At 43.0% G+C, this 144,179-nt stretch overlaps 1 protein-coding gene across 3 annotated transcripts; it reads left to right on the forward strand.

The window, feature by feature from the left end:
• The first annotated feature begins 693 nt into the window (after positions 1-693).
• On the forward strand, positions 694-68,244 carry galt (galactose-1-phosphate uridylyltransferase). 3 transcript variants are annotated; one of them, XM_080217032.1, is made up of 11 exons: positions 694-972; positions 4,823-4,992; positions 7,102-7,177; positions 8,667-8,715; positions 18,628-18,757; positions 21,732-21,788; positions 35,688-35,810; positions 52,146-52,278; positions 56,825-56,908; positions 64,997-65,151; positions 67,999-68,243. In XM_080217032.1, the coding sequence occupies exons 1-11, from the start codon at positions 930-932 to the stop codon at positions 68,065-68,067; spliced, it is 1,089 nt and encodes a 362-aa protein (XP_080073158.1). In that variant the 5' UTR covers positions 694-929; the 3' UTR covers positions 68,068-68,243. The 3 variants fall into 3 exon arrangements, with proteins under 3 accessions (XP_080073158.1, XP_080073336.1, XP_080073242.1); XM_080217116.1 differs by lacking the exon at positions 694-972 and adding an exon at positions 1,802-1,848; XM_080217210.1 differs by lacking the exon at positions 35,688-35,810 and having other exon boundaries at positions 67,999-68,244.
• The last annotated feature ends 75,935 nt before the right edge of the window (positions 68,245-144,179 follow it).

Consider the following 144,179-nt stretch of genomic DNA (forward strand, 5'->3'; position numbering starts at 1 on the left):
TCTCCCTAAGGCTGGATGACAAGAACTGTACAAAGTACTCCAGATGGTGAGCACTGTTGCCTCACAGCGCTAACGACCTGAGTTTGATTCCAGCCTTGGGCAACTGTCTATGTGGAGCTTGCACATTCTCCCCATGTCTGCGTGGGTTTCCTCCAGGTGCTCCAGTTTCCACTCACAGTCCAAAGATGTGCAGGTTAAGTTGAATAGCCATGTTAAATTATCCCTTAGTGTCCAAAGATGTGTAGGGTACAGATATTAGTGAGGTAAATATATGGGGTCATGGGGATGGGCCTGGATAAGATGGTCTGTCAGAGAGCTGGTATAGACTCGATGGGCTGAATGGTCTCTTTCTACGCTGTAGGGATTCAATAATTCTATGACTCAGATGTTGTTTAACCAGGGATATATCACATCAGTATGGCATTGGACAATTTCGCAGTAACTTCATTGCTATGTCAATGCAAGCCTTACTTGTGACGAATAAATAAACTTTGTTACAACTAATAAATACATTTTACTTTTTAAGAAAACTCCCTCTCTATATTCTCACCCTCTAATTCTAAAGGCTAATAAATTATTAGTTTTATTGTTATGTTTAAAGACTTGTCTTTTAGATTTTAGTGATTTGCATACATGGGGAGGAGTAGGAAAGGGGAGGGATGAGATCAGGTACAGCCATGTTTTAGGGTTTAGTTATGGTTGGCCTGATCAGTGTGGGGGTGTTTAAAAAAAATCCAGGAAAGTGGGTTTAAAAGTGATTTTGTCAAAGGTTGGAGACAAGTGCCCTTTGCTTTGTTTTATATACAATCGCTGCCGTTGTTTGCAATCAAACACATTCCTTAACTATCACACGACACAGAGCTCTGCGGTAACTGATCTCCAGAGAATCTGCAGGGGAGAGGTCGGTGATTGACAGTCTTGGATTCGCGATGGACCCCCAGGTCACCAGCAAGCAGATCTTCGAGCCCAGTGGTAACTTAACATTAATACAGAAACTTGTTTTACTGAAAAAGCGGAATTGTCAATTCTGCAGATAAGTTATTTTTTGCTGTGATCCATTTATTTGTGCGAAATCTTGCTTAATCTATTTACTTGGAACGTTTGTTTGCTGAGCTGCATATTAATTTTCTGTGGCAAAGGGAATCACTTCTTTTGCTCTTAGACACACTTAGGTTTTCAAACATTTTTGTGCCCCAGGTTTCTGGAAGCTCCCACAGGCACCTGGGTCCTGATGAGGAGAGTATCTCCTTAATCCATCAGGTTGAAGGAGTGTTAAATAATAAAGCACCAGGATTGAGAAAGTGGCGTTAGTTTTAAAGTGGGTGAATTCAGTGTTAAATCAGGAACAGAAAGAGTAGCAAGTAAAGGAGGGGAGTAAAATTAGATTAAGGGAGAGAAAAAAGAAACAGGAAAAGTTTTTAAAAATTGGGTCTGATTTTAAAACTTGAATGAAGAAGACCTCATGTTTCTGACAATTAATTTTCAGCACCAGAGACTTTTAAAGTACAGTTTATTACTCATAAGTAAGGCTTACATTAACACTGCAATGAAGTTATTGTGAAATTCTCCTAGATGTCACCATCCGGCACCTGTTCGGGTCAATGCACCTAACCAGCACATCTTTCAGAATGTGGGAGGAAACTGGAGCACCCGGAGGAAACCTACCCAGACATGGGGAGAACATACAAACTCTACACAGACAGTGACCCAAGCTGGGAATCGAACCTAGGTCTCTGGCGCTGTGAAGCAGCAGTGCGAATGCTACTGTGCGACTTTGGCTGTAATTAGCATTTATCACATCAATACAATAGTATCTAAATGGTATCAGACAGGATTTAACTTTCTCTGGTGAGTTTTGTCTTCTGTGAAGTTACAAGAAATATCTATTCCATTTTAATTTCTGATGGTAATACTTAAAACTTTTGTATTTTAAGCATCATTAAGTTTGCTAAGGTTGATGCATATGGATTACTGTTGCTCAATTGCAGAACTATTGATCTAATGTAGTTACCTATTATGGATACTGTTAATAACTACCTAACCTTGGTTTCTAATTTATACTAATAGTCTTCAGAATTGAACACCACTACGCAAATGTAAAATACAGTTAAATGTATGAAGCTATTCAGTTAACCAACTTGGCCATCCCCTTGCATGGGTTAAATATATGCATATACAACCCAAGTGTAAGTATTTAATCAAACTCTGAATTAATTTTGTTAGTCCTTTAGACTGGTTGATTTTTCATTTGCTTGGAGCACTTGTGAAGAAGTTAGCAATGAACAAAGAACAAAGAAAATTACAGCACAGGAACAGGCCCTTCAGCTCTCCAAGCCTGCACCGACCATGCTGCCTGAACTAAAACCCCCTACCCTTCCAGGGACCATATCCCTCTGTTCTCATTCTATTCATGTATTTGTCAAGATGCCCTTTAAAAGTCATGACTGTAAATGCATGAAAACTTTCACCCCTACCTCCCACCGCCCCCCCCCCCCCCTTCCAACTTGAATAGCTTAGTTTAAAGAACAAAGAACAAAATCAGCCCGGGAAACAGGCCCTTCGGCCCAACGAGCCTGCGCCGCCATCTCAACACCACCAGTCCAGCTCTCTAGTCATGACCCCTATCTAAAGTTTTGTGGCCATCCAGGTTGAGGGAAACTGATTTAGGGACAATTTATTCCTGCCAATCAGCCTAACAGCACATCTTTGGGGCGTGGGAGGAAACCGGAGCACCCGGAGAAAACCCACGCAAGCACGGGGAGAATGCGCAAACTCCCACAGACAACGGCCCAAATCCATGTGTCTGCACAGCAATCAGCGATAGTCACTGAGCTGTCGTCTTGCCCAGTATCTTGTCCAGTTTAGGCACACACTAACGACATGAAGCACTAGGCCAAGGGAGTCAGCACTGGAAAAAAAACAAAATTCTGAAGTTTGTAACCTGGAGTATCAAGGAAAAAGTCACGAATATTTAAGTTGATCATCCCCTTTGCCTATTTCAATTAATTAGTATCATTTGGGCTGAAATAAACCTTTTGTAAGTGCCTGATTTGTGATTGTGTTACACAACGTGGTTCAGGAATATTAAGAATCTGGCCATGTCCATCTCCATGTTCTGCCATCTGTCCTTCCTCAGCATACCCCAGTTAATTTACATCAGTCTGTTATACCTTTGAAATGTGACATCCTTGTTGCGCTACTTTTCAAATTTCTTCATCATGAAAGTTCAATATGACTAGGAGGAGGGAGTAATGCTTGTTTTAAGGTAACTTTGTAGAGTTTCCAACCCATCTCCTACCGCAAAGGTTTCCAAGTGCAGAGGGGTGCTGGGTGGAAAGAATGCCATGTGCACTGGCACTTTGTGGAAGACTTAAACATAAAACAGTCCTCACACTCCCCATATCACATCCATGTCTTGCCACTCTTTGCCCTTGCACTTACCATATCCACTCAACCAGTACCCACCATGGGCAAATCTCAGGACCCATGCTGAGAAACAAGATAAAGTCCAAGTGACTTTTGAAGACTAAAAGAAAACACGTTATTTCATTTATGTTCCTTCACCTACATTATTACTGATAACAAGCATTTCATTCAAATGCGTAATCCTCTGTTTAAACAAGCATTGGAATTCCATAACCGCTTGCAGCTGTCAAACAGTGAAATGGCAGGCATCTTACTGTGGAGATGGATAATTGTGCAATCAGTGATGCAGCACTAATCCAGTAATGGTAAGCCTAAGGCCTATGTCAACGGACAGAGTGAAATAGGAAGTAGTGTTCTTTTTTAAGCAGTCAAAACACTTTTTTCAAAGAATTAAAAGGCAGGAGCTTCCCATGTTTTGGCAGTATTTATTAGTGTCATAGGTAGGTTTACATCAACACTGCAATGAAGTTATTGTAAAAATTCTCTAGTCGCCACATTCCAGTGCCTGTTCAGGTACAGTGAAGGTGAATTTAGCATGACCAATGCACTTAACCAGCACATCTTTCAGACTGTTTGACAGCTGTCTTTGACAGTTCATCTTGACAGTTTTTAATAGCTTTGACAGTTAATCTTAGCAAGTTTAACACTTGTTTTGCATAGCTCCAATAAATTTCACAGGTCCAATGAATTTATACACTTTTTAGTGATTGCAAAAGGCACCTGACTGCCACCAAAAAGTATCTGATTGCCCCCAAAGATGTACTGAGACCATATCCAAAAGTACCTTTCCTATCAGGTCTAATGTGTACATGTCAGATTTCAAACACATGTAACACAAAATCACACATGAGTGGGTTCAGCTGCTGATTTCTATGTAAAACATGTGGAAATCCTGACCTAAGTCCATTCTTGCTCCAGTGAAAATAGTATGTATTGTGCTGGGTGGGAGGGGGGGGGGAGGGGGGGCAGGACTTTAGGATTCAGTCACTTCCATCGTGGTGAATGTCCAGACCTTGGACTTCCTCTAATTGCCTCCTCTTGCTTCTCCATTTATTACCAGCACGGTGGTTAGCACTGCCACTTCACAGTGCCAAGGACCCAAGTTCAATTCCTAACTTGGGATGGTGTCTGTGCAAGTTTGCAAGTTCTCCTCATGTTTGCGTGGGTTTCTGCTAGGTGCTCCAGTTTCCTCCCACAGTTGAAAAGATATGTGGGTTAAATAGTGTTGGCTATGCTAAATTCTCCCTCAGTGTACCAAAACAGGTGCTGAGTATGGCGACTAGGAGATTTTCACAATAACTTCATTGCACTGATCATGCAGCAGTGAGTAGTAGGGAAGGAAAAATAAAGAAATAAGATAGTTCTCACCATGTTTTCAATTTGTTTCTAAAACTAGAACACCAGCATATCCGCTACAACCCTCTTCGTGATGAGTGGGTCCTGGTCTCTGCTCACCGGATGAAACGTCCCTGGAAGGGACAAGTTGAGAAACAAGCAGAAGTGAACATTGCACGACATGATCCAGCTAACCCTCTCTGTCCAGGAGCTACAAGAGCAAATGGAGAGGTAACGTATATATGATATGCATACAGTGTTGAAATTAGTGTTAGTAGTTAATAAACCTCGTTGATGCATGACACGTTTTTCATGTTTGTCATATTGAAGCGTCAATAGTAGAGCAAGATTAGTTTTTAGATTAGGTCCTTGGCCACTCTACAGCCCTGGCTTCTTGAAGTTAGTTGCATAGGGTTGTTATTTCAATAGATAATCTGGAAGCTATTACAATTGTTTCCTCTGCTGCGATTGAGTCGACTGTTAGGTCAGATGTTAAAACCTGCAATTGTGTTGATGGCAGACTGGTCAACGACCAAGTGGTGAATAGGTGAGCAATCAACTCCAGAAAATGTCTGTGCCTTTAGGTAGATGGGTCCCTGCAGAAAGGCAATGGAGCTTTTTATGGTCGAAATGCCATTAAAAGTTGGTTGAGCTAATCCCTCAATTAGCCAATGGTATCCACAACCTGCAAGCCATGTTGTAGCTACAATGTATAGAAAGTCAATAAAAGAGCAAACATGGACAGCTGAAAAGGCAGGACAACAGATGCTCTGTGATTGCTGATTTATGGCACTGTAGTCCAGTGGGCAATGCTGCTCTACATCAACTATTCAGCATTTTGAATTATGAAGTCAGCAGTCATGCTGATTGGCATTTCTCTTCTCTGTCTCAAGTATAGCTCTAGTTCTCAGCACCTTCTGGAAATACTGCTTCACAGAATCCTTTGTACAAATATATTGAGTTTAATTTGTCTAGGTAAATGGATTTTGAATGAGTTAAAATTGGGCCCCATTGAGATACAAATTGGATGCAGGGTATACTACCATTGGCCTTTACTGAAACAATTTGTATTTTGTTTTACTGATATGACAGGAATAGGAGAATTACAAACAATTTTAAAAATTGGCAGATCGAGGATTGGTAATATTACATTTCCCGACAGCATTCAAACTAATCTAGATACACTAAATGGATGTATATATTAAGGGCCAAGGGAATTTAAATATGTACAACAGCCGATATGTAATTTTAGTTCTTCAAGTTGTCCATAGTGCAGTTAAGGTCGAAAGTTATCAACTCTTATCGAATGTGAGATTTTATTAGTCAGGTTAGACTGATACAAGGATTCATCTCAAGATTCTTTAATAAAACAAAATGCTTTGCTTGAAACCTATAATAGTTCATTTGTCAGATCTCATCTTCAAATTTAGCCATGTTGCCTTAAAAAAGATCTTGATGCCTTGAAAATGATTCAGAAAATTTGAGAGGCTGATTTGTGAATCTCAGTTGTCAAGTTAGGGAGATCAGTGCCCTTTAAAATTAAAATTGTTTCACGAGAAATCCCTTTTCTATTCTCTCCTAATTGGGGAGAGGAGGGAGGAATAAGATTTTATTTTTCATTGCTAGCACTAAGAGTCAATTACCACTCTGGTATTGGAATTGTGTGCAGGACAGACTGACTAGGGAATTACAGATTCCGTTATCAAAAGGATACCTTGTGTATACCTGTGTTTTTACAACAGACTGGTTTTGTACTCTTCAATTACTGAATTTAGTAATTCTGGTATATGATAAAATGTGTGCCTGGATAGTTGTCGCTTGACTAATAATGGGTGAAATTAATGCAGGCCTTGGTGGTGAGTTTGGTAGTGAGGGGCATTTAATCAATTTGGAACCCTGCCTGAATAAGTATATGGCAGGAAGGCTGTTGTGGATACACCTTCATCTCCATCACTAATTGAGGCCCTTCAATGAGAAATTAATGCCCAGGCGGTGCCGAGCATTGAAGAGCTGTTGGCCTAGATTGGATGGTAGCTCTTGGTGGGTGGGGATTACACAGTTGTAAATTTGTGTGATTAGCTTTGCAAGATTACTTTTCAAAGATACAAACGTATTTAAAAGTAAAAATCATTGTAATTCCTGTACCTGATACCATTTTTGAGCCCATAGACTAACACTCAATGTTGCATGGTGACATGGCTTCTTTAAATCATATCATCTGTTGGAACGTTTGCATTTGATCTTCCAAAGGAACCATTTACTGTAAAGTTGACTATTCGAATGATGCTTGTTGCAGATGTGTCAGAAAATAATTCATATTTTCATTTCACCATTGTAAAGGTGAACCCGGAGTATGAAAGTACTTACGTGTTTGATAATGATTTTCCAAGTCTACAACCAGATGCTCCAGACCCAGGTACTTTAAACCCCATTCTCATCTATTATAATATTTTCTAAAATCTTGCAACAGTTTCAATTGTCCTGTATGGATTGGGAATTCTATTGTTAATCATCCGCAAGTGTTTTCTCACATTACCGTATATCCTTTTGTGTTGTTAAGTAGATCACAGCTTTCTCCGCAATAAACATGAGCCCTGATTTCTCAGTCCCAGTCTGAAGAATAGTTCTCACCTGTATCCTTTGCGAGCTGAGGAATACAATGCTAGCCATGTGTGCAGTGACAGAATTCAAAATTTGCTCCTCATTCACCCTAACGTCAGTCACTCTCTGTCTGAGCCCAGTGCCAAGTGTTAGGCTTGTTAACTTGGTTTTCCGATTTACCATTAATGGTGGATAGTACAGCTCAATGTTCATTTTCAAAGTGGCAGGAAAAACAGTCAGCATTGGGTCAGAGTATTGCTCTGTCCTTACTGTAGTATCCATTGGATTTTAGATCTAAGGCCTCCCCAAGATCCTTATATCAAAATCTCCCCTGTAGGCTGAGATGATCTTGGCTCACCATCCTTCATAAACAAGGGGCAGCATGGTGACACAGTGGTCAGCACCGTTGCCTCACCGTGCCTGGGACCTGGGTGCTCTGGTTTCCTCCCACAGTCCAAATTACATGCTGTTTAGGTGCATTGGCCAAGTTAAATTCTCCCTCAGAAACAAGCACCGACAGGGGGATTTTCACTGTAAAGTCATTGCAGTGTAAATGTAAGCCTGCTTGAAACACTGTATGTAAACTTAAAATTGAAACAACAGTCAATGAAATAATTTCTTCAGAGCTCTAATTCTGGTTTCAGGTCTTCCTAGAAGGTAAGAGGAAAAAGGAAGCCGTCAATGGTCAAGAAAGAAAGGAAGAACTTGCATTTTTATCATCTTATTTATGACCTTGGGATGTCCTAAAGTGCTTTATAACCAATTAATTACCTTTGCCACTATATTATAGCAGCCAAGTTGTGGATAGCAAGGTTCCTGAAGCAAACAGAAGTGACTAGATAATCTTTTTTTTAATTCATTCATGGCATGTGGATGTTGGTGGCTAGGCCACCATTTATTGCCCATTCCTGAGGGCATTTAAGAGTCAACCACATTGTTGTGGATGTGGAGTCACATGTGAGCCAGCCCAGTTAAAGACGGCAGATTTTCTTCCCTAAAGGACAATAGTGAACCAGATGGGTTTTTACGACAATCAACAATGGTATCATGGTTGCCATTAGACATTTAATTCCAGATTTCTTTTTTAATTAAAAATTCACACCGCTATAGTCAATACCACTTTACCACTGGGTTTTGAAGGTTTTGTAAGTACTTGTTTTGAACTAAAGGGCAAAAATTATATCATGTACAAGGACCAATCTTGTCACACTTGTATTATAAAATCAATTTAAATACTCAGTAGAAGTGATTTCCTTGGATTCCACTTCTTTTAAGTAATACCCTATTTTATTTTGAACCCCTAGGTCTCGGTGAGCACCCGTTGTTCCAGACAAAAGCTGCTAGAGGAGCTTGGTAAATACCTGTTCTGTGAGAATTTATAAAGTGAAGATGTTATAAATATATATGGTATCAATGGAAAATCTATATCTTTTATAGTGGCTTTATTTTTTTAAGCAAAGAGAGGAAACAAACACGACAAAGAATTGTCTGAAAGATTCCCTCTGTATATCATGGAACTTGTTTTTCAAGTTTGCTGATGACACCACCGTTGTTGGTCAGATCTCAAACGATGATGAGACAGAGTACAGCAAAGAGATAGAGAATCTGGTGAACTAGTGCGATGACATAATCTCTAACTCAATATCAAGGAAACAAAGGAGATAATCATTGACTTCAGAAAGCATAGTGGAGGACATGCCCTTATCTACATCAATGGGGACAAAGTAGAAATGGTCGAGAGCTTCAAGTTTTTAGATGTCCAAATTAATAACAACCTGTCCTAGTCCCTCCATGCATATACTATAGTTAAGAAAGCCCACCAATGCTTCTACTTCCTCAGGAGACGAAGGAAATTTGGCATGTCTGCTACAACTCTCACCAACTTCTACAGATGCACCATAGAAAGTATTCTTTCCAGTTGTATCACAGCTTGGTATGGCTCCTGCTCTGTCCAAGACTGCAAGAAACCACAAATGGTCATGAACTAAGTCCCAGCCCATCACTCAAATCCATCTTCCATCCTTTGGCATTGTCTGCACTTCCTGTTGCCTCAGAAAAGCAGCCAGCATAATCAAGGACCCATGTACCCTGGACATACACCCTTCCATCTTCTTCTGTCAGGAAAAAGATACAAAAGTCTGAGATCACGTACCAACCAGCAGGGACAGGTTGGGCCAAAGGGCCTGTTTCCATGCTATAAACCCCTGTTATGGCTCTAACTGGCTCAAGAACATTAGAATTTTTGAATGAACCTACCTCGCGTTAAGTTGATCTTTCTCTACATCTTAGCTATGATTGTGACACTACATTCTGCACTCTCTCCTTTCCTTCCTAATGTATGGTAAGTTTTGTCTGTTTAGCGTGCAAGGTACAATACTTTTCATTTTAATACATGTGACAATAATTACTCAGATCAGTCCAATTGTCATATACCAATTATTAAAGCCTATTTAATAAATTTATAAAAAAAAACATGTAATATTACAATAAGAAAATTAAGCATATGAATCACTGAATACATGTGTAAAAACTACCCTTTTGTTCAAAAATATATCTTTATGTCAAATCTAGTTGGCGTCCAATGTAAGGCTGAGGATCAAGTCTCGGAAACATCTTTTCCTAGTCTAGTGGAGATATTTAAACTGCCTTTACAAAGGTTTCTCTGCTGCCTTAGGTCTAGGACTTGTATGCGGGCCATCTGGCTGTGAGTTGTGGACCGGCCTCTCAGGCTGTTGGATTTGAACTGCTTCTGAGGATATTGACAATTATGCCATTTTCCTCTTTGATTTGTCATTCTGTGTATTTGGTTGTCTGTATCTCAAATTCCTGGCCTCTGGAAATTAGCATATCATCTCAGCGCTGCCTGTGAGGTGTCAGTCAGCAAGCTTGATTTCTAAGTCTTCAGCCAGTGCTGAAGCTGTGCTGGGGTTTTTTAGCTTGGCCGCATTGATTCTTTTCATAACCTTCCTTGTGGTCGCCTCTTGGTCTGATGCAGAGCCTCATTTTGGAGAGACAGTGAGCCTGTGATGTGTCCAGCAGTCAGCACCACACGTGGCCTTGGTCACTCTGACATCCTGCCTGTCTTTTCTCCTGACAATGATATAGTCGATAAGATGCCAATGCTTAGAGTGGGAGTGCATCCAGGAGGTCTTGTTATGGGTAGGCAGACGGAAGGTTGTGTTGGTGACGAGGTTGTGTGCTGCACAGGTCTTCATTAAGAGTAGGCTGTAATTGTTACACTTGCTCACTCCATGCCTCCCAATGACTCCTTGCCAGATTGCAGAGTCACACCCTACTCTTGCACTGAAATTGTCAAGCAAGATCAGTTTGTCGGTATTGCTGATAGTACAAATTCTTCGTAGAACTTGTCTTTCATCTTGTCCGGGTCGTTCATAGCGGGGGCATAGGTGCTGATCAGAGTGGCTTGACTTCTGTTCTGTAGCGGAAGCTGTAATGTCACATGGGGTAGACTAGTAAGTTTCCGAACAAGGTGACTCCTGATGGCGAATCCAACTCCAGCATCATGACACTCATCGCTGACGCAACCGCTCCAAAAAAAAGTGTATCCACCTCCAGTTTCAGTCAACTGACCTACGTTGGCAAGACAAGTTTCATTCAGGACTGCAATGTCAATGTTGTACCTTGCAAGCTCTCTGGCAACTAAGGCTGTTCTTCTCTCTGATCTGTCTGCTGTAGGGTTGTTCAAAAGCGTGCACGCGTTCCAAGTGCCAATGGTGAGCGGTGTCACCTTGTGTTTTATTTTGTTTGTTCGACCACAAGATGGGATCCCCACCAGCCGTGGTAATCTGGCCAGGGTGCAGTGAAGCAGGCAATGTTTAGGGCACCTTTTCTAGCCCCTCCTCATTCTACGGAAGTGAGCAGTGCATTCCTGAAGCGGACTGCTCAGTTGCCCAGGTAGATGCCGGGTTCCACTGCTGCTTTGTTCAGCGGAAAATGACCATTAGACCTGAGCCGCCTGTGTGCAGGTCCGTGACGACAGCTCCCAGTATATCTGCACCTGCTGCTTTGTCGCTCACCCGTTGCCACAGGACTTCAAAGGTTGAACAGGACGATGATGATGGTGTCGAGACTAGTGCTTGATTTGGATTAAAGTGAGGGAGAGTTGCGCAGTGTCAGCCTCACTGTCTCTTCCCAATTCCCATCTAGATCCAGTGGCAAGACAAAAGTCAAGACAGCTGAAGATGGGACTAGGTGCAGTGGATGACCAGGGCGTCTTCTGTATCTTGTCCTGCTCTTTGTGTTCCACGAAGCTGGCAGAGACTGACTTCTTGACCGTTGGGCCTTCCATTGGTCTCGTCTGCTCAATCCGCAGGAGTCTGTCTTCACATGCTGGGATAGGCATCTCCCTATCTCACCAAGGGTTGAGACCTGTCAGCTACCCTCACCTGGTTTAGCCGACTTGTTGAACCTGTTGCCCGGGGTGTGTAGCCCCAGTCCTACTCAATCTGTCCTCATAAGCCAACCCTCTCAACTCCGGAATTAACCTAGTGAATCTCCTCTGCACCTCTTCCAGTGCCAGTATATCCGCTGTCGCATGCAAACAGCTACGTGAGCCACAGGTGAGAGCTGAGTGCCAGTTGGGGACAAAGGATGCAACATGCTCTCCCACCAGAGATACTACCCCTCCACTTGCAGCTGTATAAGGTGCTGGTGAAGCCACACCTGTGTACAGTTTTGGTCTCCTTGCTTGAGAAAGGATATATTGGCACTGGAAGAGATGCAGAGGAGATTCACCAAGTTAATTCTGGAGTTGTGAGGGTTGGCTTATGAGGACAGATTGAGTAGACTGGGGCTACACTCATTGGAATTCTGAAGAATGAGCGGCGATCTTATAGAAACAAATAATATAGAAGGATAGAAACATAGAACATGCGATCGCGGCTGTCCCAGCAGGACTCTTCCTGTCAAAAGCCGGTATCGCAATCTGCTATCAGCAGCTGTCAAAAGCCGGTATTATAAACTACCATCTGTGTAACGATGTCCAACTAACACAAATAAGTAAGATTTGCAAAATCTACAAAGTAACAGTCACATTAAACTCTGTATTTATAAAAATGAGAATTAAAGCATGTAAGACATGAACAAATAACTTATATTAATGCCAGGAGCAGTATAAGCTTGAGAAGATCAGTCATGAGGAAGGGTTATGTTTGTGACATATTCTAGATACAAAATCCATTAACCCTTTCCCCAGTTCACTCCCCCCTTTTGGTCCAGGCCAGGCCCAAGCATGGCCCCATGACCAATCCAAAGCCAAATGTTACCAGCATATGGGCCCACCCCCAGTTAAAAACAAAAGACAACTTGGGGTTTTTTGTGTCCACACAATCAATAAGCACCCACTCAACTAACAATAAGTTATCTTACAGGAAAATACCAAAGTTCAAGTCTAACACAAGACCTTGACCCAACCTTAAGTGTCCGGCAAGTACCCAAGCAAACACTGGCCTTTATCTGTGCATTGGTCTCAATCATCCTCTGTGTAGTCTAGTTCTTTGGTCTGGCACTCTGGTTTTGGCTTTCTTTCCTTCCTTCCTCCTTGGGTGTGGTGGCTCTCCAACTGCTGGTCATTGCTGGCGATGGTCATCATTGTTATAGCTCATTCCTGGTTGAGTTTCACGCCTCTTTTGGTCATTGCCAATCAATCAATCAGGACTTGATCCCCTTTATGGATATCGCCCATGTCTGTAAACATGGGAGGCACACATCATATATCTCTCTTCCGTCCTGAACGCGAAGCATGACGGATTACAAACTCAGGACCAGTGTCTGTCAGGAATTCCCCAGTCACTCAACAGTTAAGCAAGGCCAAGACATGGCATGCACAGTAATAATACATCCCCACAACATATTGATAGTCCAGAAGTTATACACAACAACACGCTACAAATACAAATAATCACATATTCTAAAAACCATTTTAGGTTCAGAATTATGAACAGGATAATAATAAATCATTGATACAAATGCAAAAGGAAATAACATTTAAATTTGGATTTTAGAGGGTCATGCACCCAAAAAGTGCTGAAGAGGTAGATTTAACTCTCCAAAGTATTCGTTATTTAAAAAGATCCAGATTTGTATAATAAACACCTCTTTTGTCACAGTTACCATTTCAGATTTAAACTTCCAGTCACAGCTCAAAATTTATCCCCTTCTGGCACACAGATACCATGTTCTTTTATGATCCAATTAACACAATGTAACCAAAGTACAAGCTAAAAGTAATTCAAAAGTTTTCCTATCAGTTTAACAAATTATAGAAGAAACTCCTCCGTCATTCTGTCTTCCAATTTATTTATGAATAACATAATTGGCACAAATGGTTTATTTGTTTCCCTTTAAGCATTTTAACTCTTATAACCTCAAATAACTAAATGCTAGAAAAAAAATCCCATCACCTGTTGTAAAGTCATTGACACTCTCCAGAGCCCAGAGCTTTTCAGGAAAATTAACTCCCAACATACTAGTATTTACATACATCAATTCAACAAATTTTATATGTGAACATGAGGATTACCACAGATAACATTTACTCAGTATAACAAAGTCACAAAACAAACAGATATTGCTTTGTAACATTGTCTCACATTCAAATGGCTCCATCACAAACTGAGAACATGTTTCAATACATCCTCTTTGAAACATGAAACCCATACAGACTCTATTTCCATTACCCTTCTATTTGTCAAAGTTAAACTTATTTACCTCTTGTAAATTCAGGCAATTTCCCATTTATAAGTTGGTTATTTTGTGCATTCCATTTACTCTAATTTAAAATGTCAGAAACTGTAACATTTAAGTGTAACCAGTCACTTTAATTCAAAAGTTAACAATGAGAAAGTCTGAATGAACCAAACTCTTCAAGTCTCAATTATCACTAGGTTGTGATAAACACTCTTGCTTGTCATACACGAACCATCTACGGAAAACAAAACACAAAAATACTTTTGGCTAGGAGCTAAATGAATTAACTTAGCCTCAAACAAATTCTTCAAATCAAAGGAAAGAGCACATGGTTCCTTCCAAGGTTTAAATCCCTTCTTAACAAAATTTGAACCCAGAATTATTCCAAATTCGAACTGGTTATCTCAAACTTCAATTTATATACCTTGATTTTGAAAGTCCAGTTTACTCTCCAATTTTTATTAAACTCTGTATCAAACCCACTGTTGTAAAATCACAACTAGGGAAAGAATATTGAAACATTAAAAACAACGAAAACATAAACATCCCAACTACTTTATTAAACACACAGACACATGTGGAAGCTTCCAACATTCATTCCACATTATCCTTTATTCAAATCCAACATCCTAAACTGGGATGAAAATAAAATATTGAAAGAAAATAGAGAAAAGATTAAGACGTTGTCTTCATTCTTCTTTCTTCCAGTTGTAATTAAACTCAAAAACAGAAGTAAATTCAAAAAATCTTATACTTAAAATTTCAACAGTTCTAACACTGCCTCAGCCCCTTTGATGTTAAAACAAAGTGTAAAGCATTGCATTTATTACCCGCAATAAATACTCCACAAGAACAAACAACTCCTGCTCTCAATCCAATACAACAACCACCTACATTCAACAAACAACCAGATCCCACAAATACACTGAAATACAAAACTTAAGATTTCTCCTTCGGGTTTCTCATCTGGCCCATCTTTAATTCCAGATGCCCATTCTACTAATTCATCATAGTTCTGCGTACTAAGAATTCCCAATTTAAGGATTTTTTGGTGAACTGGTGACAGCCCATTTTAAATGCTTGTAAAAAGGCTCTATCTGCTCAGGCACATTCGGGCACTCCTGAACATTCTTGGTATAATCTAAAGAGTCGCTTGCCAAATTCAGAAACTTCTCAAAAATTTGGTTTCTCTTTTCTACTTCTCTATTGCGCGATTCCAACATTTGATTTTTACTTTGCCATCAGCCCATTTCTTATCTGAGATTGAGACTTGTACAATTAATCTGGCCAATTGGTGAACAAAGAGAACTCCAATTTTCTTAGTTCTGTCTTTCTTTCCTTTTCCAACCATTTTCGTTGTTGGCCTAATGAACGAGATGAGTCCCCCCCCGCACCCCCCTTTTCTCATGTGTTTAATGAATTTGTCCCTCTCAGTAATAGATCCCTCTTTCAGGATTCCCGGGACTCCCCACTGTCCTTGTGATCCTGCCATAATACAGATAAGTTTATACTCACCACCTGGAGTCTCCTAATCTCCCTTCTCGCTCTCCAACTCCCAAACTGCTCTTATCAGAGTCTGGTAATACCTGTCAGGGGTGGTCAAATCCCTCTGTATCACTGCTTATACTAATAAGCTTAGACCTTTAAGCCGGCTTTTCCTTCAATTCTGGTGATCACTGACAGTCTCTTTCATACTCACGTCTGAACATCACATTCCAGGCACCTTTCTACAATCTTTTACACCCACTTCAAACTCCTGACCATCGCGTGGGGATTTCCTCTCTTAACAACCGGTCTAAGGCTGTATTTTAAAGACAAATGCCTCCTTGTCCGTATATGTTCAGTTCAGACCCCTTTCACACTCTCACAGTCTCTCATCACATACTCTTTTCACAGATCATTCCCCACTGTAGTTTGACTCACTGTATTAAGTTTGGTGATCTATTCCAGTACCCAGATTGTGGCCATTCAACCTAAGCCCGCAAACAGATCCTGGCTTTCAGCATCAAATGTTGTACGTAAAATAATACCTCAGACTGTTAGTGAGTCAAAATACAGTGGCTTTTATTCCAAAGCTTTGGGGTCTATTCCAGAGTTTAGGGAGAAACTGGTTCCTTACAATGGACTACTAAACTTCTCATAGAACACAAACACAAGTGGGCATTTATACATCATGAGTCTTAGTATCAATCACGACACAAGTTTCCCATTCCGGCCAGAACTCCGGGTCTTCCTTCCTTGGTCGTGATATAGCCCCAGATTTAATCATGATTCACAGTCCAGCTGGCAGCCACGGTCATGACACAGGCTTCATCTGGTCACGATTCAAAACCCTTCTGCAGCAGTACCAGTATCCCTGTCTTTGAAGTTACTTGTGTGATCACGGCTGTCCCAGCAGGACCCTCCCTGTTAAAAGCTGGTATTGCGATCTGCCATCAGAGCTGTCAGAAGCCGGTATTGTAAACTACCATTTTTCTAATGACGTCCAACTAACACAAATAAGTAAGATTTGCAAAGACTACAAAATAACAATCACATTAACCTCTTTGCCTTTATAAAAATGAGAATTAAAGCATGTAAGACATGAACAAATAACTTATATTAATGCCAAGAGTAGTATAAGCAGCATAAGCTTGAGAAGATCAGTCACGCGGAAGGGTTATGTTTGTGACATATGCAAGATACAAAATCCATTAACCCTTTCCCTACTTCAGACCCCACACCATTGGTAACTGGCCTCTAGTCTGAAAATTTTCCCTCCACCACCATCCTCTGTCTTCTATGATACAGCCAGTTACATATCCAATTGGCCAAATTTCCTTCTATCCCACACCTCCTTATCTTCTTCATGAGCCTACCATGGGGAACCTTATTAAACACCTTACTAAAATCCATGTATATCAACTGCTCTGCCTTCGTCCACACACTTAGTTACCTCCTCAAAGAATTCAGTCAAATTTGTGAGGCAGGACTTGCCCCTCACAAAACCATGCTATTCCAGATTAAACTGAATCTTTCCAAATGGTCATAAATCCTATCTCTCAGGACCCTTTCCATTAACTTACCATAAGATTTTGAAGGGAATAGTTAAGCTAGAACAGGGAAGTTGATTCCACTGGCGGGTGAAACTAGAACTAGGGGGCATAACCTCAAAATAAGGGGAAGCAGATTTAGGACTGTGTTGAGGAGGAACTTCTTCACACAAAGGATTGTGAATCTGTGGAATTTCCTGTCCAGTGAAGCAGTTGAGGTTACCTCATTGAATGTTTTTAAGGCATGGATAGATAAGTTTTTGAACAGTAAAGGAATTAAGGGTTATGGTGAGCGGATGGGTAAGTGGAACTGAGTCCACAAAAGAGATCGGCCATGATTTTATTGAATGGCAGCACAGGCTCGAGGGGCCAGATGGCCTATGCCTGCTCCTAGTTCTTGTGTTCTTATGAACAGGCTCAGTAACTATCTCCTTGATTAATCAGATTGAAAAATTATGAAATGAACGGCAAAGACTCTTATTACTAATGCCAGTTAGAGTAATAATGAATTCAATGTTGAGTCAGGACTAAAGAGAGGGAAATATTAATTGGATTTTATTTTTATTGAAAAAATAGAGGAATTTCATGCTGAAATCCCTCATATCCTCTTCTGGTTGGAGACTATCTTTGTAGGGACCGTGGGTTTGTAAAATTGCTACTTTGGTGGCATTTTTTATTCATAGAGTCATAGAGGTTTGTAGCATGGAAACAGGCCCGTCGACCCAACTTGTCCATGCCACCCCTTTTTTTTAACCTCTAAACTAATCCCAATTGCCCGTGTTTGGCCCATATCCCTCTATACCTATCTTACCCATGTAACTGTTTAAACACTTTTTAAAATTCAAAATTGTACTCGCCTCTACTACTACCTCTAGCAGCTTGTTCTAGATATTCACCACCCTCTGAGATATCAAGATCACCCCTAAGCCTCCTACACTCCAGAGAAGAGTCCCAGTCTATCCACCCTCTCCTTATAACTCAAACCATCAAGTCTCTGTAGCATTTTAGTAAATCCTTTCTGCATTCTAATTCCTTCAGAAAAATGTGAGCATCGCTGATTAGGCCAGCGTTTGTTGCCCAGCTGTAATTACCGTTCTGATGGTGTTGCTGAGCTGCCTTCTTGAATCGATGTAGGTACCACTCAGTGCTGTTAGGAAGGTATTTCCAGGATTTTGACCCAGTGCAAGTGATGAAACTGCTTATATCCTAAGTCAGGATGATATGTGGATGAGGGAGAATTTGCAGGCAGTAGCACTCCCTTATGTTTTATGACCTTGCCTTTCCAGATGATAGAAGTTGTAAAGTTGGAAGGTGCTGTTGAAGGAGCTTCTTGGCTTATACTGCAGCAATTTCTGGATAATGCAGAAGTGAACTGTTAGATAAAAACTGCATAGGTGGCAATTCTATTTTTGGACATCCATTGCAAGCTCAGTATTGTAATATTTGTTTTGTGGTAATTAAGTGTTCCATATTACAGGGATGGTACAGTCCTTTAATTATTGCTTTGTGTCTTGGACTCTTTCAGTAAGGTCATGTGTTTCCATCCACATTCCGACATTACCCTGCCCTTGATGTCCATTTCAGAAATCAGAGCCGTGATTGACAAATGGGCAGAACTCATGGTGGAACTAGGATCGACATATCAGTGGGTGCAGGTAACCAGAGGCAGAAAGCCATTCATTTTATGGTTTTAAGTAGATGTGCCATATGCCTTCTGTATTCCTAGCATGCGGAACCATATGTATCTGTTTTAATACGGTCCTCCATCCCTATTTCATGTGCTGTTTTCCCCGAGTGACAGAATACTTGGATATCTCTGTCGTATCTATCTCTCCTCATTCAAGAAGCTCCTTAAAATTTACATATTTGGATCAAGTTCTTGATCTCCTGTCCTAAGATCTCAGTACATAGTTCAATGTATGTAGCTCCTGTAAAGCAATTGTGACATTTACTCTTAAGTTTGTTTATTCATTTGTGGGACATGGGTGTCATTGGCTGGCCAGCGTATATTGCCCATCCCTAGTTGCCCTTGAAGGGCAGTTGAGAGTCAACCACATTGCTGTGGCTCTCTTTACCATGCCTAATGACAACGAAGGTTGTCATAGTACATTGGGGAGACCATGCAGACACTACGATAGCGGATGAATGAACACCGCTTGACAATCACCAGGCAAGAGTATTCTCTTCCTGTTGGGGAACACTCAGCAGTCACAGGCATTCGGCCTCTGATCTTCGGGTAAGCGTTCTCCAAGGCGGCCTTCACGACACACGACAGCGCAGAGTCGCTGAACAGAGACTGATAGCCAAGTTCCGCACACATGAGGACGGCTTCAATCGGGATCTTGGGTTCATGTCACACTATCTGTAACCCCCATGACTTGCCTGGGCTTGCAAAATCTCACTAACTGTCTTGTCTGGAGACAATATACACCTCTTTAACCTGTGCTTAACACTCTCTCCACTCACATTGTCTGAATCTTTGAGACTTGATTATCTGTAAAGACTCGCATTCCAACCATTATGTTGTAAGTTGAGTTTGTGTCTTTATGTGCCCTGTTTGTGAATAGAACTCCCACTCACCTGATGAAGGAGCACCAAGCACTCCAAAAGCTAGTGGCTTTTGTTAGCAAATAATCCTGTTGGATTTTAAACTTGGTGTTGTGAGACTTCTTAGTGTGTTTACCCCAGTCCAATGCCGGTATCTCCACATCTTTAAAAGGGACCAGACCTTTTGGTTCAGCAAGTGGGATTCGGGATTATTGAAATGTAGAAATACGTCAGTGAAGTGTTGTGGAAAATTGTATTGATAGGTACACTATTTATCATATGAATTCGTTGTGACCTAAAATCTTAATGGCTTGCAGTATACTAGTAAAAGATCATTGTGTGTGTGTATATACCATAGCAGCAAAAAGCAAGTATTTGACAAAATTGAGCTGTCAGATTATTCCATGATAGTATGTACCACAATGTCAACTAATCAAATTGCTTTTTTAATTTTGTTCTTTAATTCTCCATTATCCATTTTCGTCTTCAGTCAGGTTAGGGTAAGAAATTGGAAAAGACATAGCCGCAAAAACATACAGAATCCTGAGAAAAGTTGGTTACTTAATGCTTTGTCCTCCCCATGGGCCTACTCTTCTGGAGCATGGGGATTGACTTAGAAATACAACCTGGTTTGGATGCAAGGATTTTAAATGTTATTTGTTAGCAATGCATCGAGTGCTGTAATCACCATAAATCAGTAGTAGACTACAGTACCCAGAGTTTACTGCAATTACTTACATCACATGATACTTTATGTGCGTATACAGTTCAAAAGTATATTTATTAGTTGGAAAGCATTTCAGTGCATCCTGAAATCATAAAAGATACTTCATAAATGCAATCTTTTTCATATAACCAGGCATAAGATTTACTGACACCATGAAGCTTGAGTGGCAAAATTTCAAAATTTTTATACAGTTTAGATAGTACATAAACATAAGAACATAAGAAATAGGAGCAGGAGTAGGCCATCTAGCCCTTCGAGCCTGCCCCGCCATTCAATAAGATCATGGCTGATCTGTCGTGGCTCAGTTCCACATTCCCACCCTCTCCCCATAACCCTTAATCCCCTCTCTTATCAAAAACCCATCAACCCGCGTCTTAAAAATATTTAGCGAGGTAGCCTCCACCACTTCAACGGGCAGATAATTCCAGAGATTCACCACCCTTTGAGTGAAGAAGTTCCTCCTCAACTCTGTTCTAAACCGCCCCCCCTTTATCTTGAGGCTGTGCCCCCTAGTCCTACTATCCTTTCTGAGCAGGAAGAGTCTCTCCACCTCTATCCTATCCATCCCATTCATCATCTTATACGTCTCAATGAGATCTCCCCTCATTCTTCTAAACTCTAACGAGTACAAGCCTAATTTATTCAGCCTCTCCTCATAGCTCAACCCCCTCAACTCCGGCATCAGCCTAGTAAACCTCCTCTGCACTCCCTCCAAGGCCAAAATATCCTTGCGTAAGTACGGCGCCCAAAACTGCACACAGTACTCCAGCTGCGGCCTCACCAATGCCCTATACAGCCGCAGCAAGACCTCCCTACTTTTATATTCAATCCCCCTCGCGATGAAGGCCAGCATCCCATTCGCCAAAGTTATTTTTAATTTTGTTTGACGTTGCTGAGGGAATCTGAGGTTTGTACTGAAACTGCAGGGCCAGGGCTGTGAATTGATATTGACCCTGATTAGTAAGTCATTGAGACCCAGACACTGCTGAATAGCCACTACTTGAGTGAACAGCTACTGAGGCACTAAGATTGCAGTGAAGGAGATCCTCCACTATATCAGTAGGACTATATCAATAAAAGGCTCAGTAAGAACTACTGGATTTTCACCAAGTTGGGTGACATGAAGTACCTTTAAAAATGTCTACAGGAACATTGAAGGTGTGATCAGAAATCACATTCCGATTTAGCAATACCCAATAATCTTAGGAGCAAATTTTGTTGCTGATCCAGTTCTTTTCAGATGTTTTCTTTCAAACTTGTAAAGAATGCATGCATCCATTGCTGATCAACTTGAGTGAAATGGTAACTTATGTTGTCATTGTTTCTCACAGATTTGATTAATATTTTGATTTCAGATTTTTGAAAATAAAGGTGCTATGATGGGATGTTCAAACCCACACCCACATTGTCAGGTAAGGCAGTTTACACATTGTGCACCTTGTATTCACACATTCCAACGACAATTTGGGTTGTGCATCTTTCATTAGAGTCATTTAAGCATTTTAATCCTGCTCTATTCCACAAGTTGTTTGAGTAAGTTGTTTTAGTACAAAGAAATATAAACTGAAACCAACTTATCTTTAAATGTAGGGATTTGTGAGATTTCAGTGCTCTTCTTTACTATGTTGTGATCTAGTAGTTGTCTGCCTGCTATGTGACAAAGCTACCATTTTGGTTTTCTTTTTGTTTTTGGAATCTGGAAGTAGGGCCCTGCATACCATCAATGATATGTCCTGTTGTTTTTCATTTCCTTCAATGTTTTTAGCGCAGAAGGAGTAACACATGCTCACTGTACTGGGTCCAGTCTTCCTCACTGGTATCATAAGGTTCAGGGTTTCTGAAAAAAGACATAATGGCTTTTACTTACCAGAGAAGGTTCTTGACTTGGGGGTTGTCCGGAGGAGGGAGATGGAATTTTTTTTTTCCTTGTTGCTATTGTAATAATTCAGCCAAAAGCCAGTTTCCCATCACCAAGAGACCTTTATCATGAACAAAGGAAGAGACCATTCCCACGGCTCATAGCTAGGTAGTGCAACACTGGTCAGGGTGAAGTAAGAGGTTTAAGTGTCCATGCTGAATACTTCCTACTGGGCAAGCCTTAGCCTGCTCAATTATAGAATCATAGAATCCTTACAGTGCAGACGGAGACCATTCAGCCCATCGAGCCTGCACTGACCCTATCCCTGTCGCTCCACGTATTTATTCTGCTAGTCCCCCACTCACTAAGTAGCGATTTAGCATGGCAGTTCAACCTGACCTGCACATCTTTAGAGCCCATACTCCATGAAGCCCACAGAGCTCTGTCAACAATCCCCGTGGCCTTCATGGCCATCCTAACAATGAGATCATAAGGTCAGAAGTAGTGAAGTGCACTGATGATTTTAGCACCTTCTGCACTCTTCAGATACTAAAAGCAGTCCATGTCCAACTGGAACAAGGCCTGGACAGTATTTGGAAGCAACATTCATGCCGCACAAGTAGCAGGCAATAACCATCTCCAAAAAGAGAGAGCCTAACCATTGCCCCTTGATGTGCACTGCCATTACCATTGCTGAATTCCCCCATATCAACATCCTGGGGGTTACTATTGACCAGAAACTTAACAGGACCAGCCATATAAATACTGTGGTTATGCTAGCAGATCAGAGGCTAGGAACCCCATGACTCCCCACGCCTGTCACAATCTACAAAACACAAGTCAGGAGTGTAATGGAATACTCTCCCCTTTCCTGGATAAGTGCAGCTCCAGCACACTCAAGAAGCTTGACATCATCCAAGACAAAGCAGCCTGCTTAATTGGCACGCTATCCCACTTTCAACATCCACTGGCTCCCAGTGGCAGCAGTGTGTCTTACCTACAAATTGCAGTTCAAGAACTCACTAAGGCTCTTTCCAAACACATGACCATTACCATTTAGAAGGACAAGGGTAGCTGTCACATGGAAACACCACCACCTGAAAGTTCCCCAGCAAGCCACTCACCATCCTGACTTGGTTGTGTCAAAATCCTGGAACTCCCATCCTAACAGCATTCTGGGCGTATGTACACCACATGGACTGCGGTGGTTCAAGAAAGCAGCTCACCACCACCTTCTTAAAGGCAATTACGATGGGCAATGCATGCTGGCTCAGCCATCGAAGCCCATGTTCATTGATGGATGAATAAAAAAGGTTTAGTAGCTTTCATTCAGTTACAATTATTTGTTGACTTGGTGCTTAAATGTACCTACACTTGTGCGCATTTTAGATACACAAAATGCAGTGTTGGAAATGAAAGTCCTCCTGCTGTACAAAAAAGGTTACTTCTCTTAGGTTAGGTTGAAAATACATTTTTCAGGTGTCTGTTCTTTATGTGTACATCTTAAGTACAAGTCTTAGCAGAGGTGTTTCTTATTGTTGCCACTCCTGGAGCACTGGAGGTCATTGTAGTGCCCCAGCGGAGCCTGGGAATTGGAATTGGAGCTTGCTGATCTAAACCAGGCAGCATCTTTAATCACTTGCCATTGGGGAAGTTGTAGAAAACATGACCCTGTGATTAATCAGTGTCTGACCTGAGAATGTTTGACATTGGGAAGAGATGTAAAATGTTGACATCTTTTTGAGTATTTCACAGATGTAAATTATTTTCCTTTAAAAGGATAATTGTAAGCACACTAGAAAGAAAAATTAGGTAATAGGTTTTGGGGGAAAAATTTGTTCATGTAGTGCCTTAGCCTGATTCACCTGGACAGGCAGTGTTACAGGCCACGAAATGTAAGGCAGTATTCAATGATATTGATAAAGAATGCTGTCTAGGCCATGCAATTAAAGGACTGCAATGTGCCCTGCTGCAGGGAATTGATGTATGTCTCATAATGGCTATGGCAATTGGGCGACACGGTGGTTAGCACTGCTGCCTCACAGTGCCAGAGACCTGGGCTCGATTGCTGGCTTGGGTCACTGTCTGTGTGGTGTTTACATGATTGCCCGTGTCTGCGTTAGTTTGCTCCGGGTGCTGCAGATTCCCCCCGCCGTCTGAAAGATGTGCTGGTTAGGTGCATTGACCCAAACAGGCACTGGGCTGTAGCGACTAGGGAAACTTCACAGTAACTTCATTGCAGTGTTAATGGAAGCCTTACTTGTAACTAATAAATAAATTTTTAATTGAACAAAATTCATTCCGTTTTATGGGTGGAATTTTGGGATGGCAAATTCAATGAGCCGTTAAAAATTCCATCGAATTTGGTGGGACGGGAAGGTCCTGGTGGCAGGAAGGGCTGGAAAATTCCTGCCAAAATTTCTAAAATTAATAAACAAATTAGTGCAAGTTCCAATTTTATTCAGTTTTATGATCTAATAAGCTAACAAAGGTTATTTATTTCAGAAATCTGTCGTTCCTTTATAGTTTTACTTGCCTCCATTTTTAATAAGTGTGCATTCCTCTTTATCAGTCCATCACAATACAATTGTAGCAACAATAACTTCATCTGATAACATTTCACAGAAGCACTATCAGATGAAGTTTGACACTGAGCCTCTTAAAGAAATTTTAGGACAAGTGACCAAAAGCATATCCACCAATACCTGACTTAAAAATCTTTTTGTTACCACAGATGTTTTCATCTACATTTGTAACTTTGTCCCTATCTCCCCTCACTGCTGTCAGAATCAAGCCTTTTATCACTTTGAACCACAGTTTCTTGAATGCCCACTTTGCCTGCCTTGCTGTCTCAACCCTCCACAGATAACCATTCATTGAAAAGACAAAAGGCAACATCCTCGTTCATTCGATTTCCCCAAATTCAATTACTCTATCCACACACTGAATTTCACTGACTCCTATTCCTCTGTAAATAACTTCAGTAATCTCTTGATTACTTTCAATTCCCTCCATGGTCACAATCCATGTACTTGTACACACTTTGCTGTTCTGGCATCAAGTTGCTCCTTGTCCTGTGCTTCCCATTTTAGTGTCCACTGTTTTGTGTAAATTTGACTTCTTTAGTGGGACCTCCCTTATGTACAGTTTTTATGGTTAACAGTTAAATCACTAGGTGGCAGTATGATCCCATTATTGGAAGGCATACTGGCAGGGGGAATGAAACTTCTGTTTAAGAAGTTGCTGTTCTCTGTAAATGCCATTTCTTTGAAGTTGAATGATCGCTTTAGAAATGGAAAAAGAAGCAGTAGAACAAGGAGTAAGCTGTTGTATTCCAAAAAACACACTGCAGCAACATCAGTATTGTTCAGGATAAACAAATGTAGTCAATGTAGAGTTTCCAAGGAATTTATGAACAGGAATAATCGTGCAAATATTCCCACTTTATGTGAATGCTTTACTAAAAGCGAGCAAGACTGAAAAAACATTACTGATTCCTATCCGTGGGAAGCGACTCCAAAATCATTTCTAATTACATATCTGAAGTGGGTTTCAGTACTTCGAAGCAGTGAACAAAATAGCCTGTATTCTGCTTGGGTTCTGTCATTTTTATTGTTAAGCTTTTCAAGTAGATTTGTTATCAGCACAAGGACTGCAGTTGTCCACAGGAAAGGTCTCACATGCTGCCTTGGGGAAACTAGGATTTGACAATAAATGTGCTTTTGCTGGAGGTGTCTATGGCTTGGGTGGAATTTTGCAATCCCCGACAGATGGGCTTGTGGAGGGAGTAGGGGAGCTGTAAAACTCCACTGGTCTCTTTTTCACTGCCTACCCGCCCGCCCCTGAGATGGCTGTGATTTAATGGGCAGTGGGTAAGGCCTCGGGCAACACGCACATCCTCACACCAGTTGAGACCTTTTAAGTGGCTGTGAGCTTTCTTCTTGAACCACCACCGCCTTTGCAAAGGCTACTAAGGTGAACAGTAAATGCTGACCTTACTAGTGTTGTCCGTATGCCAGAAATTAATAAAACAAGTTAAAAATATGCTTATCTTTTATATTTTATAGAGTAATGCACAATGATTGCTTCACACACCAGAGGGAGCCTGTGTGCTATTTCTGTCCCTTGGGCTAATTGAAACAACCTGCTTGAGTGACTGAGAAAGGATACATTTTTAACTTATAGTGGAACTCCCATGCTCTGGTGCCACATGTAGATACAAGAAGGAATTGCTGGGAGTTTCCATTGCTGTGGCCAGACCAGGTAGTGACAGAATGATTCATCCTCCTGGCAAGGGAACCCGGAACATGGCGGCACAAACATTTAACATCAAAACCAAGTGGATTAAATGCAAATGCCAAGGAATGAAATGTAGATGGGAGAATCTGAAGAATTGCAGAGTGCTGGTTGTTTTGGAAGGAGGAAAGGGAGTAGTTTGGACGGGGATTTCCAGAGCATGGGGCTCAGGTGGCCAAGGGCGCATTGACTGGAAGAGAGCGGGAGGACATGCACAAAAAGCTTGAGTCATAGGTTTAGGGCATTGAGGCTTGTGATGGAGGTAGGGTTATGGAAATTGCAAGGCAATGCAGGGATTAGACTGGGAACCAGTGTAGGTTTTCTAGGTTGGGGAGAACAGGCAAATGAGATTTAGCACAGAACAGGATGCAAGCAGAATAGTTTTAGAGAATATTGAGATTGTAATGGGTGATTTCCCAGCAAGGAGAACATTGGAGGAATTAAATCTCTGAGAAAGGCAAATATGATGAATTTAGCATTGAATAGACTGAAGGGGAAAGAAGGGCAATATTCTGAGTGTGATAGTAGGGGCCTTGTGCTAGAGAGAGTCAGAAACAGAGCTCAGTGTTATATGGGATGTTGAGGTTGTAAACAGTCTGGTTCAGTCTGAATCAAAGGTTGGTGAGTGGGGTGGAATCTGCAACAATAACAGAGGCAACAATAACAATAACAGGCGTACAGAATATAGGGCTAATGGAAGGAATCTTGGTAGTGTCGACGAGCAGAGAGATCTCGGTGTACATGTGCTTAGACCCCTGAAAGTTGGCACCCAGGTTGATAAGGTTGTTAAGAGGGCATACGGTGTGTTAGCTTTTATTGGTAGAGGGATTGAATTTCAGAGCCGTGAGGTCATGTTGCAACTGTGCAAAACTGGTGCGGCCACACTTGGAGTATTGCGTACAGTTCTGGTCATCGTATTATAAGAATGGTGCCGAGGAGGTTTACCAGGATGTTGCCTAGTATGGTGAGAAGGTCTTATGAGGAAAGGCTGAGGGACTTGAGGTTATTTTCATTAGAGAGGAGAAGGTTAAGAGGTGACCTAATTGAGGCATACAAGATGAGGGGGTCGGACTATGAAGAGAGACTAAATAGACTGGGTCTGTACTCGCTGGAGTTTAGAAGGATGAGGGGGGTTCTTATAGAGACGTATAAGATAGTGAAGGGGATGGATGGGGTAGAGGTAGAGAGATTCTTCCCACTCAGAAAGGACAGCAGGACTAGAGGGCACAGCCTCAAGATAAGGCAGGGGAGCAGTTTAGAACGGAGTTGAGGAGGAACTTCTTCACTCAAAGGGTGGTGAATCTCTGGAATTCTCTGCCCGTTGAAGTGGTGGAGGCCACCTCGCTAAATATATTTAAGTCACAGGTAGATAAGTTTTTGGTAGGCAAGGGAATTAAGGGTTATGGGGAGAAAGCGGGGAAGCGGAACTGAGCCACTTCAGATCAGCCATGATCTTATTGAATGGCGGGGCAGGCTCGAAGGGCTAGATGGCCTACTCCTGCTCCTACTTATGTTCTTATGTTAAGATGATCAGAGGGTTAGATAGGGTGGATAGTGAGAGCCTTTTTCCTTGGATGGTGTTGGCTAACACAAGGGGACATAGCTTTAAATTAAGGGGTGGTAATTATAGGATGGATGTCAGAGATAGGTTCTTTACTCAGAGGGCAGTAAGGGCGTGGAATGCCCTGCCTGCAGCTGTTGTGGACTCGCCAACTTTAAGGGTGTTCAAATGGTCAGTGGATAGGCATATGGATAACATTGGAATAGTTTAGGTTAGAGGGTCATTAGATTGGTTCCACTAGTCGGTGCAACATCGAGGGCCAAGGGCCTGTACTGCGCTGTAATATTCTATGTTCAATAGGCGGAATTCTCAGTTTTTGAGACTAAACACTGTGGCAGGTTCTTTTTCTGCAGGCTAGAATGACGATCCCATGCCAGATTTTGTGCTTGAAACCTCAGCAGTTATGCACAGGATCTCTCCCCCAAGTCACTTGGCATGTCTGCTGTCAGTTGGTGTTTCGAAGGTTGCATGCCATATTTAAATACCACTCCAGCACAATCGTGTCAATCTCTCCAGCCCACCTGACTTCACCAGGATGTCAGCAACCCAGAAGAAAAAGACCAGCACCTCAAGAAGAAGCTTGTTCCTCAATTCAACCACATCACCTGCGAGGCACCCATGACCACCTTGGACCTTTACCCACTGTGTCTGGAGTCTTGGTGCATCACCTTCAAGTAAATAATGTGGTATTCATTTGGCTACCTTGTGTATGACTTTTTCATGCAGCTTTGTCAGAGTGCAGCTTTTCTCCTCTCAGTCTTCCCCCTCAGCCTTTCATTGTTCGTCATCTTCATCCACCTCTTTACTGTTGTACTTGCCGTTGTGAGCCCTCGTTCGTTTCCCCACCCTTCCTGCACAGCTCTCCTCCCACATTCCCCTCTTTGTCTTAGTCATTACCACCCCTCCCTTTCCCCTGTCACCTTCACCTTGCACTCCACCCCTGGCTGAATTGTGAACCTTCGTGGTGGCTACATGAGTCCTGCAGCACAACGCTCTCTAGATATACACTGATGCGCAGCATCAAGGGGAAGGAGACCCTGTACTCACCAATCCCAGGCATTGTACTTACCTGTACTGATGGTAAGACAAGAGGGTCCTTGGCTCCAGCAGTATGGTGTTGTCCATGAAGACCAGCACGGCGTGGAGATAGACGGCACAACTGACTGGTGAACACCGTATCAGAAGCAGTGCAGCATTATGGCAGGAAGGTTGTTGCGTTGATCCCAAAGTCTCTTGTGAACAGATGATTGCCTTGTGCACACCACCCTTTATTCATTGGATTTTAAACGACCATAATTTCACATTGGCATGATGCAAGTTTGGAAGGCCTAATGAGATGCCAAAGGGCGGCTGTTTAAATGTGCATTCATGAGATGCAAATACATTCACGCTGTCAGCTAGCAGGAAAATTGACCCGCCATTATCCCATCATTGGGAAATTTGACAAGTGATTTTACACTGGTGGGTTTCCAACTTTTTGGAACTGCTAGATTCTCTTCTGCTTCAGCCCACCAGCAAACTTGCCATGGGAGGGATGGGAGTATTCCACCCACAGGCTAAGCAACAAGGGCCAAAGATGGTTTTGGTCTTTCCAGCGTTTAGCTGGTGGATGTGTCTTGTGTTCCACTAAAGTGACCCAGTGGCTGTATTGATGGTTATTTATATTCTTCTTGACATTTTGAGAATTTCAGTTGTCACTCTTTTTATACCGTGGTCAGTAGTTGGTTCCCCTTCGGGGAGTTGACCAGAGAATGAAAGAGAGGATAAGGGGAATGGACCAAAAATGATGCAAAAAATCAATAAATGCAACAAAAGCTATTTAGGATAGCAACTCAAATGCTGAGGTAATTGAACAAAAGAATTATACAGCCAAAGACTGAACAGAAACAGGAATTGCGTTGAAATGGATAAGTATAATATTTGAGAACTATCTAAAATATGTTTTAAGCACAAAGGTAGCTGGAAATAAACAGCTAGTCACTAAGCAATTGGTTCTATTTTGATGGGCCACTTAACCATGACATTGGTAATAGATGTAATTATTTTGGAAACAGTTAAGGCTGGAAACAGTTTCTTTTCCCGGCGTTGTTTTCTACTTGTTACAGACAAGAAAAAACAACTGGGACATGTAGAGGGGAGCAAAGTGCATAAGAAAACAGTTTAATCAAGGTACAGAACCAAGGGTTGTGTTGGCTATTGGTCTGCTTTGTAAAAAAGCTCTTCAAACAATTTTTTCAAGAGTCCCCTATGAAGGTGTTGATTTTTGTGATCAAAATAACATTGGAGAAGGACTTTCTGTTCTAAGCATTTTCTTAGTGTCCATTTGACAGGAATTACCTTATTTATCATAGATCTTGTTGGTTTACAATCCCTGGAGTCCATTTAGGTCACCAACGATGCAAGCTCTTGGAAGGTGCTATATATACGTTGGAGTAACTCCACTGCTATCAGTGGGCTCAGTGCTTTGGACCAGTATACTATTGATCTGGGACTTGACAATGCTGGAAACCTATTTACCAGCTGAGTACTGAATCATAGGAATTTAGGACTTAGGAGTAGGAATAAGCCATTTGATCCTCTAAGTCTGCTCCACTATTCCATAGGATAATGACTGATCTGGTTGTGATTTCAGTTCTATTTTCCCCTCTACCAAAACCCTTATATATCAAAAATCTGGTCCAATTCTGTCTTTGAATAAACTAATTGATCCAACTTTCACTTCTTTCTAGAAAAGAGAATTCTATTGGCTAATGACACTCTGAGAGAAAAAAAATCCTCACTTCCATCTTAATAGGGAGACCTCTTATTCTCAAGCTGTGTCCCCTAATTCTAGTCTCTCCGCAAGTGGAAACATCCTCATATCTCATTCTTCTAAACTCCAGTGGGTGCAGGTCCAACCTGTTCAACCTTTCTTCACAAGATCAGGCCCCTTCCCCTGGATGAGTCAAGTGAACGTTTTCTGAACTGCTTCTAACACAATTATGAGAATGATCCCAGGAATGAAAAGCTTGACATATGAGGAGCATTTGAGGAATCTGAGTCTATACTCGATGGAGTTTAGAATGATGAGGCGGGATCTTATTGAGACTCCCAGAATACTGAAATACCTGGATAGAATGGACGTGGGGAAGATGTATTCATTCATAAGCAAGATTAGGATCTGAGGGCACAACTTTAGTGTACAACTGAGATGAGGAGGAACGTCTTCAGCCAGAGGGTGGTGAATCTATGGAATTCATTGCCACAGAGGGCTGTGGAAGCCAGGTCATTGAGTATATTTAAGACACAGAGATAGGTTCTTGATTGGTAAGATAATCAAAGGTTTAATAAAGTTTATATATTTGTCACAAGTTAACGCTGCAATGAAGTTACTGTGAAATTCCCCTAGTCACCACAGTTTGGCACCTAACCAGCTCATCTTTCAGAATGTGGGATGAAGCCGGAGCACTCTGAGGAAACCCATGCAGACATAGGAAGAATGTGCAAATTCCACACAGACAGTGACCCAAGCTGGGAATCAAACCCAGGTTCCTGTGCTAACCACTGTGCTACCGTGCCGTTACAGGAAAAGGCGGGGGAGTGGGAAAGAAACTTTTCAGCCATGATTGAATGGCGGAGCAGACTGAACGAGTCAAAGGGCCTAATTCTGCTCCTGTACATTATGGTCTTGTATCTTTTTTTTAAATTAGCAGACCAAAACTGTGCACAGTATTCCAGGTGTAGTCTTGCCAACACCCATTTGACTCATTCAGTCTGCTCCGCTATTCAATTATGGCTGATAAGTTTCTAGCCCCACTCCCTCGCCTTTTCCTGTAACGGCACAGTAGCACAGTGGTTAGCACAGGAACCTGGGTTCAATTCCCAGCAGCAGTAAATCTTCCCTATTTTTATATTCTGTTCCCCCTTGCAATAAATGCCAAGATTCCATTTGCCTTCCTAATCTGCATTTGCCTTCCTTGCTGCACCTGCACACTAACCTTTTTTGATACCTGTATGAGATAGTCAGATCCCACTGTACCACCGATTTCTGAAATCTCTCTTCGCTTAAGTAACATGTTGCTTTTATATTCTTCATGCCAAAGTTCATATTTGCCCATTTATACTCCGTCTGCCAGATCTTTGCCCACTCATTAAACCTGTCCATATCCCTTTATGGACTCTCTATCTCCTCTTTGCAACTTATTTACGTACATACATGGTGCCATCAGCAAATTTAGCTACCATACGTTCAATCCCTTCATCCAGGTCATTGATGTATATTGTAAATAGTTGACGTTCCAGCACTGATCCCCGTGGCACTCCATTAGTTACAGCTTGCCAACCAAATATGACCCATTTAACCCAGCTGGGTTTGGTCGGCTCCAGATTGACTCTCAGGCAAGTCTGAAATGCCAGATTCGATTAAAATTAATAAAGGAACAGAAATTGCCCTGCATGGATTGTCAAATAGCAATGTATTCCATTTTAACGGTTTTGTAAGAAAACCAGAAGAGCTGCCTACCCCATAAGTTAACTGTTATATTTCTATCCATGCGAGTGATGATTTGACTAGATCTGCTGGTGTGAAAGATCTCTGGTAAGTCCATTGCAGGGATGCAAGAAAACATGTACTTTGTCTCCTGAAATTAAATGCAGATCCCTTCTAGTGTGCGTGTGATGCACCTGGATATCTTCATGTTAGCACAGACCCTGAGTGCACCTGGATATCATCATACATAGGAAATTACTTACTTCAAAGTCTGTAGTCTAATTTAACAGATCCACGTGTAACTTTTTTGGGTTAGTGTTAAATTTCTGAGGATAGAAGCCATGGAATTCATCAAAGTAAATTTAACAGGATGTTGAAGGAAAACACACAACAACAAAATTAATAAAAGATTTTGTCTCCAAATAAATTATTTCTTTAAAGGAATGCTCTAGCTTTTCTTAATTGTAAGGTTTGTTTAATATCACCACTTCTGCCATCATTTTAATCTTTTTATATAAAGGGCCCATCTTTTCACGTTCTGCTGGCCTTAATTTCGTGCTGCCCCACTGGTAGGTCTTTAGATAGGGGTGGGGAAAGCAGAGAATGAAATTGAAGGATCTGAGTTCGGCACGCCCTGACCGCGCAGCGATTTTACACCGGGGAGAGCAAGGCTTTTGATGGGCCTTCCACGCTTTCCCCAGTTGAGGCCCTTAGTGGCCAATCATTGGCCACTTAAACACTGTTTCCTGCCCAGCCTCAATTCTTTAGGTTAATGAGTGTTGTATGATGTTCTGTGTGCCTGTGCACCATTGTAACATAAAAGTGCTGGCAGAGCAAGGAATAATGTGAGACTAGAAAATTGTAATGCCCACAGTATGATGTGTAGGGTCACATGGTAATAGACTCGTATAAGACTCTAGAGGCATGGAGATGATGCCATTCATGTCAATAACTGCGATCCATGCATAGTTACAGGTCAACAATTAATGGTTTTTGTTTCAACATACAAGTTTCAAGATCTCATCATTGAGATGTCAAATTAACCCATAAAGCAATAGTGGGAGGGGTTACGTGACATAGGGGAAACCTGAAAATAAACAAGCTTAGGTCTTGGGTGAGAAGGACAGGGGTGGGGTACTCCTCCGTCAGGAGCTCCCTTCTGACTTTGGGTTCCCACCCTCTTAAGATCTGGTGACGGCCACCTGGCCTACCCTGGAACCCCCCAAATGCACCTTTCTGTCCGGTCCCATAGCTTAGACTCTAGCTTGTTGAAGCAAGAGTGCCCTTCTGTCCACCACAGCTCCTGTCACTGCAGGGACCAGAGAGCTGCTGGCCAGTTAGATTGGCTGCCTGCCAATCTAAGGTGGGATTTCTGAGTGAGGGACAGGAGTCTCAGCTACAGTCAATTAATAATCATTCAAATGTGAAATGGCTATGTGGCAGTCACAGTCAGTGGGGATATTTTCCTTGCAGATTCTTTTGGATGGCAGGAAGGGAAACCCCACCATCTGAAATATTTTGTTCCTGGTGTTAGTTCTTTGAGAAGAAGGCTGGTTGACAAGAGGTGGCAATTAATTGGGTCAGTTGGGGACTTGTTTTAAAAGAAATTAAGGGGGGGGTCTTAATCAGATAAAGTGGGGTTGAGCTATGAGGAGAGGCTGAATAAACTAGGCTTGTACTTGTTAGAGTTTAGAAGAATGAGGGGAGATCTCATTGAGACGTATAAGATGATGAATGGGATGGATAGGATAGAGGTGGAGAGACTCTTCCTGCTCAGAAAGGACAGTAGGACTAGGGGGCACAGCCTCAAGATAAAGGGGGGGCAGTTTAGAACGGAGTTGAGGAGGAACTTCTTCACTCAAAGGGTGGTGAATCTCTGGAATTCTCTGCCTGTTGAGGTGGTGGAGGCTGCCTCGCTAAATATTTTTAAGACGTGGGTTGATAGGTTTTTGATAGGCAAGGGGATTAAGGGTTATGGGGAGAGGGCGGGAATGTGGAACTGAGCCACGACAGATCAGCCATGATCTTATTGAATGGTGGGGCAGGCTCGAAGGGCTAGATGGCCTACTCCTGCTCCTATTTCTTATGTTCTTATGTTCTACCTGGGCATGACCCTCTTCCCCCTGAGGATGTACTCACCTGCACACCGGGTTCTGCTCACTAGGTGCACATCGTGGGAGACGTGTTGTGATTCATGTTGACGTGCTCAATCTAACAGGGAAGTGGGGGGGAGGTTGCTAGCAGGCATAAAGATGTGATAATTTTAATACATTTAAAATAGCGACCCAGACATTCAATGTTGGGATTCCCGTCATGTCATTGGTGGGAGGGTGAGGACAATTGGAACAGGAAATCCTGCCAATGTAAACCGTGTTTCGCCCACGGAATTTCCTGCTGCCACCCTCATCCGTGCCCCCTGCAAATTGGAGGCCCCCCCCACCCTCTCCCCTGGGGCCCCCTCATATCTAAACCTAACCAGTAATTTACCAATTGGGAACTTAATATCAAAGCTGGAGTCCTGATAATTTTATGGCACTTCAATTTAAGGAAAAGCATTTGAGCACTCTGGGTCTGTACTCAATGGAATTTAGAAGGATAAGGGGGGATCTCATTGAAGCTTCCAGAATACTGAAAGGCCTGCATAGAGTGGATGTGGGAAAGATGTTTCCATTAGTAGGAGAGACTAGGATCTGAAGACAACAGAACTGAGATGAGGAAGAATTTCTTCAGCCAGAGGGTGGTGAATCTGTGGAATTCATTGCCACAGAAGGCTGTGAAGGCCAGGTGATTGAGCCAGAGATAGATAGGTTCTTGATTGGCAAGGGAATCAAAGGTTATGGGGAAAAGGTGGGAGAATAGGGCTGAGAAACTTACCAGCCATGATTGAATGGTGGAGCAGACTCCATGGGCCAAATAGCTTAATTCTGTCCCTATATCTTATAGTCAAAAGTTGTCTCAGTACTCAAATAATAAACGTTTAACTCTTTACCAGTTGTGTACTTTCAGGAAGGATCAAAATGTCACAGATCAAATTAGTTGATTATATTTGCCTTCACACATTTTCACAATCTAACATTTTTAAGGTCTATTGTTCAGTTTTACAAGAGAGTCATTTTTGCATCTTTCAGGTGTGGGCTAGTTCCTTTCTTCCCAATGAGCCAAGAGTAGCGGATCAGACACAACGGGACTATTACAACTGCCACAAGGTGCCAATGCTGTTGGAATATGCCAAGTTAGAATCTCAAAAAATGGTTAGTTTTAACATCTTGATAAAATGCTACTTGTACATAGAATCTGTCTTTCTTTTATTAGCCATGACTTTACGTGCATATTTCCTTCACTTTATTTACAACTACATCTTCATGCAATGAGGCTAAGAGAATGAGTAGAGCTTCATTTGTTTTGTAGTTTTATGCCAGGAAAATGCACATTATGCTCAGTACTTTAACTATGCTTGTAAATTGTTCTACTTGCCATGCCTTTAGTCTCGTAGGCTTTTGTCATGGCTAACTTCAGAAGTTAATCCCTGCGTATGTTCTATGGGACTAAATGTGAAATGCTGTAATCATTTGTGGTGAGCTTTTTGTTTGGACTGCATTCTGTTTCTAAAAAAAAATCCAAGTGTCTATGCTGAAAAAGTCCTGAATGTTTATTTATCCACCTCCAACTGCTTTGGGTCACCATACAGGTGACTTTTTTTTCAGGTCTTATATCAACTTCACTGTGTAACTGGTAACCAGTATGGAGCCCTGTTTCCTCATCTCTCCTTGTGAAAACCAGCCCTTTTTACCATCAATGATATCATTAGCACAGAGAGTTTACTGTGAAGGAGCTCTGCTCTTTATTTTCTGCCCTGTCTGAAGGATGCTGCTTTTTATTCTGGGAAAAGGGTCTGCAGATTCTAGATCTTTTCTGATGATTAGGGTGTTCATGTGTAAATGTAAATGGTGTCCTTTTTAAAAAATGGAGACATTGCTTGTGTAATGTTGTGACATTGATAAATTATTTGACACTAATTTGACCCTAACCTCCTTCACAATAAATTAGTTACTAACTAATGTGAAGTCCAGATTTAGTACCCAAAGTGCTGGTCTATTACAAGCCTGTGCTCAATCAGAAATCAATTACAAATTGAAATGGACAGATTCCTTCTGTAATTGGATCATGGTCTTCTCACTGAACCAGCTGACATGGATGTAATCTGATCTACTCAATTAGATTCCTTTAAATAATATTACTTATACAATATAATATTGTTATGATATAGAAAAGGTGCATGCCAGTCATGGCATTGGCTCAGTCGGTGTGTATTGTGTAGAAAAACTTACGAAGAAAATCTTGCATGTGTTCAGCTTTGTGTTCTTTGGTTTTGACAGCAAGAAGCTGAAGGCACGCATTTCAGAACTAGTGGGTCTTCCTTTAGGATATTTTATTTCCTTCTGAAAAGAGCTGTAGTGTTTCAGCAACAAGTCAAATATGAAGAAATTTATTTAAAAATAGTGAATTTTAGGTGGAGAATGCTAATTTGTTGATGGTCTTTGGAACTGTATACCCTTTTTAAACTTGATAACAATCAGTCAAAGATACAGAAAATGTGTTCTCCCAAATGTTTGTGTGCAAACAACGATTTAGTTAGAACATTTATAAAAGTTCAAAGATTTTTATGTCCTGCATCTGTTCAAGAAACAAATTTCCTTTTTTAAGTCAGCTGGATAATTCCAAACCATATTTCTGAAATTCACACAGACAGGGTGACCTGGAATTTCCTGAAGACTTAAGATGCTGAGACAATGAAGGGTATGTGAAATGCAGATCTTCAGCACAAAATACTGGGTAAATTCAGGTGTCAATGACCTGTAACTGATTTGTACACTGTTTTCAAATTTCTGGACTTTTTTTGTATCAATTCCATGAAACCTGCACTGACACCATAAGAATTAGGCCACTCAGTCCATCGAGTCCACTCCTCCATTCAATCATGGCTGATATTTTTCTCATCCCCATTCTCCTGCCTTTTCCCCATAACCCTTGATCCCCTTAATAATCAAGAACCCATCTATCACTGTCTTAAAAACACTCAGTGACCTAGCCTTCACAGCCCTCTGCAGCAAAGAGTTCCACAGTTCACTACTCTCTGGCCAGAGAAATTCCTCCTCATCTCTGTGTTAAAGGATCATCCCTTTAGCCTGAGGTTATACCCTCTGCTTCTAGTTTTTCCTACTAATGGAAATATCCTCTCCATGTCCACCCTATCCAAGCCTTGCAGTATCCTGTAAGTTTCGATAAGATCCCCCCTCATCCTTCTAAACTACAATGAGTACAGACCCAAAGTCCTCAACCGTTCCTCATACGACAATCTCTTCAGTCCAGGGATCATTCTTGTGAACCTTCACTGGACGCTTTCCAAGGCCAGCATATCCTTCCTAGGATATGGGGCCCAAAACTGCTCACAATACTCCAAATGGGGTCTGACCGAAGCCCTATACCGCATCTGAAGTACATCCTTACTCTTGTATTCTAGCCCTCTCAGCCACTCTTTAACAAAACTCCAATTCCATGCTAAAGTGCAATGTACACAAATATTCTAAATTTACACCTAAAATCTTTTGAGCAACAGGACTCAAATTATACTTCTGGTCTTTTCAGATTTTTTTTTGTCAATAAACTTCTTGAGACCTGCAGGATATTTTCTGTGTCTACATTTTTACGGCAGCAAAATCTTTTGTTTTAAAATTTGAAAACGTGCCATGATTGCATTTCTACTCGATTTTACATTTCAGTGAAATTGTGTTCCCACACTGCACATGTTTCACAGCAGTGGAGGTGACCCGCCATCGGTCTTCTGGTCCAACCTCTGTCAATGGAGTTTTCCGTTGTCTGCACCCCACCTCCCCGCCCGCCTCCAAGGAACACGTTGCTTTGTCATCAGTGAGACAAGAAGATCTCACCATTGTGAAAGTCCAAAAGATTCCAGCCAATGTGTGCTAAGGAGATTGGCAGTAAATTTCTGCACAATCTGCCAATTTTCTGTTATTGAAATTCCTGGCTGGAATCTTTATTCACCTGAAGTACAGTGCACACATTATCCATAAAGTTCCATACCCTTCTTTAGCTAGCTCCAAGTCTTGGATGACAATGAACAGAAAAACAAGCATAGAGACTGCTAAACAAAATCATTTCTTCAATGGTATTTGTAGATAAAATCATAGCACCCTACAGAGGCCATTCAGCCCATCGAGTCTGCACCGACCGCAATCCCACCCAGGCCCTATCTCCATAACCTCATGCATTTACCCTAGCTACTCGCCCTGATACTAAGGGACAATTTAGCATGGCCAATCCACCTAACCCGCACATCTTTGAAGTGTGGGAGGAAACCTGAGCACCTGGAGGAAACCCATGCAGACACGGGGAAAACCTGCAAACTCCACGCAGACAGTGACCTAAGCCAGGAATTGAATCCAGGTTCCTGGCACTGAGAGGCAGCTGTGCTAACCAGTGTGCCGCTGTGCCGCATTTACCATTGTCAGGTTTCTTACTTTTGCCATCCTGGGTGCTACCATTGATCAGAAACTAAAGGGAAGGAATGGGAGGGTAATTAATGATTGGGTAAACCATATCATAAGGCAGTCACCTAAATTCCATGGCTGCTAGAGCAGTTCAAAGCCTCTGAATTCTGTCGTGAGTGGCTAGCCTCCCTAAAATCTGCACAGCAGAGGTCAGGAGTATTGGAATATTCTTCACTGTTCTCGAAACAGTGCATTTGACAAGCACCACATCCTTTGGCTTAAGCATTCAATCCCTCCAGTGTTAGTGTAATAACATGGAAGATTATGGCTTAGATCTTGAGTATTGCTGAAAAAAGAGACGTAGAAGCTTTTTGTCTTGCACGCATGAATGGAATGAGCTGGGCAGCATGATGGCACAGTGGTTAGCACTGCTGCCTCACAGCACCAGGGACATGGGTTTGATTCCCAGCTTGGATCATTGTCTGTGTGGAGTTTGCACGTGTGTAACTTTATGATAGAGTGCGTGGGTTTCCCCTGGGTGCTCCGGTTTCCTCCCACAGTCTGAAAGGTGTGCTGGTTCAGATGCATGAAAGGATTGACAAGTTTCAAAGGGAACAGCAATTTGTACTGCATAGGACAGGATTTGCTGATGGTTGGGAAGTTGGCTGTGAACGATTGAAATGTTGTAATGTCACATGCACCAGGAAACTAATGTCCCCTGTGTTTTTGTTTATTCAAAAAGTTGCAATGCCTGGATGTATTCTTTTCGCCTGCAGTGACAATGCTATGTGCATAGGTCAACAACTGGTAGATTGCATGTCCCTTTGGCTGTACACAATAGGCAGAGCACTGACTGTACTCAACCAGCTCATGCTTTCAAAGCTCAATGTGATGTCCAATGTTAGATGTAATTCTAAATTTAGGCAGCGCTTGCTGAACAACAGCCAGTTTAGGATTACCTGCTGGGCCTGCAATATGTCTGTTGATGAAAGCTACACATATGGGAACCTGGCTCCTGCAGGCAGTTCACTGGGAGAAACAGATTCCATCTTGTTGTGGAGGCAGTGGAATAGTAGTAGTGTCACTGGACAAATAATGCACAGACCCAGGGCAATATGCCAAAGGATCATGTGTACTCAGCACATTGGCTCTATTCCCTCCCCACAGATGCTATCAGATCTGCTGAGATTTTTCAGCATTTTCTGTTTTTGTTTCAGATTCCAGCATCCACAGTATTTTGCTTTTAGCACTCTGGGAACCCACGTTCAAATCCCACCATGGCAAATGGTTGTTATTTGAATTCAGTAAAACTCAGGAATTAAAAGTCTAATGATGACCATGAAATCAGAAATATTTAAAAAAATTTTTGAGGAAGGAACTCTGCCATCCTTACCTGGTCTGGCCTACAGCAATGTCGCTGTTTCTTAAATGCCTTCAGGGGTGGGCAATAAATGCTGGCCCAGTGACGTCATATCCCATGAAAGATAAAATTACATTTGTTTGCTCAGTATTTGATAAAGATGTTTAAGTTGGAACCTGTAAGCAGAAATTTCAGTTGACATTGTAACAATTATTGCATTTCAACAAGTAATTCATTGTCTAAAATATATATTTTAATATGGTAAAAGCTGGATTAGTGCAAGTAGTGACAATTGCTGATCAATGAATTGTACATTTCCAATATTTTCTATTGTAATTCCAAAAAGGTAACATTTCTTTTTATATTGTTCAAAGAGCCTAAGAATGATTCATATAGTAATATCATCCTCTGTAATAAGTGGCGAAGGTGTATTGTTGAGAAAGGGAAGTGTCAAGAGAGTTTCATACTGTCATTTTCAGATTGGATCAAACCAAGCATGTGAACTAATTTAAAAATCCTACAGGTAACCTCATCCATGGAATACCTAGTCTTTAATTGCTTAGTGTTGTCATTCATTATCTTATACTTAGTAACTCCTATATCTAGAGATGCATGAAGCAGCTTATCACTACTCGATAAATAATCTGTCCGCCAGCAGTAAGCACCAGGAAAGAATAAAGTTAATCTTCGGTACAGAAGAATTTAATTTTTATCCCATTTCTATGAAATGTATAGTGGTCTTTAAGTTGTCAGAAGCGACCAAAGAATGTACATCGAGATGAGAACCAAACGCCTTTGCAAGTCAGCTCTTGTAACCTGCTTGACCCTAAGATGCTGGAAAATACCAAATCTGCTGACAATAAATGCATGCAGACTGCTTTCCACTTTTGATCTCTTATCTGACTGAGTTGTTTTAGGTTCTTGATTTTAAACTGTGGGAACCATTACCAAAGGTTTTGTTTGAAATAGTACAGCTGATGCCTTCCTTCTACCACATTAAGGGTTCTGACAGATTTCTTACCAGCAGAAACATAACATGCATCTTCCTGTTTTTGGCTTTTTTAAGGACAACCGACAGTTCCCAAACCACACAACTTACCATCATTTTGCTTAATTGATAAAATTTCAAAGCGAACTTGTTTTTATTAACTTTTCTTGTAGCTGATCATCATACGATGAAGATTTATTGTGAAATCTCCATAGTGTTTAATTTAGTAGCATTATTGGACAACATTTTGGGTGCAGGCCTATCTTAACAGTATTTCCTGGGCCTGCTGCAATGACATTAACAGTAATTTAAAAAAAACACGAACATGCCTGGATTTCTGAGCTAAGTCGACCTATTGGCAATATGTTGTAACCCTTTCCCCCTTTAATTCTATATCAATTTAATTCTAATTCTTTAAGTATGAGTATTGAAAAATTTCTGAAATATCAGTGTGGTTTAACTTTTTTCAATGTATGTATTTTTAAGGCCCTAAGGATAATTATCTCTCAGCAACATTATATGGATACATAATTTTGAAAATTCCACCAAGATAACAATTGTCTCAAGTGTTGCTAATTCTGTAACAGAGACTACGGCTGGAATTTTCCAGTGGTTAACACGGATGGGATCTTCTGGTCTTGCCAACAGCTTTCTGGACATCATGGAATGCAGTCAATGAGAAATCTTATTGACAACGGCAGGATTAAAAGATCCTGTCACCAACAAAATGTGTGCTACCTCCTGCCATGAGAAATATGCCACAGAGAGGCCAGAAAATCACCCCCTATTTGTTTGAAATTGTTGGGTGCCTTCTTTATCATCCCATAATTCCTTTCAATTAAGGCACAGTGAACAATTAAAGTCAAAGAGATCTACAGTACAGAAAAAAGGCCTTCAGCCCTTTGAGTCTGCATCAGTCAAAGACAAGTACCCAATTGTTCCAATCACGTTTTCCAGTCCTTGGCCCATTTCCTTATATGTCTTATGTTTAAATGTTATAAGGGCCTCTGGCTCTGTCATCCTTTCGGGCAGTGAGTTCCGGACTCCTCCACCCCTGGTGAAAATATTTTTCTTCTTATCCTCTGTAAACCTTCTGCCCCTTACCTTGAAGCCCCTGGTCATTGATCCCCACCAAGGGAAAAAGTTTCTTCCTGTCTACTCTGTCTTTATCCCTCAATCATGTCCGCCTTCCCCCCCCAGTTCTCTCTGCTCCAAGGAAAACAACCCCAGTCTATTCAATCTCTCTTCATAACTCAAACTCTCCAGCCCTGGTAGCATCCTGATGAATCCCCTCTGCACCCTTTCCAGTGCTATCACATCCCTGCTGTCATGTGGATTCGAGAACTGCACACTGTACTCTAGCTGTGACCTAACCAACATTTTGTATACTTCCAGCATATATTTCTCTGCTCTTAAACTGTGTGCCTTGGCTAATAAAGGCAAGTACAACATATAGGCTTGTACTCGTTAGAGTTTAGAAGAATGAGGGGAGATCTCATTGAGACGTATAAGATGATGAATGGGATGGATAGGATAGAGGTGGAGAGACTCTTCCCGCTCAAAAAAGACAGTAGGACTAGGGGGCACAGCCTCAAGATAAAGGGGGGGGGCGGTTTAGAACGGAGTTGAGGAGGAACTTCTTCACTCAAAGGGTGGTGAATCTCTGGAATTCTCTGCCCGTTGAAGTGGTGGAGGCTGCCTCGCTAAATGTTTTTAAGAAGCGGGTTGATGGGTTTTTGATAAGAGAGGGGATTAAGGGTTATGGGGAGAGGGCGGGAATGTGGAACTGAGCAGCGACAGATCAGCCATGATCTTATTGAATGGTGGGGCAGGCTCAAAGGGCTAGATGGCCTACTCCTGCTCCTATTTCTTATGTTCTTATGTTCTTATATGCTTTCTTAACCACTTTACGCGTCAGTCCTGATTTGTTAAGAAACTGGTGTACATGTCTCCCTGATCCTCGGTGTCTTCCACTGTCCTGTCCGTTCATCATGTTATGTCCCTTGTCTTGTTTATCCTGGCCAAGTGCATCACCTCACTCAGATTGAATTCCATTTGTCACTGATCAGCCCATCTATCAGCTCTTCTCTATCCTCCTGTAATCAAAGGCTGTCCTCACTATTTACACCCTACCAAGTTTCGTACACCCACAAACTTACTGATTAACCCTTCTACATTCAAATCTAAATCATTTATATAAACCACAAACAGGGTGGCGAGTGTTTGGTCCCTGCAGAACCCTACTGGACACAGGCTTCCAGTCAGAAAAACCCCCCTCAACCATCACCGTCTTTGTCCTGCCACTCAGCCAATTCTGGATCCAAATCTCTTTGGATCCCATGGGCTCTTACCTCCACTATCAGTCTCCAATGTGAGACCTTATCAAAAGCCTTGTTGAAGTCCAAATGCAGTATCCTCATCTGCACACCTAGTCACCTCTTCGAAAAATTCAATCAAGTTGGTCAGTCACGACCTTCCCTTAACAAAACCATGCTGACTGTTCTTGATTAATCCCTGCCTCTCTAAATGCAGATTAGTTTCTCAGAATTGCTTCCAATAGTTTTCTTACCTATGAGGTTAGACTGACTGGCCTGTAGTTTCCTGGTTTAATCCTTCTTCCCTTATTGAATAATTGTACCACATTGATTCTCCTCCAGAAATTATCCTGTGGCCAGAGAGGAAATAAAATATTATTGCCAGCACCCCTGTTATTTCCTCCCTTGCCTCACTCAAAAGAGTTGGGATGCATAGTAGAGATTTATCTACTTTTCAGCCTGCCAGATCACTCAAAACTACCTCACAGTTTGTTAATTTCTTTAATTGTATCACAGTCCTTCACCCTGATTCCTGTACCTACATCATTCCTCTCACTGCTGAACACCAACACAATGATTTAGTTCATAATTATTTAAAAATCATTACTTTCAATAAATATTAATTTGACCCATGATTTTTATGTAGCTTTTTAATTTTGATGTGTACTGTGACAGTACACATGATGTGTATAGTAGGACTAGGGGGCACAGCCTCAAGATAAAGGGGAGGCGGTTTAGAACGGAGTTGAGGAGGAACTTCTTCACTCAAAGGGTGGTGAATCTCTGGAATTCTCTGCCCGTTGAAGTGGTGGAGGCTGCCTCGCTAAATATTTTTAAGAAGCGGGTTGATGGGTTTTTGATAAGAGAGGGGATTAAGGGTTATGGGGAGAGGGCGGGAAAGTGGAACTGAGCCACAACAGATCAGCCATGATCTTATTGAATGGCGGGGCAGGCTCGAAGGGCTAGATGGCCTACTCCTGCTCCTATTTCTTATGTTCTTATGTTCTTATGTGACCAATTATTTAAAAGTTGCACCAGGGCCTCGGAAGTGGTTTTGATGTCCGCACCTAAGTGTATTTTACATGACAGGAACCGGTTTTGTTCAAATTGATGCCACTGACAGTCCTTTTTAATTAATGAATCGTTGATCATGTTCCCTTCAAACACCAATAGTCCAGGAGTTAAGTGACCTTGTTTAGCTGATGCTTCTGTCACAGATTGCTAATCACTGCTGGAGATCCAAGTTTCAATCGAGTCCAGAACAAGTAGCTGGAAAAAAATCTGCCATTTGGGTGGAAATGCAACAAGTTCTTTCTGCTGCATAAAAAATCTATGAATTCTGTTGTCAGGGTTGATTTTTAGGCCCTAGTCATGTGGATACCAAGGTGAGAGGATGTGGAATTGTTTCTTTCTCCCTCATTTACCTGAAAGGGCAGCCATATGCTTCTTCGCTGCTGCTGGATTGCCTATCGGCCCTTTAACTTTGAGAGGCCACTTGACATTCTTAATTGGATGACAAGCCCACCCACTGGCCATTAATTGTCCAAGTTCAGGAAAGTCCCAGCTGGATAACTGTTCCCAATGCCGTGCAGACTTCCGAATCCCATTTGATGATGACAGCAGTGTTCTGAAGCCTCCGCATTTTAACATTGGAGTCCATTTCCATAAGTTTATGTGAAATGTCAGCCTCTTGATTAATGAGGAACGTATTGACTTGTCCACCTGCAAACAACTTGAGAGGCCAGGATGCAAGCTCCTTAATAGTGCGTATATCATATTTCAAGATGTTTCAGTCCTCTTCATGTACAAAACTAAAACTTTTAAGCTGTATGTGTTCTTCTATCCGCTCAGAGACATTTCATGATTAGTTTCCTGATATTCTAGTACTAGCAGATGAGACAAGATTGAGTGTCATTCGTTGTTTACTTTTAGATGTGTTTCGCAATTCCACTGTTTCCAGGATGTTCCACTTATTTTTGCACACATGGCTGAGTGAGACAGGGAAAGATGCACTCTTTGTATCAGCAGCAACAGTTGCATTTAACAATAGCAAAATGTCCCCAGGCTTTACTAACAGTTTAATCAGACAAAATTTGACACGCAGTGAGATTTAGGAGGTAGAGGTAGGTTTTAAAAAGAACATTTTCATGAAGGTGAATGAGGAGGAAAGGTTTAGGGAGGGAATTCCAAAGCAGGGCCTTGGTAGTCAAAAGATCCAGCTGCCGAGGAAGCAGTGAAGGAAATCAGCTTTGCCCAAGAGGTCAGAATTGGAAGGATTGTAGCATTTTTGAGGATTGTAAAATTAGAGGAGGTTACAGCAGTGGAAAAGTGCCATGGAAGGATTTAAACAAAGCGCAAGGATATTTTGTCTGTGGCATTACTATACAGGGAGTTACTGTAGGTCAGCGAGAATGGAGGTGATGATGGTTGAACCGGACTTGGTGCAACTCTGGATATGATTGCAGCATTTTGGATGAGCTGAAGTTGGCTTGAAGGATGCTCAAATCGTTAAGTTTAAAGGTCATCTTAGCCAGTACTTCAGATCAAAGATGACTTGCTAAACGCGAGGAGTTACACAGGCCGGAAGGAGGGCCTGGCTAAGATGCTCCGTCACGGAGTCAGTGTAGACTATGTGGGCTGAATGGCCTCCTTCTACACTGGGGATTTAATGGTTATGATATTTGTTACAGAAAGACTATTTGGGCAAGGACAGTTCAGTTTTGAATTAGTTGAGTTTGAAGCATATGATAATTTATTGCTGTTTGAGAAAAGCGAACAATGGCATATGATATTGGACTGTCAATTCATAAACAAAACCCTGCAACACCTAGGTAACAAAGATACCTATGTCAGACTCCCATTTATTGACTACAGCTCAGCCTTCAACACCATTATTCCTAGGAAACTCATCTCCAAACTCTGTGACCTGGACCTCGGCTCCTCTCTCTCCAATTGGATCCTGAACTTTACAAGTCACAAACCACAATCAGTAAGGATAAGCAACAACACCTCCTCCATGATTATCCTCAACACCTGTACCCCACAAGGCTATGTTTTCAGCCCAGTAATATACTCCTTATACACCTATAACTGTGTGGCCAAACTCCCCTCCAGCTTGATTTTCAAGCTTGCTGATGACACCACTGTAGTGGGTCAGATCTCAAACAATGATGCAGCAGAGTCCAGGAATGAGATAGAGAATATGGTGAACTGATGCGGCGACAATAATCTCTCTCAATGTCAACAAAACGAAGGAGATTGTCATGATTTCAGGAAGCGTAAAAGAGAACATGCCCTGTCTACATCAACGGGACACAGTTTAAAAGGTTGAGAGCTTCAAGTTTTTAGGTGTCCTGATTACCAACAACATATCCTGGCCCCCCCATGCTGACACCATAGTTAAGAAAGCCCACGAATGCCTCTACTTGCTCAGAAGACTAAGGAAATTTGGCATGTCAGCTATTGACTCTCACCAACTTTTACAGATGCTCCATAGAAAGCATTCTTTCAGGCTGTATCACAGCTTGGTATGGCTCCTGCTCTGCTCTGCTCAAGACGATAAGAAACTACTGGCCCTGTAACTCAGAGGGCTAATGAAAGGAGGAGGAAGGCAGTATTAATCAGGGAGTCTACAGTGAGGGGATCAGACAGGCGATTTTGCGGAGGCAGATGGGAGTCTCGGATAGTGGTTTGCCTCCCTGGTGCCGAGATCTGGGATGTCTCTGGTTGCGTCCCAGAAATTCTGAGGTGGGAGGGAGAGGAGCCAGAGGTAGTGGTACATATTGATACCGCTGACATAGGTAAGAAGAGGGAAGGGGTCATTAAAAGAGAATATAGAGAGTTTGGTAGATAGTTGAAAAGGAAGATGCCACGTGTACCACAGGAAAGTGACAGCAGGAATGGAATGAGGTGGAGGATGAATGTGTGGCTGAGGGACTGAAGCAGGGGGCAGGGATTCAGGTTCTTGGATCATTGGGACCTCTTTTGGGGCAAGTGTGACCTGTACAAAAAAGACGGGTGGCACTTGAATCCCAAGGGGACCAATATCCTGGCGGGAAAGTTAGCTAAGGCTACTGGGGAGACTTTAAACTGGAAAGGTTGGGGGAGGAAATCGAGATGAGGTGACTGGGAGCGAGGAGGTTAGCTTACAAATAGAAAAGGAATGTAGACAGTGTAAGAGTGAGAATAGAGGGGTGATGGAGAAGGAGAGCACTAAGGCCAAAGGTTTGAGATGTGTCTATTTTAACGCCAGGAGTGTGGTGAATAAAGTGGATGAGCTTAGAGGGTGGTTCGCTGCTTGGAAATGTGATGTGGTGGCCATTATAGAGACTTGGATGTCTGAGGGACAGGACTGGATACTTCAGGGGCTGGGTTTCAGATGTTTCAGAAAGGACAGGGAAGGAGGCAAAAGGGAGGGGGGAGTGGCACTGTTGATCAGGGATAGTGTCACAGCTGTAGGGAAGGTGGAGGCTGTGGAGAGATTGTCTACGGAGTGTCTGGGTGGAATTTTGGAACAGGAAAGGGTCAATAACTTTGCTGGGTGTTTTCTATAGGCTGCCCAATAGTAACAGGGATGTTGAGGAGTAGATAGGGAAACAGATCCTGGAGATGTGTAGTAATAACAGAGTTGTCGTGATGGGAGACTTTAATTTCCCAAATGTCGATTGGAATATTCCTAGGGTAAGGGGTTTGGATAGGGAGGAGTTTGTTAGGTGTGTTCAGGAGTGTTTCCTGACACAGTATGTGGATAACCCTACGAGAGGAGAAGCTGTACTCGATCTCGTACTGGCTAATGAACCTGGACAGGTGTCGGATCTCTCAGTGGGAGGGCATCTTGGGGATAGTGATCATAACTCTATCTCTTTTATGCTAACGTTGGAAAGAGATAGGATCAGGCAAATTAGGAAAGTGTTTATCTGGAGTAAAGGGAAATATGAAGCCATCAGGAAGGAAATTAGACAAGTAAATTGGAAAGAGGTATTCTCGGGAAAAAGTACCGAAGTAAGGTGGCAGATTTTCAAGAATTGTTTGTCTGGAGTTCTGCACGACAACGTTCCGTTGAGACAGGGAGGTTTTGGTATGTTACGGGAACCGTGGTGCATGAAAGCTGTAATGAACCTAGTCAAAAAGAAAAGTAAAGCGTACAAAAGATAGCTGGGAGAGCTAGGAGATGTTAGGGATCAGAGGAGCATACGACTTGTAGGAAGGAACTTAAGAAGGAAATTAGAAGAGCCATAAGGGGTCATGAGAAGACCTTGGCAGGTAAGATTAAAGAGAACCCTAAGGCGTTCTACAAATATGTGAAGAGTAAAAGGATGAGATATGAAAGAATAGGAACTATAAAATGTGAAGTTTGTACATAACCTGTAGAAATAGCAGAGGTGCTTAATGAACACTTTACTTTGGTATTCACAGTGGAAAAAGATCTGGGTAGTTGTACTGCAGGCTTGCAGTGGACTGAAAAGATTGAGTATGTGGATGTTAAGAAAGAGGATGTGTTGGAAGTTTTGAATAGCATCAAGATAGATAAATCGCTGGGACCTGATGGGATGTACCCCAGGTTACTGTGGGAGGCCAGGGAAGAGATTGCAGAACTTCTGACGATGATCTTTGTGTCATCGATGGAGACGGGAGAGATTCTGGACAATTGGAGGCTTGCGAATGTGGTTCCTATATTCAAGAAAGGTGATAGGGATAGCCCAGGAAATTACCGACCACTGAGTCTAACCTCAGTGGTTGGTAAGTTGATGGAGAAGATTCTGAGGGACAGGATTTATGAACGTTTAGAGAAGGTTAGTATGCTCAATAGTAGTCAGCACGGCTTTGTTAATGGCAGATCATGCCTTACGAGCCTGGTTGAGTTCTTTAAAAATGTGACTAAATACATTGACAAAGGAAGAGCAGTAGATGTGATTTATATGGACTTCAGCAAGGCGTTCGATAAGGTCCCCGTGCAAGGCTACTTCAGAAAGGGAGAGGACATGGGATCCAAGGGGCTGTTGCCTTGTGGATCCAGAACTGGCTTGCCCGCAGAAGGCAGAGAGTGATTGTAGATGGGTCTTTTTCTGCATGGAGGTCGGTCACCAGTGGGGTGCCTCAAGGATCTGTTCTGGGACCCTTACTGTTTATAATTTTCATAAATGACCTGGATGAGGAAGTGGAGGGATGGGTTGGTAAGTTTGCTGAGGACATGAAGGTTGGTGGTGTTGCGGATAGTTTGAAGGGATGTCAGAAGTTGCAGCGTGACATAGATAGGACGCAAGGCTGGGTGGAAAAGTGGCAGATGGACTTCAACCCGGATAAATGTGTAGTGGTCCATTTTGGCAGGTCAAATGGGATGAAGGAGTATAATATCATGGATAAGAATCTTAGCAGTGTAGAGGATCAGAAGGATCTTGGGGTCCAGGTCCACAGGGCTCTTAAATTGGCCTTGCAGGTAGAGGATGTTGTCAAGAAGGCGTATGGTGTACTGGCCTTCATCAATTGAGGGATTGAGTTTAGGAGCCGGGAGATAATGCTGCAGTTTTATAAGACCCTGGTCAGACCCCTCTTGGAGCACTGTGCTCAGTTCTGGCCGCTTCATTAGAGGAGGGATGTTGAAGCTATTGAAAGGGTGCAGAGGAGATTTACAAGGATGTTGCCTGGATTGGGTGGCATACCTTATGAGGATAGGTTGAGGGAACTCGGTCTTTTCTCCTTAGAGGGATGAAGGATAAGAGGTGACCTGATAGGAGTGTATAAGATGTTGAGAGGTATTGATCGGGTGGATTATCAGAGGCTTTTTCCCAGGGCTGGAATGGTTGCTACGAGAGTATACAGGTTTAAGGTGCTGGGGTGTAGGTACAGAGGAGATATCAGGGGTAAGTTTTTCACTCAGAGGGTAGTGGGTGAGTAGAATCGACTGCCGTCGGTAGTGGTAGAGGCAAATTTGATAGGGTCTTTTAAGAGACTCTGGATAAGTACATGGGACTCAATAGAATTGAGGGTTATAGGTAAGCCTAGTAGGTAGGGATATGATCGGTGCAACTTGTGGGCCGAAGGGCCTGTTTTTGCTGTAGTTTTTCTATGTTCTATGTTCTGTGTTCAACAAAGGTCATGAATATAGCCCAATCCATCACACAAACCAGCCTCCCATCCATTGACTCTGTCCACATTTCCTGCTGCCTCAACAAAGCAGCCAGCGTAATTAAGGACCCTATGCACCCCAGACATTCTCTCTTCCATCTTCTTCTGTCAGGAAAAAGATAAAAAGTCTGAGATCACATACCAACTGATTCAAGAACAGCTTCTTCTTTGCTGCTGTCAGACTTTTGAATGGACCTACCTTGCATTAAGTTGATCTTTTTCTACACCCTACCTATGACTGTAACACTACATTCTCGTTTCCTCTCATTTCCTTCTCTATGAACGATATGCTGTCTGTATAGTGTGCAAGAAACAATACTTTTCACCATATACTAATACATTTGACAATAATAAATCAAAGAGTATTTTATTTCGTCAAATGTATCGTAGCAATTCACCGTGGCACAGTGCCTAACACTGCTGCTTCACAGTGCCAGGGACCCAGGTTCTACTTCCGGTTTGGGTCTCTGTACGGAGTTTGCATGTTCTCCCCGTGGGTTTCCTCTGGGTGTTCCAATTTTCTCCCACAGTCTAAAAAGCATGCTGGTCAGGTGCATTGGCCATGCTAAATTCTCCCTCAGTGTACCCGCACAGGTGCCGGAGTGTGGCAATTCGGGGATTTTCACAGTGACTTGTTTATGACACTAATGAATAAACTTGTACATAAAATGTGGAAATAATATCCTTGCTTGGTTTCTATCGATAGGACAGGAATTGTGGATCAGGCTTGAGTGTTAAAGGTAGAAATTCAAATAAATGAAGTAGGTGCAATTCACAGTAGTGCAGACGAAATTGTGAGGGAGTATTTAACATTTATATGAGAAAAGAAAAGATCAAAAGTGTATTATAAAATTGCCTGCCCCTAAATGCAATTCTAAAGCCCATTCTCTTCAGGCGTCATTTAGATCTACCCTGAAGACCAGCAATTAATAGACCTGTTCGGGAGAATTCTAGACCAAACTTGCTTTAGCCTGGGATGTGATAAACCTAGGAGGGAAGTAAATAGCATGTTGCTTTTCCTTTTGTATTTCTCATTACTTTATCCCCAGTCATAGCAAAATATTATGCAGGTAATGTAAGGGTTAATGACCTCACCGTTGCAGCTAAATCGCCTTTAAATTTGCAAACTGGAAAGATACTCACATGGATGTAATTCTGCCTGTTTAATGTTCCCAGTGGAAGTTAGCAAACTTTGATGGGCCTACAGCTAACTGCCCAGTTGTAATTATGTGGTTTGAATGAAGTAAACAGTCCTTAATGCTTTTTTAATGGTTTTTTTGGTCTTGAAGGAACGTATTGTGGTTGAAAATGAAGATTGGTTGGTGGTCGTTCCATATTGGGCGATATGGCCTTTTCAGACTTTACTTCTTCCAAGGAGACACATTCTTCGCTTACAAGACTTGTCTGATAAAGAAAGGGACAGTAAGAAAGTTATTTTTATTTCTTGTGCATGTACATATTTAAGAGTTTCTCATAAGGTGAGAGAGGTTAAAGCAGTTAATTATGTCGTTAGTGCCTTTCCTGTCGTGTGCAGCCAAAATTCATTCTTTAACTTGGCTTAGAATATTTTGTAATGTATTGCATTACCAAGGGAACAAAGTAAAAACATGAAGCCAGTTAAGACACAAAGACACGAGAGACCAATTTACATTAATTAATTAAATGCTACATAATATTAAATTTTTGTGTGTACTTCTTATCCTTGTCATTGCAGCACGCACCCAATGCCATGACCATGAAATACTTCTTTCTGGATAGATGGTCATCTCTGTTGCTAACTGGCCAAGAAAGCAGAGCTTTATTTGGATTTTATTTTAAAATTAAGGTGGTCTCGTAATCAGAGTTATAGGATATATGCCTGTGAGTAATTACCAGAGTTGGAAATATCTGATTTCTGTCAGATTTTTAGGATAACACCCTAAGCATGGGGCCAACTCCAGAGAAACTGCTTGGATTCACTCCAGCCTCATGAAAAGGACAGAGTTATCTCATATTCGTGGAATGGGATTTTGGAGGAGTTGGGGGGGGGGGGGGGGGTGGAGGAGATAGGGAGGGGTGAAGAAATATAATACACAAACATTTCATTACTTTTAGTTAATTGCATAAATCTTTCAAGCAAGGGACACTATAAATGTTCCAGTAGTGTTGGCTAAGCTGCCTCTTTTAAATGATATATTTTATTGAATATATAAATATAATCCAGTGCCAATAACGGAATGAAAGTTTAGTTTGCTTTATAATGTGACTGTCACATGTGAGGTTTTCCTTATGCACTGCACACTTAAAGTAATCAAATGTCCCAGGATGCTTTACATGAGCCATTATTAAATAGAACTTGACAATGCCATGTAAGGAGATATTAGGACAGGTGACCAAAAGCTTGATCAGGAGTTAGTTGTTAAGAAGCATCTTAAAGGAGGAGAGAGAGGTGTAGAAGTTCAGAAGGAAATTTCTGAACCAAGAGCCTGGACAGCCAAAGGAACAATGATGGAAACTGTATTGAACGGGCTTGTAACACTGGAATTTAGAAGAATGAGAGGGGATCTCATAGAAACATATAAAATCCTGATGGGACTAGACAGGCTAGATGCTGGAAAAATATTCCTGATAGGAAGTCCAGAACTAGGGATCACATTCTAGAGTAAGGGGTAAGCCATTGAGGACTGAGGTGAGAAACAGCCTCTTCACTCAGACAGTTGTGAACCTGTGGAATTCTCTGCCACAGAGAGCTGTTGGGGCCAGTTCGTTAGATATGTTCAAGAGGGAGCTGCTCATGGCCCTTGTGGCTAAAGGGATCAAGAGGTATGGAGAGGAAGTGGGAGTAGGATACTGAAAGTGCATAATCAGCCATATATTAAATGGTGGTGCAGGCTCGAAGGGCCAAATAGCCTAGTCTTGCACCTGAAACTGGGGATGTTCAAGAGGCCAGAATAGCAGGAGCACAGAGATCTCAAAGGGTTCGGATCGGAAGAGATTACAGATATAGGCAGGGCTGAGTCCATGGAGGAATTAAAAATTTTAAAATTGAGGCTTGCTGGTTTGGGAGTCATTTGTAGGTCAATGATTACATCAGTGATGAACATTTTTAGCATAATATCTGCTTTGCAGTGGAGTTGGTGTCGATGTATAAATTAATTTATCCTCCAATAATGGTGTTATTTTTGGTATGGCTAATATGTTACTATTTTTCTGAATTTTAAACTAATGCTTGTGTTAAGCTTATTTTTACTAATCCCAATAACATTTAACAGCCTTATTAGAAGCTATTTAACTTTATTTGTTACCCTGACATGCCTCCTTTCATATAGTACCAACCAAGGCACAGCATAATGTTATTGTGTCCACAAAGTTTGAAGAACATTGAGGAAATCGTCCAGTGTTCTGACCAAGTTTCCTTTCTCAACCAATACCATGAAGAAACAGATTGCCTGGTCTTTTTTAAATTCATTTACAGGAATGAGCATCACTGACAAAACCAGCATTTATTGCTCTTGACGTGGTGGTGAGTTGCCTTGAATTGTCGCTGTTCTTGTGGAATAGATGCACCCGCATTGCTGTTGGGCAGTGGATTTGCGGATTTTGACTCTGATGATGAAGGAACAGTGATGTGACAAGTCAGGATGGAGTGTGACTTGGAGGGGAGGCAGTGGCATAACGGTATTGTCAATAGACTAGTAATCCAGGGAAATAGCTGGGGACCTGGGTTTGAATCCCACCACGGTAGTTGGTGAAATCTGAATTCACTATCTGGAATTAAAGTCTAATGATGACCATTGTCGATTAACATAAAAACCCGTCTGGTTCACTAATGTCCTTTGGGAAAGGAAATTTGGTGTCATTACCTAGTCTGGCCTACATGTGACTCCAGAGCCACAGCAATGTGATTGACTCTCAAATGCTCTGAAATGGCAGTCAGGGATGGGCAGTAATTGCTGGTCCAGCCCAATGCCCACATTCTGTGAATGAATTTAAAAAAAAACAGTGATGTAGTGGGGCTAGATAATAGGCATACTTCTCGAGTTAAAAAAGGTAACGTTAAAGTTTATTTATTACTCACAAGCAGGCTCACATAACTTCTTCATCCCAGTCATTGCCTGGCATTTGTATGATGCAAATGTAACAGACCATTTGCCATCAACTCAAGCCTAAATAGCGTCCAGGTCTTGCTGCATGTGTACAGACTGTTTTAATTAGTTATGAAGTGACAAAAGAAGACAAACACTTTGTCAGTGAACATTTCCACTTTAATGTTAGTAAAGGTGAGGTCATCCATTTTGGTAGGAATAACAGCAAAATGGACTATTATTTAAATAGTAAAAAATTGCAGCATGCTGTTGTGCAAAGGGACCTGGATGTCCTTGTGCATGAATTGAAAAACGTTTGTTTGTAGCTGCAGCAGGTACTTAAGAAGGCAAATGGAATTTTGTTCTTCATTGCTAGCGGGATGGAGTTTAAAAACAGGGAGGGTATGTTGCAGCTGTGTAAGATGCTGGTGAGACCACATCTGGAGTACTGTGTACAATTTTGGTTTCCTTACTTGAGAAAGGATATGCTGGCACTGGAGGAGGTGCAGAGGAGATTCAATAGATTGATCCAGAGTTGAGAGAGTTGGCTTATGAGGAGAGACTGAGTAGACTGGGACTATACTCATTAGAATTTAGAAAAATGAAGATGGATCTTACAGAAATATATTTATTCCCTTCAAAATGTTATAAGATAGAAGCAAGAAGGTTGTTTTTCCACTGGCCAGTGAAACCAGAACTGGGGAGGGGGGGTGGGGAGCAGCATAGTCTCAAAATAAGGGGGAGCAGATTTTGGACTGAGTTGAGCAGGAACTTCTTTGCCCAAAGCGTTGTGAATCAAGAACTCGCTGCCCAGTGAAACAGTTGAGGCTACCTCATTGAATGTTTTTAAGGCAAAGATTGAAAGATTTTTTTGAACAGTAAAGGAATTAAGAGTTATGGTGAGCTAGTGGGTAGGTGGAGCTGAGCCCTCAAAGAGATCAGCCATGGTCTTATTGAATGGTGGAGCAAGCTCAAGGGGCTAAATGGCCTGCTCCTGCTCCTCGTTCGTATGTTATAACCTTGTGATGGAGAGAAGGTCATTGGTGTAGCAGTTAACAATGTTTGGACCTGGCACACTGCCATGAGAAACCCAGGTAGCAGCATCCTACACTGAGATGATTGCCTCCAAAAACCACAACCATGTGGTTTTTGCTAGGTCTGACTCCAGCTGCTTGCTGCTTGTGGAACCTCCTATGTGCACATTGCTTATGGATACAGGAACGGGTGTAGGCCATTTAAACCCTCGATCCTATTTTGCTATTCATGGCTGATCAGTGACTTAACTCCATACATGCATCCTTACCCCATTTCTCCTGAGACCTTTGGTTATGAAAAATCTTAATATCTCAGTTTTAAGGTTAACAATTAGCCCAGCATTAATTGCCATTTGTGGAGGACTGTTCCGAACTTCTTCTGCCCTGTGTGTGAAGAGATGATTCCTAGTTTCACTCCTGAGAGGTCTGATTTGCAGACAGTGCCTCTATTCCCAGTCTTTGCAGTTAGCGGAAATAATTCTAGTCTTGTTACATTTGGTGATGCTGAAATTACAAAGGATGCACTTCCTTATGCGGGCTATTAAGAACCCATATCCTGTTGCCTGACATATGAGTATGGCAAAGATTCCAAGAATGCTTTCAAGTTGGTGTCAGGAGTCAAAATGATTCTCGTGATATCTCACAATGGGCATAGCTTGTGTGAATGCAGCTGGTTTTAACTCCTTGGGAGACAATCAAATGAACTAATTTCCAACTAAAATTGAGTGCCTTAAATCCAATTTCTTGGTTTGGGGAGAGGGAGTTATGTGTAAACTATCCAGGCAGGTTTTTATTTGCATTATTTCATGTTCAAATGTTGATGATGAAGATGTATTATTCGAACTAATTTTTCATTTGATAATTTTTTAGGTCTTGCTTCTATTATGAAAAGACTCTTGATAAAATATGACAATCTATTTGAAGTCTCATTTCCCTACTCTATGGGATGGCATGGTAAGGTTGAAGAAATCTTGTAATGAACTGTGTGAGAGAGCAGGCTGCTGTTATGTTACCATTCACAATAAAGCAGATGCCTCAAACATTACATAACTACTGGAATCATGATCCAAAAATGTTTAAATCATGTCAATTTTCTAATGTAAGGTATGCCATGTTATGAGATGTCCTTGAAGTAAATATCCATTAAATGAAAAGAGGCTTTTAGGGCTCGATTTTACCATCAAATTTTGCAAGTTTTCGGGTGTGAACACTTGGTAAAGCTGGGCATGAGGCGAGTAGCGTGATCCGTGCCTGCCTCAGCACCAGTTTCCCTTTGACCAAGGTCCAAAAATGGCTGTGATCGGGACAGCCATTTAAATGCGCTGCATCAGTGACGTTAGTGAGGAGGTAAAAGATTAGCGTCTGAAGGCTCTCTGTTGCTTACTTCTTTCGTTGCGGCCATTTTCTTTCTCAGATCGGTGGGTGCTCTGTGAGGGTGGGGGAGCTGTTGTTCAGCAGGGTGTTCGATTTGCAGCACTGACCTGAGTTAGTGATAGACAACATGCTTTTGTACGAGGGAGATCATGCCTCACAAATTTGGTTGAATTTTTTGAGGAGGTGACAAAAATGATTGACGAGGGAAGGGCCGTGGATGTCATCTACATGGATTTTAGCAAAGCATTTGACAAGGTCCCTCATGGTAGGCTGGTGCAAAAGGTTAAATCTCACGGATCTAAGGTGAACTAGCTAGATGGGTACAGAACTGGCTTGGCTATAGAAGACAGATGGTAGCAGTGGAGGGGTCTTTTTTTGATTGGAGGCTTGTGACTAGTGGTGTTCCACAGGGCTCTGTACTGAGACCTCTGCTGTTTGTGATATATATAAATGATTTGGGAAGAAAATGTAGCTGATCTGATTAGTAAATCTGCAGACGACACAAAGATTGCTGGAATTGTGGATAGTGATGAACATTGTCAGAGATTACAACAGGATATAGATAGGCTGGAAAATTGGGCGGAGAAATGACAGATGGAATTTAATCCAGATAAATGCGAAATGATGCATTTTGGTAGATCTAATGCAGGGGGGAGCTATACAATAAATGACAGAACCATCAGGAGTATAGACACACAGAGGGATCTGGGCGTACAAGTCCACAGATCCTCAAAGGTGGCAGCACAGGTGGAAAAGGTGGTGAAGAAGACATATATCTTGCTTGCCTTTATTGGACAGGGCATCGAGTATGAAAGGTTGGCATATGATGTTGCAGTTATATAGAACATTGGTTAGGCCACATTTGGAATACTGCATCCAGTTCTGGTCACCACATTACCAGAAGGACATGGAGGCTTTAGAGAGAGTGCAGAAAAGGATATTGCGTGGTATGGAGGCTATTAGCAATGAGGTGAGATTGAGTAAACTAGGATTGTTCTCCCTAGAAAGATGGAGGTTGAGGGGTGACCTAATAGAAGTTTATAAAATTATTAAGGGCATAGATAGGGTGAACAGTTGGAATTTTTTTCCCGGGTCAGAAATGACAGACCCAAGGGGTCACAAGTTCAAGGTAAGGGGGGCAAGGTTCAATACAGAGATGCAGGGGATTTTTTTTACGCAGAGGGCGGTGGGGGCCTGGAATGCACTACCAAGCAAGTTGGTTGAGGCAGACATGCTAGGATCATTTAAGACTTATCTAGGTAGCCAAATGAACAGACTGGGAATAGAGGGATACAAATGGATGGTGTTGTTAGGAACACATGATCAGTGTAGGCTTGGAGGACTGAAAGACCTTGTCCTATGCTGTATTTTTTTTTGCTCTTTGTCACTGACATTGGGTCTTGTGGATGCTGCAGGTTCCTAGTGCATTCAGCACTCTTAAAGCTGAAGAATGTGCCCTTGCAAATTGCACTACTGCAGCCTCTCAACTTTTCAAGGAGCTGAGATTCTGGGGAGCACGTAGGTGGGGGAATGGGTAGTATATACAGTGACTGTTGTTGGGCTTGGGGCAAGCAGTGTTCCTTAATCTCTACATGTGTTCCTCTCCAACTGCAACTGTCCCCAACCCCTCACCTTCAGTGTGATGAGATGGCTTTTGCGATGCAACCCATTGATCTTGCTGTTCTTCTGGTTGTTGCTGGAGTTTAGGAGGAGGAGCAGGAGGAAGAATTGCAGGCAGTGGAGACCCAGGCCTTACCATTTGCAAGAGTAGAAGGAGATGACCACCAGTGGCAGGAGGTGGCCGGCATTCACCCAGAGGAGTGGGGGCGCAGGAGAAGGAGGGAGCAGAGACCCCGGCAGCTCTGTGCACGATTGTCACTTGAACAGATGTCGGACACTGTATGCCACCGACATCTCCAACTCCAAAAGGAGACAGTGCAACACCTATGTCACCTGTTGCAGGACTTGGCACCTTAGAGCAGGGGGACATCCACTCTCAGTGGCTATCAAATTGATAGCCGTTCTGAACTTGTATGCAACTGACTCCTGCCAGACCCTAGCGATAGTTATATGGCATTTCTGAGTCAGCTGTGCACACCTGTGTCAAGCAGGTTACGGAAGCCCTATATGCTCAGGCAGGGCAGTACAGCAATTTTAACCTGGACCAGGCCCATCAGATAGCCTGGGATGGAGGGTTTGCAGCCATTGCGGGGATGCCGTATGTACAGGGGGACATAGACTGCATCCACATTGCCCTCAAGAACCCCCCCGTGGAATCCACGAAGATTCATCAATAGAAAGGGGTTCCACTCCATAAATGTGACCACAGTGTGAACATTATGCATGTCTGTGCAAGTCACCCTGGCAGCGTGCTTGACAGCTTCATGCCAGGAGCTCTGACATCCCGGAGGCATTTGAGGATGAGCCTAGGCTGCAGGGGTGGCTTGTGCGTGATACGGGTTACTTGCTTCGGACATAGCTGATGACGCCTATGCGGAGGCCTGTGACTGAGACGGAGACCTGCTATAATGAGGCCCATGTAGCCACTCATGCAATAGTGGAGAGGTGCATTGGGCTGGTCCATCTGAAAGTTCTCAACAGCCTCACAGTCGGTCCAATGTGGCCATCAGCCTCTCCAGCATTCCCTGTCCCTTTTTATTCATTCATGGGACATGGGTGTTGCTGGCTGGCCAGCATTTATTGCCCATCCCTAGTTGCCCTTGAGAAGGTAGTGGTAAGCTGCCTTCTTGAATTGCCGTCGTCCACATTCTGTGAGTTGATCCACAATGCCATTAGGAAGGGAATTCCAGGATTTTGACCCAGCGACTGCTCTGTTGCTGCATCTGCAGGAGCTGAGGTAGAGGTGATTGCAGAGGCCCAGCATGTAACCTGGGGCCAGCTGAGTCTCTGCCTCCAGCAGACCCCACATGCCAGAGGCCTCAGATGTTCCCTCCTCCACTCGATGTACATTATCAGATGTGTCATGCTGCCCAGAGAGTGACCCAGAAGGTTCACCACTAACTGCACCCACCAACATGTCAGTATCTGGGATTTTGAACTGCAAGGTGGAAGCTGACGCCACAACGGTGCCACCCTCAGAGGACCCTTCACCCATATCCTCCGAGGACTCGTCTGAGCTGTATGGAACAGAATGGATGGGTGCCATAGTGGGAGTCACAATGCCAGCAGGCCTCCGAGCATCCAGATTTGTCCCTGCGACGCAGGACACAAGGCTAAATGCAAGGGAGGGAGAGGAACCTGGGATGCAAACAACGTGATTCATATTTCACCATTGAACATAGAAACAAGCACAAAGAAGGTTACACATCAAAGGAACGGGCTCTTCGGCCTTCTAAGCCTGCAGTGACCAGGCCGCCCATCTGAATTGTAACCTTCTGGGGACCATGTGCCTCTATTCGCATCCCATTAATGTAGCTGTAAAGGCGCCCCTTAAAGGTCACTCTCATATCTGCCTCAGTGACCTCCTCCAGCAGCGAGTTCCAGGCACCTACCATCCTATTTGTACAAATAAATATGCCTCCTATATCGCCTTTAAACCTTACCCCTTGCACCCTAAACCCGTGCCCCCGAGAAGTTGCCTCAGACTGAATGGAGGAATGACAGATGCTCACTTCTTGACTCTAGCTGACCATGCTGTTGCTGACATCTCACATCTCCCCTTCCCTGCACGTTCCAGTGCCTGCTTTCCAAAGGGGGTGAAAGACCCAGAGGTTTGGCTCACCACTTCCTGTCTTTGCCCTATCTCTGGTGTTATAGTTGATCTTCTCCTGTGGAGACAGAAGGAGCCATAAAAGAAATGATGATGTGAACCCCCCTGTATCAGGTGGTGGCTCTTAGAGGGCAAGCACAGTGGTGTTCTTGGGGATAAGTAGGAGGTGCTTGGGGTTCAGAGGCTGGAAACATGCAGGGTGCTGGGCATGAGGAGATCTCGGGGAGATCTGGAGGAAGATGCGCAGTGGGGTTCAGCACTCACCTTTGTGTAGTGCGATTCAAAATCACTGATATTTTTGCAGGCAGAGTGCGTATGGGGGTGCCTCAGAACAGGTCTAAAAGACGAATCTGAAACATCCCCAGTTTCAAGTCCGACCAGCATTTAGAATCAAAATGGTAAAATACGCCCTTAATGTCTTGATCTGGGATCAGACTGCTGCTTGAGGAAAGAGTGGATAAAAGGATTGAACAGGCTGGAACAGCAGCGAAATCTTACTTCATTTAAGTCCTGATTTACCTTCTGGTCATATTTTAAGAGAATTTAGAGTGCTTGGTGTAGATGTCAGTTCCAGGACCTCATCAGTTTTTTCTTGGAAGGAGATGACTGGGGGTGGGTGATGGCTGCAGTACTGAGTGTTCAAAGTCTGACAGTTCAATTTAGAAAATGTGGTTCTATTCTCAATTGGAAATGGATATAGTGATTATTTGGGTAAAGTAATATATAAACTACTTCACATTAACCCAGGCTATTCTGCTGAGTATTTAAACTGTGTTTCCCTTATTGATTTATTATAATGTTCATCAGTTAATTTGGCCTCTGACAACTCAGTTCCACAGTAGCTAATGTGGTGAAAGGTTTTTAATATTTGCCCTCTATAATGTATGATGAAACTTTGAATTTAAGCTCCTGCAGGCGATGAGAATGAGGAGGGGTTGAGCCATTTATGAAAGAACGTAAGGCACTCACCACAGTCAGTTGGGGTCTGCTGACTTCATTTGGATCTTGGCACGATTTTAACTCCAGGTTGCGTGACTCGCTAATGGCAGTGGGAATCGTGGCAGGTTTTGGTGTGATTGGGAAAGACTGTTTCCGCTGGTGGAAAATTAATTTGGAATATTGTTCTGCTGACTTTTTGATAGCGGGTCAGATTTCCCAACGATCGATATTGGGAAATACATTTGCATTCCCCAACTTTATGGTGCTGCAGCACCTGGCGATCTTCTATTCTGCCAGTACCTGGAGCTCAATAGATATTACTTTTAAGACCGTGACAGCAAAATATCACATTCCTGCAGTACAAGTGGCACCGAGGCAAGATGGAGGCAAGTCCACTGGAGAGGGATGACACAGAGACTTGACTGGGTGGAAAGGGGTGAAGTACTAGAGGCAACAAAGGAGACAGAGGTACGGCTGGTGAGGAAACATGAGGGGGGACAGGTGAGACAGGGCTGGATGTTGACACGAGAGGGGAAGAGTGGAGATGGAGGCCGGACAGGGAGGTGGGTGGGGGCACATGAGAGAGGAGGGCTGTGATGGAGACACGAGTAGGGGATGGTCAAGGAACGGAGTGGAGTAGTGAAAGACTGTCCAGGGAAAAGGTTTATGAGACTATCCTTGGGAGAGTCAGAGTTTCTCTCTGGGCTGAGGCCACATCATCGGGGCATATTGAAGGCGCTGTCCTGGGGTTGAATGGGCCATGGGAGAAGGCTCTGCATGGCACACATGTTGTGGTTCCAGTCTTGGGTGAGATAAAGCCCCTCTGTGCCGTGATGGCCGTGCACAGAATGGTGTGCAGTTCTGAGCACAAATCCAGCAGAATCTGCTGGACCTGAGATTCCAAAGTGGCCACCACCTTTCCTATGGAGACTTTGTAGTGTCTGTAATGTGAACCCATGACAACCCATGAAAACATGGACGCACTCAGCCAGCCTTCAGTCCAGTCTGCTTACAACCTTTGAAAACTCTGCCTAATGTTCCCCTGCCTAAGCCTGCACCTCCAAAATTTTCTCAGGGCCAATTCCAGAGGCTCATCATCACATTCCAATTCAGCCGAGCTGTGGTTTTTAGCAGCGTTCTGAGTGTCAGGTACTTTGGCTGACAATGTATCCGCCAGCTATGTCTGTGTTGATTACCAGATTCTGAACCCAAGTCGACTCTAGAACTTGTCCCATGGATATGCCTGTATCTGTGCTGGTGGAGAATGCAGGTGTACGCCGGATGGTTGTTCTGCATCCTCATCTGAGCTGGTCTGGGGCAGAGGCTGAGTTCTTGCAGGAGGACACCCTTCATCTTTGCTTGCTGATAGCTGGAATAGAGAGGTCACAAGTGATTAACTAAGCAGTCTCCTACATTGTGGTCACTCATATAATCATTGCCTGCATATGACCGATTTATACGGGATGCGCCCTCGCTGGGAAGGCCAATATCGTCTTTTGTGCAGGGATGATTCCTACCCTCCTACCCTGCTCCATGGCCTGTTATAGGGAGAATGCATCCTCAATTCTGGGTCCCCTCTGCCCTAGTCCTCATTTTTTTTTTGTTGTGGGTTACCTTGTCCTGTATAAAGACGGATTGCCTGTAATCACCATGGATATAAAAGCAGTTCAGAAGCATGCATGCCTGTTGTGTGTGCTCAGACCTTGCCAATAAGAGATTAAGATACAGTTTGTGTGGGACCTTGCATGTGATTGGGGACGTTAAAGTAGCTAGCAGACATCTACTGCTGATGTCCCGTCTGCTGGTCATATATGGTTTTGACTACCTGATGCCCTTATGAGAATGTAAGTTTGAAGTGAGTAGAAGGTTCACTTACTTTGGCGGAGAGCAGCGGATCGTTCCTCCTTTTCCTACAATGGAGGGTGGCTCTTTTTTGTTTACCGTGGGTGCTGACCTCCCTGGCAACCTCCTCCCAAGCCGTTGTGAACAGGTGGGAAGGCCTCCTGCCCACATCCCGAGGAAAGAGGGCAATCCACATTTCCTGAACAGCCTGGAGGAGGATCCCCAGGGTGGCCTTGCTGAACAGTGAAGAGTAAGGTTAGGACCATTGAGATACTATGGACTACCTGAACAATGCAACATCTGGCTTGCAGTGAGCAAATGTTTGCCCAGGTGCCATTTAAATATGGTGCCACGACTTTTGAACCCATGAAGTAATGGTGGGATGATCAAATCCCTGCCTGCCTCCCCCAGCTGCCAAACGCCTCACTGATGCATAATTAATGAACTAAAAAATGAAAGATCACATAGGTTCATCTGACCCACTGCCCAGTGGGAATCATGGTGACTTTCCTACCTGCTACTGTACTTAGTCTCCAGAATGTTAAATCCTACCACAGTGCTGAATGCAGTGTGGAAATTGGCTGCCAGATGGATCTCTTACCAGAAGAGGTTCAATAAATTAAGAACTCCTTTGCAGTTGGACCCAGAAGAATTAATCTTGGCAACAAACAAAATCCCACTCCTAGTCAGATGACAGCCAGTCTTTAGAGATGGTATCGAAAACTCAAAAGTTTAAAATATCCCCGGCCTTACTCCAGCAGACCTGCACACGTTGCTCTTCATCCTTTCTGTAGTACACCTACCGCAAGTTTAACATCAGTCCATAGCTTCCAAATGAAGCAGTGAAGGTGAATTCCTTAGATTCGAGGTGAGCATGTAAATTAATATTTATAAAATGTTGGCACACCACTGAGAGAACACCAATACGTACTGACTCTAAAAAGCAGTCAAATGGCTGTTTTGCTCATTTTGTGAAGTAATTCCAAATGGGCATGAGGCCACAACGAGAAATGGTTATTAATTTGACACTAATTTGTTAACCATTCAAGACATAGTTTAGTATTTGGAATGTAGAAATGTCAAGTTGTACTCAATCTCACACTGATATAAACAATACCTGCCACTGTTGTGTTAATAATACAATTGTATCTCAACAGGTGCCCCCACAGGACAGTCCATTTTTGATGACAACTCTCATTGGCAGCTTCATGCTCACTACTACCCACCATTGTTACGGTCTGCAACAATCAGAAAATTCATGGTGGGGTACGAGCTGCTAGCTCAGGCCCAAAGAGATCTGACACCTGAACAGGTGAGCACAGAGGTCACTTTGCACACGTTCATAGTCACGTCGCAGAAAATATATTGAAACAATGTTAACTGTCTACTAGAAAAATTGCTCATTTTTCCCTCTCTGTGGAATTTACTGCTCTCTAAAATTCAAGAGGCATAACAGATGCAGATTGGCTTATTTCCACATGAGCAAATATTTTGAGTGCTTGCTTACAAAGGAAGACTTGATAGCCATGTCCCTGCCTCCTGACTTCCAAAGCCTGCGTGCCATTGACAAGGCTCAAGTTAGGAGTATGAAGAATTATTCTCTACTTGATCAGACGAGTGCAGCTTTGCCAACATAAGCTCAGCTCTATCCAAGGAAAAGCAGTCTGCTTGATTGTCACCTATCCACCACCACCTTAAATATTCAATCCCTCCACTTTTGGTGCATAGAAGCTGTAGTGGTGTCTGATCTAGAAAGTGCACTGCAGCAATTCACCAAAGCTCTTTTGATAGCACCTCCCAAAGCCACAACCTCTACCACCCAGAAAGACATGCAACAGATGCATAGCAATGTACATGGAAGTTTTCTTACAAGCTTCACACAATCTGGACTTGAAACCATATTGCCATTCTTCACTGTCGCTGGGTCAAAATCCAGTAACTCCCTTCTGAAAAGCACTGAGTGTGCCAAGCCACATGGACTGCAGTTGATTCAAGAAGGTGATTCACCACCCTGACTTAAAAATATATTATCCACCTTCATCATCTGAATGCCAGAACTCCCTACCTCACAACATTGCGAAGATACCTACACCATAAAAGTTTATAATGAAAGTAGGTAAAATTGATATAAATTAGACAAGGATTGTAGACAGATTAAAAGGCCTCAAAACTGTTATAATCTAAGGGCAACATTTATCCCAGTGTGTTCAGCAAGATGAAGGAGGAGTTACAGACACAGTTTAAGTACCAGTAGATTGGAAACATAGACATGGGTAACCACAGACCTATTAACCTCACTTCAACCCCATGTAAAATAATGGATATGATTCCCTCCTCTCTAATACCCCAAGATCCCGCCAGTGGAACCAGCTGGGAATTCCCAGCCAGTGGAATTGATTGTCAGGAGTGAGCAGGGATTTGGAAGAGGCAGATGCTGTCATTTCCTTGCCTTTTTCTGAGAAAGCAATACAACAGATAAGAAGTCATTCAGGATATTGCACCCAGATGTCCAAAAGGCATTTAACAACATTCTAAACAACAGTTTATTAGTTAAACTTAAACCTGTGGACAGGTTGTAATTAATAAGTTGATTGAAGGAATAAGAACATAAGAAATAGGAGCAGGAGTAGGCCATCTAGCCCTTCGAGCCTGCCCTGCCATTCAATAAGATCATGGCTGATCTGTCGTGGCTCAGTTCCACTTTCCTGCCCTCTCCCCATAACCCTTAATCCCCTTGCCTGTCAAAAACCTATCAACCCGCGTCTTAAACATATTTAGCGAGGCAGCCTCCACCACTTCAACGGGCAGAGAATTCCAGAGATTCACCACCCTTTGAGTGAAGAAGTTCCTCCTCAACTCCGTTCTAAACCGCCCCCCCCTTTATCTTGAGGCTGTGCCCTCTAGTCCTACTGTCCTTTCTGAGCGGGAAGAGCCTCTCCACCTCTATCCTATCCATCCCATTCATCATCTTATATGTCTCAATGAGATCTCCCCTCATTCTTCTAAACTCTAACGAGTACAAGCCTAGTTTATTCAGCCTCTCCTCATAGTTCAACCCCCTCAACTCCGGTATCAGCCTAGTAAACCTCCTCTGCACTCCCTCCAAGGCCAAAATATCCTTGCGTAAGTGCGACGACCAAAACTGCACACAGTACTCCAGCTGCGGCCTCACCAGTGCCCTGTACAGTTGCAGCAAGACCTCCCTACTTTTATACTCAATCCCCCTCACTATGAAGGCCAGCGTCCCATTAGCCTTCCTGACCACCTGCTGCACCTGCAGGCTGGGTTTTTGCGACTCATGCACAAGGACCCTGAGGTCCCTCTGCACCGTTGCATGCTGCAGTTTTTCGCCATATAAGTAATAGTCCTTCCTACCATTATTCCTACCAAAGTGGACAACTTCACACTTGCCAACATTAAATTCCATTTGCCAGTTCCTGGCCCATTCGCCCAGCCTACCTAGATCCTTCTGCAGACTTTCCACACCCTCCGCACAATTTGCCGTTCCACCAATCTTGGTGTCATCAGCAATTTCGGTTCCCTCCTCCAGATCATCTATAATGAAAGCTAAAAATACCTAACTAAAGGAATTATAACGAGAAGGGGAAAAGTAAAGTGATGAACCCCAAAGATTAATGCTGGGTCCACTCCTCTTTCTAGTTTTCGTCAATGATTTGGACTCAAAAACTGTGCAAAGCGATCAAATTTATAGAAGCTATCAAACTAGGAATGGTAGCTTTCCAAGGATACAGCTTAGAAATTACACAATTGTATGAGATGCTGCTGTCTATTTCCATTACTGCAGTCAGGGAGCTTTGAAGGAGATACTGTAATAACGCAGCAAGCACTGCCTAGAGTCTCTAACTTCTGCCAGACGTTGTGACCTGTATTGTACGTATCTCACCCACCCGGAGACACCTGGATAGATGAAAGGCTGAACAGATCAGGCATAGATTTGAAAACGTTACCCCATTAGACTCACAAGTTACTTAGCTGAACATAATCTACACCTGACAGATGTTACTGGAGCAGGTGGCAGAAGATTTTGCAGCAATATTACGTTCATAATCTCCTGTCAGTCCCGAAATTGCACTTTAATTAATCTATTGTGTCAGTTCAATGATGACTTGCTGTGACTGAACCATCCTTTAACCTGCAGGCTGCTGAGCGCTTGAGGAATCTACCAGAAGTTCACTACAAGCTGAAGCAGAATCAGACAGAAAAATGAAGGGATTCAACGAAATTGTAACAGACATGCATCATCACAATTTTACCTTGTATTGATGAGTGTCTAAAGTGTCTTATCTTTTAGGAATTTTTTTTGTAAAACATACAATCAAAAACCTTTAATGTCCACTGTAGCCATACTAGTGTAATCTGTTATCCATTAAACTTTGTTCTGAAAGATGAACCATGCATCTCTCTTTCATCACAGTTCTGCCCTAGCCAAAAGGTCCACTATGGCCTTGTACCTGTACATTCCTCTAGCTTGCTTATTGATAACGCGGGGACCTCAGCATGAAACTTGAAAGGGGGTGTTATAATCATAAGAACATAAAAATATAAGAAATAGGGGAAAGAGTATTTATTTATTTATTTGTGTCACACTTAGGATTAAATTAACACTGCAATGAAGTTACTGTGAAAATCCCCTTGTTGCCACATTCTGGCGCCGGTATGGGTACACCGAGGGAGAATTTAGCAGTGCATCTTTCAGACTGTGGGAAGAAACCGGAGCACCTGGAGGAAACTCATGCAGACACAGGGAGAACATGCAGACTCCGCACAGACAGTGACTCAAGCTGGGAATCAAACCCAAGTCCCTGGCTGTATGAGAACATATAGCCCCTGCTGTGCTATTCAATGATTGTGGTTGATGATCTGTCTTACCTCTATTTTCCTCCCTGCTTCGTCCTATCCCTTGGTTCCCTGAAAAACCTAACATCTGTCAATCTCAGCTTTAAATATATTCAACAATGGAGCATCCACGACTTCCTGGCTTGAGAATTCCAAACATTTTGATTGAAGAAATTTCTTCTCATCTCAGTCCTACAAGGTTCATCCATATCCAGAGCCAGTGACCTGTGTTCTAGATGCCCCAGCCAGAGGAAGAAACCTCTGTGTTCACATAGGAAGCTCCTTGAGAATCTTGCATGTTTCAATTATCTTCTATCCTTCTAAACTCCAGAGAGTATAGGCTTAATTTATTCAGCTGCTTTAAGAAGATGGTGTGAAACTTCAGAAGAACATTGATAAGTTGGTGCAGAGGTGACAGATGAAGTTCAGTGTGGAGAAATATGAGGTGATCAGTCACAAGTAAGGCTTACATTAACACTGCAATGTAGTTACTGTGAAATTCCCCTAGTCACCACAGTCCAGCACCTTATGGAGTCAATGTAACTAACCAGCACACCTTTCAGGATATGGGAGGAAACCCACACAGACACAGGGAGAACAGACAGTGACCCAAGCCAGGAATCGAACCCAGGACCCTGGCGCTGTGCAGCAGTACTAACTCATTGCACTTTCATGCTACCCCATAGGAAGAACATGGAGAAACAGTATAAAATAAAAGGTACAACACTGAAGGGGCTGCAGGAGCAGAGGACCTGTCTGTATATGTGCCAAAGTCATTAAAGGTAGCAGGGAAAATTGAAAGAGCAGTTAATAAGTATGCACTATCTGAGGCTTTATTAATAGGGGCATAGAATACAAGAGCAACAAAACAAAGGAGATACCAACTTCAGGAAACGTAGTGGAGGATATGCCTCTGTCTATGTCAATAAGGATGAAGTAGAAATGGTCGAGAGCTTCAAATTTTTAAATGTCCAGATCACCAATGACCTGTCATGGTCCCTCCGTGCCCGATACTATAGATAAGAAAGCCCTCCAATGCCTCTACTTGTCTGCTACAACTCTCACCAACCTCTACAGATGCATCATAGAAGGCATTCTTTCTCGTTGTATGACAGCTTGGTAAGGCTCCTGCTCTGTCCAAGGCCACAAGAAACTACAAAGGGTCATGAATGAAGCCCAGTCTGTCACGCAAACAAGCCCCCCACCCACTGACACTGTCTACACTTCCCGCTGCCTCGGGAAAGCAGGCAGCATAATTAAGGACCCCGTGCACCCCGGACATCCTCTCTTCCACGTTCTTCCATCGGGAAAAAGATACAAAAGTCTGAGTTTAAGAACCAACTGACTAAAGAACAGCTTCTTCCTTGTTGCCAGCAAAATTTTGAATAGACCTATCTCACATTAAGTTGATCTTTCTCTACACCCTAACTATGACTGTAACACTACATTCTGCGCTCTCTCCTTCACTATGTACAATATGTTTTGTGTAGTATGCAAGAAACAATACTTTTCATTGTATACTAATACATATGACAATAATAAATCAAATCAAAAAAAGTTATGTTAAACTTATGTAAAACAAGTTGTGATGGCATTGGACAGAGTGCAGGAGAAGTTTCTGAGAATGATTCCAGGGATGAGAAATTTCAGTTACGAAGACCGATTGGGATTGTTTTCCTTGGAGAAAAGAAGACTGAGAAATTTGATATTTTTAAAATCATGGGGGTCTGGACAGGGTAATGGAGAGAAACTATTCCCATTGGCAAAAGGATTGAGAACTGGAGGGCACAGTTTTAAAATAATGATAAAAGAAGCAATACAAGAAAATATATTTTCTCACAGATCTGGACTGCGCCGCATGAGGGTGTGGTAAAGGCAAATTCAATCAAAGCAGTCAAGAGGGAATTGGATGATTATTTGAAAAGAAACTTACTGTTACGGGAAGAAGGCTGGAAGGAATGCTGGTGTTAGTCCGGGAAAAGGTAAAGGAATAGCAGTTTTGGCTGTAGAGGAAAGTTCTAATGGTAAAGGCAGCTGAAAGTCAGGGCAATGGAAGAATAAATAAGGATATTGTAGACAAAATAAACTCTGGAAAGCAGAGGCAAAGTGTGCCTGGTGTAAGAGATCATGCAGTTGATATGGAGAACGCAGGGTGTAAAAAACGAGTGCCATTGTGGGAAATGAGACAGATATGCCAAAGCCTTCATGACTACAGATGAATGACAATTGGTTGAGGTTACAGAAGGCCATTTGAGAAGCTCAAGTAGCGAAAGGGGAATCATCAGAAGAGATATGATTGGACTCTGCAAAACTACTCTGCCTTGTATTAAATGACTATCAAATATCCATTTCTGAAATGGTGACACGTAAGCTCAGAAAAGGAATTAAAGAGTCAGAGATGTAAAGATGAGGTGTGAGTAGAAATGGGAAGCTTGGGTGATTTTTTTTTCAATTTGGATTAAGCACAGGAAGCAGCACCAACACAGTCGTCAAATGTAATAGACGGAAAGGTCATTTCAGGGCCTGGGAAAGCTGGAACAGTGTTCTACGTATCCTACAAAATAGACAGAAATAACTGGACCCCATGTGGATTCCCATAGCAACACCTTTTATCTGACAGAAGTGAGTAGGTTCCTGAATATTCGAGAGACCCTATCTGAAAAAGCAAAAGTGTTTGACCCCCATGGCATTAATCTCTCGGAATAATTTTGATCAGTTAATTTGTTTGGAATTGAATCTGTTATTGACAGTCTATCCAGCAGAACATTCACAGTCAATTTTTATGTGCTACAGATGAATAATTGGAGACTGGCTTGGTTAAGCCTGTGATAGTGATGCTCCCAGGCAGGAAGTTGTATTTTCAGGGAGATAAGAGATAAAGCTACAACACTGGAGCTCTGATAATTTGATCTACATAGCTCCCCAGTGGGAATAGTAAGTTCCTTGCATGTTTTCCAGGCTTTGGTTATTAATACTCTTCATAGATTGACACTTGAGCATGAGGCATACCCATTCTAAATATTCAGGAAGCCTGCTCGTACTCAGTGAAACATATGCAAACATGACCCAGTGCTTTCAGCAAGGGAGACAAGAAAAATAAATGTATGACTTTGATCCATTAAGGAGATATCAGTGTTTTAAATATAAGATTCAGATAGGAAGAGCAAGATCCTACAGTTCCAGGATTTCCTGACCACATTCTGAGCAAGCTAGTGACTGAGAAATATAAGCAATTTTGTTATTTACCTGATCACATTTCTTAATTAAAATATATTGAACCCTACTCCAAGTCTTTCAGGTAGATTTATATTAATCCAAGATTGCAAAGGAATAATAAAGTAGTAAATTCCCCCTTGCAAAGATAATGTTTACAAATTTATTAGGCTCTTTTGAAGATGTGATGAGCAGATTGATAAGGGGGAGCAAAGAAATGTGGTGTAGTTGGATTTCCAAAAGGCATTTGATAGGATGCCACATGAAAGATTACCGTACAAGAGCTCATGATGTTGGGAATTGTATGTCAACATGGATGCAGGAATCTGTGTGTGCAAACACCATGCCTATGGCATGAAGCATCTGATTCGCCCACCCTGGGGTCATTTGAACAGTTCTATCAAGCACATTCTATCAAGCTGCATTGAAACAGCTCCACAACACTTGCTCATGTATAGAGCCTTATGGCCCCAACAGCTGCCCTCTTTCTCTCACCCCTATACATCCCTGCACTCCAACACTCCACCATACACCCCTTCACTCCAACAGTCCACCTGCACCTTCTCTCTCACCCCTTCCACCCCAGAAGTCCCTAGTGGCTTCTGACTGCTTGGATTCCCCGTTGCTTAGTTGGGACAGTGGTGCTCACCTCCCCCTCAGAGGTCATGGCACCTGGTTCCCGTTTTTAAAGATTAGTAGTGATTTGTGCCTGCATGGTGGGTACAAATATTCAATGAGGGCTGAAGATGTGAGGTTATGCTTGTTAAGCACTTACTAATGGGTTGAAATTCATATTATACCGGTGCGCCTGATCATGTCATTGGCGAGGACCTGGGAAGATCGCGTTCTGAAATCTCGCTGGCACAAATCCCATTTTTGGCCTCTCGCGGTATTTAGTGGCTAATGGGCCCACTAAATCACACCCATATGTACAAGAAATAATTAAATGGGCAAATGAAATATTGGTTTTTATTGCAAGGGGTTTGGAGTATAATAGTATGGAAGTTTTGTTGCATTTATACAATATGTTGTTGAGGCCACACCTCCTCTACAGTTTGGTTTCCCTACTTAAGGAGCGATGCACTTGTATTGGAAGCAGTTCACACAAATCTTAATAGGCTGATTCCTGGGATAAAGATGTTATCTTAGGAAGAAAGGTAGGGTTATTGTCATCATAATTTAGAAAAATGGGAGATGATCTTATTTAAACATATTAGATTCTGAGAGGAATGACAAGGTAGATACTGCAGGATGTTTCTTTCATCTCATGGGGGAACCAGAGCTGGGGCATAGTTTCAGAATAAGGGTTCTATTTAAAATGGAGATGAGAAGGATTTTTTTTTCTCAGATGGTAGTGAATTTTTGGAATTCTCCATCCCCATAGAGCTATAGAAACTAGCTCACTGAATATATCCAAAACTGAGATGGCGGTTTAAACAGTAGGGGAGTTGAGGTTTAGGCAGAACAGATGGGCAAGTCCAGTTGAAGTGAAGATCAGAGCTATGATCTTACTGAACGGCAAAGCACATTTGAGGTGCCTTATGACCCATGCCTGCTTGTGTTTCTTATACTCTTATGAGGATAGTGGGGGATATATTTTAGTGGTTAGCATTAAAAAAAAAGACCACCAGAAAGACTGTACAATTTCTCATTTCTGCAATGTAGCAAATATTTAAATATGCAAGTCTAGAAATAAGCTACATATTTAGTATAATCCAACTGGGCTGTATTTAATATTGAAAAATATCCCAATAAGAAATATCATTTCCCCTTTGTTTACTTTGTACAGCGTTTAGTGGGTCAGTTCTTTTTCCTTGTGACCATAAAGTGCGGGGGCTTAGCAGCTTGTGGGATAAAAAAAGCAATGGTTACTTTATAAGAGACACTTCTGGAATGCACAGAAATACATTGAAGAACCAGGGAGACTTTCTACAATTGCTGACTTCTTGACATTTACTTGTGGTTGCCATCTGACTGAGTTGAAAAGCTCATTTTCCATTAAGTTAAATGATGGGCATTTAAGAAGGGCTTCATTCAACTGTGGTTTGTGTGGTTTAGTGGGTTTTTTTCTTAATGAAAAGATAAAATATCTGATTTATGTTCTTGAGGCAGGAACAGCATGCCCATTCACAAGTGTTAGGTGCTGCCAAGTTGAAGAATTTCCCTCTTGTTCAGGTTGGCAATTTAACAACTATGCGTTAAGCCCATCCTTCTCACCCTCAGTATTTGGAGTTTTTTTTAAATAAACAGCTGCAAATGACCCATAATTCCAGTCATTCCTTCCCCAAAAGTAAAACAGGCAAAACTTGACGATTCGTCATTTCCAACTACCTGAATCTGGCTGTAAAAGGCCTTTCTAGTCATGAATTGATACCTAATATAATTTCTTCTTCACATCCTCCCTGTATCTCTTACTCAAAATCTTAAACCTGTTTCTCTAGTCCATGTACCATCAACTAATGGTAACAGTTTTTCCTTGCATACCTTCCAACCCCATGACCACTTCCATCTAGAAGGACAAGGGCAGCAGATACATGGGAACTCTATGACCTGCAATATCCCCGCAAGCCACTCACCATCCCAACTTGGAAATATATCACCGTTCCTTCGCAGCCACTGGGTCAAAATCCTGGAATACCCTCCCTAACTGGACTGCAGCAATTCAAGAAGGCAGCTCACCACCACCTTCTCAAGGGCAATAAATGCTGGCCACCCAGTGATGCCCATGCCCTACGAATGAATAAAGAATCTAATTCTATCATATTCTTGTACACCCTCTCAAACTCCTTTACTCCCAGGAGAATAACCCCAGCTTTTCCAGTCTAACCTTGTGACATTTCCATTGGGGAACCATTCTGATAAATCCCCTCTGCACTCTCTAAGGGCCCCTCACATCCTGCACAATGTGTGGTGACCAGAACTGGATGCAGTACTTTAATTGGGACTTAACTGATGTTGAAGTTAAGGTGGACACTTGGGAAATTTAACCCGTTAACTTGCATCTCTTTGCAAACATGTCTCCTGGAGACATGTACTATATTATAGTGAATGTACATGAAGTGCAGGCACTCAAAGATTAACCTGCCTTCTGTTCATAGCTGCTGAATGACCTGCTCTTTATTTCCAATATATTCTGTTTTCTATTGCCACAAACCTTTAACTTGGTTTTTAACTCTACAGCCACCCAAGATTTCGGGAAGCTTGCTTAACCAGTGGAAGTTTAGCAGAATACAACTAGTGACTCATGATCTAGTTGTAGATCCCAATCCAAGCTGTCTGGATGGAGTTATAGTTGTTGCACTAAGAAAGGATAACTCAACTGCAGGGAGCCATTATCAAAAACTTTATTTACACAGCTCCAACGGAGAGGGCAGTTTAATAAAACACTCAGCTGTTACAATTTGTGGGATTTTCTTCACCCTCTCAGGGTATAGTTCGCCACACTGGAGGTGACCTGTCATTGGCAGCGATGAGACCAAAAGATCTTTTGGTCCCACTGCTGCCAATGCTCCTGTTTAATGCAGCCCCTGCTGCCAGGAAACCCACGGCAGGGGTTCACTATCGGCGGGACCAAAAGATCCCACTGGTGGAAATGGCTGGAAAAATCCAGCCATTATATCAAAACATTTGGGATGACAATTTTAAAGGTGTATTATTGCTTTCCATCACAGTGGTCTGGAATATTGTAGTGGCCCTGTGTGATTATAGACGATAGACAAAGTCTGAGAGGCACTCCACACCAAAAAGGGACCCAATTCTGCAACTTCCAAATTTGTAATCTGCATTGATTCTTTTTGGACCTATCAGGTGGTGAGCTAAACAAAATTTCCTAAGGCAGTGTAAGGATATCTCCTATCCTCAAACCCTTGATGCAAGGGAAGCAGGTGGAAAATTCATGTATGCTCACCACAACCCCTATCCCATTGAAATTTCCTTTGAATAATGTGGAGTTCTGGTGGAACCTGGTTTCATTCTATTTTCTCACCTTCTTTCAGCACATGCAGTGTCAGCCTCTAGACTGGAACTTCAGGAACATGGGTTTATAAATCTGACATTATCATTCAGGCTCAATATTTTAACCATATATACATCTTGTATCTTAATAAATAATAACAACTGACATCCCACCTGAAGCTTGTGTTTCTCTTCCATCCTTTTTTTTAAAACCTAGCACCAAAATGCAAAGTTGCACAAACTACTGGAGAAAAAAAGAAAAATCAAACTAAAGAAGACTGGAAATCGGAAGTTAAAATGGAAACTATTGAGAGTGTATATGGGCGGCACGGTGGCAACAGCACCAGAGACACAGGTCCGATTTCCAGCTTGGTCACTGTCTGTGTGGATTTTGCATGTCCTCCCCGTGTCTGCGTGGGTTTCCTCCAGGTGCTGTGGCTTCCTCCCGAAAGACGTGCTGGTTAGACACATTAGCCATGTTAAATTCTCCCTCAGTGTACCCGAATAGGTGCTGGAGTCTGGCAATTAGGGGATTTTCACAGAATCTTCATTGCAGCGTTAACGTAAGCCTACCTGTGTCACTAAGAAATATACTTTAAAACTTTAATGACAGGATTGAAAAGAAAGAGAATTCATATATAATGTTTTATTTTGTCTCTTAGAACCATCTCTTACGATTTATTGAGCAATGATTTAATTCAATGTACAGTTACCGTTATGTCTGTCTCACATTTCAAGTCAGACCTTACCATACCACACCCTAAATCAGGATTGTGAGTATTATTTCCTGTTTCTCAATAAGAAATAGCATCCTAATTTGGAGATCTGCTGTAAGGATAACAACTTGAAACTTAATACATGAGTGTTGTTAAGACCTGAAATGCACTTTGGAAGGAGATTCAATAATAACTTCCATGAGGGAATTGAATATTTCCATGAAAATGGAAATAAAATTGCCGGGCTCTCTGGAAAGATCATGGGAGTGGAAGTAATTGGTTGGCTTTTTTAAAGAGCTGGCCCAGGCATGGCGGATCAAATAGCTTCCTTTTGTGCTGTACGGTTCTATGATTCTGCATTTAAGGTTTTCTTGGCTACAAGTAACAAGATGATAAACAGTCTGAGTTTGATGTACTTACAGGGACAATCTATTCTTCATGCAGATACAAAAATGCATTTGAAATAGTTTTGTGATAATCTGGTCTGTGCCATTGGTCTATGCCATAGGAGATTGTCATCGACTTCAGGAAGCGTAAGGGAAAATATGCCCCTGTCTACATCGACGGGGACTATAGTTAAGAAAGCTCACCAACACCTCTATTTTCTCAGAAGACTAAGGAAATTTGGCATGTCAGCTATGACTCTCACCATCTTTTACAGATGCACCATAGAAAGCATTCTTTCTGGTTCTATCACAGCTTAGTATGGCTCCTGTTCTGTCCAAGACCGCAAGGATCTACAAAAGGTTGTGAATGTACCCTGCTGTTGTGCTGTAGTGTTCTATATTCTATGTACCCAATCCATCACATCAACCAACCTCCTATCCATTGACTCTGTCTATACTTTCCACTGCCTCAGCAAAGCAGCCAGTATAATTAAGGACCCCACGCACCCCAGGCATTCACTCTTCTGCCTTCTTCTGTCAGGAAAAAGATACAAAAGTCTGAGGCACATACCAACCAATTCAAGACAGCTTCTTCCCTGCTGCTGTCAGACTTTTGAATGGACTTATCTTGCATTAAGTTGATCTTTCTCTACATCCTAGCTATGACTGTAACACTACATTCTGCATTCTCTCCTTTCCTTTTCTATGAATGGTATGTTTTGTCTGTATAGCGTGCGAGGGACAATACTTTTCATTGTATGATAATACATTTGACAATAATAAATCAAGTAAATGGTGATGAAAATGCCAATAAAACTGTCAAGAAACAAATAAGTATCTAACTGGTGTTTTGTAATGCAAGCTAATTGAAAATCTTTCTTTAAAAAAGGGGGAGTAAGTCAGATCTCTCAGAAGGAATCTGATATATTTAGTCATGCACCACTGATTTCCAATAATTGCAAATACCTTAATTGCCTCCCTTGTTCCCAACTCCCCAGTCCAAGAGTACGCTGGAATTCTAAGTATAGAAAGTTCAACTTGCATAATTAAACCTATAATTATTCATATTGCAGTCTAAGTAGACACTATAATCACTAATTTGAGTTGATTAGAGATAATTAGTCAGAAAGATTAGTTGATGTATAATTAGCTCTCTCTCAGTAGAGGTACCATAATCTAGGGCAGCAACGCTTATTCGTTGCAGACTTTTATTTATGAAATTTATTCAAATACAGAGATCAGAGCTCATGCTCCTCCTCATAACTTTCCAGTTCTAAATTTACTAACAAAATCATCTACTCCCTTATCCCTCAAATCTGTTTCTAATTCTCTTCATGCAGCTACACTTTTCACTTAAACCACTGCTTATGGTAGCGGATTCCACATTCTTACCACTCTTTGAGTAAAGATGTTTCTTCGAATTCCCTATTGGATTTCTTGGTGACTATCTTGTAATGATGTTCTCTAGTTATGCTGGACTCCACAAGAGGAAACAATCTTTCCCTATTCATTTAAAACCTTTCATAATTTTAAAGACCTCTATTAGGTCAACCCCTCAGCCTTCTTTTCTCAAGGAAGGAGATCCAGTCTTTCCTGGTATTTATAACCACATTTCTGGTATCATCCTTGCAATCTTCTCTGCACCCACCCAAGTGTCTCTATATTCTTATAATTGGGAAGCAGAACTGCACTCATAACTCTCAGTGTGGTCTCAAAAAAGATCAATACAGGTTTAGCTTAACTTCCCTATTTTTCAATTCTATTCCTCCAGGAATAAAGACTAATATTTGGTTTGCTTTTCTTCTGGCCTTGTTAATCTCTGGCACAGTTTTTAATAATAGATGTATTTGCACTCTGAGTCATAGGGGAGATGATGACATAATCTCTAGACCAGTAATCCAGAGGTCCAGGTTTATAGGCTGGGAGCACGGGTTCAAATCCCACCTGGAAAATTCCCACAGCATGGAATATTTAAAAATGCCCTGCGGGAGAATAGAAGAAAGAATACCCCCAAATTCAATACAGGGTGGCACTGCTGCCTCACAGTGCTAGAGACCCCAGATTCAATTCTTGGCTTGGGTCACTGTCCGTGCAAAATCTGTACGCTCTCCCCATGTCTGCATGGGTTTCCTCCAGGTGATCCAGTTTCCTTCCACCATCTGAAAGACGTGCTGATTAGGTTGCTAAAGTCTCCCTCAATGTATCTAAACAGGTGCTGGAGCATGGTGACTAGGGGATTTTCACGGTGACTTCATTGCAGTGTTAATGTAAGGCTACACAGATAAACTTTAGTGAAAGACCCGAGAGGAAGAGTAACAAAAAAAAACGAGAAGCTAGAAATGAGATTAGAAAATATAACCGAGACACTAAATCTCAAAGCCTTGGAGGACAGAAAAGCTAAGCTGAATGAACAGATTAATAAGCTTGCAAAAGGATTTGAAAGTAAAGTAGCAAACAAATGTTTGGCTGAAGTTAAGACAAAGCGGAAATGAAAGTTTCATTTATGAATTCAATAAGAAAATGGAAGAAACACAGAAATTAAACATTTCCCAAAGAAACAAGAAATTATTGAACATAATGGAAAACTCAGCAATGGAAGTACTTAAACAACAGTCAGCAAAAAGAAGTAAAGCTCTAGAGAAGATTTTAAAACAGCAAGATGACAAGCAAACTTGGAGAAAAAAAAGCTCCAAGAATTTGCAAAATAAAATTTAGAGGAAGGAGAAGTTAATGAAGACAATAGAAATAAGCAACTAGAACATAAGATCAATAACACATCCAGTGAAGAATTGAATCAATAGAAATAGAGCTTGAAGAAGAAGTTTATAGAAGAAACTAAGTAGTGCAGTGCTTATAAAACTGAAATAAAGCAATTGAATTGGTAACTGTCAAGTCTCAACAAGCAATCGAAGAAGAGAGGCTTCAGAGGAAGTTGAAGGGGAGAACCTTGACAGTGGAAAATTAACTGAAGAGGTAAAACCATTGAAACATTGAAAAAGAATTAAATATCGACTTATTGAAATAAAGATTTTGGAATTTGAGCTATTATCTGTCAAAGATGAGCTCTCAGTTATAAAACAGGAAGAAACAATTCTATTGTATTCTCTGTTGGAAGGTATGAACAATTTTTACAATGAAAGGAGAGAAGTATATGCCTTCACTGTTGCTGCACCAAAATCCTGGGACTCTCTAACAGCACTGTGTGTGTACCTACACCACATGAACTGCAGCAGTTCAAGAAGACAGCTCACCACCATCTTCTCAAGGGCAATTAGGGATGGGCAATAAATGCTGGTCTAGCCAGTGGTCCCCACATCCAATGAATGAATATAAAAGGTAATTGACCACTGTGGACTGTTACTGCAAGTCTCTGACAGCAACAACCTCTTGCCATCTGAATTCCTGCTCCTTGCCACCAGCCACTGCAATGGGCCTGAGTGTGTTTGGGTAGAGGTATGGTGTAAACTATGTAAATGAGATTGGCAGGGTTTAAAAACCTGGGAATTTCATGTTCTGTCAGGGTCAGCTCTACACTGTGTGCAAACTGTATTAACCAGCGGAACAATCAAGAGATTTCAGTTTAAACAAGTTATGCTGAGTGAAATCTATTTAAGCAACAAATATGGTTTGAAAACTGGACTTGTATCCAAAGAGCAAGTGGACTGTGCTTTCAAATTGAATATTTTTCCACCATATAAACCTGTAAATGCTAGCTACAAGTATCAACAGATAAAACAAAATCAAGTCTAAGGTTGTCATGTACAATTCTTTTCTTCCTTGTTTTCTCTGCTAAGTGAATGCTAAATATCCTTGGCAGAATTGGAACTTGGCAGTTGTACATTTTTGAAAACAAATGGCCATATTCCAACAAGGTTATACTGAAGACATGTATGGAGTGCAGTAAATATTAAATCAGTGGAACAGCAGTGCGTAAATACTTCACACACTAAAAAACATTCACTTACAAAATTGGCTGTAACTTTGCCCTGATGGGGTAAATAGACAAGCTGCTGCTGGTGGTGGAGACCTTCTCTGTCAAATATTATCTTTCACAACCTTTGGCACAAAGATTTTCCCAACATTTGTCGAAAATGTTTTATCTCTGCTTCTAAAAGTAAGAAGTCTCACAGCGTCGTCTTAAAGTCCAACAGGTTTATTTGGAATCACAAGCTTTTGGAGCACTGCTCCTTCATCACAGTGCCCACCCTGCTCCAACATCAGCATCTCCTCATCACTGCTTCTAATTGGGATTGATGGAGATTTAGGAATGCTGTCACAGCATGGAGACAGAAAATCACCACTAACGTGACAACCACAAACAAACAATTTGCTGTCAATTTCTAGTGAAGTGTTTCATTGAAATGTAGAATACCTATAGCATATATGTGTTATATATAGAAACATGAAATAAATATAGAATAGTTTCTAATGATGAAGTAAGAAAAATACCCAAAATTAATTGTGCATTTGACCATTTTTCAGGGAAAAATTCAACCTGTTTTGATGAATTCTGAAACTTCCCATCTGTGGAGTATCATTGTGAATGTAATATTTAGGAATCTGTCTAAGTGCCTAAAACGTCACTAAACATTTTATTTGTTTTGTTCTCTGAGCAGGCAAATTCACTGGCCAATGTGGAACTGAGTCATACCAACTGGAAAAGTCCCTCTGTTCAATCTTGCGTCTGTAATGTATTAGTTAACCTTGAATGAGGTGGTGACTGAGTTCAGAACGTCAGCATGAGAGAGCTGATAAACAGTAGCCTAGTTCCTGAGTGATTTTCAATGCCTCCTTTCTTCTGTGATTGTGATGCTCTCACTAGTTATTTAGCCTATCCTCATTTAAATATTCCACATGAAGAATAGTTTATTTGGTGAGGTACTGAAGGATATTTAATTTATTATTGTCACATGTATAAACATACAGTGAAAAGTATTGTTTCTTGTGTGCTATATAGACAGAGCATACCATTCATAGAGAAGGAAATAAGAGAGTGCAGAATGGAGTGTACAGTCATAGCTAGGGTGCAGAGAAAGATCAACTTAATGCAAGGAAGGTCCATTCAAAAGTTTGAAAGCAGCAGGAAAGAAGCTGCTCTTGAGTCGGTTGGTGCATGATCTCAGACTTTGTATCTTTTTCCTGACGGAAGAAGGCGGAAAAGGGAATGTCAGGGATGCGTGGGGTCCATAATTATGCTGGCTGCTTTGCTGAGGCAGCGGGAAATGTAGACACTGTCAATGAATGGGAGGCTGGTTTGTGTAATGGATTGGGCTACATTCACGATGTTTTGTAGTTTCTTGCAGTTTTGGGCAGAGCAGGAGCCATACCAAACTGTAGTACAACCAGAAAGAATGCCTTCTATAGTACATCTTGGTGAGAGTAGTATCTGACATGCCAAATTTCCTTAGACTTCCGGGCAAGTAGAGGCGTTGGTGGGCTTTCTTAATTATAGTGTCTGTCAGCATGGGGTGACTAGGACAAGTTGTTCGTGATCTGGACACCTAAAACTCTGAAGTTCTCAAGCCTGACAACTTTGTCACCATTGATGAAGACAGGGGCATGTTCTCCTCTACCCTTTCCACTTTGTCACCACTGATGTAGACAGGAGCATTTTCTCTGCTACGCTTCCTGAAGTCGATGACAATTTTCTTCGTTTTGTTGACATTGTTGTCGCCACACCAGTTCACCAGATTCTCTATCTCATTCCTGTAATCTATTTCACCATTGTTTGAGATCCAACCCACTATGGTGGTGTTATCAGCAAACTTGAAAATCAAGTCAGGGGGAATTTGGCCACACAGTTATAGATTTATAAGAAGTATGGTAGGGGTGTTCTCAACTGTGTTAAGAACACAGCCTTGTGGGGCACACATGTTGAGGGTGATTGTGGAGGAGATGTTGTTGCCCATCCTTAGTGATTGTGGTCTGTGAGTTAGGAAATTCAGGATCCAGTCACAAAGGGAGAAGGCAAGACCCAGGCATAGAGTTTGGAGATGTTTTTCATAGGAATAATGGTGTTGAAGGCTGAGCTGCTGTCAATAAATAGGAGTCTGACATAGGTGTCTTTGTTATCTAGGTATTCTCGGGTTGAGTGAGGGGCCAGGGAGATGGTGTCTGCTGTGGACCTGTTGCAGCGGTAGGCAAACTATCATGGATCCAGATAGACCGGGAGGCTGGAATTGATACATGCCATGACTAGCCTTTCGAAGCACTTCATAATGATGGATGTCAAAGCCACTGGACGATAGTTGTTAAGGCATGCTGCTTGACTTTTCTTAGATACCAGGATGATGGTCGTCTCCTTGAAGCAGATAGGGACCTCAGATCATCTTACGAGGAATCATCTTACATCATCTCAGATGTCTTACGAGGAAAGATTGAATGAACTTGGGCTGTTTTCCCTTGAGAGACGTCGGCTGAGGGGGGATCTAATAGAGGTTTATAAGATTATGAAGGGGATAGATAGAGTAAATGGTGGTAAGCTTTTTCCGTTATTAGAAATGGATAGAACGAGGGGTCACGAGCTTAGGGTGAGGGGGGCTAGGTATAAGACAAATATTAGAGGGCAGTTTTTCACGCAAAGGGTAGTGGGGGTGTGGAATGCACTGCCGAGTAAGGTGGTGGTAGCAGGCACGCTAGGGTTGTTTAAGAGTCACTTAGACAGCCACATGAGCGGGCTACATATAGGGGGATATAGTAGGCCTTACTAAACATTGTAGGCTTGGGAATACGTTTTGCCTCAGGGATGTTACAGTCTTTGCCTGTTTAATAATGAATTTTTTGTCTCCACAGGCATTTAAGTCCAGCAAGGGGCATGCATGCGGCAGGTTGTAGTGGGCTGCTCTTGGACGTTGCTTCGGGAGTTGCCTATTGCTTCATGTCGTTAGTGTGCTTAAACTGGACCATCTCGAGGGCAACATGACAGCTCAGAGACTATCTCTGTTGCTGTGCGGACACATGGATTTGGGCCTATGTCTGTGGGAGTTTGCACGTTCTCCCCGTGGTTGCGTGGGTTTCCTCCGGGTACTCCGGTTTCCTCCCACATCCCCAAAGATGTGCTTTTAGGCTGATTGATTGGGTACTAAATTGTCCCTAAATTGGACCTCCCTGATCCTGGCACATTAGGCGTAGACTAAAATCATGAATAGGACACTGAGACAGTGGGACGGCGGCGCGGGCTCGTTGGGCCGAAGGGCCTGTTTCCCGTGCTGTGTTGTTCTTTGTTCTTTGTTCTATCATTGTAAAGAGAGGTTGAAGAGTCTGTGAATACCCCCGCCAACTGATCAGTGCAGGATCTAAGTGCTCATCTGGATATCCCATCTGGGCCAGTCACTTTCTGTAGGTTAACCTTCAAGAAAACTGCTCTGACATCTGCAATGGTGACCCCAGATACAGCTTCATCCAGGGCTTCCAGAGTGGAGGGCATATTCTCGCTGACCTCTTGCTCAAAATAGGCATGCACTACATTGAGCTCATCGGGGAGGGGTGCCTTGGAGCCCATGATTTTACATGCCTTCACCTTGTGACCTGCTATGTCTTGCAGACCTTGCCATATTCAACGGGGGTCAGTGTGGCTAGCCTGGGATTCTAGCTTGGTCCAGTATTGTCTTTTGGCATCTTTGATGGATCTCCTTAGATCATATCTGGCTTTCTTGCATCAGTCAGGGTCGCCTGCCTTGAATGCCTCAGACCTGGATAACCAGCTTCTGTAGACTTTTACTTCGTCCAACGGGGGAATATTTTTGAGATTCAGAATCATAGAATCCCTACAGTGCAGAAGGAGGCCATTTGGCCCACTGAATCTGCATAATCACAATCCCACCCAGGCCCTCTCCCTATAACCCTTGCGCTTACCCAAGCTAGACCCGTGACACCAAGAAGCAATTCATCATGGCCAATCCACCTAACATACACATCATTGGATGTGGGAGGGGACCAGATCACCAGGACGAAACCCACGCAGACAGGGGGAGAACGTGCACGGGGCAGCATGTGGTTAGCACTGCTGCCTCATAGCACTAGGGACCTGGGTTCAATTCCCGGCTTGGGTGAATTTGCACATTCTCCCTGTGTCTGCGTGGGTTTCCTCTGGGTGCTCCAGTTTCCTCCCACAGTCCAAAGAAGTGCGGGTTAGGTGGATTGGCCATGCTAAGTTGCCCCTTAGTGCCGGGGGGTTAGTAGGGTAAACATTCAGCAACCAATGACCCCTTCAGCATCCTGTTACCAGTGACCTCCTCTGTGTTCCACCATGCCTGCAGCAGACAGGACCTCCCCACTCTGCTGCACCACATTATGTAAAGTGCAGCAAGGCATCACTGTTCAGGAGACTGAGGGATATTGAAGAGAGGCACCCAATTGACCCAGACACCTGCACCTCATTTTGAATAGCCGTATAATCTGCTCAAAGATCACTCTGTTTTCAGTGCGGCTCGTGTTATGGTGCTCCTCTGCCTCAGTTTTCGGGTTCCACACTGGAACCAGCAACCTTAATCGGCAAGTATCCATCCTTGAAGGCACAAGAGATAGGTGGGGGGCAACATGCATGCAGTCTACGCAACCTTGCACATGGGAAATAGCCTGAATCCTCTGGTTCTCTTGGCATGACTGTACACATCAGTTCAGAGGTATGTGTTTTGATTAGCCTTCTTGTTGCAGTGATGTGAGGCTGAATGGGAGATGCCACATTTTCCATGGGCCCGGAGAAATAAATGAGACATAGGGCTTGATTTTTGGCTTCCCACTGATAAATTTGAAAAGGGAGGGGCAAGTAGAATCCAATGGTAGACTTATCTCTACCTATGAAATGGAGAGATACGTGGAACTATAGTATAATGTGGATAAGTTTGAAGTGATATACCTTGAGGGAAATAACAGTGAGAGATGGTGTAGTCCAATTGGTGCCATGTTGAGAGAGGTGCAAGATCAGAGGAACCTAAGGGTGTCTATATGCAGATATTTATAAGTGGCAGAATGTGATAATGTATTGGTGCTGCAGGGTCTGATAGCAAATAACACAGAAGTGCCACACAAGGGTTCGGATGGAAATAGCAGACAATGTTTCATTTCAGAGATGTTCACTGTACAGAGTTAAGATCTAGACTGCCCACAAGCTGCCAGAAGGCATGATCACATCACAATGTGATCACACGATCATTCTTTTAAAGGGACCATGCGACAACACTGTAATTACCCCAAATATATAACACAGAACAAGTTGAAGGGGCTGTTAAGAAATCATATGAGACACTTAAGTCTGCAAATAGAAGTATTGATTAGAAATATCAGGCTAAACATTTACAAATCTTTAATAAGTCTTAGCTGCAATATTGTGTATAATTCTTGGCATCACACTTAACAATTGATGTCAAAGTTCTGGACTTCAGGTGTGTAGAGAGATTGGGATCATTTTCTTTGATACAGAAAGTTAAGGAGAATGGAGGCATTCAAAGTTATTTGATTTGATTTATTATTGTCACATGTATTGGGATACAGTGAAAAATATTGTTTCTTGCACATTATACAGACAAAATATATCATTCATGGAGTACATAGAGGAGAAGGAAAGAAGAGGGTATAGAATATAGGGCTACAGTCATAGCTGGGTTGTAGAGAAAGATCGACTTAATATATGGTAGGTCCATTCAAAAGTCTGATGGCAACGGGGAAGAAACTGTTCTTGAGTTGGTTGGTATGTATTCTCAAACTTTTGTATCTTTTGCCCCATGGAAGAAGGTGGAAGAGAGCATGTCTGGAGTGGTTCAGGCCCATAATTATACTGGCTGCTTTCCTGAGACAGCGGGAAGTGTAGACAGAGTCAATGGATAGGAGACTGTTTTGTGTGACGGACTGAGTTATGTTCATAACTCTTTGAAGTTTCTTCTCATGAAAGGTTTTGACAGACCAAGCAGGTAAAATAAATTTCTATGGCAAATGGGTCAGTAGTCAATAGCCAAAGATTTAAAATAATTGACAGAAGAACTAGAGGGGAAATGAGGATAGATTTCTTTACAGTGTTACTAAGGTTTGCAATATTGACATGGAACGTGAATAGTTGCATCTGATGACAGAATGGTGGGGACAAAGACAAGTAAATTCTTTCCTTCCCTAGTGTGAGTTGTCTCACAACCTGCTGCATGATTGGAATCAGATTCCAAAGGAACTTTTCAAAGGGAGTTGAACATGAATTTGGAGGCTTATGGGTAAAAAGCTCTAGTGTGGGGACTAAATTGGACAGTTTTTTTAAAGAATGGGCCTAGGTATGATTGGTAAATGAACTCCTTCTGTGCTGGATGTTTCCATTCTAAAGCTATTGAGGCTAGTTTAGTAGAATATTTTAAAAGTGCGATTAATTCATTTCTGTTACACAAGGGTATTAAGTGTCACTAAATTATGTAGGGTGAATAGGGTTAAGCTACATATTACTGATTCTCTAAGTAAATGCTTGACCAGCTCAAAGGGCTGAAAGATCTAAAACTGTTTATATATTCTTTTACTCATTCAGCATTTTTCTGAAGTCCTTCAAATTGAAAATAGACATGGAAGTTACTTCTGCATACTTCACAATCATTATTTATATAATCGACTTTTCCTGAATTCTTCTCCCAATGCAAACCAGATGGTAAATGATTGACCAGTAACCCAAACTGAATAGGTTGCTGAATTTAAGCTGTGAAAGTTAGTTTGTTGTGTTTCTTTAACATTATGTGGCAAAGCGCAGCAGTAAGCAACTGTAACCATGTCCTGGCATATGAATGAGACAGACAAGGCCAGAAGTTACTGTCCACCAATATTCACCTTGTGAAGGTGGTGTTGAGATGGGTACTGACCCAGTGAAAGTGAAGGAATGGCAATATAGTTCCAAGTGGGTGTCTGACTTCAGGGGAACTTGCAAAGGGTGATTTTGTTCATGTGTCTACTGGCCTTGACCTTCTAGGTAGTAATGGTCACAGTTTTTAAAAATACTGTCAAGGAAGCCTTGGCAAGATAATAGAATCATCAAATTATCACAGCGCTGGACAAGAATAATTGCTTGATCGCGTCTCCACTAGTTCTCTTTTGGTATAATTTACTTTGTGTCACTCTCCAGCCTTTTTCTGGTAGCCCTGCACACTCCATCTTTCTAGATAACAATACAATTCCCTCTTGAAAGTCTCAATTGAACCTGCCACCTCCAGACTTTCAGACAGTGCATTCCAGATCCTAACTGCTTGCTGTGTGAAAATTCCTTTTTGGCGTATCTTCATTGCTCCTTTTGCCAATAACTTCCAATCTGGGCCCTCTTGTTCTTGATCCTTCCTTTATTGGGAATATTTTTCTGTACCGGCTCCCTCTGAGTTGCCTCATGATTTTGAATGCCTCCATCAAATTAGCTCTTAACCTTCTCTTCTATAAATGAAATAGTCTCAGTTTCTTTCAAGGGGTGTTTGGGCAAATACATGAATAGAATGGGAATAGAGGGATATGGTTCCCAGAATGGTCGTGGGTTTTAGTTCAGACAGGCAGCATGGTCGGTGTAGGTTTGGAGGACCGAAGGGCCTGTGCCTGTGCTGTAATTTTCTTTGTTCCTTTTCTTTGTTCTTATTCTCAAAGTAACTGAAGTTCCTCATCCCTGGGACCATCTGTGTGAATCTTTTGTACATTTTCTCTAATGCCACCACACCTTTTCTAACATGTGGTGCCCGGAATGGGATGCAATACTCCAGTTGGGCTGAACCAATGTCTCAGACAAGTTTAACATAGCTATCTTTTTTGTATTCACTCATGGGATATGGGCATCGCTGGCTGGCCAGCATTTATTGCCCATCCCTAACTGCCCTTGGCTAGGCCATTTCAGAGAGCAGTTGAGAGTCAACCACATTGCTGAACCAGATGGGTTGTTCCAACAATTGACAATGGTTTCACGGTCAACAGAAGATTCTTAATTCCCAAAATTTTTTATTGAATTCAAATTTCACAGCTGCCATGGTGGGATTTGAACCATGTTCTCCAAAACATTAACTAAACTTCTTTATTAATAGTCTAGCAATAGTAACATTAGGCCATTGCCTCCACCTTGTCCCTATTCAGAAAGCCTGGGTGCTGTATGCTCTTTTAACTACTTTTTCAAGCTCTCCTGCTACCGTCAATACACCCAGGTCCTCTGCTCCTGTACCCCATTTAGAATTGTACCCTTTTATATTGTCTCTCCATGGTCTTTGTACAACATCTTGGGAGTTACCATTGACCAGGAACTGAGCTGGATCTGCCTGTGGACATTTGAACAATTATAGACTTCAACACAGTAATCGATTTTCATTGGGTAAGGCTATCCAGGGATGTGGAACAGATGGAATGAGATGGTGATCAGCCATAATCTAATTGAACATGAGGGACTGAATTGTGTTCTTCTGCTCCAGTGGGAAGGTTAAGGACCTTCTCATGACCTTATAGTATAGTGTTCCACCAAATAATGGTTCATTTTGCATTTGAACACTGTGTACTCGAGATAGATTCTGAGGCAATAACACCACCTGGGAGAATGTCATGTGTAGGAAATGTTGGCATTCCATCTAATTTGCATTGAGCTGATTTGAATTGAACCCATGTGCTACAAATCAGGTAGATTTACAATCACCTGGCCAGACCACGTAAGGATGACAGATTTTTTTTCCCTAAAGGGCATTAGTGAACCAGATGGGTTTTTCCAACAACCAACAATGGTTTCATGATCATCAGTAGATTCTTAATGCCAGATATTTTTTATTGAATTCAAATTCCACCATCTGCTGTGGTGGGATTCGAACTTGGGTCCCCAGAACCTTAGCTGGGTTTCTGGTTTAATAGTCTAGCGATAATGCCACTAGGCCATTGTTCCCTCCTGAAGATTCTATGGTGCTGATGAAGTGAAGCTCAAAGATTTGGCAGTCTTTGGACATTGTGTCTTGAAGTACAGAAACCCTCTCAGCCTTGCTGGCATCTCCTCTGATAACCCATACCTGTGTCTGGCAAACCCAAGAAATAATGGGATGCCTGAATGGGTAACCTTTTCAACTCTGGGTCGTGTTCGCGTTGAAAGTGTTACACTTAGGAACATATTGATTTATTCTGTTCCAAAAATGAGTGAGGCAGCTACTTTCTTTACATGAATGTGACCATTTCAATTTGCATCTAGCTGATTTGAATTGAATCCATGTGCTACAAATCAGGTAGATTTACAATCACCTAGCTTACTGACTCCTGACTGGATCAGACAGCTCACATTTCACAGGGAACACAAGCCCCTGCTGCACTATAACTGGAAATTGGAATCAAGCCCCAGGAGTTCACAGTTTTCCAAGGAAAGGTCATCACTCATATGAAACTTGCTGTTTTATGTGTTTTTCAATAAAAAAAATAAATGTATGAATTGTTAAGCATCCAGCTGCTATCACACGCCTGGAGAACTGGTCTTATTGAAGTCGGCAACACTTTGGTGCAGCCAACAGCAATACATTAATGGGATGAAAAATGTAACTAAACTTTCATCTTGGAAATACTGCAGCAGAGATATATGAGTCCAGCTGAATTCCGCAATAGATCTGTGTATTTTCCAAATTATATCTAGCCACAAAAGACATTCTGTCTGGCCCTTTACTGAAGGCCAAATTATACAGCACAGAAGGCCATTCAGCCCATCGTGCATATCCTTTTAAAAAAATCTCCAATTAGCCACAATCAGCTGCTCTTTCCCTGTAGTCCTGTAATTTATTTACTTTTCAAATACATACTTTTCCCTTTTGAAAATTGCCATTGACTCTTCTACCACCACTCTTTGAGGCAGTGCATTTCAGATCATAGCCATTAGCCTTGTTAATAAAAAAAGCCCTTTCAACTCATAAGGACATGAGGATTAGGAGCAAGAGTAGAGCATATGAATGCCCTGAGCTGCTCTGCTGTTCCATACCACCATGGCTGATCTAACATTTCAACTCAACGTTCCTGCCCAACTCTCCATATCCCTTTATTCATTGAGAAATCGAGAATCTGTCTATCTCAACCTTAAATATAATTAACGATGGATCAACTGCAACCCTCTGGGTTCAATAGTTCCAAAGATTCATGAGAAATTTCTCCTCATTTGAGTTCTCAATGATTAATCCAATGATTAGTCCAAAGATGTGTAGGTTAGGTAGATTGGCCATTGGAAATACCTGGGGTTACGGAATAGGGCAGGGGAGAGGGCCTGGGTAAGGTACCTTTTCAGGGAATTGGTGCAGACTCGATGGATCGAATGCTCTTTTCTGCACTGTAGTGATTCTATTCTTTGAAACTGTTATCTTGAGACCATGACCCCCCCGCTCTAGATTTTTCCTGGTCCTGTCACCAATGATCTTAAATCTTGATTACCGATTGTCCTCCCAGTGGAATTAATTTCTCCCTGCTCTCAATCTAAGCTCCTAATGTGGAACAAACCACATAAAAATAGGACATTTTTCTAATTCAATGCAAATTTGAGGAAGAGTATTTCCTAAACGAACATAAATGTTTTGTGTATGTGACGTTGCCAAGGAATATGTTGCTGTGCTGCAGGCTGATGTCAAGTTTACATCCTTTAACAGAGAGGGATAAGGCAACCTGTATTTTCTTTGTTAGACCATAAGACCAGAAGATGTTGGAGCAGAAGTAGGCCATTCTGCCCAATGCGTCTGCTCTGCCATTCAATAAGATCATGACTGATCTGATTTGATAATCCTAAACTTCACTTTCCCATCTTATTCCCATAACCCTTGATTCCCTTACTGATTAAAAATCTGCCTTACTCAGCCTTGAACATAGCTAATGACACAACCTCTACAGCCCTCTCTGCTGAAGAATTTCAGCAATTCACTACTCTCTGAGTGAAGTTCCAGAAATGTGGTCAGTTTGAGCAAAGTTGAAATTATTACCCATGCTTAGACGCTCTGAGTCAGTGTGATGAACTCGAACCACTATAGTCCATGTGATGATGATGCACAGTGGTATTAGGCAGGAAATTCTAGGATCTTGACCCAGCAACAATGACGGAGCAGTTAAATGTGCCCCCATATTGGGGTGATGTTTGGTTTGAACTGGATATGCAGGAAATAATTGCCATGTTCTTCCATTGCGACCTGCAACTTTTCTGTTGTGTTGCAGTGGGAGACTCACATCTACGGCCTTGAACAAGGATTTGCGCATGTGCTGGGAATGCATGCGCATGTCCAAGAGTCTGCGAACAGTTGCCGGTCAGACCACGCTGGAAACTGGCGGAAAGACAGGTAAGTCATTTAAATCTTTTCTACATGTATTTTAAAAATGGATTTTTATTCATTATTAGAAACTTTCGGGTCCCGATTGAATTTCCCAACTCGCCAGGATTACTCCATCCGGTAGGGTTTAGACTAGCTCCCCATGTTTGTAGAACTAGCAGGAGACCCCATTGGAATGAAGGGGGGGGCAATCAAGGCCCCGGGGGAGGTCGAACGGTGGGGGGTAGTGCCTCTTGGGCATGGGCACTCTGGCAGTGCCAGCATGTTCCCCTGGCACTACCCAAGGGGCAAAGTGCCTATGCATAGGGGGCACCTTGGCACTGCCCACTGTGCATTGGGCAGTGCCATGGGGCGTGACCTAGGGCAATCGGTGAGGGTGGGGGGTTCCTATTGACACCCTGCAGACAGAATCGGTCTGGGCTGGAGGGAGTGCAGCGATTGGGGCAGGCTGGGGGGTAGAGCTCTGCCTTGAGGGGGGTCTGGCACCTAGGAGGGGTTAGCAGCAGAGGGGGTGGTCTGCTGGGCTGAGGGCTTTGGGGGATCGCCACTGCTGAGGGGTGGGGCCTGGACGTTGGGGCACTATGGGCCAAGGAGGCATCAGGTCTGGCCTAGGAATTGGTATGGAGGCTGTGATCGGGTCATCCGGGGGGGGCTGGAGGGGCAGCACTGCAAGGTTCCCGGGCTGGCCAGCAAACAGGAGGTTGACAGATTGGGGCCACTATGCATACGCAGAGCTCCAGAGTTGTCAAACTCCTGTGTGAATATTTTAATGATATTCACGATTGGGAACTCTTTAGCTCACAGAGTGCGGAGATTCAGTGGGAAGATTAACTGACAGAACAGTTGGGATTTAGAATAGTTTTCCCACCAATTCAGCACTTTTGGGGGAATCGCAGCCAATGTTCCTGCAATATTGCTGCTCTTGTCTTTCATGGGGGTAGAGATTGGGACTGGGAGGTTTTACTGAAATATTGCTACAGTGCACCTTGTAGCTAATAAATTCTGCACTCTAGGTTTAGCAGTGGTGGAGAAGGTGATATTCAATTCTATAGCAGGGGTGATTATCACTCAAACTGCTATTTCCTGTTTGGAGTGTGTTAAATAAAACACCAGTTGTGCATTAAGAAACTGGGGAGGTAGGGGTTGTTGTTGCAATCATTGACTGGAATGTTCATCAGCAGGTAGGAATGACTAGATGACAGGAGAATGAGGGGGAAAATTGGTAACCAGGGGTGCGAGAGTACAGTTACAGTTGGTGGCTGAAGTGAGATCAGTCGCTGGAGGGTTACCAGGGTGGTGTTGGTGATGGTGGTGCAGGATGCTAGATGAGCGTAGTAACTGGGGTGGAGGCACCCTCCACTGTATAATTTGGGGCTGGGTGGAGCACCCCTATGTCTTTCTTCACATGCAGATGATGATAGATTTGGAACTGAATGTTGTTTGATGCAGTCTAACAACTGGTCCATTTAAAGCTCAACGTGGAACATCCTGAACTTGGTTAATGTCCCAGCTGGTACACTGGGACATCAAGCAGCCAGAAACCAAGCTAACATGGACCAGATCCAGGCTATAGCTCTTAGCACTAGTTGAACATGGCTGCTCTCTTGAATTGCAAAATTGCTAGATTGCAGTTGAAACACAGAAGGAGGCCACTCAGTCCATCAAGTTTGTGCCATCTCTTTGAAACAGCTGTCCAATTAGTCTCATTTCCTTGCTGTTTCCCTGTAGCCCTGCAATTTTCTCCTTTGTTTATCCCTTAATCCACATTACAAAAAACAGATTACCTGGTCATTATTGCATTGCTGTCTTTGCAAGTTGGCAATGCGCATATTGGCTGCCATGTTCCTACAATACAACAGTGACCACACTTCAAAAAGTACTTCATTGGCAGTAAAGTGCTTTTGAGTCATCTGCTGGTCGTAAAAAGCACTATATAAATGCAAGCATTTTTTCTCTATAAATTCAATCTCCCTTGTAATGTTAACTTTTTGAATCTGCTTCTCCTACCTTTTCAAGCAGTGTACTCCAATGCATAACAGAGCAGTGCAAAAAAAGTAAAATTCTCATTCACTCATGGGAGTTTTTTGCCAGTCATTTCAAATCTATGCCCTCTGGTTATTGACTCTCTTGCCGCTTGAAGCAGGTCATTTCTTTCTACTGTATCAAAGCCCATCATAATTTTAATCACTTCCATAAAGTTTCCACTTAATTTTCTCTAGGGAAGATAATCCCAATTTGTCTAGACTCTCCATGGATTTGAATTTACCCTACAGAAGGAGAAATCGTACATTTTTTTGGATGTTCAATCATCATTGGAAGGACCAATTTTGAGTCATTATATTTGGAGTCCAACCTGCCCTGGAAGTGCACTGTTTGCCAAAATGGGACGCAGCAGTGCCTGGCTAGTCACTGTACTACCGCGGCGGCCAAAAATGCAGAGAAAAATTTAATGAGTTTGCGCAATTGCACCAACACTCTCAATGCACTAGGCATTTCCTTTAGTTTATCTTTAATTTCACCAGATAACGTTCACAATTCTAAGAATAAATTCAGGGAGAACCTTTCTACTAGTTTGTGAGTGGAAGAATCACGTTGCTTTGTTGTAAAAATGAATTGGCAGTGGCAGCAGCAGGGGAATACAGAGGAGATTTTTCTCTTTTGGAATAAATGACTGAGCAGATTCTGGCTTTTTATACTCGAGGGGGTGTTTCAATGCTGTTGGCTGCTTCGGGCAAGAGACAGCACAGTAAGTACCAGTAATGCAGTCAAGGTGATTGAACTACAACGTAAGTAGCAGATGTAGCAACATTAGGCGAGCATTACCATTATTTGTATAAACTTTTTCCGGAAATGGCAGCAATGTGACATATTTCAATATCCTTGATGTTAACCTTTGCCACCTGCACTGTGTGATTGAATTCCCTATGGAGCCTCCCTGTTGTCCTCAATCGCATTAATGTGCTAATTAGTAAAATATGACTGTTTAAAGTCAGTTGGTTTCATGGCCCTGGATGCAAAACGTGGGTTTTCCCTTGTGCTGCTCAGCCAAGACATCTGGTATGAGGTGTTGGCGACAATAAGGTGCTGTTATTTTCTCTCCTCAGTGTTTTCATCTCATGTCTGAAGACACTGACTCTTGCTGAGTTATGATTCCATACGTGCCAGCAACCTGCACTAACTCACCAAAATTGCTGTCCTTCAATTTTGAGGCTGGAGAGACCACTTGACCTGACAGGCAATGGCAAATTGGGTTTAGCTCATTTTGCCTAATTGGGTTTAGTGCATTTTGCCTAAGTAGGATTATTTTTTAAATTCATCCCATTTTTGTCCAGCTACGATCAGTTTGAAAGGGATATTAGTGACGTCCTAGTTTTCTTAGTTGGAAGAGGATTATTGCAGCCCCATTCTGAATGTGTTGACAATGGCACTAATTTTAACTGTATGACATAATTTACCATAGCTGATCTACCTGATCTACACATTTTTGGAGACAGAACTTCTCATACGCCCTAGTTTGGCTGCTAGTGCATCATTCTCAGTGATTGTATGCCTCTTCTCTGTGTCTATGAGCGATCTCAAGACATAATAAACTGATCTTGTTTGTCCATCTTTTTGAACTTGAAACAGCTTTGCCCCAAGCCTTCTCTTGTTGTTAGTAATTCTGGATCATAGTTCATTAGAATTTCTGATAAAATGAAGAGATTTTTGACCTGATCAGACGTATTTTGCTGATCTATATTCCAGCACCACTATTGACTTTGTCTAAACAGCTGTCATGATGGCTTGTTGATTTCTGCCAATTTCTAAAGAAACTTGCCTGCTTGATTGACCACTCCAAGGAATTCTTTTGTAATTCTGTTATGTTTTTACACTGTGAGAACTCTAGAATGGCGTTAGTTTTCTGTCAGTCAGCAGTAATCCCCATAGATTGCTCAATGTGCCATAATAATTTTTTTTATAGGCTGTCAAGCCTGCTTCTTGTAGCACTGTTCTCACTCGATGGTCATGTTCTTCCCTCAGTAAACCATGTACGAGAAGTCGTCCATTTGGCAGATTACACCTTCTATGCCTTCCAGCATCTGAGTCATTGTTCTTTGGAATACATCAGATGCAGAAGCAATTCTGAATGGTAACCTGTTTAACAACAGTGGCCAAATGAAGTGATAGAAGTAGTTAACAATCTGGATTCTTTGCCTAGAGACAACTGCCAAAAGCTACTGTTAGCATTAAATTTTGTCAAGAGGATGCACTGTACCAATTTGGCAAAACTTTCATCCACTGATGCCATTGGGTGGATTTCATGTTAGACTGATTTGTTTAATTAGATCAAGGCCAGACAGATTCTAATCAAGACGTTAAGCATTGGTGCTGTGACCATTCCAGAGCACCACTTTGTTTGCTGGAGAGATGACCACTTGCTGTAACGTGCTCAATCTCACTCTTTACTTTATTTACAAGTGTATGAGGTCTCTTCTTCATTGTGGAGGGACACATAGAGGCTGCCATTAGGATGATTACAAAAAATGTTTAAAGCTTTCTTAAACTTGAAAATAGGGACGGAAATTCATTTCTGCATATATTACTGGACTGCTCATCGACAATTTCATGAACCTTGTTAGTAAGTCTTAACTAGAAGCATTCTTTTATGCTCAATAATGATAACTCTTGACTGAAGCATTATTTCTTCAGTACTTTTCTCTCCGTACAGCTATGATTCATCTTTCATTCCCTCACCCTGCAGTATAAATATCTCCCACTTTCTATGCCTTTCAGCTTTGACAAAGGATCATCTGGGCTAAAAGCTTCAGCTCTTTTCTCTTCTCACAGATGCTGCCAAACCTGCTGAGGTTTCCCAGCATCCTTTCTTTTGGGGGCAAGAGCAATTGTTCTGTTTAGCTTCCTAAGCTTGGTCTGTTGTGCTATTTGTACTGTCTTTGTGAGAGATAAATCTTCCCTCGCTTGCAAATGATTTAAAAGGGTTTAACCTAAGACCCCAACCGGTATATGATTGTGTATTAATTCATCACTGAGAATCTCATTCTCTGCCAGTCTGTACAGGTCATTTGTAATTGAATCCAAGGGTTGACTCAGTTTTTGTCTCCTCTTATTGAATTTTGCTCACTCAATAATCAAATTTTTTGAATATTGAAATATGATTCAAATGCCTAGAGGACTTCTTCATATGATCTCAAAGCCTCATTGATGTCCTGTCTTTCAATAACATCATCTGCTATGGCTGCTACGGTATAAAGTACTGACCTAATCTTTCTGGCCCTTCTTATGCAAACCTTAAGCTGTTCTGCTTCTGGAGAATCTCATCTTCCTATCGTCCCAGTGTTGAGCCTTCAGCACTTTGGAACAATTCTAGGAGTGGCAATGTAGACTGAATACTTCCATCAGCTCTGGGCGTGTTGTTCCATCTGTAATTTGGCTTATAGAGGACTCTCATCAACTTTTACAGATGCACCATAGAAAGCATTCTTTCTGGTATGGAGCCATACCAAGTTATATCACAGCTTGGTATGGCTCTTGCCATGTCCAAGACTCAAGAATTTACAAAAGGTCATGAATGCAGCCCAATCCACCACGCAAACCAGCCTCCCATCCATTGAGTCTGTCTACACTTCCCGCTGTCTCGGCAAAGCAACCAGTATAATTAATGACCACATGCAGTCTGGACATTCTTTCTTCTGCTTTTCTCCATCGGGAAAAAGATATAAAAGTCTGAGGTCACATACCAACCGACTCAGAAACAGCTTCTTCCCTACTACCATCAGACTTTTGAATGGACCTACCTCGCATTAAGTTGATCTTTCTCTATACCCTAGCTATGACGTAATGCTGTATTCTCTCTCTTGTGTTTCCTTCTCTATGTGAACAGTATGCTTTGTCTGTATAGCACGCAAAAAACAATACTTTTCACTGTATGCTGATACATGTGACAATAATAAATCAAATCAAATCAAATCAAATCATTACTGCCTGGACTCTAGGGGTAGAATTGTATTGGCATGATTCCCGAGTTCCATATGATCCTGCCCAAGGCCAATGGAGAATGCCATTCTCTGAGCCTCACCACCCCTAGAATTGGGGCAGCGGGCCGATAACATTCCAGCCCAGGTCTTTGTGCCTGCTTGTATCTACAGCACAATATCCCAAGTGTGGTTTTACCAAGGCCCTGTATAATTGCAGCAAGACCTCCCTGCACTCAAATCATCTCGCTATGAAGGCCAACATACCATTTATTATCGCCTGCTGCACCTTCAATCCCATCAATTTTCCCAACACCATTTTTCTACGAATACTGATTTCCTTCAGTTCCCCTCTCTCGCTAAACTCTGCATTTCCCAACATTTCTGGTGCACTATTTGTGTCCTCCTTTGTGAAGATTTGGACAGAAGCCTCCTGAGCCACAAGCTCCAGTAGCTGGAAGGACAAACACAAGAGAGACATGGCAGGAGTAGCAGTGTCTGCAATTGCCGTCTATGCCAACCATGCCTCCAAGCCCAATATTTGTGCCTTCCCTGTGGCTGGGTCAGCAACCCTAAGCAAGATTAAAGGTCCCAGATACACATTCTGGAATGCTGACATATGCGTCAATGGGCACATGACTAATTTAAAATTAGAGACAGCAGCAAGTGTGACAGCCCTGTCCAATACAATTGTATGGACCAGGAGGAATTGAGCTCCAGGTCAAAGATACATTGCAAGCAATGCTCCATCATAAGAAAAAACAGATATGGGAAATATTATATGAGCTTCACAACCAAGAATTCTCTCTTCCAAGCAGGAAAAGCTTGTGTCGACTTCAACTTCATCCAAAAGATCGAAGAGATTAAGTAGCAAGGATCTGGTTCTGATTTTTAAAAATGTTTCCAAAACTATTCACTAGACTGGGGTGACTGAAGACTGAATACAGTATAACACAGAGAAATGCTGCCAAATTTGTATGCCTATTTATTCCAAGGAAAATACTGTATCTACTTACAAAGCAAGTGCAACCGCAACTTGATGAGGGTCAACACGGGAGTCATCTCCCCTATCACTCAGCTGACAGAATGGTATTCCAGGTCAGTCCCGGTTCTGAAACCAAATGGGTCCATTCGCAACTTAACAAGACTATACCGAGGGAAACTCACCTGATGTCCTCAGTGGGCAACAGCTCGACCAAACTATCCAAGACTGCAATGTCTTTGAAACTTGACTCCAACAGTGGCTTTTGGCAGGTCCTGCTGGACAAAAAGGCCAGAATTTTACAGGCACACCTGCCCCAGAATCGGGAAGGTAGAAGCTCGCAAAACAGAATTCTCTGTTGGTCTCGGGCAGGATTTTACGAACCTCACCCGAGAGAGGTTGTAAAATCCCGACCAATGTCTATGCTACTGACAACTTGTAATACCCGATACAGCAGAACTTGCTTCAGTCGTTTGCCCTTTGGCATTACCTCAGCACCTGAGATTTTTGGCACGCAATGTCAGCCATCTTAACAGGCCTAAAAGAAGTTATCTGCCAATGTCCTTGCCCATGGAACAACTATCGTGGAACACAACATCAGATTCAAGACTGCTTGAACCATTTGTAGGAAGCAGGATTAACACTGAACAGTAAGTATGAATTCTCTAAATTCTCCATTCAGTTTTTAGGTGATATCGTGAGCAACAAAAGCATCATGCTGGACCCATTAAAAACCAATAAAAGATGACACCAAGAAAGAGGGAGAAGATAAACCATAAGAGTAAACTAGCAATATAAAAATGGGTAGTAACAGCTTCTTTAAATATATACAAATGAAGAGATAGGCCAAAATGAACGTAGGTCTGTTAGAGAATGAGACTGAGGAAATAATAACGGGGAACCAGGAAATGGCAGTGGCGTTAAAAGATTACTTTGCACCAGTTTTCATGGTAGGAGACACTAATAGCTTTCCAAAAACACTCAATAATCAAAAGGCAAAAGTAGGGGGTGGGGGAAGAAGTAAATACAATAACTATTGGAGGTCCTATGAGGAGAGACTGAGGGATTTGGGGTTGTTTTCACTGGAAAGAAGGCGGCTAAGAGGGGATCTTATAGAAACATATAAGATGATTAGAGGTTTAGATAGGGTGGATGGTGATAGCCTGTTTCCTCGGATGGAGAAAGCTAGCACGAGGGGGCATGGCTTTAAATTAAGGGGGGGTAGTTATAGGACAGATGTCAGGGGCAGGTTCTTTACCCAGAGGGTGGTGAGGGACTGGAATGCCCTGCCTGCTGCAGTTGTAAATGCGCCTAGTTTGGGGGCGTTTAAGAGATTGGTGGATAGGTTTATGGACGAAAAGGGATTGGTTTAGATTAGTGGGTCAATGTTTTTTTTTAAAAATAAGACTGGTCGGCGCAACATTGTGGGCCGAAGGGCCTGTTCCACGCTGTAATGTTCTATGTTCTATGTTCTATGTTCTATCGCTAGAGAAAAAGTACGAGGTAAACAAATAGAGCTAAAGGCTGATATGTACCTTAGAACTGATAGTCCTATTTCCAGATTATGACAACATAACGGCCAATGAGCTTCAAGCAGCTATAACAGATACATTAAGAGTAAGAGCAAAATGAAGAATGTGGCAACAACTGTCAATAATGCATACAGTATTGGCCACAGCAGCCTCCCTGTGACATCATCATGAAAATATATTTTGTACAACAGAAACATTTCACCAGAGCTGCAATCTCTTCCATCCAGAAGGACAGTAAGAAGTCTCACAACATCAGGTTAAAGTGCAACAGGTTTATTTGGTAGCACCAGCTTTCAGTCCTGATGAAGGAGTGGCGCTTCGAAAGCTTGTGCTACCAAATAAACCTGTTGGACATTATCTTTGTGTTGGAAGATTTTTTACTGTGCTTACCCCAGTCCAACGCTGGTGTCTCCACATCTAGAAGGACAAAGGCAGCAGACACTCAGGAACATCAAGTTCCCCTCCAAGCCATTCACCATCCTGACTTGGAAATATATTGTCATTCCTTTGCCATGGCTGAGTCAAAATCCTGGAACTCCTTCTGTCCCAGCACTGTGGGTGTACCTGTGTCTCATTGACTGTGGGGTGGTTCAAGAAGGAAGATCACCACCAGCTTCTCAGGGGCAATTAGGGATGGGAAAAAAAATGCTGGCCTAGCCAGCGATACCCATCTTCCAGGAAAGGAAAAGCCATACTTAATGATCTGTTACTGTATGGTGAGAGGTTGGTCTCTCCCATCTCACTCTGACCAGACACTCTGCATGAATATACCACAACATCACAAAGTGCAGAACATGAGTCCAACTAGTGTTCTGGTGACTGGGAATATCAAGAGAGATTGAAGAAATGATTTTAAACTGCCCAGAACGAACCCCTTATCACTGCTCGATTCTAAACATGGGAATGTTTAGAAATGGATCTATTTATGCACAATGGGAAATCCTTTGTCCTCACGGTCAGCTACTTCCCTCAGTGGATCCAAGTGACGCGTTTACACACAAAATGCACAGAGTCAGTCATTAAGTCATTGAAAGGCATCTTTGTGATTGTGGTTTTCCTATCCAGAAAGGGGTGCCTGACCTATTAAAACACTCTTGAAAATAAATGATGAGACTTTCCAATGGCATTTTTGACAAATTAGTCTGCTCCACTGCGACGTGGATTGGCACCACCAGAACTGCTAATCAGCAGAAAACTTTATATTCAGCTTCCCATGCTGCCCCAGAGGTTATATCAGGCTATCAGAAAGTTCTAGTTCAAAAACAGCCCTACAGAAAGCAACAAGCTTCCACTTACAAAGGGAGGTACCATACCAGACACCTATCCAAGTTGAGACAAGGTTTAAATGAGAGACCTCGGCAGAAAAGGCATCATTGTCCTGAGGGATGTGGTTCAACAAGAGTCTAACTGAATATATACCTCAGAAAGCACGATAAGGAGGAACAGAAATATGCATTCCTCATATCTTCTATCATACATTTGGGTGAACCAGATGTAGGACCTGAGACAGACAAAACATCAAACACTGCAGCTTCATCTGAAAAACAGACAAGTCAGAACAAAGAAATACAAGTTGAGACTCTCAATCCTTCTCGCTTCAAATGAACAAAATCAGGGAGAGTCATGAAACCTCCAGACAATTTAAACCCATGAAATCAGAGACCTGGAGGGGAGAGGAGTGGGGAAGGAGGGTGAGCATGGAAGTAAAAATTTGGATAAATATTTGGGGTGAGGTTTAGTATTAGGTGTTCAAGGCTGAAAGAGTTAATGTGGGTCAGAGAAAGATGATGATGTAAAGGGAGTCACAAGATTAGTGGTAGGCTGATAAGAGTCTGAATGGGGAAAGCTTATGGCTTGGACTGAAGAGGTTTGTAACAGTTTTGTATGGTTTACGATAAGTAGTTACTGTTCAGACCCTAAACTCTTTCTTAGACAACAATAGTGTAAAAGAAGAAGGGCTCTGAGCAAGAGGTGATATCTGCTCAGGATCTTTAGGCAGCAGTTGCTCTAGCTGAACCATGGTTAGGAACACTGGCAGAGATGTCTATGCACATTGATATCTTTCCTCTGCTGCAGCCATAATTACAGCTTCAGAGCAGGTTAAAGGCTGCATTGCCAGTAGCTGTGAAGTTGATTCTTGTAATGGGCCTCTTTTTGTGGGTCTGGCTCCTTCCAGACTGAAGCTAGAGAGGTTTGCAACACCTCACAATTTGCCATCTCCTCTTGTATAAGGCTGGTTCCTGAGGCTCAGTCTGCAAAGAGAGCTCACTACATTTCATTCCCTCTTGCCAGAAAGTAACAGGCAGATCAAGGGAGAATTGCAGGCTCCCCCAGGTGCTGCATGTCACCTCTGCCCTAACAGAAACTGAAAGGGATTCCACTCCTTCAACATCCAGCTGATGTGTGAACATAGGCAGTGAAATTGATAGGTCTTGATTTGATTTGATCTATTATTGTCACATATATTGGGATACAATGAAAAGTATTGTTTCTTGCGTGCTGTACAGACAAAGCATACGCTCATAGAGTACATAGAGGAGAAGAAAAGAGAGTGTGGTCAGAGTCAATGGATGGGAGGCTGGTTTGCATGATGGACTGCGATATGTTCACAACCCTTTGTAGTTTCTTGTGGTCTTGGTCAGAGCAGGAGCCACACTAAATTGTGATCTTTGGGAAAGGATGCTTTCTATGGTGCATCTGTAAAAACTGGTGAGAGTCTTAGCAGACATGCTAAATTTCCTTCACCTTCTGAGAAAGTAAAAATGTTGGTGGGCTTTCTTAACAATAGTGTCAGCTTGAGGGACCAGGACAGGTTGTTGCTATTCTGGACACCTAGAAATTTGAAACTCCCGACTGTTTTGACTTCATCACCATTGATGCAAACAGAGGCATGTCCTCCACTACGTTTCCTGAGTGGATGACTATCACCCTTGTTTTACTGACATTGAGGGAGAGCATATTGTCGTTCCACCAGTTCACCAGATTCTCTCTTTCCTGAGCTCCGTCTCACCATTGTTTGAGATCCAACGCATTACGATGATGTCATTAGCAACCTTGAAAATGGAGTTCGAGCAGAATCTGGCCAGACAGTCATAAATGTGTAAGGGGTGAGGGGCTGACAACACAGCCTTGTGGGGCACTGGTGTTGAGGATAATCATAGAGGAAGGGTTGTTGCCTATTCTTACCGATTGCCTGGTGTTCTTCCAGCAGCCATCATGCTTTCATTCTGTGACAGTCCATTCTGTCAGTTGCATTTGAACCATCATAACAAACCAAAGGAATGACTACTGTGCAACAACGTCTATCTATTGGCATGTGGCTGATGACTTTGTTGCATAGTTAGTGCACACATGCGCTGTATGAAAGCCTTGCAGCTGCATGAAATGAGATAGGACAGACCATTTGATGTGCTGAAGAAAACACTTATACTGGCTAAAACGCCCTAACGAATCCTGGAAGTAATCAGCTAAATGGGTGATCAGATGTTTGCCATCGTGCGGGCAGCTATTGCCAGCTGAGAGGTTGGAGTTTGAATGACAGGAATATCAGGAGTGTGTGGAGGAAGGCAAAGGAAAGAGTAAGCCGACTCTGACCCTTTTTACCCTCGTTGTCCTTGAAGAACTCTTCCAAGTGTGATATTGACAACTACAACCACAGTTCTCCATTCAACAACAATCCTACACCTTACTTTTCCTCTGTTACTGTTTAGCCTCTGTTTAGCCACATTGCAAAAACAAAAGTTACTGCAAAATAAACATTCCAAACCATTTTTCAAAAAATGAAATCACACTTTATATTCTATACAAGATCAACTAATCATACTTGTGCTTTTCCCAGAATTCTGATGAAGGGTTATCCTGACTTGAAATGTTGGCTCTATTCTCTCTCCACAGATGCTCTCAGACCTGCTGAGATTGTGGGGTGTTTTCTGTTTTTGTACCATAAGTTTTGCTGGTTTCAACCCTGCCACTGACCATGGGCTTCCTGGAAATAGGCAACTGTTCTCTACCATGGGGGTTAGGACACGCAGGCACATGCCAGACCTCTTCTGGTTCATTCCTGTTGCCTCTGACTTTGTGTCAGTTCATCCTGCGAGAGAGTGTGTCCATGGGTGTTACGTAACCTGTTTAGCTGATGCGGCTGCCATGGTTAAGTAGCTGCCACTGTGTGCAAGCTGTGGGGTGTGGGTATGAGACTGGTAGCAGTGCCGAGTCTGTGAGGATGGGACGAGGGGTATTAACCCAAACAGAAAATGTTGGAAGTGTTCAGTAAGTCTGGCAGTACCTATGGGGAGAGAAACAGAGTTCATGAATCGGGCTGATGGCTTTGTATCACCTGCCTCCTCTATCAAGACCTAGAGTGTAGTGTCCGGAAACCTTGGAACTTGTACTGTCCCATGCTTTGGCATCTTGCACCATTTTACAGATTCAATTGCTGTCTGCACCTGCATTAGTCACAATGCCCTTTAATGGACATCTGCATTGTAATGGAAAGCTCCCCTTTTAAAAGTGAAGCTAGCTTTAAGTGATGCTCAGAAGCTACAATATAGAACCCTCTTCTGATGCATGCAGCCTGATGGATAGCATGGTTAACGCTACCTGCATTCAACAATCATTCAAATCAGCAAGAAACACAATCTTTCTGTATTGCTCATGTTGAATGAGCACTGGTTAATTGCACATGTACATTGCTACATAAGGAAAATAATTTACAGGCTTCGAATCTGTGTACCTTATTAAAGGTCATTAAGGGGAGTGATAATGACCAAGTTGGCCATGCTCACTGAATTTCTCTCACTCTTCTGAGAAAGCACTTTTGCCGGTACATTCCACACAGCAAGCTTGAAACATCCTGACCTCCCACGCATAGACCTAAATAAAAGTGCTAGATGTAAGAAAACTGATTTGCAAAAGATTGCCCTGCAGCAGAAACCTTGGCGCATGAACAGCATAATTATCAGAGTAGCCAGTTGCTGCCTACTGCAGGGATTAATCTCTCAGTACAGTGCTCCCAAAAGGGTGGCAATGTTTGTAAAGAATATGTGATCAGACAGGATCTGATAGAAAAACATTTAAATCAGGACTGCACGAGTAAGGAATTCCAAGCTTGAACTTTGAAAGCTTTAGATGGGAGGAGGAAGATTGAGTTTGAACATGAGGTGATGTGATGGCTGGGGTTTTTCACTTTTGCTTTCCTCAGTCCGTGATCTCCTGCCCATTTTTTTCTGTAACCAAGGGCAAGTCACTAGCTGGTGAGCAAAGAAGCAGAAAAACCATGGAGTAGGAATTCGGACACAGAGGCCACTCCTAATGTCTGACCAGTGAGTCCTGAGGTACGTCACCAGTATTGGGCATGGGCCTCATTTTCAAGTCAGAATGCCTCAAGGAGCCATCCAATGAAACATCACTATTGCCCCCAGATCATTTCAGGGAGAAGGAAACAGATGTAGAGACCAACTGAGGTGTCTTCAACACAATTATGATGTAGGTAAGGAAAAGAGATGGAAATGATATTCCTTCAGCTTGGAAGGGCACATGGAGGAGGTAGATGCAAGTTCAAAAGGAGAGCCAGCCAGAGTTTTCTGGCCACTGGCACCTGCGGGATCCTGCTGACGGCACACTCATTTTGTGTGTTGTCTGGCAGCGTGGGGTGCATTCAGCAGGAAAGCCCATTGATAACAGTGGGGCCAGAAGATCCCACCACCGGAGGCCAATCGTGGGCCACCTCTGCTGCAGCGTGGATTGCGTGGAAAATCCCACCCTGCGTCAAAAGAAAATGCCTGCTAAGGTGAGAACTCTGAAGTAGAAGCACAAAGTGCTGGAAATACTGAGAAAGTTGGGCAACATCTGTGGAGGAGGGAGATAATAGAGTTAACATTTCAGGGCATTCTTCAAAGGCTCCAGACCTTTTGTCTGTTCTGAAGGAAGTCCTGTGACCTGGAATGTTAACGCCATTTCTCTCGTTCTTGCACCACAGATCTGCCAAACTTACTGAATCATGCCTGCGTTTTCTGTTTTTATTTCAAATTTCAAAGGGGAACTGACAAAGTGACATGTGAAAAATGAGAGAAACAGCAAAAGTTATGAACTTGAGCAAGGTTGAAGATTAAAATTCAGAGAATGATTGCCTGTCAGATAACAAAGTACCCTGTCCAGGAGTGTAATACAGAAGAGCCTCCCTCGACAGTGTCCACATCCTAAAAATAACATCGGTTGGTCGTAGTACGAGGTTTACAATCACAAGATTGTAATTAACAATGTCTACACTAGAGGGCTCACTTCCCAATTGCACAATCACAGTGAGGATCTTGACTCCGTGAAAACAGCAATGGGTGTATGGGCTGGCACTGCCCATGGTTTTCTGGCCCTAATGTAGTACTTGGAAAATCATAGGCAGTGTGCTTCTGAGTTCGTGATTGTAGTGGATGAAGTTCCTGACTTTCAGCCTGGCCGGAAAATTTGTCCTCAGGTTTGAAGTTTTGCAGCACTTATGCCTTAAGCTTTAAAAAAAATTACTGAATTATAGTCTATTTTCATCTAAGTGTATGTGTATACAGGTGTGTGTGTATGTGTGTATGTGAAATGTTGGTTCCCAACCTGTATGTGGCCAACTGCGCAGTATCAGTGTAAGTTGGCTGATTGGGAGGACAGTGAAGGGTTACAGAAAAGATGCTGGATCCCAGTCCAAGCTACAAGTTTCCATTAGGGCGTCCAGAAGCATCTCAGCTTTGACCTCTTTGATGGCGAATAGACGAGTCCAGTGTATAGGGTGCTTGCAGTGGAATTGGGGCCCGCTTGGGGATCCTGGCCTGAACCCGGCTAAGTTTTCTTAGCCTTATTTTGCTTCCCTATGCTTAGAAAAGGGGCCAGAGATAGCAGGAAAATGGCCAGTGGTGCTGCCAGCTAAAGAGATTTTTTCCATCCTCCTTTTCTCAGCAGGACACAAGGATGCCCCCCATAGTAACTTGTATGCTGGTAACTGCCATTTGAATGAAGTGACATCTGCATGGACCCTGAGATGTTGGGGGTGGTGTTGGTGGAAGGGTAGGTGGGAGTTGAAAGTGACAGACATCCGCACTGTTCTCCCACACATCCGCTGCACATCTGCTGGCAGATCTGGGCCCCAGGATTTTCAGGACTGTTATGTATTTCTTTCCTTTCCTCATTGCTTCTTCCGTAACATCAGCACTTCAGACTAAAGTGCAGTGGATCACTTTCACCGTGGAACACACAACTCTATCATCCAGCACCTGGAACCTGACAAAGTCATTACACCAGTGATTGCCACCGGTTCACTGACAGAATTATTATACACATGGGTGCATTCAGGACACGGGTTTAACAGGAAGTAGAGACCACAGCCAGAGAGGTGTGAGACAGAAAACATTCCAAATGTTAATCTTTCCAGGTCACTAACAGGAAACAATTTGATGGGTGACCCCAATATCTGCTTCCAGACACACTTCTTTCAGCGAAAAAACAAAAACAAAGCAAGCCCTCCTTTCTGACGCCCCATTCATTACACTATTTGGCAAGCTTGGACAATCCCATGGAATGTGATCTATTGGCACCTATTAACATAATTTTATGTGAATGTATGTTAAGCAAACTCAGATGGTTAAGAGTCCTTTCCTGTATTTTATATCGGTTTTCATGTAATTGTCTATTTAGTGCATTGAAGGAAATACTGGATTATGGAACTTGAACTTTCCTGTTAATGAGTTACAAGCCATGTTTTAATAATCAAGCCCTTTTATTTCCTATTCGCAATCTTGAGTTTATGTTAAATGAAATGCTGAAACCATTAGAACCTGCTTCTCTCTCCCTGCAGGGAACAGTTTTCACACAGACGTACATGTGTGCACTTGTAATATATATATGTATACAAAATATATATGTATACCTTTTCTGTCGCATGTTGTTTGAAACATTTGTAATGGTTTTCTCCAGCTCGGAATCCTATGCGTCTGTGAGGCTGCCTTTGCCAAAAGCTAACTTACAGCAATTAGATTATCTGTACTATACCATAACAGAAAGTCCTGAGGCTCCAGTCTAAGTGATTCTTCTACATTGGAGAGCATGCTTATACAATATAGAGAAAGGAAATTAATTTATCCATGACAAATTAATGCTTAGATGATAAAGCTGCTGGCTGGGATTAAATAATTTGTATTGTTTCCCTTATTAGCCTGGCTTTCCTCTGAGGGAACTAATTTGTGCTTTTCTCTGTTTCCCGTTCAGTCTTTTGAAAGAATACTTCAACATTTCGGCAACAAGGTTAAAACCTTTACCCAATCATGAACTGCAAAGAGAGACAGCCAACATCCCAGTCACATCTTGTGTTTAAAGCTATTATTACTCTTAGTGTAATTGAATTAAGGTAGCCCAGACAGCGCCTTGAGTCAGCGCATACAAGGAAAGTTGCAGAGCCAGTAAATTATTGAACCATGGTCAACCAGCCACTGTAGCATTTAACAATTATTATGGGACTCAAGCTATGCACATAATTCTAAGTCGCTTTTTGTGTAATACCCAGCGCTATGCAAATAAAGGAGCCGGATATTTAAAGTAGTGCTGTCACGTTTTTTCCAATCTTTAAAGAATCTCCACGTGATCAAAACAGGAATGATTTAATTGATAGCACAGTCCAAATGTGTATCAACCGAGAGTCAATTTGTCATAGAATCCCTACAGTTCAAAAGGAAGCCATTTGGCCCTTTGAGCCTGCACCAACAACAATCCCACCCAAGCCCTATCCCTGTAATCACGCATCCTGCTAATCCTCCTAACACCCTGTTAATCCTCCTGACACTAAGGGGCAATTTAGCATGGCCAATCCACCTAACCTGCATATCTTTGGACCGTGGGAAGAAACCGGAGGAAATGCAGACATGGGAAGAACGTGCAAATTCCACATAGACATTCATTCAAGGCCAGAATCGAACACAGGTCCCTGGCGGTGTGAGGCAACACTGCTAACCATTGTGCCACCATGCCACCCTGAATAGACTATTGAGTTGGATGATATTTTAAATTCATTTGTAGGACATGGACATCGCTGGCTGGCCAGCATTTACTGCTTATTACTAATTGCCTGAGGCAGCTGAGAGTCAGCCATGTTGCTGTGGCTCTGGAGTCACACGTAGGCCAGACCAGGTAAGGGTGGCAGATTTCCTTTCCTAAAGGACATTAGTGAACTAGATAGGCTTTTTTGGCAATCAACAATGGTTTCATGTTCTTCAGTAGATTCTCAATTCTGGATACATTTTAATGAATTCAAATTCCACCATCTGCCGTGGTGGGATTCAATCTGGATCCCCAAAACATTAGCTGAGATTAGTAGTCTAGCGGTGATTTCATTAAACCACTGCCTCCCCTCATCACTTCAATAACTTGAAAAATATAGAACACATTAACCAGTTTTCATGAAGGACATAAAAAGAAACTAGAATAGAAATGCTGGAAATACAACATAGAACACTACAGCACAAACAGGCCCTTCGGTCCACAAGTTGCGCTGATCATATCCCTACCTACCAGGCCTATCTATAACCCTCAATCCCATTAAATCCCATGTACTCATCCAGAAGTCTCTTAAAAGACCCCAGCGAGTTTGCCTCCACCAACACCGATAGCAGCCGATTCCACTCACTCACCACCCTCTGAGTGAAAAACATACCCCTGACATCACCTCTGTACCTACTCCCCAGCACCTTAAACCTGTGTCCTCTCGTAGCGACCATTTCAGCCCTGGGAAATAGCCTCCGAGAATCTGCCCTATCTATTCCTCTCAACATTTTATAAACCTCTATCAGGTTGCCTCTCAACCTTCGTCTCTCCAGGGAGAAGAGACCTAGCTCCCTCAACCTATCCTCATAAGGCATGCCTCCCAATCTAGGCAACATCCTTGTAAATCTCCTCTGCACCCTTCCAATAGCTTCCGCATCTTTTTTGTAGTGGGGCGACCAGAACTGCACACATACTCCAAGTGGGGTCTGACAAGGGTCTTATAAAGTTGCAGCATTACCTCCTGACTCCTAAACTCAATCCCTCAATTAATGAAGGCTAGTACACCATACGCCTTCTTGACCACATCCTTCACCTGCAAGGCTGACTTAAGAGTCCTATGGACCCAGACCCCAAGGTCCTTCTGAAACAAAAGTACAAAATGCTTGAAAAGCAGCATGTTGAGACACATGGTTGATGAAAATCATGAGCACATATGCAATGCTGCAAAGGCAGAATGTAACAAGTTAGGCTTTTTATAGCCAAAGGGTGAATAATTTCCCCAGTTGCAGCAGCTTACCCTCTGGATTTAACAGTCTGATGCTATGGTAGGTAGTAAACGCAAAACAGACACTTACAGACAAAAGCAACTAATCGCCTCTTATTACAAAAACAAAACACTGTGGATTCTGGAAATCTGAAATAAAAACAGAAAATGCTGGAAATGCTGGGCAGATCATGCAGCACCTGTGGCGAAATAAACAGCTAACATTTCAGGTCAACGACTTTTTGTCAGAATTGGAAACATATCAGGAATGTTCAAAATATAAATAGAAGTCAGGGTTAAATCTGGGTTATTACGAAAGACTTTGGATTCCCCTGATGAACAGTAAAATAATGCTCAATTTCTGAATGGGAAATTTTAACTTGCTTTTTCCTTTGGCAAATCTTCAGTCAAAGTCTTTTCAAGAAGGTTATGATTCTTAGCTTTCTTTTACAAACAGGCAGAGGAGCATGAGGACGCTGCATGTGATATACTCACCAGAACGTTGAGCTTCAAGGGGGTTTAAAGTCTGAGTTTTCTGCATTAGCGCCAGAAAAGTTGTTCGAGCCATAGAGAGGGTAGTTCCTTGAGTGGAGAATGTAGCAGGTTTGTCGACAAGGGGCAGTGAGGACCAGTTCAAGGCTTGCACTCTAATGGAAACTGAAACCTCTGCACTTCCGGGTTTGGATGACCAGCTGGAGAATAATATGAATCATGGCTTCTACCTATTGCTGGGACCATGAGAGATCTGACAAAAGAAAGAAAAGCACTTAGATATTGCTTTTCATGACTTCTGGACATCTCAAGGTGCTTTACAGCCAATGAAATGCTTTTGAAATGAAGTTGCGGTAGGAAAGGCAGTAGTTAATTCGCATGCAGCAAACTCCCACAAATAGTAATATGGTAATGACCAGTTAAATTTCGAGGGATAAAAATAGGCCAGGAAACCAAGAATACCACCCCCTATTCAACGTCAAAATAGTAGCACGAGACCTACCTGACAGGTTAATGGGGATTTGGTTTAATTTCTCAGCACTGCACTGGAATAGCATACAGTATTTGAGTTTTGTGCTCAAGCTCAGGAGTGGGACTTGAACCTGGAACCTTGTGATTTAATGGGAAGGGTGTTACCAACTGAGCCATGGCTGCCATTGCTCTAGCTGGGATTGCAAAGAAAGATCACCTTAATGAAAGGTAGGTCCATTCAAAAGTCTGATGGCAGCAGGGAAGAAGCTGTTCTTGAATCAGTTGATACATGACCTTAGACTTCTGCATTTTTTCCCGACGGAAGAAGGTAGAAAAGGGAATGTCCGGGGTGCGTGGGCTCCTTAATTATGCTGGCTGCTTTGCCGAGGGAGTGAGAAATGTAGACAGAGTCAATGGATGGGGGGCTGGTTTGCATGATGGATTGGACTACATTCACGACCTTTTTTAGTTTCTTGCTATCTTGGACAGAGCTCCTTCTTTGTAATTGAAGGGAGAAAGCTACTTAGCTAGAACATTACAACACTGGCTATTATTGCTACTGATCAAAAATGCATTGTTTCAAGAAATTAGATAGTTATTTAAATATTTCAACATTTTCCAAAGGATCCATCAAGTTCAGACCCAGTCCTAACACTGGGAAGAAGGGAAATGCCAGCTTCAGGAGTGGAGCTTCAAATTTTCAGCCAATTTTGGGATTTTCACACCACAATGAAGCGCTCTGTCATGGTAAAAATCTTGGCCAGCGTAAATGTTTCAAGTCCAAAATGACTGCTCTTTAGCACAAATTCCTCCTTCAGAGTTCTAAGACAGAAGTCAGAAGTGTGATGGAATTTTCTCAACTTGCCTGTATGAGTGGAGCTTGAGTAACACTCAAGAAGCTTGACACCATCCAAGGCAACATAGCCCTCTGTGCACCCCATCCACCACTTTCAACGTGCATTCCCTCCAACACCGACACACATGGCAGTTGTGTTTATCATCTATAAGATACACTTCAGCAACTTGCCAAGGCTCCTACTATGCACCTTCCAATCCTGCCACCTCTACCATCTAGAAGGACAAGAGCAGTAGATGCATTGGAATATCACTTGTTGCAATGTCCCCTCCAAGTTTTACATTGTTCCTTCACTGTCACTGGGTCAAAATCCTGGTATTCTCTCCTGAAGAACACTGTGGGTTTTCCTACGAAATATGAACTGCAGTGGTTCAAGAAGGCAGCTCACCACTGTCTCCTCAAGACAAGTAGGGGTGGACAATAAATGCTGGTCTAGCCACTGACTCCCAAATCCCGTCAGCGAATAAAACAAATTGGGCTCAAAACGTTAATTCTATTTCTCTCTCCACTGATGCTGTTAGACTTGTTCAGTTTTTCTGCACTTTCTAGTTTTTAGTCAAGGATCTTTTCCTTTGATTGGCTGCTCTTGTACGTCAAGCTCCACAACATTTGCCATTGTATAGTTGTGCCATCTGCAACACATATGTCTATTCTCACTACTGTGTCTGAAGAATATTCTGTCCAAGATCTGTCCAAATCCCTGAAGTGGCTCTTTAGCTCCTCTACATTCATTCAACCACTTGCTTGGTGGTGGAATGTACCAAATTGAATTTCTTCCTTTGCTCTGGTCTGAGAGACATGAAACTGCATTAACTACCACTTCAAAGAAAAATAAGCATCTTTCTACTGGTTACCCGCCCCTGAATATGCGTACGTTTACTGAGTTGTGATTAATGCATTGCGGCACACAACTTTCACCACATGTTGATGTGTAAGATATGCACCCACAGCACTGTGCGTATTGTGACTGCACACGGACTGCAGCAGTTCAAAAAAGCAGCTCTCCACTTCTGTCCAAAGCACTATGGAGGTTCCAAAGAGAAGCTTGTAGTGCCATTTGTGTTCCACTGAACACACTGGGCAAACATGTAATCCAGAGAAAAAATCCTCTGTAGACATTAGAAATTTAGTGAACTCTCCCATGCTCCTGGAAAGGGCATCATTTATCTGCCAGACACAGGCCCTCACTATTCCTTTACTAATCCTACACCTGTCCTGCATGGTCCACAGCTTTAATTCATCCTAGAGCAAGTCAGAGAATTGTCTAACATCCTTTTTCTCAGTTCTTAGAATCTCAGCTGGGATCTATAATACCTCTCGGCCAAGTACCTGCAAATAGGGTGAGGTCTTTGCTGGTGATCCCTCATTTTCTGGACCTTCTGTATCTGGCTATCTTCCTCCTGTTCCTCATTCATCATTAGAACATCAAGTATTGGTATACCATGCAAAAGAGCTGCCTATATCTCCAAAATCAAGTTTAAAAGCTGCAATATCCTATAACACTGGCCTTGTACCTGCTTCAAGTGATAATGTGCCTGCAAATCTGTTTGTATTTTGAGGAGGTTCTCTGAGCAAGGACAAATGTAGGATACTAGTGTTTTAAACGGTGACTACAGCCAGTTTTGTCAGTGATGATGCAATTGGATGAGGAGACATGCAGACAAATGCATATGATCGAGGAGATTCTGCCATAAGTGAGGTAGAAGTTTTAATTTGATTTGATTTATTATTGTCACATGTATTGGTAGCCATGATGTGCAGATGCCAGCATTGGGCTGGGGTGGGCACAGTATGAAGTCTCACAATGCCAGGTTAAAGTGCAACAGGTTTATCTGGTAGCACAAGCTTTCAGAGTGCTGCTCCTTCATCAGGTGAGTGGAGAGTTGGGTTTGCAAACAAAATATATATAGATAAGGACTCAATTGCAAGATAATGGTTGGAATGCAAGTCTTTACAGGTGATCAAGACTTTACAGGTACAGACAATGAGAGTGGAGAGAGGAATGCTGACAGGTTAAAGAGGTGTGAATTGTCTCAAGCCAGGACCATTGTTAGGATTTTGCAAGCACAGGCCAAATGGTGGGGGTTACAGATAGTATGACATGAACCCAAGATCCCGGTTGAGGCCGTCCTCATGTGTGCAGAACTTGGCTATCAGTTTCTGCTTGGCAATTCTGCTTTGTCGTGTGTCTTGAAGGCCGCCTTGGGGAATACTTACCCGAAAATCAGAGGCTGAATGCCCTTGACTGCTGAAGTGTTTCCTGAATGGACAGGTGTCCATGCATCCGTTGTCATAACGTCTGCATGATCTCATCGATGTACCATTCCTTGGGACATCCTTTCCTGCAGCATATCAGGTAGACAATGTTGGCCGAGTCATATGAGTATACATTGTGTACCTGATGGATGGTGTTCTCACGTGTGATGATGGCACCCATGTCGATGATCTGGCATGTCTTGCAGAGGTTGCCGTGGCAGGGTTGTGTGGTGTTGTGGTCGCTATTCTCTTGAAGGCTGCCTGGTTTGCTGCATACAGTGGTCTGTTTGTGATCACACGGTTGTTTGAAGGCAAGTAGTGGGAGTGTGAGGATGGCCTTAGCAAGGTGTTCATCTTCATCAATGACATGTTGAAGGCTCCGAAGAAGATGTTGTAGATTGTCTGCTCCAGGGAAGTACTGGACAATGACGGGTACTCTGTTGGCCTTGTCCCGTGTTTGTCTTCTGAGGAGGTTGGTGTGGTTTTATGCTGTGGCATGTCGGAACTCTCGATCAGTGAGTTGAATGCCAGATCCTGTTCTTATGAGGGCATTTTTCAATGTCTGTAGGTGTCCGTTGCGATTCTCCTCATCTAAGCAGATCCTGTATATATGGAGGGCTTGTCTGTAGGGGATGGCTTCTTTGACGTGTTTAGGTTGAAGCTGGAAAAGTGGAGCATCGTGAAGTTATCCGTGGGCTTGCGGTACAGTGAAGTACTGAAGTGACCATCCTTGGTGGAGATGCATGTGTCCAAGAATGCAACCAGTTCTGGAGAGTGGACCATGATGAGTCTGATGGTGGGATGAAACTTATTGATGTCATCATATAGTTGTTTTCTGATTCTTTGTCATGAGTCCAAAGGAAGAAAATGTCATCGATGTATAGCATCAGTTGAAGGTCCTGTACAGTGAAGAGGTCTTGTTCAAATTTGTGCATGAAGATTTTGGCATATTGAGGTGCAAATGTGGTCCCATGGTTGTTCTGTGTGTCTGGATGAAGTACTGGTTGTTAAAAGTGAAGACACTGTTGTCCAGGATGAAGTGGATGAGTTGTAAAATTGCATCTGGAGATTGGCAGTTGTTGGTATTGAGTACTGAGGCAATGCTATCGTCAAGGGGGATGCTGGTGTAGAGTGCCGAGACATCCATTGTGACAAGGAATGTTCATGGTTCAACTGCTCCATGGCTGCTGAGTTTCTGTAAGAAGACTGTGGTATCACGACAGAAGCAGGAGGTTCCTTGAACAATCAGTTTCAGGATGTCCCCGATGTAGCTGGAGAGGTTCTCACACAGGGTCCCATTGCCTGATACAATGGGACGGCTGGGTGTGTTGGCCTTGTGTATCCTCAGGAGGCAGTAGAGATTGCTAATGCGGGGAGTACTTGGACATGAGAGCGTGGAGGGTGCTCTGACGGTCTGGATCAAAAGTCTTGATCAATCTGTAAAGTTGGTGGGTCTATTCTTTGGTCGGATCTGCAGGTAACTGTCTGGAGTGTTCTTGGTTGTTCAGTTGTCAGTACGCTTTTTGCAGTAATCCATTCTGTTCATAATGACTGTGGCCCTTCCTCTATCTGCTGGTTTGATGTTGCGGTTGGTCATGAGTGCGTGGATGATGTTGCATTGTGCTTGGGTTACATTCGGGACTGTCTTGTGAGTGCAGCTGATGAATCTGACATTGACACGCCTCTTGAGAGCTTGGGCATACATGTCCAGTCGAGGGCAGCGGCCTTCCGGAGGGGTCCAATTCGACTCCTTCCTCTTTGGTTGCTGCAACGTAGATCTCTCTGTCCGTTGTTCCGGTTTATTGGCTGTCTCATTGGGTTCACTGTTGGCCTCTTGGGGTTTGTGGAAGAACTCCCAGAGCCTTATTCGCTTGATGAATTCCTTTGTGTCTACTGTGAGACTGATGGGGTCCATTTTGGTGGCGAGGCAGAAAGTGAGCCCTCGGCTGAGAGCTCCGATTTCGTCTGGTTGAAATGTGTAGTCTGACAAGTTGACAGTGGACTTCCCTGTAGTGATATTGTTTTCTACCGTTGTATCGGGGAAGGCTTGGTTGCTGCTGGTGATGACGCCTAGTTTCTCAAGTTTCCTGTTCTTGGTGTGCACGTAGATAGCATAGTTTCATTGTCTCATCTGCTTGGCAATGTTTCGCAGCTGCTCTGCTGCATCCTGAGCGCACGTTGAGAGTATGGACTCTATCTTAGTTTCCAGGTTGCAGTTGTAGAGCTGGAATATGAGATCGTCGAGGAGTGTGAGAGAGGTGTGATGGCAAAGTCTCACAGCATAGTCTGTGTCATAGGTCAACTTGAGTGGTTTTGTGATCTGTAGTCCTTTTGGGATTTTGTCTGCATTCTTGCATCTTTGTAGAAACTTAATGTCTGTGTTAATATGTGTGAACTTCTTGGAGACCCCCTCCACTCTGAGCCAGCGGAGTCAGTGGCGGCCATAATGTGGAGGTGCTGGCTTTGGAATGGGGTGGGCACAGTAAGAAGTCTCACAATCTCAGGTTAAAGTCCAATAGGTTTATTTGGTATCATGAGTTTTCGGAGCGCTGCTCCTTCATCAGGTGGCATGGAAAGCTGGGTTACAAACAGGGCATATATAAACACAAACTCAATTACAAGAAAATGGTTGGAATGCGAGTTCCATACAATTGAGGACAGCCTCAACCAGGATCTTGAGTTCATGTCACAGTAAGTGTAACCCCCACTATTTGGTCTGGGCTTGCAAAATCTTACTAACTGTTCCGGCTTGAGACAATTCACACCTCTTTAACCTGTGATTTTCCCTCTCTCCACTCGCATTGTCTGTACTTGTAAAGACTTGATTACCTGTAAAGATTCGCATTCCAACCATTGTCTTGCAATTGAGTCTATGTCTATATATGCCCTGTTTATGAACCAACTCTCCACTCACCTGATGAAGAAGCAGTGCTTCGAAAGCTCATGCTATCAGATAAACCTGTTGGACTTTAACCTGGAGTTGTGAGACTTCTTACATGCATTGGTATACAGTGGAAAGTATTGTTTCTTGCAAGCTACACAGACAAAGCATACTGTTCATAGATTATATAGGGGAGAAGGAAAGGAGAGCATGCAGAATGTAATGTTACAGTCATAACCAGGGTGGAGAAAAAGATCAACTTAATTTAAGGTAGTTCCATTGAAAAATCTGATGGCAGCAGGAAAGAAGCTGTTTGTGAGTCAGTTGGTAGTGACTTCAGACTTTTGTATCTTTTTCCTGATGGAGAAAGGTGGAAGAAAGTAAGTCCAGGGTATATGAGGTCCTTAATTATGCTGGCTGCTTTTCCGAGGCAGTGGGAAGTGCAGACAGAGTCAATGGATGGGAGGCTGGTTTGTGTAAGGGACTGGACTTCATCATTCACAACCCTTTGTAGCTGCTTGTGAGTGACCAAAGTTCCACAATCTTTTTATTCCAAAATATTTTATATTGAATTCAAATTCACAAACATCATGGTAATTATTGGCCTCAAATTCTCTGGACTATGAGTTTTAAAATTTTTTTGTTACCCCATCTTTAAAGTTACAAAACCAATGCTCAGATTGTTTGGGTTGGACACAAATTCATCTCCTTGCTTGCCATAAAAACCAATTTCAAAATCCAATTGAATCCAATTCATTGTCCCCACAAGAAACAAACATGATCCAAGACTTATCAGTATTATATAAGGCAGTGTGAACCAGCCTGCGTAAAGTAAGATAATTGGCTCAAGTATATTATTATCTGACTGCACTAAAGCTTAGAAGATATCTGTGGCCAAATGTTCATATTTTCCTCTGTGTCACCTATTTGAGGCAAAACCTTTGGCTGCCTCAGTCCTATTCTTTAGGATTTTCTCCCTATACTAACTCCACCTTTGCATTTCTGTCTCCACCTTAACTACTTATTCAAGGCTTGTCTTAAGCTAGCTTCCGGTCATTCCTCTTATTATACTGATACTTCCAAATCCTTTTCCTTAGTTCCCTGGAAACAGTTCAATATTAATGAATAAAAGCTGAAAGCTGGAGTCGCAGACAATTTTTTATCTGTACCATGTGGAGTTCAAATTGAAAGAACAACCTTATTCTCCTTGCATACTTTGCCCACGTACAAATATTCTCGAGTGATGAGGGAATAATGGGGCAACATTTCTTTGGAAGAAAAATTCTGAATATGAAGAGCTGTAGTACATTACCCACTTAGGAAATGCCAGTCATAATAGAGAAGGTGTATGATTTGATCTTTCAACGGCTGGAATAAAATTGTTTAATTATGGTACAATAAAATTGAAATTGCCAGGAAGGAGTTCTCTTCCACTCGTTGATAGTTGGGGATGGGGGAATGGATGGGGCTGAGGAGATGCTAGCACACAGTATTTAGTCTTTCACAAAATTCAAGAGCAATACAGAAGCCTGTATAACTCACAAAGAGTTCCATTAACTACTCCACTTCAGCTATTCAGCAGATTCAACATTGCTACTTGATGAAGTGTTCTCTTCTGGGTAGCAGTTGATAGCATCAAGACTAGTTTGACTATAAATGGATTCATTACCATCAATTACAGGAGTCTTAAATCAGTCAGACCTGTAACATGTATATTGGGGATCTTTAATTCCTATTCGGCACTAATCTATGCCTCAGCTCAAGTTAGCTGCATTTTATTGTGACTATAGGGAAAATTTTAAACCACATTTTGTATAGCGGATGTTCAAACTTAATGTGAAGTCAAAATTCACTTTTCCTTCTAAGTCCAGGTCTTCAAGATTTTCTCAAAATTTGAACCTTTGCCGTCTTTAAATGGGCTACTCCCACTGAAACTCTATTCCATATCCTGGCGTTGAGTGAGTCACTTGAAGGTATTGGGCTCTGAGGGCATTTAAAATGCCTGCTACCATTCAGGTGCCTGATTAGCTGCAGATCACAGACCTGTTTTTAGAAAGAAGGCGACGTTAGCCACTGACCATTTTGTATGAAATGATCTCATCTGTTGTTAAACAACATTATCCATGAAGTCGTATTATGGGCTGCATTTGCACCATGGAATGCAAGCAATCCGCATCTTATGTTCAGTGCAAAATGGCAAGACTAGGTGACACGATCTCTCTGGCCCTGCATTATCTTCTAACGCCAACATGAATGTGGTCTTGCGGGTAGACATTGAGAGATGAGGTGCTTTTTCCCATGTTGTAATTTCACATTGAGCAGAAATAAAAGAGGCTGGGATTGAGTGGAATTGTGCCTGGTGCTAAATTACACCAACCCCCTCCCCTTCAACCCCAGCCTATCTTATGTCCATATAATGATCTGCTCTGCCTAGGAAGTACAAAACCAGCTGGTCTATGGAAAAACAATTTGGCACAGTGCTGTATGGCACAGTTTTCTAAATGCCTGGTGCTGGCTTTGTGCTCTCTGTGCAATAGACAATCACATGGAATCATGTTAGTCATCTCCTGAAGGGCAGCATGGTGGCAGAGTCATTAGCACTGCTGCCTCACAGCACCAGGGACCCGAGATCAATTTCGGCCTCAATTGACTGTCTGTGTGGAATTTGCACATTCTTCCCATATCTGCATGAGTGCTCCTATTTCCTCCCACAGTCAAAAAATGTGCAGGTTAGGTGGATTCGCCCTTCTGTTTACAGAGATGTTAGGAGGATTAGCGGGGTAAATATATAGGATTATGGGGCTAGGGCTTGAGTAAGATGCTCTGTTGGACAATAAACACAGACGGATGGATCAAATAGCCTCCTTCTGCATTGTAAGGATTCTATGATTCCGCAAAGCATGCCCACTATCTATAAGGCACAAGTCAGGACTGTGATGGAATACTCTCCATTTGCCTGGATGAGTGGAGCTCCAGCAACATTCATGAAGTTTGACACAATTCAGGCCAAAGCAGCCCACTTAATTGACATCCCATCGATAAATATTCACTCCTTTCACCACCAACACACACTGGTAGCATTTGTACCACCTACAAGATGCACTGCAGGAACTCACTAGGTCTCCTTAGGCAGCACCTTTCCAACACATGACTGCTACCTTCAAGAAGGTACATGGGAACACCACTGCTGGGAAGCTCTCTTTCAAGTCACTCACCATCCTGACTTGAAAATATTTTGCTGTTCCTTCACTGTGGCTGGGTCAAAATCCTGGAACTCCCTCACTGACAGCAATGTGGGTGTACCTATACCACTTGGAGTGCAGTGGCTCAAGAAAGCAGCTCACCACTGCCTTCTCAAGGAAAATTAGGAATACACAATAAATGCTGGCAGCCCACAAATGAATGAAAAATATGTGCTTATATGTGCTTTTCATCTGCTGTTAATTGAGGAATAAATACTGGCTAGGACTCTATGGATATTCATGTGGATAACCCTCCTGCTCTTTTTCAAAATTGTGTCATGGGATATTTTACATTCACCTGGGAGAGGAAACACAGCTTCAGTCTAATGTCCCACTTGAGGAATGTCACTTTTGTGTTACAAAGTGGGGTTTTATAAGATTGTTATGTTTTGGGATTGTGTTTATTTCGGGCAAAATGGGAGAATGAAGGGGTCATTTGACCAGCTCTGGTTTCTGCTGACAGAAGGCCTGGATGGCTTGTTTGTTAAAGATTCAAGAGCCTGGGGTGTCTGGGTGTTGGGATGGTGTGTAGTGTTAGGTTGTATTAACAGAAAGGAAGTGCGAGGGGCACACACATATAGACAATGGCAGAAACAGCTATGCTGATAGTTGGGGGTGATTCTCCCAGCCTTATGTGCTGCTCTCGCAGTACAGTGGGCCAGGAGACACCAGCGAAGGCCATTTCACAGGCTTCCTACTGGGTGCCTAGCACTCTGCACGACTCCCAGCCGAAGATTTCCAGCTCTGTGCCGGGAATCAGCGTGGGGCTCATTACAATATAAAAATCTTCATTTATATATCGTTAGTGGGCCTGGGACTGAAGTCTCTGGGCCCGTGAGCGTCTCCTCTCTCCACCATGGGGTAGGTCACTCCAACGGGGTTTACAACTGTTCCCCACTAACAGGGAACAGTCGGTCGATCCCAATGGAGCGAACAGAGGACAAGAGGTCCCCCCTCAGGGATTGGGTAAGGTGGAGTGCCCAAGGACAGTGCCAGCCTGGCACCCTGGCACTGCCCAAGGGGCAAACTGGCAATGCCCAAGAGGCACCTTGGCACTGCCCGCCAGACATTAGGCAATGTGGAAGATGTGGAGCCAGAAAAGGTGGAGCATATTGGCATGGGGCCTATTGAGGGGTCACACTGCCACTCTGCATTCATCATTACAGGCAGAGGGAGTACGGCAATTGAGGCTGACCATCTGAGTGGGGAGGGGAGGGTCAGGGCTGCCAGGGAGTGGGGGCTGTGGGAGAGGGCGTGAGGCTGGTGGCCAGGACCGCTGGGATAGTGGAGTGTGTGTGTGTGTGTGTGTGTGTGTGTGTGTGTGGGGGGGTGCGTGGTGGGAATCGCACTGGAACTGATGAGGGAGGTCAGAGCTTCTCGGGGGAGGGGTGATCAGGACTGCCAGCTCACTGCACTTGCTTCAATCTCGGCGCTAACAGATCGGTGCATGTTCAGTGGCCCACTCAGTGCTATGCTGCTGACCTCTCCAATGGGAATAGGCCTCATCCCCAGATTTTCAGAGTGAATCATGCTGGAGCATGCTGCAATGCTCAGAGTGTGGGTGATTCATTCTGAAAATCACGCTAAAAAAAAATCAGGGTTTACCCCTGTTTTCGCTTATACTAGTTTTGGCCAGCTTCAAAGTCCCAGAAAGGTGTAAAGAATATCAAGCTTTGTAACGTTTGCATTTTAACTGTCTATTTAATTTCAAGATAGTATCAGAATACTGAGAGAGAGACTGAAGAAACAGGTAAAAGCAGAAAGTCTCTATGTTCACACTGCAGTGTGAACCTGCACTTGGCTTGAAAACACTCAATTTGCAATAATTTAAAATGAGGCTGGATTATTTGCCTAGTTTAACTACAGGGAAACTCTCTAGGAAAGTCCTCACCAAGAGAAACAGTTTCAGGGTTAAAAGTTACCAGACTTGGGACTATAAGACCATAAGACATCGGAGCAGAATTCGGCCACTCAGCCCATCGAGTCTGCTCCGCCATTCAACCATGGCTAATATTTTTCTCATTACCATTCTCCTGTCTTTCCCCCATAACCCCTCATCCCCTTATTAATCAAGACACAAAAGGACAACTCTGAAAGCAAAGAGTAGATGACTATTATGGAAACTCAATCTTAGAAACAAATATAGACACTGGAAGAAAAGCTTGTTTTGATTTTGGATAAAGGTTTTGTTTTCAATTTTCATCTGAATGTTATTTCATATCAAGTGGAAAATCTCAATCTTCATGTATTATTTTATCATGGATACTAAAGAGATAGTGAGGAAGGAAGAATGGGAACAAAGCTCACTTAATGTACTGCTGCAACTTTCAGTGATGGAGTTACTGAATTCTCCCAACAGGTCAATATAAAAGGAACAAAACTATTCTGGTTATAATTATCTAACCTCATGATGCAATATATATTGCAAAATGAGAAGCTTCAAGACTTCAGATGAATTTTTGTTTCAGTTACTACTAGTTTAAGTATACTAAGTTGAAACATTTGTATATTGTTGAATGATGGATTGTCATCTTACACAATTATATCCTTCTGTTGAATATTTAGACTGAATGTAAAAGAAGCCAACAAAAAATTGGTTTTCACTTGTTGGGTGAAGCCATAAATAAGAGAAGCATCCATTGAAAATGATTGAAAGGCTACTGCTTGTTTGGGTGGTCTGGTATCCTGTAATAGCTAAGCCACCCACTTTTTGTGGTATTGTGGTAACAAGATGAAGCACAACATTGTACCCCAAATTCTTCAACATATAATCCATGTAATTGCGGCTCCCCGCAAGATTGCCGAATTACCCCCAAGCTCCCAGTATATGAATAAGCCATCTGTGGAACGTTTTATAATCTCTGGAGATAATCACGCTACAAATTTTGTTAAATATGAACACTGCTGCATCTTGCTAGTTGTGGGAGCATGGCAGACTTTGTGCTGGGCAGTGGAGGTCCACCTCGTTGTCAAACGAGGGGCATGCACACGGTGGGTCGTGCGTGGGCTACTCTTGGAGGTTCCGGGAGTGGCCTAGTACTTCGTGTCGGTGTGTGTGCTTGATCCTGGACCGGTAGACGGGCGCCGCAACAGCTCGGTGACTAGCACTGCTAGCTGTGCAGATACATGGATTTGGGCCTGTGTCTGTGGGACTTTGTGCATTCTCCCTGTGGATGCGTGGGTTTCCTCCGGGCGCTCCGGTTTCCTCCCACACCCCAAAGATGTGCTCTTAGGCTGATTGGTTTTACCAAATTGACACTATTCTCCCCTGAATCTGGCTAAGTCAGGGGTTCTATTCGTAGACACGCAGGGTAGAATAGGTGTAGGGTGATGCGGCGGCGCGGGCTTGTTGGGCCGAAGGGCCTGTTTTCCGTGCTGGGTTGTTCTTTGTTCTTTATTCTTTGTGTACTGATAACAGAAAGGAGTGTTTGACTTTGGAATGTTACAGGTATCAGTACGCTGCCCTCCTGTTCCACCTTGCCCCATCCAAAATAATCTCTCGGCCTTTTCTGGAGATTCTGGAGTCCAAAGATATGCAGGATAGGTTAATTGGCCATGATAAATTGCCTTTAATGTCGGGGGAACTAGTTAGGGCAAATGCATAGAGTTATGGGAATAGGGCCTGTGTGGGATTGTAAAACCATAGGATCATTTTTAGAAGAATTTAGAAGAATTTAGAAGAGTTAGAGTTTAGAAGAATGAGGGGAGATCTCATTGAGACGTATAAGATGATGAATGGGATGGATAGGATAGAGGTGGAGAGACTCTTCCCGCTCAGAAAGGACAGTAGGACTAGGGGGCACAGCCTCAAGATAAAGGGGGGCGGTTTAGAACGGAGTTGAGGAGGAACTTCTTCACTCAAAGGGTGGTGAATCTCTGGAATTCTCTGCCCGTTGAAGTGGTGGAGGCTGCCTCGCTAAATATTTTTAAGACGCGGGTTGATGGGTTTTTGATAAGAGAGGGGATTAAGGGTTATGGGGAGAGGGCGGGAATGTGGAACTGAGCCACGACAGATCAGCCATGATCTTATTGAATGGCGGGGCAGGCTCGAAGGGCTAGTTGGCCTACTCCTGCTCCTATTCTTATGTTCTTATGTTCATATTGGGTAGCATATGTCAACAAAAAAGGGATATATTGAGTAAACTAAACAAGCTCAAAGAGGATGGTCTGGATGGATTGCACTCACTTATATTGAAAGAATCAAGAGAAGAGATATCAGATACATTATTCCACATAAAGTTGCTAAAAAAAGAGGCATGCTATCAAAGACTTGCACTCATCAGGACACCAACTAGCAACAAGGTGACAATCCAGGACACTCCCAAATGGTGCAAGTGAACATGTATTTGCAATTGCCAAAAGTACATATGATGGATGCACACTCAAGTTCTTTATCTTTCTTTTCCTATTACTATATCTTGACGCAGCCCCAACAAACACAGCTGAGGTGGAGGTAGCCTGACTGCTATGCTCTGTTGATTGTTATGAACTTGGAGGGCATCCTCTGGTGGTGTAAAGCTTAGAGTTTATTTTTAAAGTTCATTATTTATTAGTGTCACAAGTAGAGCTTTACTTTCATAGAATCCTACAGTGCAGAAAGAGGCCCTTCGGCCCATTGAGTCTGCACCAAACACAAGTAGGCTTACATTAACACCACAATGAAGTTACTGTGAAAGTCCCCTTGTCACCACACTCTGTTCGGGTACACTGAGGGAGAATTTAACATGGCCAATGCACCTAACCAGCACATTTTTCGGACTGTGGGAGAAACTGGAGTACTTAGAGGGAACCCACATAGGCACAGGGAGAATGTGCAGACTCTGCACAGTGATCCAGGCCAGCAATCAAAGCCAGGTTCCTGGTGCTGTGAGGCAGCAGTGCAAAGTACTGTGTCATGAGGGCCCCAGCCTGCTAAAGGTCTCCTGCTCAGGTGCAGGAACATCCTCCTTGATCTGGCCTGCTGAAGGTGAGGCCAGAGGGGAGAGGGGAGCTGGAGCGGCAGAGCACCTTGTGATTAAGTTGCCTGGCTGGTACTCTTAATATCTCTCGGTGCTGGTGGCACCTCCCCAACTCCTTGAGGACAAGAGGCATCAGGAGGGAGGTCGAGGTGTCCTGTCCCCCTCTTGTCTAGCCACTGTTGCACTGTATCAGTATATCAAGTGATGGAGAGCAAGTCTGAGTGCTCAACTAAGAGAAGCTGCATTCAGCTGACTTTTGGGTTTCCAGGGTGACTGCAACATTTTCCTTGGAGGCCGCCAAGCACCCACATGCTGGATCCATGACAGCAGGTAGAAGGTGGATGGACTCTTCCAAACTTCGGTCCGGTCTGTGCATAGCCCCTGACATCTGTGCCTGATGTTCCCCTGCCTGTCTCTGCATCTCCATCAGTTCAGAGGGTCATCATCTGCATGGGGCTGCGCAGGGTCCTGGTCTCCAGCAGTCTTCCATGTGTCAGGGATATCAAGTGGTCACTTGCTCTTTCCACTGTGGACTCATATCAGGCAGATGGAGTATAATGTTAGCAAGTGTGAGGTTATCCACTTTGGCAGAAATAATAGTAGGAGGGATTACTATTTAAAGGGTGAAAAGCTGCAGCATGCTACGGTGCAGAGGGACCCAGGGGTCCTTGTGCACAAGTCGCAAAAACCCAGTCTGCAGGTGCAGCAGGTGACCAAGAAGGCGAATGGAATGCTGGCCTTTACAGCGAGGGGGATAGAATATAAAAGCAGGGAGGTCTTGCTGCAAATGTACAGGGCACTGGTGAGGCCGCAGCTGGAGTACAGTGTGCAGTTTTGGTCACCGCACTTGCGCAAGGATATTTTGGCCTTGGGAGTGCAGAGGAGGTTCACTAGGCTGATACCGGAGATGAGGGGGTTGGACTATGAAGACAGACTAAATAGACTGGGTCTGTACTCGTTGGAGTTTAGAAGGATGAAGGGGGATCTTATAGAGAAGTATAAGATAATGAAAGATAATAATATATAAGATAAATAATAAAATAATAAAAGATAATAATGTATAAGATGATGAATGGGATGGATAGGATAGAGGCGGAGAGACTCTTCCCGCTCAAAAAAGACAGTAGGACTAGGGGGCACAGCCTCAAGATAAAGGGGGGGCGGTTTAGAACGGAGTTGAAGAGGAACTTCTTCACTCAAAGGGTGGTGAATCTCTGGAATTCTCTGCCCGTTGAAGTGGTGGAGGCTGCCTCGCTAAATATTTTTAAGACGCGGGTTGATGGGTTTTTGATAAGAGAGGGGATTACGGGTTATGGGGAGAGGGCGGGAAAGTGGAACTGAGCAGCGACAGATCAGCCATGATCTTATTGAATGGTGGGGCAGGCTCGAAGGGCTGGATGGCCTACTCCTGCTCCTATTTCTTATGTTCTTATGTTATGTTCTTATGAAAGGGATGGATAGGGTAGAGGTAGAGAGATTCTTCCCGCTTAGAAAGGACAGCAGGAGTAGAGGGCACAGCCTCAAGATAAAGGGGGGGTGCAGTTTAGATCGGAGTTGAGGAGGAACTTCTTCACTCAAAGGGTGGTGAATCCCTGGAATTCTCTGCCCATTGAAGTGGTGGAGGCTACCTCGCTAAATATATTTAAGTCACGGGTAGATAGGTTTTTGATAGACAAGGGAATTAAAGGTTATGGGGAGAAAGCGAGAAAGTGGAACTGATCCACTTCAGATCAGCCATGATCTTCTTGAATGGTGGGGCAGGCTCGAAGGGCTAGATGGCCTACTCCTGCTCCTATTTCTTATGTTCTCACCAGATTGTGACTCTGAGCCTGCTCTGGGTTGTGCATCCACAAGGTGAAACATGGAGGGTGCAGGTGAACATAGTGACGATGCTTCCTCTGAAAATTCTGATGCATCCTCCTCAGAATTGGGGCTGGGGTTTGGTTTTGCAGATGGTCTCCTTTATGAGCCTCCTCCTTTTCTTACTGGTAGCCAGAATGGAGAAAAGGAAGATTTAGTGAATGCCTAAGCAGATTCCATTATCTAAACAATCTCTCTCTCTCTGGCAACGTACCTGACAACTGCAGACAGGAGGCTTGCTGGAGTCCTAGCCTGCCTTCAGCACAGGCACTGGCTAACTTGGCAGCCTCCCCCTAGAAAGGGGGAAGGTTTCTGGTTTAGGCAGGCTGCCTCTGGTCTTGGCCCCTCCTTCCTCTATGTGTTCTTATCAGCAGAAAGACAGAGGATTGAGTGCCATCTTAGGGGACCATGAACAGTGTGATTGCCTATGGCAGCTCCTGTGTCCTCCCCAGTAATTGACTAACAAGCTGCAACTGAAGAAAATTGATAGCACAAAGTGACTGGCACACATTCAATCTACGTGTCCCATCTGCTGCAGAGTCCTGCAACCCAAACTCCTGCTTGGCATACTTGTGACTTCGCATGCACGCTTGCAATGCCTGATGCCGTTATGAGTGTCACTTTGCAATAATCACACAGTGTCAATCTGCCAGAGCACAGCAGATTATTCATCTTTTTACTACACTGCTGACAGTTTTCCTGTGGACCCACTGGTGCTAACCTTCATAACATCCAGGACAAAGCAGCCTACTTGATTGCTACCCTCTCATTTACTCCCTCCACCACCAATGCGCAGTGGCAGCTGTACATACCATCTACAAGATGCACTTTGGCAACTCACTAAGGCTCCTTTGGCAGCATCTTCCAAATCCAGGACCACGACCAAAGGAGGACAAGGTGATCAGATACATAGGAACACCATCACCTGTAAGTTCCGCTTCAAACCTCTCACCATCTTGACTTGAAAAATATATCATTGTTCCTTCACTGTTGCTGGGTCAAAATTCTGGAACACCCTCCCTAACAGCACTCTGGTTATACCGATATCACAAGGACTGCAACCGTTCAAGAAAGCAGTTCACCACCAGCTTCTTAAGGGCAGTTAGGGATGGGCAAGAAATATTGGCCTAGCCAGTGATGCTTGCATCACATAAATACATTTACCAAAACTGTGGAGCCACATGTTATCTTCTTGCGAGATTCTGGTTGATGCAGAATTCGGAATTTGCAGTGAATACAGGGCTGTCTGGCTATCCTTTAAATATGGCCCCTGGACCTTCAACCCCATGATGTAATGGTGGAGGTGCTAACTCCCTGCCTGCCCCTTCTGCAGGATTTGCTGCGCTTCTCATGATGCAAATGTAATGAGTGACCAGCACAAGGTCATGCAAAGCCAGATATACTGTTTCCCCCGACCCTTCCAGTGGAAATCACTCCACTTCCACTCCTACCACAGAACTTACATCCCAGAATGGGAAGTTCTAGCCATAGATTTTGGCCCTGTTTAGCAGATGTTGCTCCTTGTGATGTGGCAATCTGTACTTGCCTAATTAGATGCTCTTCCACTGATCCCACAAACTCTGGCAAGATCAGTGCATATGTATACCACACAGTATCCTGTTGATAACTCACAGTATTGCATCCTGAGAAATATTATGATAGGATGTAATAACCGTTGCTTATTCCTGCTGAACTGACAGGGTTTAAACAAATTGGACTGTGCAATCTATAAACAGATGCTCACCTTACACAGTTTTATAAAGAAGTCTGGCTGGGCCAACTTGTATTAGCCAAATTTGCATCAGCTTGGGTTTTTAGTTTGCATGGTCAGTTCCCTGACAAAGGATTTGGCTACTATTAGTGACTCAAGGAGTACATTTGCTTTGCAGAATAGGGGCTGTTTTACCATTCGTCACAGAAAAGCAAACACTGCATTCCTGTTAGTGGGTGGAGGATGGGGAGGGTAGGGTGAAAAATGGCTGTAATAGCTGAATGATGTGGAGATGCCAGCGTTGAACTGGGGATAGCACAGTAATAGGTCTGACAACACCAGGTTAAAGTCTAACAGGTTTATTTGGAATTGTGAGCTTTCGAAGCACTGTTCCTTCAAGGAACAAGCAATCTGATGGACTTTAACCTGGTGTTGTGAAACTTCTTACTGTCACCAAATGGATAATGGACATACACAACTTAATCTAAACCAATAACAATCTGATGCAAATCTGTGGTACAGATGCTTGTGGGAGCCATGTAGATTTACAAGTTTTAGAAAATGCATAACCCTAAAGGCACCTATAAATTGTTTTACAGTTTCATTTGGTTCATTGCACGTTTTGTTTCACTTTTACCTACCAGGTAGAATGGTAGCTACAAAGAAGCCACTACAGTATGACTGGAAAACTTGTATATTATCCTAAAGCCTGAACCCATATCTACAGTAGTGTTACGTTGCCATCCTAGCCATTGTAACAGCACGCTGTTTCTCTCATTGCGTTTAACAAAGTTTGCAAACAGGCAAAAATAGGGAAAGTAGGTCAATTTGGATAGACTGTGAACAAATCTGTAATCACTTTATAACCTTGAGGGGTCTGGATAATGTAGGTCGCAAAGCCTTTGTGATAACACACATGGTTTTAATTCTGCGCACTTTGTTTGAAGTGTCAGATTCTCTTACTTTTCAGGAACAATAATTTGGAAAATTGACACAGTATTTTGGGGGATTTGAACCTAACTTTCATCCACATACATCCATGGTGAACAAAGAAACCGTACCATAAGAACTCCTGTCATATTGTTCATCTCTGGTACCCCCCCACTTTGCCTCCCACCCCCACTCTCTGCCCACCTTCAGCTCTACAGCATTAACAGCTAAAAGGAAAGGAATACACTTTCATCTAAGCTTGTGACAAAATGGTGTGAGGTGACAGCAAAGTTCAGCACACCACTTCCTGGCAAACACAGTGTAGACTCTTTTGCCTCCACTCTAGAAAAGCCCCCTTTGTGTCAAGAAGTATATTTTTTTCCATTCTAAATCTTTCCAAGCCTCAGAGGTGAAGTTGCCAAGCTGAGGTCAGTCTCGTGATTTCGACTTACCTAGTAAATTGTTGCCAGAGAATGCTGGCTTTTAGTGCATGCTGGCTTAAAATGAATAGTTTCTGCAGCAAAATAAGACAAACTGTTCAGATGAATAAGCAGACCGTCAAACATTGAAAGGAGCCAGAGATCAAATCCTGAATATCATCCTAGAAAAATTACTGACGATAAATTTTTCAACGTTATGTACATTGGACACAGATTATACTTGCCCTGCTCTGCATTTTTCATCTGTGTATCATGTCTGTACTGAATTTCCAAGGTTTGGATATCTCTCAACTATTATAGTAAAAACGACAAGTCAAAATGGAGACACATTCTGGGTATTTAGTACTTGAACCTGAACTTGTTTATTGTCCCTTTTTTGCCGTGCTGCTAATTGTGATGGAAATTGCTGCAAAATGCTTCAACCATATCAGTTAATAAATAATAACTTCATGTGTTCTGATAGAATAACAGCCCATGTATCATGTCATTTCATGCCTTGCTTCATCATGACATTTTCTTCATCTCATTGCCACTCTTGATCACCCAGCGTCCATTAAAACCATTGCTCTCCCACAGTCTGCTTATTCCCCTCAGCAACGTCTTTATTTTAATGGAAGTCCAAGGAGTGCAGATCTGAGCAGAAATGGGGCTGAATTCCGTATGCCTCCCCTGTGTTTCCTGTGGAGGGGAGATGGGGCACTTAAAGTTGGGTGGTTGCCAATTTCATCACCTTCCCTTCCGTGAGCTCAGCCACATAATATGGAGGCGTGGGGTGAAATCAATGGCCTGCCTGCCATATTTAAATGAATAATTAATAATTGTCATCAAACCCAATTTGATGCGATGTGGGCAGCAGGACAGGAGAGGAATGGCTGAATTTTTAACTCTGGTACACAAAGGGCCAGAAGGAAAATGAGGGAGGGTGGGGATAGGGGTGGGGGGTGTTGAGGGGGAGGGGAATTGCTCTTGGTCTCTTGGCCGATCATAGGGCAGTCACCCTAAGGTCAAACCTCCCCTTCTTTCTAACCTGCTCCCTCCCCTAAATCCAATAAGGAGCAGAACTCTCACTTAATCCTCGTTAGTCCATCCCACAGTATGTATGGCTGCTTTGGGATCATGTTGGTTCCATGCCAACATTATTCTGGGCTTGGGGCAGAGGTGGTGGTGTGCCATGCAGTCCCCCATCTTATTATTCAGCCCATGGTGTGCAACTGGTTTAGTCTTTCCCAGTCAAATTTGGCTGGAGCACATCTAGTTCAGGTCCTGTCTGCCAAAAATGTTCACTATTCTCGGGTCATCCTGAAATGAAAGAACTCCTGACTTCCTTTCTCTACCATGAGCTGTCTTCTTAAACCGCTCCCAGTTAAATAATGCCTTGATTTTAGAACTTGCATCCTTGGTTCTAATCCCTCTGTTAGTCTCGCCTCTCGAGGTTTTGTAATTTCCTTTAATCGCACAGTCCTTGGAGATATCAGAACCTTTCCAATTCCAGCCTCTTCAGCATTCAGTCAGGCCATCCCACCTTCAGGTGCCAAATCCCTAAGCTCTGGGGTTTCTTCCCTATACCTCTTCGCTTTTCTATCTGACTGTCCTCCTTTAAACCTATTTCATTGACAATCTTTCAATCATCTGTCCTAATATTTTTCTATATGCTTTACGATGCTCCTTTGAAATATTTTGGGACATTTCAATATGCTAATGGCACTATATCATAGAATCCCTACAGTGGAGAAGGAGGCCACTTGGCCCATCAGGTCTGTACCAACCACAATCCCACCCAGGCTCTACTCCCGTAGCCCCACATATTATCCTGCTAATCCTCCTGACACTAGGGTCTATTTAATATGGCCAATCAACCTAACCCACGCATTTTTGGATTGAGAGAGGAAACTGGAGCACCTGGAGGAAACCCATGCAGGTAAAGTGAGAACATGTGAAATCCACACCGATAGTGACCTAAGGTGTAATTGGACCTGGGTTCCTGGCACTGTGAAGCAGCAGTGTCACTGTGCCACTGCGCTGCCCTATCTGACAAAGCTATCTTTTTTATTGTTGAAACTCTCACCATTTTAACAACCTTAAAACTTGATTTCTATAGACCCTCAAAAGAGTTGAGTATTTTTCTGTCACTGGCAGTGTTGTAAAGTTAAGACAGCAGCACAATCTGTCCATCCCATCTCCAACCCTGCCTTTCCTGTCCATTTACCTCCCGAATCCGAACCCAACTAATCTGTAGCTAAATGTTTGAATGCTCCAATTGGGTTCTCCCCCCCGCCAAAATCACAAATAACATCCTATGTGATTATTTAAAACAAAAGACATCACAAGATGCTTTTCAAAAGAACAAGGAAGAGTGGGGAGTTGAAAAGTGGGAATATTGCAGAGGATATGACACAAAGCTAGGTTAAGAAAAGGAGTTTTGAGGTGTTTGTTTTGATGGCCATGGAAGTAAAATAATTTAATGATGGAGTTCCAGGTGGTAGGGTTTATGCAATTGGAAATACTGACATGATGGATGAGGGAATACATAGCAAAGTCAAAAGGCAAGGAGGAGGTTGCTGATGTAGCGAGGCACAAGCCATGGCGAGGTTTTATCCCAAGGACAAGTATTTTAAATTTGATGCTTCAGGGGTGGGGTATGAATGTGGGCCCATCAAGAAGGGTGAGGTAGTGGATAAGGTGGGACTTAGATCTGGACATGATGTAGGTGGATTTGGACAAATTGGAGTTTGCAAAGGATGGGTAATAGGGACTTTTGGCTAAGATTGAGTGTAGGATCAAGCCCGAGATCAGGTATAATGCCTGTTCTTGCCAGCTTAGATCCACTTCTTCTCTTTTGTGGGGGTCATGAATTGAATTCACTATGAATTTGAATGAGCTTTTGGAACAAGCAAGATGGATGAAGGGGTTACCTTATCCATTCTGTACATTGGGTTTGTGACTCTAAGAAACAAAACTAAAAACAAAACATAAAAGTTCAGCATGGGGAGCGCTACAATTATTGATCATGAATATGACCGATATGTAGCTAAGGATTTCAACGGCAGGGGTGGGGTAAGTGGTCCATGTTGCCTGGAATAACTGAAGAGCACCATGGTTTTGCTCTGTAGGTTAGAAATCTGAAATATAAAGCCATTCGCAGAAATGGGTTGCCACGAACTGTTATAAACTATTGTCAGCAATGTTAGTGTATATATGCTTAGTGTGCTTAAGTTCAATAAATTATTTAAATCCTTCATTAAAATACTGAAAGGAGGAAATAGATATGAATATGTTAAGTGCTCACACAACACCACTGACAGCAAATTTTGATTTTTAATGATCAATAGTTTACAAATTAGAACCACTTGCACATAGTTATCTCAGCTAATGGTCTGTAGCGTGGTTATGATTTATTGCATTAATTGGCTTTCATTCAATCTTTGCTTTCTATTGCACCTTAATGGGTTGATTCCGGTGCTGTTGGAGGAGTGATACATCAGCCAAAGTTGTGCTAATCCAGAATACCAACATTGAAAGCAGGAGAGCACTGTGCTGGAGTGACAATTGGACAGATATCCAATATTGTTTCTGCCTTTTACAAATTTTCCCATAAGAAAAGAATAAGGGATTATAAAATGAGAGGGAGAAAAAGGTCATTTGGCCCATTTTTCCACCAGCCACATGCAACCACTTTGATCAACTCTCCTGATATAAAAGTCTGAAGTAGTTCCCTTCCCTCCAAAAGTGGTTTTAATAAAAGCCTACATTATCTATCTTTACTTACAGGTTCATTATTCAAACTCAGCCAGATGTTCTTGACAGATAGCATTTCCGTTGTTCCAGCAGCACAGAGATCATCATGTGCCACAGAATATTGCATCATCTGAAATAAACTTATCCTTATGGCTTTTGTTTCAGGTCTTAACTAGATACTTGTCCACTTCTTAGAACTACTGTCAAATTAGAGCACACAAACAGGGATCAGTTGTTTGGGTATCGCTGGTGGGTGCCATCTGGGTATGAAAATGAGGTGTACCCACATTTCTGCCACCCACACTTCTGCTCAACTCATCAGCCGACACCTTCTCTTTACCTCCCACAGACCAACATGTGTTAAGCAGAGGAAGGGCCACACAAAATCTATTTACAGGGAACACCTACTACTTAGTGAGTTGGTGGTTGATTTCTTCTGACTGTCATTAAGATGCAAAGGTTTGGTGCTCTCCATTGTTCTTGTAAATTGCAGAAGTCTACAGGGATTGGCATGGCAGGTGCTGAAGGACTTCTCGCTGACTTCAGGGCTTCCACCCAAACTGGTTTCATACCAGGTAAAGTCATGGTATCTTCCTTGGAATACAGCATGTTTTGGCAAATGATCAGAGCAAGACAAGGTGCTGGGAAAGGAAGGAGGAGGAAGTAGAGAGGGAAAAGGCTCGCAGCAGGAGCAGGGAGCAATTCTCTGATGTGAACCTCAGCAAGGTAAAATGTGTGAGACATCTTAGCTTCATTAAGGGTAAATGCTGGCCTTGAGTAATGCTCACCTCAGGAAAAACAGAAAAAAATGTCTGCCATCTGCTGTAATCACAATTGCAACTTCAGTGCAGGGCAAGAATTGCATTGCCAGTGACTATGCTGATGAACTTTTACATGTCTGAATCCTTCTATGCAGGAGCTGGAAATACTTGCAACATTTCTGTCCACTGTTACATTGGAGGTCACTCAAAAGAAATCGAACTACATTTCCAGTAGATATAAGGTAGAGTGAATATGTGGCTTTACTAGGATTACAGGCTTTCCCACTGTTCAGGATGTCATTGGTTGCACACACATTGCTTTTCCACACTGCATGTCGATAAGACCCATAAGGAATTCCAGTCCCTCAAAATCCTATTGATAGGATTCCATTAGCAATGAATCATCAGGTCAATGACCAATGTGGTGTCCAGATCATCAACAACTTGTCTTGGTCCCACCAACGCCTCTACTTTCTCAGAAGACTAAAGAAATTTGGCATGTCAGCTACGACTCTCACCAACTTTTACAGGTGCACCATAGAAAGCATTCTTTCTGGTTGTATCACAGCTTGGTATGGTTCCTGCTCTGCCCAAGACCGCAAGGAACTACAAACGGTTGTGAATGTATCCACCATGCAAACCAGCCTCCCATCCATTGCCCCTGCCTCGGAAAAGCAGCAGGAATAATAAAGGACCCCAAGCATCCGGACATTCTCTCTTCCACCTTCAGTTAGGGAAAAAGATACAGAAGTCTGAGATCACATACCGACCAACTCAAGAACAGCTTTTTCCTTACTGCCATGAGACTTTTGAATTGGCCTAAGTCGATCTTTACTACACTTTCTATCACAATAACCTACATTCTGCACTCTCAACTTTCCTTCTCTGTGAATGGTATGGTTTGTCTGTATAGCGCACAAGAAACAATACTTCACTATTATGACAATAATAAATCAAATGAAATCAATATCCTCGTAGTAGTCATGATGCCTTCACTCTGCAATTGGTCCCTGTGCCATCACCACAAACCAGTTGAAGGCTACTGAACGATGGTCCAGTCTAAGAAGAACTAATTCAAGTGCTATAAGTAGAAAGATAGAAACAGGAGTAAGGGCATTTAGCCACTTGGCCCTGTTCTGTCGCCACTCAATGAAATCCCAACTGATTTGTTACTAGCTCCAGCCCAGGGATTTTCTGGTCGCACTCTCCCTAAGGCTAGAAAATCCAGCCTGAGGTCATTGGAACTTTGCATGATCTGCTGCCTGCCTCTATGATTCTTGTGGTGGGCAGGACAGAAAAATTCCATCCATGTGTCCACTTTTGCCCCATACCCCTTAGTAAGTTTGGGTCATGAAAATCAAAAGTCTCAGATTAAAATTAACAATTGATTTTGCATTAATTGACATTTATGGAAACAAATTTCAAAAATACTCATGTTGTGTAAAAGCACTTCCTGACTTGACAGAGCCAAACTTAGGTTTAGACTATATCCCCAATTCTACACTCTCCAACTTGCGCAAATAGCTTCTCTCCAACAGTCCTTTCCGTTCCCTTGATATTTTGAAAACTTTGATCAAAGCATCCCTTAACATTTGATTTGATTTATTATTGTCACATATTAGTATACAGTGAAAGTATTGTTTCCTGTGCACTATACAGACAAATATACCACACATAAGAGGAAATGAGAGAGTGCAGAATATAGTGTTACAGTCATAGCTAGGATGTAGAGAAAGATCAACTTAATGCAAGGTAAGTCCATTCAAAAGTCTGACAGCAGCAGGGAAGAAGCTGTTCTTGAGTCGGTTGGTACATGACCTCAGACATTTATATCTTTTTCCCAAAGGAAGAAGGTGGAAGAGAGAATGTCCAGGGTGTGTAGGCTCCTTAATTATGCTGGCTACTTTGACAAGGCAGCGGGAAGTGTAGTCAGAGTCAATGGATGGGAGGCTGGTTTGCGTGATGGACTGGGCTACGTTCACAACCTTTTGTAGTTTCTTTTGGTCTTGGGTAGAGCAGGAGCCATTCCAAGCTGTGATACAACCAAAAAGAATGCTTTCTATAGTGCATCTGTAAAAGTTGGAGAGTCGTAACCAAGATGCTAAATTTCCTTAGTCTTCTGAGAAAGCAGAGGCATTGGTGGGTTTTCTTAACTATAATGTTAGCAGTGGGGCGGGGGGCAGGAAAAAACCAGGACAGATCTGATCTGGATACCTAAAAACCTGGAGTTCTTGGCCTTTTCTACTTCATTGTCGATGTAGACAGGGGCATATTTTCCACTACACTTCCTAAAGTCAATGACAATCTTTCGTTTTGTTGACATTGACGAGAGATTATTGTCGTTGCACCAGTTTGCCAGATTTTCCATCTCATTCCTGTCACATCATTGTTTGAGATTCAACACACAATGGTGGTGTCGTCAGCAAACTTGTATATGGAGTTATAGGGGAATTTGGCCACATAGGTGTATATGGAGCATAATAGGGGACTGAGAACACAGCCCTGTGGGGCACTGGTATTGAGGATGGTTGTGGAGGAGGTGTTGTTGCCAATCCTTACTGATATAATGGAGAGCCCCAGGGATCTGTTCTAGGACCTTTGCTGTTTGTGATTTTTGTAAATGATCTGAATGAGGAACTGGAGGGATGGGTTGGTAAGTTTGCCGATGACAAGTTTGGAGGGATGTCAGAAGTTGCAGCGTGACATAGATAGGATGCCAGACTGGGTGGAGAAGTGGCAGCTGGACTTCAACCCGGATAAATGTGAAGTGGTACATTTTGGCAGGTCCAATGGGATGAAGGAATATAATATTAAGAGTAAGACTCTTAGCAGTGTGGAAGATCAGAAGGATCTTGGGTCTGGGTTCATAGGACTCTCAAATCCACTTTGTAGGTAGAGGATGTGGTTAAGAAGGCATATAGTATACTGGCCTTCATCAATCGAGGAATTGAGTTTAGAACATAAGAAATAGGAGCAGGAGTAGGCCATCTAGCCCTTCGAGCCTGCCCCGCCATTCAGTAAGATCATGGCTGATCTGTCGTGGCTCAGTTCCACTTTCCCGCCCTCTCCCCATAACCCTTAATCCCCTCTCTTATCAAAAACCCATCAACCAGCGTCTTAAAAATATTTAGCGAGGCAGCCTCCACCACTTCAACGGGCAGAGAATTCCAGAGATTCACCACCCTTTGAGTGAAGAAGTTCCTCCTCAACTCCATTCTAAACTGTCCCCCCTTTATCTTGAGGCTGTGCCCCCTAGTCCTACTGTCTTTTTTGAGCGGGAAGAGTCTCTCCACCTCTATCCTAGCCATCCCATTCATCATCTTATACGTCTCAATGAGATCTCCTCTCATTCTTCTAAACTCTAACGAGTACAAGCCTAGTTTATTCAGCCTCTCCTCATAGCTCAACCCCCTCAACTCCGGTATCAGCCTAGTAAACCTCCTCTGCACTCCCTCCAAGGCCAAAATATCTTTGCACAGGTGCGGCGCCCAAAACTGCACACAGTACTCCAGCTGCGGCCTCACCAGTGCCCTATACAGCTGCAGCAAGACCTCCCTACTTTTATATTCAATCCCCCTCGCTATGAAGGCCAGCATCCCATTCGCCTTCCTGACCAATGCTGCAGCTGTATAGGACCCTGGTCAGACCCCACTTGGAGTACTGTGCTCAGTTCTGGTCGCCTCATTACAGGAAAGATGTGGAAGCCATTGAAAGGGGGCAGAGGAGACTTACAAGGATGTTACCTGGATTGGCTGTCATGCCTTATGAGGCTAGGTTGAGAGAGCTCGATCCTTCTCCTTGGAGAGACAAAGGATGAGGGTGACCTGATAGAGGTGTATACGATGATGAGGTATTGATCAGGTGGATTCAGAGGTTTTTTCCCCAGGGCTGAAATGGCTGCCACAAGAGGACACAGGTTTAAAAGGTGCCAAGGAGTAGGTACAGAGGAGATGTCAGGGGTAAGTTTTTCACGCAGAGGGTGATGGGTGAGTGGAATTGGCTGCCGTCAGTGGTGGTGGAGGTAAATTCATTAGGGTCTTTTAAGAGAGTCCTGGATGAGCACATGGGATTCAATAGGATTGAGGGTTATAGGTAAGCCTAGTAGGTGGAGATATGATCGGCGCAACTTGTGGGCTGAAGGGCCTGTCTGTGCTGTAGTTTTTCTAATGATTCTATAATGGTGTGTGGGTTAGGGAGTTCAGGATCTAGTCACAGAGGGAGGAGCCTGAGGCCCAGGCTACAGAGTTTGGAGATGACTTTTGTAGGAATAATGGTGTTGAAGGCTGAGATGTAATCAATAAATAGGAGTCTGACTTGGCTGTCTTTGTTATCTAGATGTTCCAAGGATGAGTGCAGGGCGAGGGAGATGGGGTCTGCTGTGGACTTATTGTGGTGAAATGTGAACTGTAGTGGTTACAGGCAGTCTAGAATTGATTCATGCCATGACTAACCTTTTGAAGCACTTCATAATGATGGATGTTAGAGCTACTGGACGATAGACATTAAAGGAATGCTGCTTGGCATTTCTATTTTAATGGGATGATGGCCATCTTCTTGAAGCAGAAAGCTACCTCAGATTGTTGTAAAGACACATTGAAGGTGCCTGTGAATACCCCTGCCAACTGATCAGTTCAGGGTCTGAGTGCTTGTCCGGGTCCCCCATCCGAGCCAGTCACTCTCTATGGGTTGACCTTTGAGAAAGCTGCCCTGACATCTGCAATGGTGACCACAGATACAGGTTCATCCAGGCTTCCAGAGTGGAGGGCATGTTCTCGCTGACCTGTTGCTCAAAACGGGTGTAGAATGCATTCAGCTCATCAGGTAGGGGTGCATTGGAGCCAGTGATTTTACATGTCTTCATCTTGTAGCCTGTTATGTCTTGCAGACCTTGCCATAGTCGGCAGGGGTCGGTGTGGCTAGCCTGGGACTCTAGCTTGGTCCAATTCTGTCTTTTGACATCTTTAATGGATCTCCTCAGATCGTGTCTGGCTTTCTTGCATAGTAAAAAGTCTGACAACACCAGGTTTAAGTCCAACCGATTTATTTGATAGTAAACTCAAGCTTTCGGGGTTTGTCCCTTCGTCAGGTGAATGGAGAGTTCTGGCCTCAGACAGAGCATATAAAGCACAGACAGTTTACAGATTACTGATTAGAATACGAATCTTTACACCTAACCTGCTGTTCAAGTCCTAAAGTGGCCGACAATGTGAGCACTGATCACAGGTTAAAGAGATCTGTATTGTCTCCAGACAGCACAGTAAGTGAGGTTTTGCAAACCCAGGCAAGTCACGGGGGTTACAGATAGTGCGACATGAACCCAAGATCCCTGTTGAGACCGTCCTCATGTGTGCAGAACTTGGCTATCAGTCTCTGCTCAGCGACTCTGCGCGGTCGTGAAGGCCGCCTTGGAGAATGCTTACCCGAAGGTCAGAGGCTGAATGCCCGTGACCACTGAAGTGTTCACCAACAGGAAGGGAACAGTCTTGCTGGGTGATTGTTGAGCGATGTTCATTTATCTGTTGTCATAGTGTCTGCATGGTCTCCCCAATGTACCATGCTTTGGGACATCCTTTCTTGCAACGTTTCAGGTAGACAACGTTGGCCGAGTTGCAAGAGTATTTACCGTGTATCTGGTGGATGGTATTCTCATGTGTGATGATGTCATCCATGTTGATGATCCTGGTGTTGTCAGACTTTTTACTGTGCTTACCCCAGTCCAACACTGGCATATCCACATCATTTCTCATATAGATCAGGGTCAGCACATAGCTCTGGGCTTTTATAAAGTGCCAATCTGCAACAATTGGTTGGAACAAGCCTGTACTAAAATACCAACAAGCTTTGGGCAGACTAAAGAACATCTTTCACCGATTTGACGAAATAAGGACGCCCTAGCCTTGAGTTGTTGACTAATTTGATTGGCTGACAAGTCTAGCAGTCCCAGCAACACCAGAGAAGTTCATGGGCATTGCTGGAATTGCAAGGGAGGGGTCCACGGAGAAGATTCAGGAAAGTTGTGGGTGACAGAGTCATAGAGTCATAGGGCCCGATTTTATCATCATGTTGCACCTGTTTTCGGGCATGAAAACTTGGTAAAGTTGGGCATGAGGCAAATAGCATGATCTGCACCCACTTCTACACCAGTTCCCCCTTTACTGAAGCCCAAAAATGGCTGCCATCAGGACCAAGACCAACCTCACCAGCATTTCCCCTTTATCATCGTCTGACAATCCGGAATCGGTGTGAAACTGACATGCTCCCCAAAAGTCTGATTCAGATGCTCCATCAGTGAGTGTTAGAGAGGAGGTGCCAATGGCTCTCTGCTGCTCATGGGTATTCTTTGTTGTGGCCATTTACTCGGGTCATGGGGACTCTGCGAGTGTGGGGAGGGGTAGAGACCAGTGGAGGGTTATTGCTCAGCAGGGTCTCCAATATCCGGCTTGCAGCATGGATCCGGGTCTCAGCACTGACCTTGGGTCTTGAGGTGCTGCTGGGTCCTAGTGCACTCAGCTCACTTCCAGCTGAAAGATGTGCATAAGCCCTTGCAAATTGCACTGCTGCAGCCTCTCAACTTTGCAAGGAGCTGTGATTGGGGAGCATGTGGCTGGGGGAATTGGGGGGGGGGGGGGGCGCTATGACTGTTAATGTGCTAGGGGTAAGCAGTGTCCCTTAACCTCTATATGTGTTCCTCTCCATCTCCATACCCCCTCTTCAAGGTGACTGGATGGCTTTTGCAATGCAACAAATCAATCTTGCTGGAGCTGAGGAGGAGGAGGAAGAGTTGCAGGCCCAGGAGGCCCGTGCCGTACCACTTACAGAAGTAGTGGGAGAGGACCAACAGAGGCAGGTGCTGGCTGCCATTCACCCAGATGGGGTGAGGAGTGGGGCATTGCGGAGGGGGAAGGAGAAGGAAGGAGCAGAGACCCTGGCAGTTCCATGCACAAGTGTCATTTGAACAGATGTCAGACACCGTGCGCCGCTGACATCTCCACCTCTGAAAGAAGACAGTGCAACTCCTGTGCCACCTGTTGCAGGACCTGGCACATAGAGGCAGGGAGGGGGCAGGGTTGGGGGCACCCACTGAGCTGTCAAATCGACAGCTGTTCTGAACGTTTATGTGACTGGCTCCTTCCAGATCCCTAGCGGAGACATTGTGGCATCTCCCAATCAGCCATGCACACTTGTGTCAGGCAGGTCACAGAAGCCCTATTTGGCTGCATGCCCAAGCTGGGCAGTACATCAAATTTAACCTGGACCAGGCCCATCAGGAAGGCAGGGCTCACAGCCATTGTGGGAATGTCTAATGTACACAGGGCCATCAACTGCACACGTTGTCCTCAAGGCCCCCCCTAGAGATTCATCAACAGAAAGGGGTTCCACTCCCCGAATATTCAACTCGTGTGCGAACATAACATGAATATTATGTGTGCCCCTCCAGCATTGCTGCATCTCCAGCAACTGAGGGAGAAGTGATTTTAGAGGCCCAGCATGTAGCCTTTGGCCAGCTGAGTCCTCACCTCCAGTAGGCCCCCATATCTCGGATGTTCGCTCCTCCATTTGACATGTTGTGCTCACCAGAGAGTGACCCAGAAGCCTCACCACTAACTGGATGCACCAACGTGTCAGCGTCTTGGGTAGAGAGTTGGAGATGGAAGTGGACTCCAAAATTGTGCCACCGCAGAGGACCCTTCACCCATATGTTCTGAGGACTCATCCAAGCTGCCTGGACCAGGGTGGGTGGCAGCTGCAATACAGGCCTGGAGTCCAGAAGGCCCTGGGACATTGGATCCATCCCTGCAACACAGGACAAAAGGTTAAGGGCAAGGGAGGGAAGAGGAATCCAGGATGCCAAACAAGTGGTTCACATTTCTCCATTGAATATAGAGCAAAGCACCAAAAATATTATATCACAGAAACAGGCCCTTTGGCCCTCCAAGCTGTAGTGACCAGGCTGCCCATCTGTTTTGTACCTCTTGCCCTCCTGCGGACCTTCCCATCCCATTCACATAGCTGTAGAGATGCTCCTTAAAGGTCACTACCATATCTGCATCTGCAAATTCCCCTGGCAGCAAGTTCCAGGCACCCCCTACCTTCTCTGTGCAAATTAACATGCTTTGTACATCTCTTTCAAACCAAAATGCATGCCCCCAAGAAGTTGTCTCAAAGTGAGTGGAGGAATGACAGGTGCTCACACCTTGATAACAGTCCAACCACACTGTCACTGATAGCCCACATCTCCCCTTCCCTTGACAGCTCCAGCACCTGCTCCTCAAAAGGGGATGAGGACCCAGAGGTCTGGTTCCCCACCCCCTGTCCTTGCCCTCTTATGGGTGTTATGGTTGGTCTCCTGTGGAGATAGAAGGAGCCATGAAAGAAATGATGGCGCGACTTCTGCAGAGTATCAGGTGGTGGCCCTTAGAGGCAAGTGCGGTGGGACTCTTCAGGGGATAGGAAATGCTTGGGAGTCAGGAGTTGGAAGCATGCAGGGTGCTGGGGATGGGAGGATCTGGGGGCAGATACAAGATGGAGTTCAACACTCACCCTTGCTACACAGATGAGGTTTTTTTTTCCAGCACTGCTTCCCAGTTCAGGAGACCAGAGCCATGGCACTGACAAG

The sequence above is a fragment of the Carcharhinus amblyrhynchos genome, chromosome 1, assembly GCF_965287045.1.
Source record: "Carcharhinus amblyrhynchos chromosome 1, sCarAmb.v2.hapA, whole genome shotgun sequence".
Classification (NCBI taxonomy): Eukaryota; Metazoa; Chordata; class Chondrichthyes; order Carcharhiniformes; family Carcharhinidae; genus Carcharhinus; species Carcharhinus amblyrhynchos.

Excerpts from the sequence above, each read along its gene's own strand:
- galt (XM_080217032.1), top strand. The coding sequence starts at position 930 with ATGGACCCCCAGGTCACCAGCAAGCAGATCTTCGAGCCCAGTG. Across the intron at positions 973-4,822 it reads GCAGATCTTCGAGCCCAGTG|AACACCAGCATATCCGCTAC; the intron begins GTAACTTAACAT and ends TTCTAAAACTAG. Across the intron at positions 8,716-18,627 it reads AAAGCTGCTAGAGGAGCTTG|TAAGGTCATGTGTTTCCATC; the intron begins GTAAATACCTGT and ends GGACTCTTTCAG.